Below are 144,179 nucleotides of genomic sequence, written 5' to 3' on the forward strand. Positions count from 1 at the left end.
AAATTTACTCGGATTGAACTACAACTAGCTAACCAAGTCAAAAACGCATGCAGAGCGTACATAGCCGATTCCACTAAAACTAGATGGGATATATATGTGAAGGCCAAATCAAGTAGAGACATCCATTTAAAACAGAAAAGTATGCAAGAAACATTCAGATTGAAAGCCCTCTATGGAGGATGCGTTGGTAGATCGGCTAAGTTTCTTGCTCGAATTATGAAACCTGGCTCTAGAAATTCTATTGTGGCTATTAAAAAGGGCACAAAAAGGCATACTAAGCAGGAGGACATTGAGAATGTATTTTTTTAATTCTTTAATGACCTTTATAAAGCAGAACCCTATAACATTATTAATCAAAACAAACTTTTGGGACAAGATTCATGTTCCTAAGTTACCACCTGAAATAATTTTGTCTATTAATGCCCCTATCACAGATGAGGACATTGTATCTGCTATTAAAATGGCAAAAGCTAACAAAGCTGCTGGGCCAGATGCCCTCCCAGTAGAATTTTATCATATTTTTCAAACCCAGATAACCCCAATCTTAAATAAACTATTTAACCAATATTTTTCTGGGACATCTGAATGCTCCCCCTATTTTGCGGCGGCAAACATCTCTTTAATCCTCAAAAAGGACAAAGATCCTAAATCTCCTAGCTCTTACAGGCCAATTTCGGTTCTCAATACCGACTATAAATTATTGATGGCGATCCTGGACAGTCGATTAAAGCCACATATAGGAGACATAATCCATGAAAATCAATCGGGATTCATGCCCGGCCGGAATCCGGCCAAGAACACCAGGATACTTCTAACACTCTTAGAATATTTGTGGAATAAACAGGCAGCCCACAAATCATTTGATGAAGCCATCTTAACGGTCGATGCCGAGAAGGCTTTTGATCGGATTAGTTGGGACCACATGTTTTTTTCTTTGGAACAGTTTGGTTTAATTGGGCATTTCCATAATTGTATTCGCACTATATATAGTAAGCCTTCTTCAGCTATTATTATTAATAATAAGATTTCTCAACGATTCACATTACAAAGAGGGACCCGACAAGGTTGCCCTCTATCACCATTGTTATTTAATATTTGCCTAGAACCCCTAGCTATATTGCTTTGACAGGAACTAGAGGGCATCTTAGTAGCAGATAGCAAACTGGTTCTGCTTCTATATGCAGAAGATCTCCTTCTATTTTTGTCCAATTTTCAAATTACATTGCCAAAATTACAGGAGATAATTGGCCAGTTTGGATTAATTTCAGGTTACAAGATTAATATACTCAAATCAAAATTGATGTGGCTACATAGAAGCTCTATAGCCAGAATTATACATCCCTTCATGGAGGTAGATCAAATTACCTATTTAGGGCTTAGACTTTCCAAAAACCCTAACAATTGGTATAGCCTTAATTATACCTAATGTTTAGATTTGTGTAGGGAAAAATTAGCGGAATGGGTTTCTTTACCCATCTCCCTATCAGCATGCACTGTCCTAATTAAGACTATTCTTTTCCCTAAATTATTCTATATTTTTCAAAATATGCCACTTCCCATTCAGAAGGCAGATGTATATAAATATAATAAAGCTTGTTCCAGATTTTTATGGAAGGGACTTAAACCTCGGATTGCGATTCGTCGTCTTATGAACTCAAAACTGTCGGCTGGATTGGTGCTCCCTAATATACAAATGTACAATTTAGTTGCTTTAGCCAGATTCGCCATAGATTGGATTCCCATAAAAATGAAGTAATTTGTTCTTTCTCTGTTATCCAAATTAGTGGCCCCATTCCATCTAAAGTCGATTTTACACTGTCCCTTTTTTTCGCTAAAATGTTTAAGAATGTTATAACGGCTTGGCAAAAACTATGTTCAGAACTAGGTTATTCTCCATATATTTCCCATTTTCTTCCTATCTGTGGTAACCCCATCTTTAGTCCGGGGCGCACAAATATGACTTTTACAAAATGGGCGTCCAAGTGTCTAAATTACATGTATCAAGTACAGGGAACGGATGGTCATGCTATAACTTATGCAGAATTGGCTAATATATTTGATCTTCCTCCTCGTGAATTTTACACTCATCTCCAGGTGAGGCATTTTTTATCTGAGCTATTACAAAAATATGGCTTAGATTGGACTTTGGGTGAACTTCATAATAGAATATCTAGCTCTGCAGCTGGTATATATACAATTTCTCCTCTCTATTTAATGTTAAATCAAAAAACATCTTCTATACAGGTCAATGATATTGTGGTAAAATGGTCAAATAAAATACCTAATATTAATGACCAGATTATAATAGACAATTTCAAAATAATTACACAATCATGGGTTCTAACATCTTGGCGAGAATCACAGATACAGATTAGTTTTATGACCTATCTTACACCAGATATCATGTCAAAATGGTATAAAACCTCACTGCCCTGCTCTAGGTGTAGTCTAATGCGGGCAGATCTAATGCATTGTTTTTGGGAATGTCCAAAAAAATTTCAGTTCTGGCAAAAGATAATTTTTTGGATGAATAACATTTTACATTTAGATTACTATTTTAAACCTAGTGAAATTTTTTTTAGTGAAATATCATGGAGTTGTGAAGAATTTCAGTCTTATAAACACTATTATATTGATAGGCCGGAATCTTATTCTCAAAAAATGGAAAGCTAGGGAATCCCCTAAGATTTCGCATTTTAAAAATGCGTTCATTAATCAATATATGGTAGAACAGTTAAACTTGATATATCCTCTGGAGACGCATCTTCCTGCATTTTTCAGGAAATGGGAAGTTTTTATTCTTTCCCTACCAATTTCATCTCAAAAAAACCTGATAAAACCGATACTTAAGTCATCCTTCGTAAAAACCAATATATATGCTGGTCATTTTCCGCAATACTGGTTAGAGTGAAAGAAAAGGGGAACCTTAAAGACGGGGTGAGCCGGAGGGGTGGGGACAGGATGGAGTGGGTGTTTTCTCCCTTTTTTTTTTTTTCTTTTTTTTCTCTCTTTGTTTGTTTGTGTGTTTTCGTTTAGTTTGTGTTGTATGGTTGATTATGTCTAAAAATGTCTAAAATCCAATAATATGATTACATGAGAAGTAATTATTGCTGTATTAATTTAGTGATATAAAGTCTTACACTTTGGTATTAAGTTAATCTGAAGGGATATACATCATTTTGTTAGATAGGACATGAAATTGTATTTTGATGTTCAACAATTTTCCTTCTGTATTTTATATAAGAATTTTTATTTGTTTGCTAAGATTGGAAACCTTTTGCACTGTTTTACATGTATTGTATTATTGTTTATAAATAAAAAAATAAAATAAAAAAAAAATGAATATATTACCACGAATATTATACCTTCTCCAGGCCCTTCCTATCCCACTGCCTCCTTCTTATCTAACACAACTTCAAAATATAATAGATAACTACATGTGGCAGGGAAAAAAGAGCAGAAACAGAAGGCAAACTATGTATCTCCCCAAACACAGAGGGGTCTGGGGTTACCAAATCTCGCTTTATATAGAAAAGCGATAATGTTGCAGCACATTGTAGATTGGAGCCATAGCTCCTCGCAGAAAGCTTGGGTCCAATTAGATGGCCAAATCTTTTCCAAAGGCAACATTGGCATGGCTAGAACCACACTATAGACCACCCATACTGACACATTATCCAATTACGCTAGAAACAGTAAAAAAATGGGATAAAACTGTCTCCACCATAAATAATATCTCTACGCCCTACTCGCCACTTCTTCCACTAAGAGAGCATCCCGAAATCCCCATGTCACATACAAAAACAGCAAATAGACTCCCATACAGATTGAGAGATGGATTGTTACACATCGCTCTAGACCAGGGCAAAATTGTATCATTAGAAACATTACAGCAATGGGATGAGATCCTCTTTGCATCTTGGCTCACACGAACACAGATAATACATTTTATCACTACGCACAAACATAAGAGTAGGATGATCAGAGACCTCACTCCCTTTGAGTATCTGTGTGTGCAGCAGACCCCACTGAGACACACTATATCACTTCTTTATAAACAACTGTTGGTGAGCGACAATCAACTGCTACCTGCATACGCACAAACATGGGATAGAGAAACAGGTTCAGACCCTAACCCCGCCGCATGGAAGAAATCCTTCCATACAGCTATTAAAGCCTCTTCATCCGCAAGCACCCAAGAAATGCATTTTAAATTTATTAGCAGATGGTACCTCACCCCCACCAGACTACACCAAATTAACCCACAAATCACAGATCTCTGCTGGAGGGGATGTGGCCATAGGGGCTCGATGCTCCACATATGGTGGACATGCCCAGCGGTTGTCAAACATCTGGAAACAGGTATTTGCTGCCATATCAGAAATTATTAAAGTAGAACTTGCATTTAAGATCCAAGTCCTTATGTAACAGGATCTCCCCAAAACTCAAAATAAAATTGCAAATTCCCTACTGTTATTGATGATAAACAGCGAAAAAAACTCATTCCAAAACATTGGAAATCTGTAAAAACCCAAACTCTAAAAGATTGGCGCTCGCAGATGACTGAATTCCTTACCCTGGAACGTTACCATTTTATGAAAACTGACAGACTTGAGGTACACCACCTTATGTTAGAGCTCTGGAAACAACATGTCCCCCCAATATGATTGTATAACTCAATCTATTAATAGAAAGATTGACCGCACCGGATAAATTCCTCAACCAGACCCATACGTTACTCCCCTTCCTATATGAAGACCTTCCCCAAATACCCCCCCTTTTTTTTCTTCCTCCTCTATGCCCCCCACCATCTAGTGTCTTCCCCTTCTTCTCAAGATGTGCCTTCCTGTCTTTTTTCTAACCTAGATAAATCAAAGCTTATACGCTTATACTCTCTCTACAGACTCCTACTCTTTATGTGGCCATCACTTTCTCTTGTATACTAAATAATAACTTCATCTGAAAATTTGTTCTATATACAGATTTTTAAATGTTTCTGATCAAAATTTGTATTGCATTAACCAAAGTTAATTGGACTCTGCAATTCTGCATCTGAACGAAGAAGGAACCGAGTTTCTTCATGTTAAAATGATTGTCATACACGATATAGGACTGGAATATACAACATACATTCTCTATGGATTGAACTTTTAGAGGAAACAGTCCTCTCCTTCCCTGTTTTCCAGAGGTTTTTGACAAGATTATTTTACTCTGAGTCATTGTGTTTTAAAATGTATTATGTTGTAATATTGAAATCTACCAATAAAATCTTTAAAAAAAAAAAAAAAAAAAACTTTGGCATTATTGAGTTTTTCCAGAACTAATTAAACAATTCACTAAAAATTGAAAAATATTTCCACATCTTTTTAGTATTATGCAGCTAAGGCCTAGATTACAAGTGGAGCGATATTGTTAGCGCAAGGAGCGTAAACACGATTGCCAGGCTGCGGTATTCTTTACGCTCAAATCCATATTACAGGTGGAGTGCTATCAAAATTACTGCAGATTCCTTTGCGTGAAGTCGCGGTAATTTACTCTCCCCATATATTCTATGGGGAGTGTAAAACTCTAATAAGCACTTGTATTACAAGTTGAAAGTAAATGCGATTGTGCAATCGCATTTACCAATAGAACTCTTTACGCAACTTTAAAGGTTGTGTAAAGAGTTTGTCCAGATGAAACAGTTACACTAAACTAATCACACCTAAACCGCCACCCCCCCTCTTAACCCCTAAACCACCATCCCCCAAATTGCAAAGTACCTAAATAAACTATTAACCCCTAAACCACCATCCCCTCACATGGCAAAGTAACTAAATATTAACCCCTAAACTACCTTTCCCCCCACATGGCAAAGTACCTAAATAAACTATTAACCCCTAAACCACCATCCCCCACATCACAAAGTAAAAAACTAGCATCTAAACCCCTTAATCTAACACCCCTTAACTTAACCCAAATTAAATTACCCTAAAATTTACAAAAACAATTCTAACTAAACAGAAAATAAAAAACTAACCTGTAAAATTAAATAAGCCAGAACTTACCTTTAAAAAAAAAACTACCATTACAAAAAAAAAACTAACATTGCCAAAAAAACATCATAAACATTACCAAAAATAAAAAATCTAACATTGCAGAAAATGAAAAAGTAATTACCTCCCAAAAATAACTCCTATTCTAATACCCCAAAATAAAAAAGACCTATTCTAAAACGATACTACAAATAGCCTTTAAAAAGGGCCTTTTGTAGGGCATTACCCTAAAGCGATCAAGCTCTTTTTTTTATAAAAAATACATTAACCCCTCTAATATTAACTCCCCCCCCCCAAAAAAAAATAACTATGTAAAAAACCCTAAACTACAAATTGCCCTGATTCAGCTCTTTTGCTGCCCAGTAAAAAAAAAACAATACATCTTTAAAAACATATGCTGATGGGCATAATAAAGAAACCCTCCATCCGCTCCTACTGGAGCAGTAACCCCATCTGCTCTACCCCCATTTTCTCTCAGTGTATGTAGAGGAAGAGGTATGGAATGATTCTACATTCATGCACTTCAGCAACAACAGCCTGTGCCTCCCTAGGGAGCATCCCCAGTTTGACAGTCTGTATAAAATCTGCCCCCTGATTAACCACTTTTCTGCAAGGTTTGCAGAGGCTTATACACCTGGAAGGAATATATGCGTGGATAAATCCCTGATTAAGTATAAGGGAAGGCTGGGATTCAAGCAGTATATTCCTTCCAAGCACTCCAGGTATGGAGTAAAGGTGTATAAGCTCCGTGAGAGCGAGTCTGGGTATACTCAGGCCTTCTGGGTGTGCGAGGGAAAGGATATCCACCTTGACCCTCCAGATTGGGACCTGATATTACCCCTGATGAATAAAGGATACCACTTGTATCTGGACAATTTCTATTTTTTTCTTTTACTGTGCCAGTTCTAAAATTGGTGTATGGTGTTGTATTTTACCAAAACCCTCTCAAACCTATGCATGGGGGCATGGGTGTACTCAGGGGGTCTTGCAGAAAACAACCTGGAGTGTTTTCTTACAACAATCTCTCCTAAATCATAGTCAAAAAGCAATGTGTGTGTAAAAATGAAAATTGAAAAATTACCACCATACACTTTCTTCAATTTTTTTTGCTAAAACGGTTGTATCAAAGCACTCCATATACAATACCTTGGGGTGTCAATGTTTCAAATATATACACTTTTATGGCAATATATAAAACTGGGGTATGCAATAGGCCCCAAACTAAAGATAGGCATATCAGAACAGTTGCATCAAAGGCATCCAAACACTCCATATATAATACATTGGGGTGTCAACTTTTCAAATATATGCACATTCATGGCAAGCAAATAAATTGAGGTATGTAAAAAGGCCCCCAAAAAGAACATAGGCAAAGAAGATATGTTAAATGTGAAAATAAAATCACAAACACATGTCAGAAGTTTGGCATTGCACCCCCCAAACAAGCCAACAAACTTATGCATACGTGGTATCACTATACTCAGGAGATGTTGTTGAACAACACATATTGAGGTGTTTTTTGTCAGTAACACATAATATGACCTGAGAATCCATGCCTAAAATACGTTTGTTGAAAAATAACACAGAAAAATGATTACCCAGGCATTTGACAAAGACTGGTAGTTGAATTAGTGCATGGAAGGTGTTAAAATACCAGCTTTTCAAATACCCTAGAGTGCTTACTTTTCAAAAATATATGGTTTGAGGGGGGTAAATTACATTGGCCGACTTAAAAAATGTTCCAAATAGGACATGGATGCATGATGACAGATGTAAAAAACTGGAATGCGCCCCTAAAAATAAGGCCTTTTAGTCCCCTGAGAACCTGACAAACCTATTCATGGGTGTATCACTGTACTCAGGAGATGTTTTTGAACACATATTGAGGTGTTTTTTGGCAGTAACACATAACATGAACTGAGAATGCATGCCTAAAGTACAATGTGTGTGAAAAATAACAAAATATTACTACCCAAAAGATTGGCAAAGACTGGTGGCTGAATTAGTGCATGGAAAGTTTTAAAATACCAGCTTTTCAAATACCCTACGGTGTCTACTTTTCAAAAATATATGGTTAGATGGGGTAAATTACATTTGCCGGCTTCAAAAATGTCCCAAATAGGACATGGGTGCATGAGGACAGATGTGAAAATTCCAAGTTGGAAAACTTGAATGTGCCCCTAACAATAAGGCATTTTAGCCCCCAGAGAACCCAACACACCTATACATGGGTGTTATCACTGTACTCAGGAGATGTTACTGAACACATATTGAGGTGTTCTCTGGCAGTAACCCTTACATTTCTCAGTACATGCATTCTTAAATTGCTATGTGTCAAAAAATCACCACTTTTTTTTTCCAATCATTGACATAGTTTGGTGGTAACATTTTTGCATGAAAAAAGTCAAAATACCCCAAGTTTAATACTTTAGCTTGCCTTCTTTTAAAAAATATATACCTGTGAAGGGTTATTCAGGGATTCCTGACAGATATCATGGTTACAATGTAACTGTTGCTAATTTTGAAAACAAAAATGGTTTGGAAATAGCAAAGTGCTACTTGTACTTATTGCCCTATAACTTGCAAAAAAAAGCAAAGAACATGTAAACATTGGTTATTTCTAAACTCAGGACAAAATTTAGAAACTATTTAGCATGGGTGTTTTTTTGGTGGTTGTAGATGTGTAACAGATTTTAGGGGTCAAAGTTAGAAAAACTTAAAGAAAAAAGAAAAAAAAAGTATAGTAAATTATGATATGATGAAAATAATGTTATCTTTAAAAAGTCTATTTAATGGCGAGAAAAAACATAATTTATGCTTACCAGATAAATTCCTTTACTTCCGGATAGGGAGAGTCCACGGCTTCATTACTTACTATTGGGAAATACAACACCTGGCCACCAGGAAGAGGCAAAGACACTCCAGCCAAAGGCTTAAATATCCCTCCCACTTCCTCATTACCCTAGTCATTCTGCTGGGGGAACAAGGAAAATTCGGAGAAACATTAGGGTATAAATGGTGCCAGAAGAATAAAATAAATAATAGGGGACCGCCCATAGACAAGAAAATATGTGTGGGGGCCGTGGACTCTCCCTATCCATAAGGTAAGCATAAATTATGTTTTCCTTCATAAGATAGGGAGAGTCCATGGCTTCATTCCTTACTGTTGGGAAAACTATACCCAAGCTCCAGAGGACACTGAATGAATAACGGGAGGGAACAAAAAGGAAGAGGCGGGCCCTATTCTGAGGGCACCAAAGCCTGTAAAACTTTTCTCCTGAAAACTGCTTCAGCCGAAGCAAAAACATCAAACTTGTAAAATTTTGAAAAAGTATAAGGAGGACCAGGTAGCCGCCTTACAAATCTGATCCATAGAGGCCTCATTCTTAAAGGCCCAAGAGGAAGCCACTGCTCTAGTGGAATGAGCCGTTATCCTTTCAGGAGGATGATACCCCGCTGTATCGTATGCTAAATGGATGACAATCCTTAACCAAATAGATAGGGAAGTCGATGTAGCCTTCTGCCCCTTACGCTTCCCCAAATAGACAACAAACAAAGAGGAAGATTAGCTAAACTCCTTAGTAGCCTGAAGATAGAACTTCAAGGTGCAAACCACATCCAAATTGTGAAGTAAGCGTTCCTTCGATGAAGAAGGATTAGGACACAAGGAAGGAACTACAATCTCCTGATTAATGTTGCGATCTGACACAACCTTAGGAAGAAAACCTAATTTAGTACATAAAACTGCCTCATCTGCATGAAAAATCCGATAAGGGGGCTCACATTGCAAAGCAGAGATCTCAGAAACTCTGCGCGCAGAGGCAATAGCCAATAAAAAGAGAACCTTCTAAGATAATTTAATTTAATGTCAACGGAATGCAGAGGCTCAAACGGAACCTGTTGCAAAACCCGTAGAACAAGATTTAGGCTCCAAGGAGGAGCCCCAGATCTAAACACAGGTCTGATCCTATTTAGAGCCTTAACAAAGGACTGCACTTTTGGAAGCTCAGCCAGTCTCTTGTGCAATAAAACCGACAGGGCCGAAATCTGTCCCCTCAGGGAACAAGCAGAAAGGCCCTTCTTCAGCCCATCCTAGAGAAAAGATAAGATCCTGGCAAACCTTAACTCTGTGCCAGGAAAAAACACGCTCTTCACATCAGAATAAGTAGGTCCTCCACACCTTGTGGTAGATACACAGAGTAACTGGTTTACGAGCTTGAATAAGAGTATCAATGACACTCTCAGAGAAACCTCTCTTGGCTAAAACTAAGCGTTCAATCTCCACGCAGTCAGCCTCAGAGAATCTAGATTTTGATGAACAAATGGACCTTGAATCAGCAGGTCTCTGCAACAAGGTAACTTCCACGGAGGAGATGAGGACATCCCAACTAGATCCACGAACCACGTCCTTCGTGGCCACAATGCAGCAATCAGGATTACTGATACCCGCTCCTGCTTGATGCGGGCCACCACTCGAGGAAGAAGCGGTAATGGAGGAAAATGATATAGGAATTTGAACCTCCAGGGCACTGCTAGTGCATCTATTAGATCCACCTGGGCATCCCTCAAACTCTACCCGTACCTGGGTAGCTTGGTATTGAGACAGGTCGCCATGAGATCTATCTCAAGTGTGCCCCACTTGCTGCATGTCTCTTCAAAAACTTGGAATGAAGAGACCATTCCCCTGGATGGAAGGATTGCCTGCTGACAAAATCCGCCTCCCAGTTGTCCGCACCCGGAATGTGGATCGCTGACAGCGAACAGCTGTGGGCCTCCGCCCATTTCAGAATCTGAGATACTTCCTTCATCGCCAAGGAACTTCTTGTTCCCCCCTGATGGTTGATGTAAGCCACAGAGGTTATATTGTCTGGTTGGAATCTGATAAACTAGGACAAACACATAAGTGGCCAAGCCTTCAAGGCCTTGAAGATTGCCTGTAGTTCCAAAATATTGATCGGGAGGGAGGAGGACTCCTGAGTCCACAACCCCTGTGCCTTCCTGGCACCCCAAACCGATCCCCATCCGGATAGGCTTGCGTCCATAGCCACAATCTTCCAGGATGGTCTTAAGAAGCATGTCCCTCGGGACAGATGATCTGGACAGAGCCACCAAGAGAGCGATTCTCTTGACCGGCTGTCTAATACAATCTGTTGAGACAGATCTGAATGATCGCTGTTCCACTGCCTCAGCATGCACAGTTGTAAAGGTCTGAGACGGAACCTGGCAAAAGGAATGATGTTCATGCAGGACACCATGAGACCAATCACCTCTATACACTGAGCCACAGAGGGACTCAAGGAGGTCCGGAGGGCAAGACATGCCGAAGTTAACTTGCAACGTCTCTGGTCTGTTAGAAATATCCTCATGGATATGGAGTCTATTATAGTACCCAGGAATTCCCCCCTGGTACTTGGGATAAGAGAACTCTTTTTTAAGTTTATCTTCCATCCATGTGATCAAAGAAGACTAAGAAGGGACTCTGAGAATTCTTCCACAAGATGAAAGGATGGTGCTTGCACCAGATTATCGTCCAAGTATGGGGCTACTGCAATACCCTGAGTTCTGGCAATGGCTAGAGGAGCCCCCAGAACCTTCGTAAAGCAGTAGCTAGGCCAAATGGAAGGGCAATGAACTGGAAGTGTTGGTCCAGGAATGCAAACCTCAGGAACTGAAAGTGTTCCCTATGGATTGGAGCATGAAGGTAAGCGTCATTCAGATCTATAGTGGTCATAAACTAGCCTTCCTGAATTAAAGGAAGGATGGATCTTATCGTCTCCATCTTGAAGGAAGAGACACTGAGAAATTTGTTTGAGCACTTTAGGTCCAGAATTGGGCGGAAAGTTCCCTCCTTCTTTGGGACCACGAAAAAGGTTTGAATAAAACCCCAAACCTATTTTTGCGATAGGCACTGGGACAACAACTAAGGAGGATAGATCCTGAACACACCCTAGAAAGGCATCCCTCTTTTCTGGTCTGGTAGACAGATTTGAGAGAAGGAATCTGCCCCTTTGGCGGCTGAGATTTGAAGCCTATCTTGTATCCCTGAGATACCACCTCCAGGACCCAAGGATCCTGTACGTCCTTGAACCAGGCATCTGAAAAAAGAGACAGTTTGCCCCCTACATGATCCGATCTCGGATCAGGGCCCGCCCCTTCATGCCGATTTGTTTTCGGTGGGCTTCTTATTCTGCTTGCATTAATTCCAGGACTGAGCTGGCTTCCAAGTACTCTTGGGTTGCTCAGGCTTGGAGAAGGATTGTTGTCATTGGGATTTGTCCGAACAAAAGGAACAAAAGTTAGAAGATTGTCATCCCTTAGACTTAGTTCTTATCTTGCGGTAGGAAGTCACCCTTGCCTCCGGTAACCATAGAAATAATGGAGTCCAGGCATGGACCAAATAAAATCTTTCCCTTGAAGGGAAGAGAAAGGAGTCTGGACTTAGAAGTCATATCCGCAGACCAACACTTCAACCAGAGTGCCCGGCAGGCTAGGACCGCAAAGCCAGAGGCCTTTGCATTTAGGCAAATAATTTGCAGGTTCACATCACAGATAAAAGAATTAGCAATTCTCAGAGCTTTAATTCTGTCTTGAATATCCTTGAGGGGAGACTCCACCTCAATGAGTTCCGACAAAGAGTCACACCAATAGGTAGCCACTCCAGCAACTGCGGCAACTGCAGCCGCCAGTTGAAACAAAAACCTTGTATGTTGAAACATCTTTCTCAGAAAGGTTTCCATTTTTTTTATCCATCGGCTCTCTGAATGAAGAACTATCCTCAAGAGGTATAGTAATATGTTTAGCAAGCGTAGAGATAGCACAATCCCCTTAGGAATGGAGCCCAACAAATCCAGTTGAGAGTCCGGGACCGGAAACAACTTTTTAAAAGTAGAAGAGGGGGAAAAGGAAAAACCAATTCTTTCCCATTCGTTCTTAATAATGTTCGCCATCTTAACCGGCACAGGAAAAGTCAAAGGAACTTTCCTGTCTTTGTAAACTCTGTCTAATTTAGGTATCATAGGTTCTTCAGGCAGCACTGTCTCTGGAACCTTTAACGTAGACAAAACCTCCTTTAATAAAAAACAAAAGTGCTCAATTTTAAATCCAAAGGACAGTTCCTCCGCAGCAGGAGGCTTAGACGCTAAGGACTCTGACCGAGGAAGTTCACCCTCTGAAGCTACAGAGGTTAACTCATCATCGGATAACTGGGACATAATGGCAAAATCTGATAAATATTCAGATGACTCCGGGTCAGGAGAGCTATGTTTAACCTTTCTCTTGCATTTGTGAGAGCGAGGTAATGCAAAGTCCGCAGGAAGAAGGCTCCCTCCGAATGGAGTATTAGATGTGCTATGGGGAAATGCATGTGGAGTGGATAATGTAGCAAGGGTAGCAATCTCAGGGGATGCCGAGTCCTGAGAGGTAGACGGCTCAGAGGGACTAAGAACCTTAGCAGGCTTGTCTCCCTTCTTAGACTTTATAACAGTGTTAAGGCATGTGGAACATAATTGAGTTGGCGGGAAAACCACGGCCTCCTCAAAATATAAACAGGTATGATTTAGTACAGAAGGAGTACCTTCCAACATGTCAGAGTCCTCCATAGCTCAGGATATACCCACAGAAGGATAAAAGTAAAAACTTTTTTTTATTATTATTATTATTATAGAAAAACTGCACCTTTATACTGCCAGTGGCTGGGGCACTCACCACCTCCTAGACCCAGACAGTTAACAGAGGAAACACTCTCCTCAGGTTCAAGTCTCAGGCAGAATGGAGAAAATTAACATAGACCACACCCGGTCACATGGAGTGCAAGACAGTACTTCCCTTGTTATTACAAGTACAGCAAGTAATAGGAGCTGTGCAACACTTTCAAAAACAAAAGTGAAACCTGTTTGTTCCAGCCAAAAACACACAGTCTATCATGCCAGGAAAAAAATCACACAAAGCAGCATGTAAATAATATATACACTGATTAATAAACCCCAACTGTTCAATAAACCCCCTTCAGAGGATATTAACCCTGGATCCTATCAAGGTATAAAGGAGCCACACTGTGACCCTGTTATAGCGTTTTGTGTGTAAAAATTTAAACAATATTACCTCCAGGATCCATGCTGTGGAACAGAACACAGCCTCTCAAGTGTGACAGTCTTATAGCAGCACTCCTGACATGGACTTGAGTGAGAGAAAGCAGTCAGTGAAACTCGTCAACACTGATTGCATAGGAGCTGTTAGCAGTAGTCTGGATGGTTTTGCAGAAAAACTTTCCCTGTATCTCCAGACTATAACTTTCATCAATACTCTCACTGAGAGGTTGACATGACTACTTAAAACTCCAGTCCTATCTCGAAGGGCAGATACCCTTTTTCAGGACTCTCCGAATCTTCTGACACTTCTCTGCCACCTGCTAATGTGATGAAGGGCAAAGAATGACTAGGGTAAGTGGGAGGGATATTTAAGCCTTTGGCTGGGGTGTCTTTACCTCCTCCTGGTGGCCAGGTGTTGTATTTCCCAACAGTAAGGAATGAAGTTGTGGACTCTCCCTATCTTAGGAAGGAAACGGTATATAATATGTGTGGGTACAGTAAATGAGTAAGGGGAAAATTACAGATAAAATCAAACACCACAGAAATGTAAAAATAGCCCTGGTCCCAAACGGTAAGAAAACTGAAAAGTGCTGTGGTCACTAAGGGATTAAGGTTTTTTTACATAATGCTGCATTGGTTCACGAGAAGACCATAAGTAAATAATAATTATTTATAAACATTATTATTATGATGATATATACTTTTGGCTTGAAAAAATGTGTTGATATTCTCAAGTATATTGATGTTGGTTATTGATTTCCAGGGCAATGAAATATAGAACCAGGTTTATGTTTCATTAATATATAAAAACAGATAAGTTTTATCCTTATAGTCCTTTTGAGATATTTATTTTTTTATGCATTCTATAAATGATTGTGGTATTATTTCAGGGAGCAAGAGAAAGCTGCTGAGATCTCTCCTGCTGTCAGATTGACAAAGTATTTCATCCCAAAACTGAGCACACATGAGAGATTATAAGATTTATACATCTTTCTGAGTTGTACACATTCACCAAACAATAGTATTTACCTATATCTGATTAATAATAATTTGTATACCTAATTCTCTTTTTTAAATGTATTAGGCACATATTTTATACTGTGCAATGTATCTATCATTTTTATTATTATCCTTTTTATGGTTGTAATATATTATTGGGTTAAGTAAAAATAACAAGCCTACAAGAGAAATATAACAATTTGTAGAACAAAACAAGAATATTTTTCTCACTATCCATTGTTGATATGTTTTATTATTTTTTAACAATGTTAGTATTCAAAATAAATATTGAGCAATGAGGCAGATATAAATTACAGGGACATGAATCCCAAATTTTTTCTTTCATGATTTAGAAAGAGCGTGTCATTATAAACAACTTTCTAATTTACTTCTATTATCTAATTTGCTTCATTCTCTTGATATCACTTTGCTGAAAAGCAAATCTAGATATGCTCAGTAGCAACTTATTGGTTGCTGCACATAGAGGCCTTGTGTGATTGGCTCACACATGTGCATTGCTATTTCTTCAACAAAGGATATCTAAAGAATTGAGCAAATTAGGTAATAGAAGTAAATTGGAAAGTTGTTTAAAATGACATGCTCTATCTGAATCATGAAAGTTTAATTTTGACTAGACTGTCCCTTTAACTGTGCATAGCTTATGTAACATAATGCATATTCTAAATGTATATCCTTCTGAAATACAGAGTGTGGATACTGATGCACTTTTTGTTTTAAAGTTCGCGAATAGCCAGCAGTTTTATATCTACAACACACAAGATTGCCAGTGCTTGCTTAGGTGAACACAGCTAGGTTTGAAGCAGAAATTAAGCATTCAAATCCCGATAGGTGCTGCATCAAGGATTCTTCCTACCTAGGTCCCTTAAAGGGACAATGTACACTAGATTTTTTGTTCTTTGCATTAATGTTTTGTAGATAATCCATTTATATAGCCCATCTGGGAGTGTTTTTGTAACAATGTTTAGTTTTGATTATTTTTTTTAATAACATTGTGCTGATTTTCAGACTCCTAACCAAGCACAAAAGTATCAGATGTAGACCCAAGTTTACAGCTTCCTGCTTGCTCCTGATCGTGTAATGAGTCTTTTCATATGCAGGAGAGAGACTGCTCTTCCTGCTTTCTCATCCCCTTTCAATGGGTGTCTAAGCCTATACTCATCAATAGAGCTAAACTGGATTTTTAGAGCAGTACCTGTGCATATTCTTCTTAAGGGATTAAAGGAGCAATGTCGTGCGACCCTGTAAGAAAAAACCCCTTTCCCCACTTAACCATCTACTTAAACTAATAAATAAAGACACAACAACAATTGGGATTTAAAGACCCTTGGGTCATTTATTAACTCGAGGCACCCCTGGATGTTTATTTAACGAAAAACATCAGGGCGTTTTACCTAATTCAACTCTGACTCATTTACATGGTTACATGTAAATGCTATAACTTTAACTTGAAAAGAACATTAAGCTGCATAACCTAACTACCTAACTCACATGAAGCGGGAAGCAGGCCCAGGCAGCTGACACAAAGCGGAGCCCGGCTACAACGCATAACGGATAGAAGGTTTTACTCGAGCTGTTCGGCCCACCGCAAACCAGGAGAAGCTTTCCCCAGGCACGCGCCTGGCTACGTCACTCCTCCTGCAATGGCCGTCACTCCTCCCCGCTTTCTATCTGACGCCTGGGTCGCTACTGCCCACCACAAGAAACACCAACTACCTGATTCTTGCCGCCAAAACCTATGACTAACTACCCTATAACTTACAGAACTACAGCTACTAACCCTTTCCTAATGTTCTCTATAAACCTGTCTAACCCGCCTTGATTCTGTCTGCCGACCAACCCAACGCCGCCGCGCTGGTTGCTGCGCCCACCCGGAAAGAATGCGGCGCTATGCGTGACGCGTCCAAACAGGCCCGCTTCGCCGCTATTGCCAAAACCCTACGGAATTGGAATCTGGAAAGCACCAACTCATCCTGATGGATCAGATACGGGCCTGTCCCTTGAGGGCGTAAACCCTCATAAACTGTCAACAGCGAGACCGGACAAATTCTGGCATCCCCTAACTTTGGTAGGTGTAGTCATACCCCTTTCCCTTCCTGGTCCGTCTTGGACCTTGAAATAAGCAACAAAACCGCATTCCCGGCCCATCTAACGTGGTGCCCCTGAATACCCAATAGCGGGCAATTTTTTGATGGCGGCACCAGTTCGCTCACTCGCAGCGCCCCGTGAAATGCCAGCGCGAATGCTGCCTTAAACAGCACAACCTCGTATTGCCCTGCTCACACCGCCTCTAAGGTGTGCATCAGATCCACCTGAGAAGTGTCGCAGTAAGATAACCTCCTTCTCCCGCAGAACTCCTGCCATTCGTTCCAGTGCCTCACATATGATGTCCAGGTCGCCGGAGCCAATGACGCCTTAACTAAGGGGAACACGAACTCCCAGGGAACACCAGCTGCCAGAGATAAGACGGGCATGGCAGGCTGTGAGGTGAGGCACAAGGGGCAACCCTCCTGAACACCTCCCATTTCCCTCTAGACAGCGCGTCAGCCATGATATTCTTAACTGCACGAAGTAAACCGCAACCTTGACAAACGGAGCTTGAGTCGGAAACCCTGTGTAAGTTAAAGGGAAAAGTTCACCTGATATCCTGGAGTGCCGTAGCCGGTAGCGGCGGATCAAACCGCAAAGATGTGCACAAGTAAAAAGAATAGGCAGGCACTACTTCAGTCCGTTGAAGGTAAAAACATAAGAAATGCTTAGGATGATAAGGTCTATACATATTGTACAAATTATCTAGCAGTTAATAGAAAGTGTCACATTGGATATTGTTTTTACTCTGTTTTTCTCTGTTTGACCTGAGGAGGTTAATATTTGCTACCTTCTGGGCCTATAAAGAGTTAGAGTACAGACATAGACATCAGTCTATGAGTAAGCGCACCTGGAGGCGCGAAACATGTTAGACTTTTAGTCTCCTTACTGCCTGTCTGCATGTGTTGTTTTTACTTACTACAATAAAGCATTTCTTATGTTTTTACCTTCAACGGACTGAAGTAGTGCCTGCCTATTCTTTTTACTTATGATATTCTTAACCCCTGGCACATGCTTGGCTGAAAACTTGATATTATGCTGGAGGCATCTGAGTACCAGCTGCCTAAGCAGCCTGACTACCACCGCCGAGGTTGCTGACAAGTGGTTAATAGAGAAAACCCCACTCTGATTGTCGCACCAAAAGATAACCGTTCGATTCGCCAACCTTTGTGCCCATAATTCCACGGCTACTATTATGGGGAATAGCTCAAGGAAACACAGGTTCTTTGTCAAACCCGCCTGAAACCACGAAGTCGGCCACGCTTCTGTGCTCCACTCCGTGCCCAGCATTGCTCCGTACCCCACGGAGCCCGCTGCATCGGTGAATAGATGCATGGATTGATTGGACTCCGCAGGTGTTCTCCATATACAGACTCCGTTGAAGTTTGTGAGAATCTCCTCCCAAACCCACAAGTCCTCGCACATCCCTTCTTAGATATATATCCTTGCCCGCTGAGGCCTACCACCCCCCAGCTGCGCCTCTAATCTGCGATTAAAAACGCGGCCCATCGGGATGACCCGCCCCACAAAGTTCAGGAGACCAAGCAATGATTGTGATGCATGTCTAGCAGGTGGCTCAGCTTGTCCTCTGGGAAGCCTACATAGCTTCGCCACGGAATCTATTTCAATCCCCAAGAAAATGAGGCGCGTGCAGGGGCCCTCCGTTTTATCGGATGCCAAAGGAACCCCGAACGCCTCCATTAAGGAGGTCATGCTCCACATTAATTCCCCACACTGGGGGAACCCGGTTCCCCCACAAGTAAGAAATCATCCAGATAATGGGTGATCCGTTCTGATCGCGCAAACTTTGCCAGCGCCCAATGCAGAAACGTGCTGAACGCTTCGAAGTAGGCGCATGAAATAGAGCAACCCATTGGGAGGCACCTATCCACATAATAGCTGCCCTCGAAGTAACAGCCCATTAACCGGAATGAAACCGGGTTAATGGGGAGTAGCCGGAATGCTGATTCGATATCCAGCTTCGCCATCAGCGAGCCCACCCCCGCTTCCCACACAATATCAACAGCAGATTCAAATGATTGATACTGCACGGAATTGAGCTCCGGTGAAATGGTATCATTCCCTGACCCCCCTTTCGGGAACGAAAGGTGCTGTATGAGGCGGAATTTTCCGAATTCTTTTTAAGGCACCACATAGTAGCGGGGACATAATTAGTCCCTCAACGGGCGGCTGTTTGAATGGGCCTGCCATGCGCCTCAAACTAACCTCCTTCATAATTTTTTCACGAACGACCCCCGGGAACTGATTCGCCGATTTCAAGTTCCTCCGAATTATGGACCCCATTACCATTCCCCGTACGGGAATGACAAACCCCTCCCTCAGACCGGACAGCAGCAAGCCTGCCGCCTCCCGGTCCGGGTACACTGCGAGCCATCTCTCAAGGGCGTCCACCCTCAGCGGGGTGGTTGCCCTTTCCAGCTGGCGGCAACTTGCCCCCGCTGCGATCCCCTGCCTGCTCGCGCCTTCTGGTGCATTCGACCCCTGGGTGTTGGCCACCGCAGTAGCGGCACACGTTCCGAAAGGTACAACTTTGCCCCCTGTCACACTGCTTCTCTTGAAATTTCCAGCATTCCCACCCTTTTCGCCGCACCCACACGCCTGCCCGAAAGGGCTGGCTCCCCAACAGCCCTGCAGGTGACGCCTGCACCTCAGGCCCTAGTTTGTTCCATAGTAATAACTCAATGGACCCAAAAGACAGGGACGGATCCGTCGCCATCTTTCTGCGATACGCAATATCATAATCCCTCCATATTCCTTCCTTATGGCATTTATAGATCCTCTCGATCGTGCTCTGATATTTTAGGATATCTGCCCCTTGCGTAGGCCATTTGGCCAAATAACAAGACCCCAGCACCCTAAAACAGCTCACCCACTCTTCGTAGGTGTCCAGCCTTTTCAGCTTCTTAGGGCCTGTCCCGTCCTCCGCCATTTCCTTTTGTTTTTGAGCCTCAGCCAAGAGCTCAAATATGTTAACATATTTTCTACTATGTATTTTCTTAACCATTTTGGACTTCAGGTGCTCGTGCAAGCAGTGCACCTTGACCGAATCCCCTTCCAGAGACGATTTTCTATTACCCTCCTGGGTGACCCCGCGGTCCCGGCCGCGCCCGTATCCTCACTACCCCCTTGCTCGGTTTGAGGCACTGAGCCCTGGCTGCGCTCTTTCTTCCTATCTGCCATCAGTGTCCTTAGCATCCTGTACATACGCTTCTCCCCTTTCTTGTGTAAACCTAGCTCGGTGTCACTTTCAGACCCTGACTCTGTCGAACTGGTGTCCCCTTCCTCTAGTGTCTGTGGTGCAATGTATTGCCACCTGCCTCTGTGCTTCCTTGTCCCCTTTTGGCCGGCAGTGCCTGCGGCGCCGATGATGTTGCTGCCGCCATGGAAGTGTCTGAAGGCATTCCTGGCCCCTGGACCGCCGCCTGCTGCGACTGCACCTGTGGGAAGAAAGACAGGAGAGGAGTACCGGCTGACTGGGGAGGCAAGGGTACATTCATGCTTCCAGCATTCATTCTGCACGCCATATCATCAGCCGTCTGCAGCTACCCCCCTTGCATCAAATGCTGAACCCCATCTTGCATGTTTCCTACTCCCCCCCAATTGCGAGGCTCTGGCCCAAACTCAGCCAGCTGCTCCCTTCCTTGCTGCATCCTCTGTGCATTGGGCAAATTTGCCCCTTCCCTGCCTTGCTCATACCAAAACGTACCCCTGTCCCGTGGGCCTAGCTGCCCAGGGCTCATATTGTGGTATACAGTATCATCCCCCCTTTCCCCAAATATGTCACCCCTATTGAGGAATGCCCTCCTATCATCCCCCATCCCCCCAAGTGCCTCCCCCCTATTCCCCACAGCATTATAGACTGGCTCCCCGCGCGTGCATTAGCCCCTCGCCACGCACCCCCCAACCCCCCCACAGCCGGCACCCCCCTCCTACCTTCTGGTGAGAGGGATGCGGAGAGAGCTGTTCTTTTCGCTCCTCTCCTGGCCGCACTCAGAGTCCTACTGCGGCCGCGACCGGAAGTCCCGCCCACCGAAAGTACGTCAGGGGGCGGGGCTCCGGGCACACGGATGGGCCGCAATGCAGGCTCCAAGGCCTAGTGAGGCCTGAAGGACCAGGCCCGTACCCGGTGGTAGTAGGCCTCGCGGCCGACACGGGCCCATCCTTGCTCGCGGATGGGCCACGTGTCGGCCCGTTACTAGGCCCTGGTAGTGTGGCGGTAGATGGGGCCGCCGTGTGGGTGAGAAACCCCCCCCCCCCGGTTTACCTTCCTCATAGGCCCCATCCTCGACTGGTCCCTGAACCCTACCCACCTCAGAACTAGTCCCACCCAGCTGCTCCCCCCTTTCACCTACTTCCATCCCACCACTCTCCCTATGCCCCTCCTCAACCCTTGCAGAGGCCTCTGCTGGGAGTGCATTCTCTCCTCCCGCTCCCCCCCTTGAGCTAATGGCTTGCAAAGAGTTATGGCCCAGCCTAAGGGTTGGTGCCTGGGACCCTGGGGAAGGGGGAACAATATCAACGTCACTCATCTCTTTTTCTGCAGGTTCCCTGCGTCCACGTTGAGGGCCCATGTCCCTGAACCGGAGAGGAGGCAAAGAAGACCTGCGTGACCGATTCATCCCTGCAATTCAGCAAGACAGCTAACACAAGAAGATCTGTGATGGCCAGGAACAGAAGCCCCTTTTTATTGGTAAGTCCAGATCCCTCCCTTAGCCTGCAACATTGTTGCCAGTCTCACTCACACAACCCACATACACTCCTCCTCCCTGCTTCCTTAACCCTTTAGCCGTTTCTGGTTAATCTGCAGCCCTGCACTTTCCTTATAGCAGTGTCTGTTACATGCAGTTATATGAAAATTGGTGTATACTGTCCCTTTAACCTACAGCCACACATAATCATAAGTTTGTTTGTATGCATCAACATGATTAGTTGTAACAACAAATTTGTGCTGCTACATGAAAAAGTTGTGTGTAAAAATACATTTAACAGAGTATGTTTTTAAGCGAAAGGAAAAGCTAAACATTTCTACCATACATATAAAAGAGTAGCAATAAAGCATTATTTCAAAATGACACACAGTGTGTTGCTATAAAACCCTCTTGTTATGCCTATAGCCTAAACAGCAGGAAAAAAAAATCTCTTGTGCTGTAAACAATATAGTAGTTTTAGTGTGCACATTTAATACATAGTCTTGTAAGCAGAACACGTTTATAGTGGAAAGGGGAAAAATCACAATATTTTAACCATGTAAAATAGGATTGTCAGTTTATTTTATATTGAAATGTGATCAATTACACTAATTAATCTGATGTTAGTTTATTATTCATAATATCATTAGATCATGCAGTTAATTGTATTGTGTTGGTAATAATGTTTTGCAATTTCTTATATAATTGTATATTTAATTTTGATTGATTGGAGCATGCAAAGCTGTCTGTCCTATTTTAATATTGATTATCTGTGTTAAACTGAAATGTTGTGAAATGTGGTAATATTTTGATAATAATCAATATCTTCTATTATGGTTATTTGTGTTAATTAAGGTATACTCATAAAATCTTTACAAAATACTCCATGTTTGTCACTACCCTTTTAAATAAAAATGTTGAACTTGTTGTTAAACAAGTAATTTTTGGAGCAGTTACATAGATAAAATTTCAAGTCTGAGGGGCCAATTCTCTAAAATTCACTCATGCGAGATTCTCTAAAAAGATCCATCAGTGCTAGGAAGTCCTTCACGTGATGATCTAAAGGAAAATGTTAGCGTGATAGCTGTGTATCTCACTAAATGGTGTAACCAACATTTCCATTACCATATCATACATATGTACAGTATAGGGCTCATTAAAATAAGTATTTCAAAGGAATATTGAATGCACACTGTAGCAATTGTAATGGAATTATGCATAAAACGCCTGCAGCAAAATGTGAATTTACATTAAGCTGTAAAATTATTTTCATATTTAATGTAAATGATAAACATACTTTGTAATTTCCAAACAATGTTTAAATCTTAACCAAGAGGTCAAAATGTAAAGTCTCTCTTATATTTCTATTGTAAAATGAGTCTCGCGGCCTTGGTGAGTGGACTGAACAGGGACATTTCTTGGCCAATTATGAAGTTTTCTAGCAGTTGCTATAGCAATTCTCTAAACAGATTACTCCTGCAGAAACAGTACAATATAATTTGTATTATTTGCTTTAACACAAATGTTATCATTGATATCTATTATATTCACTCTTTCTTGTGAGGTTCTGCATTCTAGAGAGCTTCTTCATATTTTACGAAAGTCCGCTCATAATTCTCTGGAAAATTCCAGGTTCATCCCCTTTTCTTAGAGAATTCCATGAGAGCTGCCCATTCAAGAATTGGCGTGATATTTCTCACCATGCTGATGAATATTAGATAATAGGGCCCTGTGTGAGAACTTTACTACGCTCTGATATTATTACTATTATTATCAGGCCACAAAATTCTGTATCACTGGATAGATACATTTTGCCTTTCAATATCCTATATTATAAAAGGCCAAGTGTGTTTGTCTGAAGCAGTCATGCGCAGCCGCAGTAGAGACAAACACACTTGGCCTTAGATCCCAGACACCTCGCGCGCACAGCTAACAGCTCACACATCCACACACCCACAAACTTGGCAACTGCGCAACACACTCCAACACACTCCATTGAAATCTCCGGAGTTATCTGTGCTACACCGAACTTGCTACACAGCACATAATATTTTAGTATAAAAAAAAAAAAAATGGGTCTGGACTTATATGTATAGAAAGGTCTTGCTCTGTACTTATGTATGTGCTACACAGCTCATAATATTTTACTCAATATTTTAGTTTTTTTTTTTAAAAAAAGCTCTGTACTTATGTATGTGCTACACAGCACATAATATTTTAGTTTAAAAAAAAAATAATTTGTTCTGGACTTATGTATATAAAAAAAAAATTAGTTTTAAAAAAAAAAATTGCCTCAGGATTTATGTATGTGCTACACAGCACATAGAAAAAACATATTTGAGTAAAAAAAAAAAATTTGATTAGGACTTATGTATGTGCTACACAGCACATAGAAAAAAAATGTACTTTATAAAACAAAAAAGGCTGGATTAATAGGCTCATAAAAGAGCCCAACACTGTGCTACACAGCACATATAGGCTCATAAAAGAGACCAACACTGCTATATTTTAGTTTTAAAAAAAAATTTGCTCTGTACTTATGTATGTGCTACACAGCACATAATATTTTATTTTTTTTAAAAAATACATTTGTTCTAGACTTATGTATAGAAAAAAAAATATTTTAGTTTAAAAAAAAATGCCTCAGGATTTGTGTATGTGCTACACAGCACATAGAAAAAACATATTTTAGTTAAAAAAAAAAATTGGATTAGGACTTATGTATGTGCTACACAGCACATAGAAAAAAAATTTTACTTAACAAAACAAAAAAAGGCTGGATTAAAAGGCTCATAAAAGAGCCCAACACTGTGCTACACACCACATATAGGCTCATAAAAGAGACCAACACTGTGCTACACAGCACATAGGCTCATAAAAGAGACCAACACTGTGCTATAAATTCCTTATAGCACTATTTTAGTTTTTTTTAAATAAAACATCACTGCTGGCTTATTAGGTTCATAAATGAGCCCAACACTGTGCTGCACAGCACATATAAAAAGTCCCTGTAGCACTTTTTTAGTTTAAAAAAAAAAATTATAACTGCTGGCTTAATAGGGTCATAAAAGAGCCCAATACTGTACTACACAGCACATATAACAAGTTAATTCCTTATAGCACTATTTTAGTTTTTTTAAAAAATAAAACATCACTGCTGGCAACTGAAAGGTTCACTATTTGCTTTTATTAAAATAAAACATTACTGCGTAACTGCTGCCTTTAAGAGGCTCATACAAGAGCGTAAGACTGCGCTACACAGCACACATAAAAATTGCCAGTAGAACTGAAAGGTTCACTATTTGCTTTTAAAAACAAAAACAAAAAAAAAACATAACTTCTGCCTTTAACAGGCTCATACAAGAGCGTAAAAGTGCGCTACACAGCACACATAAAAATTGCCAGTAGAACTGAAAGGTTTGCTATTTGCTTTTAATAAAAAAAAAAAACATTATTGCATAACTGCTGCCTTTAAGAGGCTCATTCAAGAGCGTAACAGTGTGCAACACAGCACACATAAAAAATAGCCTGTAGCACTATTTGCTAGCATAACAGTGTGCTACACAGCACACATAAAAATTGCATGTAGCACTATTTGCTTTATTTAAAAAAAAAATATATGCATAAGTGCTGCCTTTAACAGGCTCATAGAAAAGTGTAACAGTGCGCTACACAGCACACATAAAAAGTGCCAGTAGAACTGAAAGGTTCACTATTTGCTTTTAATAAAAAAAAAAATTACTGCTTAACTGCTCCCTTTAAGAGGCTCAGAAAAGAGAGCAAGATTGTGCTACACAGCACACAAAAAAACAGCTGCAGAACTAAAGCCAAAGCAAAATATTAACAACCCTATATACTGCATTACAAAGGCAATAACAACTGCCTAATACTACGTAAGCAGCAGTATAATAAACATTTTCAAATTAAAAATATATACTGCATAAAAAAGGCAATAAACAGTGCCTAATACTACATAAGCAGAATTAAAGCAGCATTAGAATAAACCTTTTCAAATAAAAAATATATACTGCATAAAAAAGGCAATAAACAGTGCCTAATACTAGATAAGCAGAATTATAATAAAAGTTTTTTTTTAAAAAAAAAAAACATATATAATGCATAAAAAAGGCAATAAAGAGTGCCTACTACTACATAAGCAGCATTAGAATAAACCTTTAAACAAAAAAAAAATACACCTTAAAAAAGGCAATAAACAGTGCCTAATACTACATAAGCAGCATTAGAATAAACCTTTTAAAAACAAAAAAAACATATATACAGCATAAAAAGGCAATAAAGAGTGCCTAATACTAATAAAACTTAAAAAACATATATACTGCATTAAAAAAAGAGTGTCTAAAATAAAATAAAGAGTGTCTAAAACAAAGTAAAGAGTGCCAAAGACTGCCTAATGTCTAAAACAAAATAACGACTGCCTAAGACTGCTTAAAAAAATTAAGACTGCAATAAAAAAAATCAAAAAAGTGTCTAAAACAAAGTAAAGAGTGCCTAATACTTTGTAAAACAAATTAAATATTGTCTAAAACAAAAAGAAAGTGTGCCTAACACTGCCTAATACAAAATAAAGACTATCGAAAAAAATAAAGACTGTCTATATAACAAAAAAAAAAAAGAGTGCCTAAAAAAATAAAATGGTAAATCAACAAAAAAATTATAAAGAGACTACGAGTGACAAACAAAAAAAGTGTGAGACAAACAGGCTGCAAAACATAAGTAGATAAAAACTTAAAAACTGCAGAATGCCTCCGAAGAGAATTAAAACACAGAAAGATGTAGAAAACGTTAAACGCAGAAGAAAAGAAACTCAACAACGTATACGTCGGACACATATGACTGAACAACAAAGGGTAACTCTACGTAAGAAGGATTCTGCAAAAAAAAAGGATTTTGAGGGCCAATATGACTGCTCAGGAAAAAGCTCTCCAACAGGACATTCAAAGATCACGTTCTGCTACCCGTAGAAAAAATAATACAGATGCTGAAATACCTCTTGAAAGTGTAAAACATCGTCAACGTACAAAAAAAGTTCGCACTAACATCACTATCACTAATCAATATAACGCAGGTTATAACCATTCACTATTTAATGAAGACAATGTCCAGATGCACACATGTGGTCAACTTAATGTTTTTTGCAAATTTTGCATGGCGAAGCATTTTCCAGAGGAACAACCAAGCGATAGGTTTTTTAATAAATGCTGCAATAAAGGCAAAATAACATTACCACATATATAATGACTGGACATCACACACATTCAAAAAATTTTATGCAAAATATCCGTTCTATAAATATGCTGAGTTCATACGTAATGCTCAATTGCTTATTTGGGATGAGGCCTCAATGACACCCGGTATCGCTCTAAAATGTGTAAATAAGCTCCTTCACGAAATTATGCAGAACAACAAGCCCTTTGGTGGAAAAGTTATACTCCTTGGTGGTGACTTCCAACAAACACTCCCAGTTCTTCCTCATTGCAATAGAACTGCTATTGTGGAAGCTACTATAAAGTTCTATGATCACTGGGATAAATTCAAAATTTTGAAATTGCACAATAATGTGCGTTCGGTGGATCCAGAATTTAGCAATTGGCTACTACAATTAGGACAGTGTTCATTAATATATTCAGAGGGCCTTCCTGAGGATTTAGTTGAGATCCCTTCCAAATTAATATGCCACGATTGTATCATATCTGAAATTTTTGGAAAAAGACTTCTTCCATCTGATCTTCACAGTTTTTCAAAAAAGGCCATTTTGTGTACAAAGAATTGTCATGTTGATCAAATCAATGACCATGTATTAAATTTACTCGATGGTGATGAAAAAATATATCTAAGTTCAGATTCAATTGACGATCAGACAGATGAAGATGCTCAAAACTATCCAATAGAGTTTCTAAACGAATTAGCTCCATCAGGAATGCCTCTTCATAAGTTAAAAATAAAATTGGGAATCATTATTATGTTGCTCAGAAATCTGAACACAAAAAGAGATCTGTGCAATGGAACAAGATTGATAGTTAAAGATCTTAAGCCCAATCTAATAATTGCAAAGGTATTCACAGGAACAGCTCAAAACCAGATGGTGTTTATTCCAACAATAGATTTAGCCCTTGCCAACACTGAACTACCATTCATTTTACGAAGGAGACAGTTTCCAATCAAACTTGCCTTTGCAATGACCATCAACAAATCACAAGGTCAAACGTTAGACAAAGTTGGAATATTCCTTCCAGAACCAGTATTCAGTCATGGACAACTTTATGTTGCAATGTCTCAAGTTCGTACATCATCTGATGTAAAAATTAAGATACTTCAAGGTTCAAAGCAAGGAAAGGTATTACCAAACAGTGATAAAATTTATACAAAAAACATTGTTTTTAAAGAAATATACTTTAAATAAATAAATAAGCTGTGTCTTTTTATTTAGTTACAAGTAAGTTTGTATTATTTATAGCAATATTCTTAATGTACATTTTAAACTTTAATTTATTTTAATTTACTTTAAATAAAAAAATGATTTTATGTCTATGTTAATGTTTATATCTTTTGTTATTTTTTGAATAAAAACATAAAAATTCAATACACATTTTGGCCCGTGTACACGGGCTTTAACACTAGTATACTATATTAGAACAAGTTAACTGGTACTCCTAAGGCCAAAGCAACAAAAAGAAAACCTGATAATTAATTAAAAAAAAAGCATGAAGTTACAATAGCTACACAAAATAAAGAAATTTAATTAATTAAAAAAAAAAGCATGAAGTTACAATAGCTACACAAAATAAAGAGAATTTGTTATGACTTTTAGCCAAAACATAAGTAAACTCTTTTCCCCTTGTTTTTATACTATATTTTGCACTACAACCTTTACATAGGATAAAAACAGGAAGGATACTGGATGTGTAATTAAGTTAACTGCATGAACCATAGCATGTGTGCCCAAAGGGGGTATGAAATACTTTTTGACACACAACCCCTTTGCTACTACTATAGGGCCCAAGGCTACCTTTGTACAGCTTTCCACATGCAACTCATTTACATTCTGATGCAATTTGGTGCCTAGTTTACTACTAGCTGCAAAACTGAGTGTGGAAATCTACTACTCAAAACATGTTGTGGCCTAGGAAGGGGTCATTGTGCACACTCAGCAGTTATTAAAGGTGCAGCACAGTACTGGAGGGTGAAGGCAGCTGTCACCAGATGCCGCAGACTGTGTGGGAAGCTACTAGCTAGTTGCCATCAGTAAGGTATGTACCCACTAACACCAATGCAAAGGGCCTTTATTTTCTCTCAAAATAACCACTGACAAAAATAGAAAGCTAAAAATGCCCGCTTTGCATTGTTTAAAGTGGGTAATATGGACCCTATAAATTGGTGTCAGTGGCTTTATTTTCTTTCAATATATTATCAATTAACAACAATAAAAAAATGGGTATTATTTTTAGAACCCTTTTCTATAAAAAATATGTCTTTTAAAATTATGTCAGCTGGTATTTTTGGGGATCATAAGGACTTTTTGCATTTGTGCATGTAAGCTACCTAACGGCTAGATTTAGAGTTGGGTGGTAGCCGTGAAAACCAGCGTTAGAGGCTCCTAACGCTGGTTTTTACCGCCCGCTGGTATTTGGAGTCAGTCAGGAAAGGGTCTAATGCTCACTTTTCCATACCGCAGATCCCCCTACACCATTTGCGTATCCTATCTTTTCAATGGGATCTTTCTAACGCCGGTATTTAGAGTCTTGGCTGAAGTGAGCGTTAGAAATCTAACGACAAAACTCCAGCCGCAGAAAAAAGTCAGTAGTTAAGAGCTTTTTGGGCTAACGCTGGTTTATAAAGCTCTTAACTACTGTGCTCTAAAGTACACTAACACCCATAAACTACCTATGTACCCCTAAACCGAGGTCCCCCCACATCGCCGCCACTCTATTAAAATGTTTTAACCCCTGATCTGCCGCTCCGTACACCGCCGCCAGCTACGTTATCCCTATGTACCCCTAATCTGCTGCCCCTAATATCGCCGACCCCTATATTATATTTATTAACCCCTAATCTGCCGCCCCCAACGTCGCCTCCACCTACCTACACTTATTAACCCCTAATCTGCCGACCGGATCTCGCCGCTATTATAATAAATGTATTAACCCCTAATCTGCCTCACTCCCGCCTCAATAACCCTATAATAAATAGTATTAACCCCTAATCTGCCCTCCCTAACATCGCCGACACCTAACTTCAAGTATTAACCCCTAATCTGCTGACTGGATCTCGCCGCTATTATAATAAATGTATTAACCCCTAAAGCTAAGTCTAACCCTAACACTAACACCCCCCTAAGTTAATATAATTTAAATCTAACAAAATAAATTATTTCTTATTAACTAAATAAATCCTATTTAAAGCTAAATACTTACCTGTAAAATAAACTCTAATATAGCTACAATATAAATTATAATTATATTGTAGCTATTTTAGGATTTATTTTTATTTTACAGGCAACTTTGTATTTATTTTAACTAGGTACAATAGCTATTAAATAGTTAATAACTATTTAATAGTTACCTAGTTAAAATAATTACAAAATTACCTGTAAAATAAATCCTAACCTAAGACTACACTATCAATAAATAAATTAAATAAAATACCTACAATTATCTACAATTAAACCTAACACTACACTATCAATAAATTAATTAAATAAAATACCTACAATTAAATACAATTAAATAAACTAACTAAAGTACAAAAATAAAAAAGAACTAAGTTACAAAAAATAAAAAAATATTTACAAACATTAGAAAAATATTACAACAATTATAAACTAATTACACCTACTCTAAGCCCCCTAATAAAATAACAAAGCCCCCCAAAATAAAAAAATGCCCTACCCTATTCTAAATTAAAAAAGTTCAAAGCTCTTTTAACTTAACAGCCCTTAAAAGGGCCCTTTGTGGGGCATGCCCCAAAGAATTCAGCTCTTTTGCCTGTAAAAGAAAAATACAACCCCCCCAACATTAAAACCCACCACCCACATACCCCTAATCTAACCCAAACCCTCCTTAAATAAACCTAACACTAAGCCCCTAAAGATCTTCCTACCTTGTCTTCACCACACCGGGTATCACACCGATCCGTCCTGGCTCCGAAGTGTTGATCCAAGCCCAAGCGGGGGCTGAAGAGTGACGTCCATCCTCCGGCTGAAGTCTTGATCCAAGCGGGCAGAAGAGGACATCCGGACCGGCAAACATCTTCATCCAAGCCGCATCTTCTATGTTCTTCAATCCGATGACGACCGGCTGATCTTCAAGGCCTCCAGCGCGGATCCATCCATCTTCACCGACGACTTCCCGACGAATGACGGTTCCTTTAAGGGACGTCATCCAAGATGGCGTCCCTCAAATTCCGATTGGCTGATAGGATTCTATCAGCCAATCGGAATTAAGGTAGGAAAATTCTGATTGGCTGATGGAATCAGCCAATCAGATTCAAGTTCAATCCGATTGGCTGATCCGATCAGCCAATCAGATTGAGCTCGCATTCTATTGGCTGATCGGAACAGCCAATAGAATGCAATCTTAATCTGATTGGCTGATTGGATCAGCCAATCGGATTGAACTTGAATCTGATTGGCTGATTCCATCAGCCAATCAGAATTTTCCTACCTTAATTCCGATTGGCTGATAGAATCCTATCAGCCAATCGGAATTCGAGGGACGCCATCTTGGATGACGTCCCTTAAAGGAACCGTCATTCGTCGGGAAGTCGTCGGTGAAGATGGATGGATCCGCGCTGGAGGTCTTGAAGATCAGCCGGTCGCCATCGGATTGAAGAACATAGAAGATGCGGCTTGGATGAAGATGTTTGCCGGTCCGGATGTCCTCTTCTGCCCGCTTGGATCAAGACTTCAGCCGGAGGATGGACGTCACTCTTCAGCCCCCGCTTGGGCTTGGATCAACACTTCGGAGCCAGGACGGATCGGTGTGATACCCGGTGTGGTGAAGACAAGGTAGGAAGATCTTCAGGGGCTTAGTGTTAGGTTTATTTAAGGGGGGTTTGGGTTAGATTAGGGGTATGTGGGTGGTGGGTTTTAATGTTGGGGGGGGTTGTATTTTTCTTTTACAGGCAAAAGAGCTGAATTCTTTGGGGCATGCTCCACAAAGGGCCCTTTTAAGGGCTGGTAAGGTAAAAGAGCTTTGAACTTTTTTAATTTATAATAGGGTAGAGCATTTTTTTATTTTGGGGGGCTTTGTTATTTTATTAGGGGGCTTAGAGTAGGTGTAATTAGTTTAAAATTGTTGTAATATTTTTCTAATGTTTGTAAATATTTTTTTATTTTTTGTAACTTAGTTCTTTTTTATTTTTTGTACTTTAGTTAGTTTATTTAATTGTATTTAATTGTAGGTATTTTATTTAATTAATTTATTGATAGTGTAGTGTTAGGTTTAATTGTAGATAATTGTAGGTATTGTATTTAATTAATTTATTTATTGATAGTGTTAGGTTCAATTGTAACTTAGGTTAGGATTTATTTTACAGGTAATTTCGTAATTATTTTAACTATTTTAGCTATTAAATAGTTCTTAACTATTTAATAGCTTTTGTACCTGGTTAAAATAAATACAAAGTTGCCTGTAAAATAAATATTAATCCTAAAATAGCTACAATATAATTATAATTTATATTGTAGCTATATTAGGGTTTATTTTACAGGTAAGTATTTAGCTTTAAATAGGAATAATTTATTTAGTAAGAGTTAATTTATTTTGTTAGATTTAAATTATATTTAACTTAGGGGGCTGTTAGTGTTAGGTTTAGACTTAGCTTTAGGGGTTAATACATTTATTATAGTAGCGGCGATCTCCGGTCGGCAGATTAGGGGTTAATAATTGAAATTAGGTGTCGGCGATGTTAGGGAGGGCAGATTAGGGGTTAATACTATTTCTTATAGGGTTATTGATGCGGGAGTGAGGCGGATTAGGGGTTAATAACTTTATTATAGTAACGGTGAGATGCGGTCGGCAGATTAGGGGTTAATTATTGTAGGTAGCTGGCGGCAACGTTGTGGGGGGCAGATTAGGGGTTAATAAATATAATATAGGGGTCGGCGGTGTTAGGGGCAGCAGATTAGGGGTACATAGGGATAATGTAGGTTGCGGCGGTGTACGGAGCGGCAGATTAGGGGTTAATAATAAAATGCAGGGGTCAGCGGCGGCGGCAGAATAGGGGTTAATAAGTCTAAGGTTAGGGGTGTTTAGACTCGGGGTACATGTTAGAGTGTTAGGTGCAGACATAGGAAGTGTTTCCCCATAGTAAACAATGGGGCAGCGTTAGGAGCTGAACGCTGCTTTTTTGCAGGTGGTTTTTTTTCAGCTCAAACAGCCCCATTGTTTCCTATGGGGGAATCGTGCACGAGCACGTTTTTGAAGCTGGCCGCGTCCGTAAGCACCACTGGTATCGAGAGTTGCAGTTGCGGTAAATATGCTATACGCTCCTTTTTTGGAGCCTAACGCAGCCCTTCTGTGAACTCTAAATACCAGCGGTGCGGGAGAAAAACGCACCCCTTTGGCCGCAAAACTCTAAATCTAGGCGTTATTTTCTATAAAAATACCTACTGACACCCATGCAAAAGGGCTTCTGTAATTTTGCATTTTGACACTTGTATTAAACACATATATTGATAATAAATAATAATCTGTTGCTCAAACATATAAGGGGTACAATATGGCTGATATTTTTAAAAAGGTAAAAATAGAACTGCCCACAAATATACAATGATAAAATAAAATGTTCTAGTACACAGAATAACCAGGGGCACATCCAGCTATGCACTAACTTTATAAATACCTAAATAAAAAATATTAGGTAGCACTCCTGAAGTAACCTTAAAGGAGCATAAAAGTGCAAAAAGGAAATATTTTAATGTGTTAAAGCATTTTATTATCACCCTGATGCTTCTATATGACTATGCTCCAGTGTAGCAATGCAATACTGAAACAAACTGAACATAGATGAGCCAATGACAAGAGGCAATTATGTGTTGCCACCAATCATCAGCTAGAAGTGCATCACAGTGTGGATCAGGTCCGCAAGACCTCGCTGAATGCGGAGAGCAATACGCTCTCCCTATTCAGCATTGCACCAGCAGCTCAAAAGAGCTGCTGGTGCAACGCCGCCCCCTGCTGACTCACGGCCAATCGGCCACCAGCAGGGATGTGTCAATCAACCCGATCGTATTCGATCGGGTTGAATTGTGGCGAATCCTGTCCGCCTCATCAGAGCAGGCGGACAGGGTTATGGAGCAGCTGTCTTTAGACCGCTGCTTCATAACTGGTGTTTTTGGCGAGTCTGAAGACTTGCCAGAAACACGGCCCTTCAAGCTCCACTCGGAGCTTGATAAATGGGCCTCATTGTCTGAAGATGGGGGAATCACAAAACTATTTTATAAAGTAATCTTTGGTCAAGAACCGGTAAGTGCCTTCCTATTTCTAGATTCTGTGTGTGTGTGTGTGTGTGTGTGTGTGTATATTAGGGATGGGCGAATGTGTAAATTTTCGAATTTCGAATGTAGAACGAATGTTATTACCAAAATTCGAATTATAAATCCGAATGTTGATAAGAATGAATATTCTTAAAAATTCTATAATCGAATGTTTTCGAATGTCACTTTCAATTCGAATGTTTATAATTATATCGAACGTCCACATTCGAAATTTCGAATTTAACATTCTATTTAACAAATACTATTCAGAAGTTCAATAGTTCATGTGGTAGGGTGGGAATCTAGAAAATTGATACATAATAGATACAAATATATCATTTCAAATGTTTCTATATAGAATATTGCATAATTAGAATATTACATTTAAAGAAAGCATTAGAAATACTATTACAAACATATAAATTCGAATTTTTCAAATTTGAATATTGCATAATTCAAATATTACATTTAAAGAAAAAGTATTAGAAATACTATTACAATTTAAATTCAAATTTTTCGAAAATAATATTTTCGAATGTAATCATAAAATTCGAAAACGAACATTCGAAAATTCGATTTGAACGAACTAATGTGTTAAAATTTGTGCCGTTTTTTGAATGTTGCAAAACATTCGCCCATCCCTAGTGTATATATATATATATATATATATATATATATACGGTATATATTTCCACTGGTACAGTAGTCCCTGACAACTTAGAAATTGCAATGGGAGACTTAAAAAATGTAACATTTTCCTCTGGGCTAGTAGCTTTTAACCCCTGACTAGTAAACAACAGTGATATTTTTCCATCTGCGTATATATATATATATATATATATATATATATATATATATATATATATATATATATAAAATAACTCATTGTGTAGTTCATTATTAACAAATCTAGACAGGCCCAGAGGCTTGTTTTCCCACAGAAAACCTCTGAATTACATTGTTTCCAATGCAGCAAAGGATTCTGGGTAAGATATGCAAATTAAGTACACAATGACACACCTTTTTACTTCAGTCTGCTTTTCAGCAGGTTCCCTTTACGCCAAAGTATTGCTGCCCTGGGATGGTTATGAATCACTGCACTAACCCTAGTTAAGTTTATAAGCTGTGTGAACAGCGATACGTTGGCGTAAAGGGAACCTGCTGAAAAGCAGAATTAAGTAAAAAGGTGTGTCATTGTGTACTTAATTTGCATATCTTACCCAGAATCCTTTGCTGCATTGGAAACAATGTAATTCAGAGATTTTCTGTGGGGAAACAAGCCTCTGGGCCTGTCAGTTAGTTAATGAACTACACAATGAGTTATTTTATCTATATTTTGTGCATAGTGGAGAATTTTAAACTCGCCTTTTATCTCCCCCTAATTTAAAATGTTTTTTGCTGAAACGCGTAGGACGATTTCTATTACTGTTCCAGGTTGCTGGGACTATTTTTTGTATTTTACCTTTTTTTATTTGCACGTTTTTTCCAATAAATGTTTATTTTGAATTCACGCCTGGGAGGTTTGCTGGATTTCTTTTGCCATTTACTGTTGTCTAACAACCAGCTCAAACCTCGGCGTACCCAGGACCAGAGGCGCCCAGTACCCGGCTTACTGATCGGCTGATGACTTCATTGCAGAACGCCTGAGCGTGTAAGCAGGATCTCACAGAGACGGAAACACTCACGGCAGCTTAGACTCACCTTTACCGCTTGGATTTGCAGCAGCAATCAAAGGTGCTTTGTACCGGCCCGGGGACCCACGATATATGGTGGTGAACGATCCGGAGGCTGAATGGACTGTTCAGATCACGCAAAGAAAATTAAACGCTGGTGAGTTTTGACGATACTGTCTTACTTCCTACTATGGATTGATGCTTTTGGGTATACACCATATTAGGGCTTCAAGTTTCCACTAGTACACTAATTCTGAATGGGTAAGAACAAACTAATAAACTCCAGTGATTTTTGTGTGTGTATATATATATATATATATATATATATATTTTTTTTTTTTTTTTTTAAATAGTGCTCTTTAGTCAGCATGGTAGACGTTTATTGAGGTTAATATCATTTTGAACTGTTACCATTTGAAAAACTCACAATTGATCATTAAGAATTGAGTACATGGAAAACCATGCTATAAAATATGCAACTTTACCCTCTTCACTTGTGCCAAACTGACAGCATAATCTAGTTTCATATTCATTTTAACAACTTATGACTTGCCAGTTAGCCTACAGTACATAGTTATTAAACTTGCTGTCATAAGGGCTTATGTTAGAATCTCAAAATCAATCTTTAAAGGTTTTACTATTTTAAACTAAGCCTTCCAAAAACTTTGCAGCACCTTGTATAGAGCAAATGTTATATCAACCCATTTCTTCACCAGGACACCTGTCACATAATGTCATCAAAGTCATCTGAATAACATAACTTTTAAGCCCTTTACAAGAAACAGCAAAATTGTGTTATCCTCTTTCTGATCAAGTCTGCTAATCTTCCTTTTAAGATTAAAATCATTTCAAAATTGTATGTAAGGCTGAGAGATGTTATACATTTTGAATTATGTAAGAAGAGTGCAGAAAACACTTTTTTATATACAATATAACTTTTTAGTTTGTTGAGGATTAGTTTGTCTTCATTTTTCCTTTCATGCATCTTGCTTTTAATATATCAAGGCTAGATTACAAGTGGAGCATAAATGGTAATGTGAGCACAATATTGCAATTTGGCGATCACATTAATTTACACTCATATTACAAGTTGAAAATAAATGCAATCGCTTAAACACAATCGCATTTGGTGTTCAAACTTGAGCTTGAAAAAAAGATGCACTAAACACACAACAAATATTAAAATTACATTTCGTAACCTACACTATTAACCCCTAATACGTCACATCCCCCATGGCAAACTACCCCACTTCACCATGAATCCCTAATCCTCCATAACCCCCATCACTATTAACCCCTACACTTTTAACCAATAAACCGCCACAACTCCTGCCACAATAAACCCCTAACCTACTAACCCTAAAACCCCCACAAGCCCAACTGCAATACTCCTACACTACTTAACCCCTTAATGACCACAGCACTTTTCCATTTTCTGTCCGTTTGGGACCAAGGCTATTTTTACATTTCTGCGGTGTTTGTGTTTAGCTGTAATTTTCCCCTTACTCATTTAATGTACCCACACATATTATATACCGTTTTTCTCGCCATTAAATGGACTTTCAAAATATACCATTATTTTCATCATATCTTATAATTTACTATAAATTTTTTTATAAAATATGAGGAAAAAATGGAAAAAAACACACTTTTTCTAACTTTGACCCCCAAAATCTGTTATACATCTACAACCACCAAACAAAAACCATGCTAAATAGTTTCTAAATTTTGTCCTGAGTTTAGAAATACCCAATGTTTACATGTTCTTTGCTTTTTTTGCAAGTTATAGGGCCATAAATACAAGTAGCACTTTGCTATTTCCAAACCACTTTTTTTCAAAATTAGCGCTAGTTACGTTGGGACACTGATATCTTTCAGGAATCCCTGAATATCCATTGACATGTATATATTTTTTTTTAGAAGACATCCCAAAGTATTGATCTAGGCCCATTTTGGTATATTTCATGCCACCATTTCACCGCCAAATGCGATCAAATAAAAAAAATTGTTCACTTTTTCACAATTTTTTTCACAAACTTTAGGTTTCTCACTGAAATTATTTACAAAAAACTTATGCAATTATAGCATACATGGTTGTAAATGCTTCTCTGGGATCCCCTTTGTTCATAAATAGCAGACATATATGGCTTTGGTTTTGCTTTTTACTAATTAGAAGGCTGCTAAATGAGACTGCGCACCACACGTGTATTATGCCCAGCAGTGAAGGGGTTAATTAGGGAGCATGTAGGGAGCTTCTAGGGTTAATTTTAGCTTCAGTGTAGTGTAGTAGACAACCCCAAGTATTGATCTAGGCCCATTTTGGTATATTTCATGCCACCATTTCACCGCCAAATGCAATCAAATTAAAAAAAACGCTAAATTTTTCACAATTTTAGGTTTCTCACTGAAATTATTTACAAACAGCATGTGCAATTATGGCACAAATAGTTGTAAATGCTTCTCTGGGATCCCCTTTGTTCAGAAATAGCAGACATATATGACTTTGGCATTGCTTTTTGGTAATTAGAAGGCCGCTAAGTGCTGCTGCGCATCACACATGTATTATGGCTAGCAGTCAAGGGGTTAATTAGGTAGTTTGTAGGGAGCTTGCGGGGTTAATTTTAGCTTTAGTGTAGAGATCAGCCTCCCACCTGACACATCAGACCCCCTGATATCTCCCAAACAGCTCCCTTCCCTCCCCCACCCCACAATTGTCCCCGCCAGTACTAAAATAAAAGTTTAAAAAAAAAAAAATACATCTTTAGCATATTTACATATGCTACTTTGTAGGATGCCCCTTAGCCCCCAACCTCCCTGATCCCTCCCCAAAACAGCTCTCTAACCCCACCCCCTGCCTTATTGGGGGCCATCTTGGGTACTGGCAGCTGTCTGCCAGTACCCAGTTAACAATATTTTTTTCTCTTTTTTTTTTTTTTTTTTTTACATTTTTCTGTAGTGTAGCTTCCCCACGACCAACCCCTACCCCCACCCCCTCCCAGATCCCTTAGATTACTTTTTGGGGGCATTTATTCCCCCTCTTCCTCCCACTTATTACATGATTATTTCTGTAGTATAAGCGGTTCCCACCCGCTCCCTCCCGTGCACGCGCCCGCCCGCCGATCCCCCGTGCACGCGCGCGTGTCTGTGCGCACCCCTGACTCTCCCGCCCCCGATCCCGCCCCCCTCTGTGTCTCTGAAGCCATCGATGGCCGCCCACCCGCCTCCCACTGCAGCTCCCACCCACCAACGATTGCGGTCATCGATGTCCGGTGTAGAGAGGGCCACAGAGTGGCTCTCTCTGCACCGGAGGGGTACAGATTGTTATTGCAGGATGCCTCAATATTGAGGCATCCTGCAATAACCGGAAAGCAGCTGGAAGCGATGAGGATCGCTTCCAGCTGCTTTACAAACCGAGGACGTACGCCATACGTCCTCAGGCATTAACTGCCTTTTTTCTGAGGATGTATGGCGTACGTCCTCGGTCATTAAGGGCTTAAAGGGACACTGTACCCAAATTTTTTCTTTTGTGATTCAGATTGAGCATGAAATTTTAAGCAACTTTCTAATTTACTCCTATTATCAAATTTTCTTCATTCTCTTGGTATCTTTATTTGAAATGCAAGAATGTAAGTTTAGATGCCGACCCATTTTTGGTGAACAACCTGGGTTGTCCTTGCTGATTGGTGGATAAATTCATCCACCAATAAAAAAGTGCTGTCCAGAGTACTGAAACCAAAAAAGCTTAGATGCCTTCTTTTTCAAATAATGATAGCAAGAGAACGAAGAAAAATTGATAATAGGAGTAAATTAGAAAGTTGCTTAAAATTGCATGCTCTTTCTGAATTACAAAAGAAAAAAAATTGGGTTCAGTTTCCCTTTAACCACTAAACCCCCATTAAGCCCACCTCAATAACCCATATACTACTTTTATAGGCAGTTTATTGTAGTGGGGTTTGGGGTGGTTTAGGGGTTAATAGTTTAGGGGTTTATAGTGTAGTTGGGTAGTGTGCAATGGGAGATGTGGTGGATTGGGGGTTAATAGTGTAGCAGGGTTGAAAGAGTAAAGGAAGTTTAGGGGTGGCAGTTTAGGGGTTATTGGAGTAAGGGGTTTTATTGCGATGTGGGTTAGCACACCAATATAGTTGTTGATTTTTTTTACTTTGCCACTCCACTGAAGTCAATTGGTTTATTGTGATATTCTGTGGTTAACTTTTTAGACTACAGCTCAAAATTTTTACTTTAAAACTTGTAATACTAGCGCTTCCCAACGTGTGCAAAAAGTTAACTTCTAGAGAACCTAATCTAAAAATTGCTCTGAAAAGTTTCATGTCAGGCATTCAACAAATAGTAAGACTAAGATGCAGTTTGCAAAAGAAGCGAGTAACTGTATTTTTGAGAAGGTAAAAAATTCTTGCACCAGCCTTGCATACATGTAGGTTTTTTTTTGTTTTTTAAAGTGAAATAGTTAGACAGAAAGTCAACTTTCTGACTTTCCTTTAAAGCTTATTGTTTTTACTTTCCTTTTAAAATACCAACAATATTTAATTTCACATATTCTTGATATCATCCTCATGATACTTTAAAATGCCATAAAAGTAGACAAATTACAAGTAAATGTAGTTCTTAGTTTTAGTTATGATTGCCAATGCCACCAAAAAAATCCAATATTTTTCTGCAATCAGTGGTTTACAAGATTTGAAAATTGAATGTAAAGCATGAACGTTAAGTATAGATGGATAGATGATAGATAGATTGCTAGATCTATGTGAAAAGCAGGTTATCGAGCTCATGACCTTTTAATGTCATAGTGATCTAGATGATTAGAATCTGAAATACTATTTTTTTAATGGAAGTGATTAAAAAAAAAAATATGTCATATTATTATTATTATTTAATTATCATCATCATTTATTAGTATGGTGCCACAAAATTATATACCGAATATGGCCCTATGGAAAAGCTTGTCACTTGAACAGCAAAAACTTTGAAGGATTTGCTTAAAACTGAAGGTATTATAGTGTTTAAATAAAAATTAAAAATAATAATAAGACTTGCTGTTCAGAGTAGCTTGCTCAAACTGTTTTGCTGTTAAAGTAAGTAAAGTGTTTGAGTAACAAAGGGGTTAGAGTAACCAAAGGTACATTTAACATTTATATTTAGAAGTTTGAACATTTATAAGTTAAGTATTATGAGAATCTCATTCAGTGTACAGATTGCCATGTACTGTACTTGCAGTCACAGAAGAGGGGCATACAAGTCTAGGCTCAAGGCAGATGCTAGATGTTGGAGATGCTATTATAAAGAACATGGGGTAATTTATCACCAAGATCCCTTAAACAGAACATAAATCTGGGCAACTTGCAGTTCTCCCCTTTGGGGATTATTACTGTCCCTCCAGTTTCAACCGGTGGCTCAGTTTTTCCAGCACTTTCTCGCTGAACCACTGATAGTCTTTCTCTCAGACAATTTGCTGTTGTTGGCTCACTTGCTCCACTTAGCTGCCAGCTGTTTGTATTTCTGCAATTATCTCTAGCTATATAAACCTGCTTTACTAGTCACTTCATGCCACTGTTTACAGTCCTAATATTTAGACTTTTGCCTGGTTACCTGACTTTGCCTCAGATCTCTCTTCTGCTTTGTTGCTAGTGTGGAATGATTTGGTAACTGACATCTTTTTGCATGTCTTAGCCTTTTCACTACCACTTATGCGCCAGATTACAACTGGTGCACTTTTTAGCGCTTTCACTCATGTACCAACACAGCTAAAAGTAAACTTTTAGGGGCCGATTTATCAAAGCGTCCATCTCGGTGTATTCGCTGGAGTCAATACGCTCGCCAGACATCACTGCCATGAATCCACTTACGATGCCCTTATTTATTAAAAAGTCTGTCAAAAACATGTGCGTCAAGTAGGGAGCGATGAGCATCGGACTGTTGATAAATATATATATATGTGTGTGTGTGTGTGTGTTATGTCAGAAATCTTTTCCAAACATATTTACATGTCCCTAAATTTTATTTTGTTCAAAACAATGGTGTCTTTCATATCTGTGTTTATGTTTACCACTATTTGTATATAGTGTAAATATATTATTATTCTGAGGAACATGTAATCTGGGTATCATAGGTATTTATTTGCAAACAATGGATATTTTGAGAGCTGGGCCAGTTTTCTCTCTGCATCTGTGTAACCCTTCCTGATTCCAGCGTAGTTTTAAATACCACCCCTACACAGGTGTTATAAAATTTGCTGGCATATAAGATTACATTTCTTAATGAAAATGAAATTCAAGAGAAGGAAGAAAAACACTGAAAATATCATGACAGTAAAGATGTGATTTTAATTTCTGCTGTATCTGATTCATTACAGTTTAATGTTAGGTGGACTATCCCTTTGAGTTATCATCTTAAGATGATATTGATTTTTAAAATCCTTGTCAAACATATTACACTGTGTGTCCTAATGTCATCATCAATTTTTAACTTTAATACTAATTTCTCATATACATACTTTCAAAGTATAATACACAATGTAACAAATAGCACTTACAAGTTCTGATGAGTGATCAATGACACAAGTATCGAGCAATTTGATTTGTTAGTGATAGTAAAAAATGTATATTTAAATCAAATTGGCTGATGTCATAAATCATTTGATTATGCATTTCCCAATCAAAAGTGGTGGAAAATTTCACTAGTTTGTGGGTTGTTTTGAGTTCGAGTGTTGCGTCAAATTTGGTGTGAAATGCAGTGGGACTTGTATTACATGTGTTAAACATGGTAAAATTAGATTGATAAAAAAAGGCCTGCTGCCAGACAGACATTACCTGTCATTAAAACTACTTTTGAAATGAATCTGTCCCTTGAAATTATATGTGATTATAATATTATTATTTAACATTATTTAGATACTGAACATGCATCTTTGTTGTCTGTGTGATTTAGAAAGTATACAATTGTAATCAACTTTATAATTTACATAAATATGTAGTAAGCTTTATTCTCTTGCAGCATTTAACATAACCTTTTTGGGTTTTAAGACTCCCATTGATTTATATGGCATTCATGGCCTCAAGGGTGGCGGTTTGAACGATAGGTACACTGCGTGGAAGAGACACGAGCGTACCACTTGAATGTTTGATAAATTGGGAAGAGGGTCAAATAAAGTTGAATGTGAATTCAAAACATCTGGAATGACGCAAGCATCGATCTGCGTTGGATTGAGATTGCGGGAGTGTATATTACGTCGCAGATTTCAACATTTGACAATGGTGATGATTTGTTAATTATGGCGGATTCATTTTGCGTTGAATATAATGCAAGATTTAAGTGGATTCCATTGTATTATCAGTTGAAGCTTTGATAAATGGGCCCCTAAGTGTTCGTATTACAAGTTATTATTATTATCAGGTTTTTTTAAAGTGCCAACAGATTCAGCAGTGCTATAGACATGGGTCTTATATAAAAGGTGACAGTTATGGGAGACAAAGGGATAGAGGGCCCTGCTAATAGTTGCAATGCTTTAAATCAGCTCTAACGAAGCAGCTGGGCTCATAGGTTTGCATGCTAAGGGGGTTCAAGGGGATGACAAAAGGATGAGAAGAACAAAGATAAGAAATGTTAGTGTATCTTGTATGTATCCCTGAACAGTTGCTCTTGAAAGTTTGAAAACTAGGGGAGAGTCTTGTGGAGTGAGGCAGAGTTCCACAGGATAATGGCCAATCGGTAGAATTCATGTAGAGGGGAATGTGAGAAGGTAATGAGAGGAGGAGAAAAGGAGGTCATGATGAAGGGGATGGAAGGGAGAGTATCTGGAGACGAGGTCAGAGATATAGGGGGAGCAGTGTTGTCGAGAGCCTTGAATGTCAGAGCCAGGATTATGTGTTTTATGGTGGATGTTAAAGAAAGCCAGTGAAGGGACTGGCAGAGAGGGGCAGCAGACAAGGACTGATGTGTAAGGAAGATCATTATGGAGTTGCATTAGTCAAGCTGGGAAAGATGAGAGAGGATTAAAGTTTTAGTTATGTCTTGTGTGAGGAAGTAGTGAATTTTGGAGATGTTTTTAAAGTGGAGGTGGCATAAATTAGACAACTGGATGTGGGGAGTGAAAGAGAGATCTGAGTCAAGTGTGACCCCAAGACATAGGCATGTAGGGTTGGGGTAAAGATGTTATTATCAACAGTTACAGAACTTTGTGAGGTGTAGTGAATTTGGGAGAGGGGGGTGAATATGTTTTGGAGAGATTTAGCTTAAGGTAGTAAGAGGACATCCAGTACGGAATATTAGAAGGACGGTTAGTGACACAAGATAGTAAGGAAGGGGATTGGTCTTGTGCAGAAAGGTAGCTTTGGGTATTATCAGCATATAAATTATATTTAAACTCATAGGGGACAATGGACAGAGGCTTGTGGTACCCCAACATAAAGTTGTAAAGGGTTAGAAGATGCAGCAGAGAAGTCTACACTAAAGATCCGGTTAGACAGGTAGGAAGAGGACCACAAGAGGGCTGTGATGCTGAAGGATTGGAGGATTTGGAGTAAAAGAGGGTGGTCATAAGTGTCAAAGGCTGCAGATTGATCGAGATGGATTAACAGAGAAAAGTGGCCTTTTGATTTTGCTGTAATTTGGTCTTTAGTAACCTTAAAGGGACACTGAACCCAATTTTTTTATTTTGTGATTCAGACAGAGCATGCAATTTTAAGCAACTTTCTAATTTACTCCTATATTATAAAATTTACTTCTTTCTCTTGCTATCTTTATTTGAAAAAAAGGCATCTAAGCTAAGGAGCCAGGAAATTTTGGTTGAAAACTCTGGACAGCACTTGTTTATTGGTGGGTGAATGTATCCACCAATCAGCATGAACAACCCAGGTTGTTCACCAAAATTGGGCCGGAATCTAAACTTACATTCTTGCTTTTAAAATTAAGATACCAAGAGAATGAAGAAAATTTGATAATAGGAGTAAATGAGTGTGGAATGCCCAGATTGGCAGGGAGCACAATAAGTGGGTGGGACAATGGAGGAGCACAAGAGGCTGGCAGTTCCCCTACCTTTCCTCCCTCACAGAATAAGTGTGGGGAAAGGGTGGGGGAACTGCAGGTAAACAATAGAAGTAGGCAGGGACAGGGGAGAGATAGGGAGAGGAATAAGGGAGGGTCTAGGAAAACAAGGCAGGGATATTAGGGACTTACCAGGGCAGTAGGGTCAGTTCATGATTTGTCTTCTTTCGTTGCAGATCACAGGAGCATCTTGTCGTCAGAGCTGAGCTGCAGGGCCATGGAACATGGAAACAGGAAGCAGGTCCCCCCTAAAAGGCTGCAAAACGGTTTGACCGAGTAACGTGCAGGGCGTAAGTGGAAATATAGGTCTACGACCCCGACGGGTGACCAGTAATGTTTTCCACATGTGTAATGCAGCGTTTGGTGTGGTGTAAGTAAGAACCTGGTAGGCTGGCTGGGGGAGCATGGGCTCCCTAACCCCCTTGTTTGCAATTGTTGGTTCCGTGATAAGTTCAGCCGCAATTACGGGGGGTTTAGTTAGGGGACTCATTGCCGTTACTTATGATTTTGATTGAAATAAAGTGACCTTGTTAAATTTGCCACTACACCAGTGTTGTGTCATTATTGGGGGTGATGTGAAAAGAGGGATGTATGTCAGTAAAAGATTCGGTGCGGGGGACAAGTTGGCCCTACAGCACTTATCAGAAAGCTGCTTAAAATTGCATGCTCTATCTGAATCACAAAAGAAACATTTGGGTTCAGTGTCCCTTTAATGATTGCCATTTCTGTGGAGTGATGGGGGCGTAATTCAGATTGTAATGGGATTAAGGAGGGAGTTTAATGTGAGTAAATGTGATAAGTGTGTATATAAAAGTATTTCCAGGAGTTTTGAGGCAAGGGAGAATAGGGAAATAGGGCGGATGAGGATGATGGATCGAGAGAAGATATTTTTGAAGATACGTATAATTAAAGTGCATGTTTAAGGGATGAGGAAAATATACCAGATCTGAGGGAGAGATTAAAAATATATGTGAGGATTGGAGTAAGAGAAGGAGCAGGGACGTGCAGTCATAGGAGGCAGGGGAGGCACTGCTTCCCCTGCCATATGGGGCCAAAGTTTAGTTAAATTAATTTTAATTAAAAAAAAATTTTAAAAAAGAAATTGTAAAAAAAATCACCATTTTTTCCCACCCATGTAATGCTATGGAGAGGCATCATACAGGACTGCATCTCTCCATAGCAAAACATGGTTACATTTCTTCAATAGCAGCAGCACCACCAACTGGTGGTAACTTAAAACTACCTGAAGCAAAAATAATGACCAATAGGAGGCATTCCTCATGATGCCTCTTAGGGAGAGAGCCAATCAGAGAAGTAAAAACTCATTTTAAACTCTTCTTGACATTATTAGTTATGCAGGATGCAGGGCTGGCCCTGTCTGATGTTCACTGACCTCCTGTTACTGTGATCCAGTCTGGGACCCTCCCACTAGCACAGGCTTCACTAGAAACGAGGGGAGAATAAGGACTGCAGGAAGAAGTGCACAGTAAGGGGGGTAGTTATCAAGCCGTCTACTTTTCTGGCTTCGCCGGCCCAATACGCCCGCCTAAGCTCGCCTACCTTCGCCGCCGCGGACCTGAAAAAATACGCCTAAGTTATCAAATAAAGCTGTCAAAAAGCCGCGGGGCGATGAGCAGCGGACTGTTACAGTTATCACTCATCTGATCTCGCTGCTCTTCGGCTTTTTCCCAGCTTTATTGCTAGCCTGTCACTAAGCACCCACACTAAACTGCACTGTTCTACCCCCTATACCGGAGCCCCCGGAGCCTCCCGCAACTCAATAAAGTTACTAACCCCTAAACCGCCGCTCCTAGACCCTGCCGCAACTCTTATAAATGTATTAACCCCTAAACAGCCGCTCCCGGAGCCCACCGCCACCTACATTACACCTAGTAACCCCTATCCTGCCCCCCCTATACCGTCGCCCTCTATAATAAAATTATTAACCCCTATCCTGCTGATCCCGCACCTCACCTGATCGGAGCAGCCAATAGAATGCGAGCTCAATCTGATTGGCTGATTGGATCAGCCAATCGGATTGAACATGAATCTGATTGGCTGATTCTATCAGCCAATCAGATTTTTCCTACCGTAATTCCGATTGGCTGATAGAATCCTATCAGCCAATCGGAATTGAGGGGACGCCATCTTGGATGACGTCCCTTAAAGGAGCCTTCATTCGTCGTAGTCCGTCGGTGAAGAAGGATGTTCCGCGGCGGCGGAAGGAAGATTCAAGACCCGGCTTGGAAGATGACATCGCCCGGATCGAAAGACTTCTTCAGCGCCGCCTGGATGATGACTTCATCGGATGGAAGATTTCTTCAGCGCCCCTTGGATGATCACTTCTGCCGGTCCGGATGTCCACTTGGGTTCCATCGCTGCTCGGCTGAGTGAAGACGACTCAAGGTAGGATGATCTTCAGGGGATTAGTGTTAGGTTTTTGTAAGGGGGGTTTGGGTTAGATTAGGGGTATGTGGGTGGTGGGTTTTAATGTTGGGGGGGGTTTGTATTTTTCATTTACAGGCAAAAGAGCTGAACTTTTGGGGGCATGCCCCCACAAATGGCCCTTTTAAGGGCTGGTAAGGTAAAAGAGCGTTGAACTTTATTTAATTTAGAATAGGGTAGGGCATTTTTTTATTTTGGGGGGTTTATTTTATTAGGGGGCTTAGATTAGGTGTAAGTAGCTTAAAATTGTTGTAATATTTGTAAAATGTTTGTAACTTATTTTTTTATTTTCTGTAACTTAGCTTTTTTTATTTTTTGTACTTTAGTTAGTTTATGTAATTGTATTTAATTGTAGTTATTTGTAGGTAGTTTATTTAATTAATTTAATGATAGTGTAGTATTAGGTTTAATTGTAACTTAGGTTAGCATTTATTTTACAGGTAATTTTGTATTTCTTTTAGCTAGGTAGTTATTAAATAGTTAATAACTATTTAATAACTATTCTAACTAGCTAAAATAAATACAAAGTTACCTGTAAAATAAATATAAATCCTAAGATAGCTACAATATAATTATTATTTATATTGTAGCTATATTAGGGTTTATTTTACAGGTAAGTATTTAGTTTTAAATAGGAATAATTTATTAAAGTATAGTGTAGTGTTAGGTGTAATTATAACTTAGGTTAGGATTTATTTTACAGGTAAATTTCTCTTTATTTTAGCTAGGTAAGCTATTAAATAGTTAATAACTATTTAATAGCTATTGTACCTAGTTAAAATAAATTGAAAGTTGCCTGTAAAATAAAAATAAATCCTAAGATAGCTACAATATAATTATTATTTATATTGTAGCTATATTAGGGTTTATTTTACAGGTAAGCATTTAGTTTTAAATAGGATTAATTTAGTTAATAATATAAATATTATTTAGATTTATTTAATTAATATTTAAGTTAGGGGGGCGTTAGGGTTAGTGTTAGACTTAGGTTTAGGGGTTAATAACGTTATTATAGAGGGCGGCGGTATAGGGGGGCAGGATAGGGGTTAATAGGTATAATGTAGGTGGCGGTGGGCTCTGGGAGCGGCGGTTTAGGGGGTAATAACTTTATTTACTTGCAGCGGTGTAGGGGGGACAGATTAGGGGTGTTTAGACTTGGGGTACATGTTAGGGTGTTAGGTGCAGACATCTCCCATAGGAATGAATGGGATGTCTGTCAGCAGCGAACTTGTACTTTTGCTATGGTCAGACTCCCATTGATTCCTATGGGATCCGCCGCCTCCAGGCTGGCGCTTTGAAAACCAGGTACGCTGGGCCGTAAAAGTGCCGAGCGTACCTGCTAGTTTTTTGATAACTAGCAAAAGTAGTCAGATTGTGCCGCACTTGTGTGCGGAACATCTGGAGTGACGTAAGAATCGATCTGTGTCGGACTGAGTCCGGCGGATCGAAGCTTACGTCACAAAATTCTACTTTTGCCGGTCTCGAGCCTTTGATAACTAAGGCGAATCAGCCTCGCCACAAATACGCTGCGGAATTCCAGCGTATTTGAGGTTGACAGCTTGATAACTAGGCCCCCATGGGGTATTGTTAGGGTTTATAGCTTTCCTTATTCTGTTAAATGATAGTGTTAATATTAATGCTTTTAATGTGAACTGTAATCTTTCTACTTATTAGCAATGTTGACTGTTGTGACTGAGGAGTGCTGGTAATGATAATAGCTTCCCACATTTTGCTGGCAGTTTATTTTAACTTTTTTGTGTGAATATTTTGTTTTTAATGTGATCTGGTAATTTGCTGCTTTTTAACCAGTTAACAACATTGACTGCAGAGCATGCTTTATAACTACAGCTCTCAGTAAGTACTGTTTTGTGTTGTCACTAGCTGGTGCCCTTGAGCAAAAAAGGAAAAGCTAGTGCCTATTTTATGCATGAACCTCTCCTGGTCTGTATAAGAAATGCTTTATTACTACAGCTCTCAGTAAGTATTGTGTTGTCACTAGCTGGTGCCCTTGTGCAAAAAAGGAAAAGCTAGTGCCTTTTTTATGCATGAACCTCTCCTGGTCTGTATAAGAAATGCTTTATTACTACAGCTCTCAGTAAGTATTGTGTTGTCACTAGCTGGTGCCCTTGTGCAAAAAAGGAAAAGCTAGTGCCTTTTTTATGCATGAACCTCTCCTGGTCTGTATAAGAAATGCTTTATTACTACAGCTCTCAGTAAGTATTGTGTTGTCACTAGCTGGTGCCCTTGTGCAAAAAAGGAAATGCTAGTGCCTTTTTTATGCATGAACCTCTCCTGGTCTGTATAATAAATGATGCTTTATTACTACAGTTCTCAGTAAGTATTGTGTGTCACTAGCTGGTGCCCTTGTGCAAAAAAGGAAATGCTAGTGCCTTTTTATGCAGGAACCTCTTCTGGTCTGTATACTAAATGCTTTATTACTTCAGCTCTCAGTAAGTATTGTGTTGTCACTAGCTGGTGCCCTTGTACAAAAAAGGAAATGCTAGTGCCTTTGTCATGAGATGCAGGACATATGCAGGACACAGCAATGATGGTACAACTCTATTTTATTACAGAGCATAGCAATACACATCCAGACAGGTTGATTGTACTAAACTAACTGCGACACAGACACCGGACCTAAGCCCCGCCCACCAGCTAGTGACATCACATCCTGCTATCATCACATCTTCCCCTTTTTCAAAGGCAAAGCATACATTCACATATATTAAACAACAAGGTACACCAACAGGGTATACACAACATTTTGTTTTAGAACATTATAAAAAAAACAGATAGATTAGAAAACATGAACAAACAAATTACATCCTGACTTGGACATCGGGGTAGACTACCCTAGTCCACAGTGACCATGGGATTATTCTGCCCATACTTCCGGTCACTGTTCTAGCTAAAGTCAGTCCCTGTATCGGGCCGGAAGCCTCACCACTCTTCCGCTTGATGTAACTTTGCATGAATTGTCCTCTGATACAGAAGATGGTGAACAAGAGTCTGCTGGAGGCAAAGATATATCCCCGCTATGATCTTGCTGAGGGGAAGGCACCTCTCTTAGAACAGGAGATCCCACCGGCGGTGGTACTGAGGTATCCGGTTCCAGACTCTCAGGTACAGGCTGAAGATGTCTTCGGTTACGGCGTGTAACCGTCCCTCCCTCTGTAAGGACTGTGTAAGACCTTGGTTCTGGAGAGCGGCCCACTACCGTAGCAGGCGTCTTCCATTTCTTCTCATCATCCAGTTTAATTCTGACACTTTGGCCCGCTTTCAGTTCCTGTAAAGGCCTGACAGAATGTCTCCTGTCGTAGAAGAAACGATAACCCTTTTTGGCCTCTTCATCCCTCCTAAGGACTTCGTCCCGAGGAACAGGGCCAGGCGGCTTGAAGACACCCACTGAGGGTAAAGTGGTGCGAATCTGGCGTCCTAGCATCAGCTGTGCCGGGCTAAACCCGGTGGCTTGAATGGGCGTCGCCCTGTATGACAAGAGGGCTAGGTACGGTTCAGATTGCTTTAGGATGAATTTTGTTGTTTGAACTGCCCTTTCAGCCATTCCGTTGGCCTGCGGATAATGTGGACTTGACGTGGAATGTACAAAATCATATTCCCTGCTGAAGGCACTGAACTCTGTAGAAGCGAACTGCATGCCATTATCACTCACCAGCTCCATTGGAATGCCCCAGCGGGCGAACAAGCTCTTCAGGCGAATGATAACGGCCTGACTTGTGATATCATTCAGGGGTGCTATTTCCAAATACCTGGAATAGTAGTCGATAACAACAAGAAACTTTTTCCCGTGCAGTTCGCACAAATCAGCAGCTATTTTCTGCCACGGCCCCGCAGGCAGCGGAGTAGACATTAAGGGCTCCCTTCTCTGAGTAGGCCGGCGTTCCCGGCAAAAGGCACATTTAGACACGTGATTTGCAATGTCGGAGCTGATCCCAGGCCACCACACAGCTGTAGCTGCTCTTTCTCTGCACTTTGTAATGCCTAAGTGGCCATCATGAATCCTGTTTAACATCTCCTTCCTCATGCTGACAGGAATTACAATACGGTCTTGGAACAGCACCAACCCCTCCAGCTCCGTGAGCTGCGACCTCTCTGGCTGGTAAGCATTTAAAGACATCCAGGCTGCCCGGCTCTCGGGCCAGCCATCTCTTATGTACCTTATAACTTCTTGCAGATCTGTGTCCAAATATGTCTCTTTCTTTATCTCTTCCAGTTTCCTTGAAGAAATGGACTTAGAGGCCAGAACTTAATCAACATACACTTTTACATCCGATTCTGTAGAGGATTCTTCAGCAGCAGCCAGCGGGAGCCTGGACAGTGTATCTGCCACAACCAGCTGCTTCCCCGGCACATGCACTGCCTGAACATTGAACCTGAGCAGTCTCATTAAAAGTCTCTGGCATCTCAAGGGTGTTTTGTCGATGTCATAAGAATTGATAAGAGGGACTAGCGGTTTGTGGTCAGTTTCCAGACTAAATTTCTCCAAACCCACTAGATAACGCTGAAAGCGCTCACAGGCCCAAACTGCAGCCAGGCACTCTTTCTCAATTTGAGCGTATTTTGACTCCGCAGCCGTCAGTGTGCGGGAACAGTAGGCGATGGGCTGTAGTTTGTTGTCATTCAGCTGCAGGAGTGCAGCCCCCAACCCATAACTGCTTGCATCAGCACTAACCACAGTCTTTTTTGAAGGGTCGTAGAACCCCAGCACTGGGGCAGACCCCAGCAGGGACTTAGCATGCAGGAACGCTTTTTCTTGTGAGGGTCCCCAGACCCAGGCAACATCTTTCTTAAGCAACTCTGTGATAGGGTGCAAAACTGTAGATAAATCTGGAAGAAACTTGCCCACGTAATTTACTAGGCCCAATATCTGTCTCAGCTCATGTACATCAGAAGGGCTTTTCATCTGTTCGATAGCCCGAATTTTCTCGGGGTCCGGCTTGATGCCATCCCCGTTGATGATATGCCCAAAGTAGCATAATTCAGTTTTCCTAAAATGACATTTTTCTTTATTCAGCTTCAGCCCAGACTCTTTGATAGCCTGCAGCACACAACTCAAACGCTGATCATGCTCCTCCACTGTAGACCCATACACTAGAATGTCGTCCATGACGACTGCTGTGCCCACGTGGCCACTCAGGAGAGAACTCATTTCCCTCTGAAAGATCTCAGGAGCGGAGGATATCCCAAAGGGAAGTCTGCAGAAACAGAACCGACCTACCGGAGTGATAAAGGTAGTCAGTTTGCGGCACTTTGGATCCAGGGGGATCTGCCAAAAGCCGCTAGAAGCGTCTAATGTGGAAAAGAACTTCGCCCCAGCCAACTTCGGGGCTATATCTTCCAGTGTCGGCAGCACAAATCTCTCCCTCTTCACTGCCTCATTCAACCTTTTCAGGTCCACACAGATGCGCACCTTTCCGTTTTTCTTTGCAACTGGAACAATGGGGGCACACCAATCAGTTGCCTCAACAACCTCTTCAATAACCCCCATAGACTTCATGCGCATGAGCTCTTTCTCCACTTGAGGCATGAGCGGGAACGGAATTCTACGAGGAGTAGAAATACTGTACGGGACTGCGTCACTTTTAAGTGCTATACGGACAGGTTTGCAGCTCAGTAGGCCCAACTCGCCAAACATATCTTCAGAGATCTCATTCACTCTGGCCACGAGGCCCAAGTCACAGGCTGCTTTTCTGCTCAATAAACTGTTAACACACTGACCTCGGATCACATGCACCCACATGGTGAACTTCCTTTGTTTGTACTCACAGCTGGCAAGAAATTTCCCCACACAATCAATGCGGCCACCAGGACTATGAACATTTGTAGTAACCTTCGCCAGCTGGGGCTGTCGAGGCAGTCTCATAAATTCAGCAAAAGACATTACAGTGATATCTGCTCCTGTGTCAATCTTAAAATCAACATTGGCTCCCATTACAGTAAAGGTAACTTTCCAATCTTCCTCTGAGCTTGTCCGTTCCACAACAGACCCCACAAAAGACACTTCCTGACCCTCCTGGTCACTGTCCACCTGCATCTCCTTAATGTATTCAGTTTTACACACCACTTCAAAATGGCCTATTCTGTTACATTTTCTGCATCTTTTATCTCTGGCCGGGCATATAGCACTCTGATCATGAGCCCGGTAGCACCGTGTGCATCGGCCATGTTGCGCCCATCCACTTCTAGGCCTTTCCAGTACTTTAGATCTACCGCTCACACTGTGCCTTTCACTAGCAATTTTCCTAGACTGTTGTACTTCATCCACAATACTCTCAGACCTCAGATCAGCACTTTGCTGTTTCACCAGTTCACTCTGGCGGGCCATCCTAATAGCCCCGTCTAATGTTAAATCAGGCTCTAACTGCAGCTTCAGGGAGACTTCAGCATCTGCAATTCCAATAACTATTCTGTCTCTGATTTGCTCTTCTTTAGCAACACCAAACTCACAGAATTCAGCTAATTCATACAGGCTGCGCAAAAATGACTCCACAGATTCTCCCACACGCTGATTACGTTTGTGAAAACAAGCTCTCTCATGAATCACATTTCTTTTGGGCACAAAGTGGGCACTGAGTTTATCCATAACTATATCAAAGTTAACTTCTTCCCCTTCTTGGAAAGTAAAAGCATTGAACACTGGCTCTACATCTTTCCCCATAGAGTATAAAAGAGAATTAACTTGTACTTCACCACTCTCCTTGTTCAGTTTGGATGCAATCCTGAAGCGCTGAAACCGCTGACGCCATGTGGGCCAAGCTGCAGGCTGAGAAAAGTCAAAAGGCTCAGGTGGGGTAAACTTTGACATCGTCATCATCAGAAACAGAAGCGTAGTCCAGAACTTCTGACACCATGTCATGAGATGCAGGACATATGCAGGACACAGCAATGATGGTACAACTCTATTTTATTACAGAGCATAGCAATACACATCCAGACAGGTTGATTGTACTAAACTAACTGCGACACAGACACCGGACCTAAGCCCCGCCCACCAGCTAGTGACATCACATCCTGCTATCATCACAGCCTTTTTATGCATGAACCTCTCCTGGCCTGTATAATAAATGCTTTATTACTTCAGCTCTCAGTAAGTATTGTGTTGTCACTAGCTGGTGCCCTTGTACAAAAAAGGAAATGCTAGCGCCTTCTTTATGCAGGAACCTCTTCTGGTCTGTATAATAAATGCTTTATTACTACAGCTCTCAGTAAGTATTGTGTTGTCACTAGCTGGTGCCCTTGTGCAAAAAGGAAATGCTAATGCCTTCTTTATGCAGGAACCTCTTCTGGTCTGTATAATAAATGCTTTATTACTACAGCTCTCAGTAAGTAGTGTGGTGTCACTAGCTGGTGCCCTTGTACAAAAAAGGAAATGCTAGTGCCTTTTTTATGCAGGAACCTCTTCTGGTCTGTATAATAAATGATGCTTTATTACTACAGCTCTCAGTAAGTATTGTGTTGTCACTAGCTGGTGCCCTTGCACAAAAAAGGAAATGCTAGTGCCTTTTTTATGCAGGAACCTCTTCTGGTCTGTATAATAAACAATGTACTTTCCCTCCTGTAAAACAGTCAGTGCTGAGTACACTCCTATGTCCTGTCACCCAAGATATAAGGTGAGATCTACTGGGTCCAGACACTAATTTTCAGAGCACATAACTAATTTACTCTGAAGTTAAAGAGAACAAAACTGTGCTGATTTTGTTTCTATGTATGTGGATTAGATAGACTGATTTAAAGGACCAGTCAACACAGTAGATATGCATAATCAATAAATGCAAGATAACATGACAATGCAATAGTATAGTAATAGTATAGTCTGAACTTCAAATGAGTAGTAGATTTTTTTTCTGACAATTTTAAGTTATGTATTTTTCCACTCCCCCTGTACCTTGTGACAGCCATCAGCCAATCACAAATGCATACACGTACCATGTGACAGCCATCAGCCATTCACAAATGCATACACACTTATTCTTGCACATGCTCAGTAGCAGCTGGTGACTGAAAAAGTTTAAATATAAAAAGACTGTGCACATTTAGTTAATGGAAGTAAATTGGAAAGTTGTTTAAAATGGCATGCTCTATCTGAATAATACAAGTTTAATTGTGATTGGGTGTCCCTTTAAGGTCAGCACTTCACTCTGTCATCCTACAGTTGTTTTCCTTCAATAAATACACTTTTTTTTTTTTACTGCAGTTTCCCATGCTTTTGGGTTTTCCCGTTTATAACACCTCACTTTTTATTGTCATTCTGTAATATGATGATCTGTCTGTCATTTATTAAAAATCATAGGCCTAGATTTGGAGTTTGGCGTTAGCCGTGAAAACCAGCGTTAGAGGCTCCTAACGCTGGTTTTAGGCTAACTCTGGTATTTGGAGTCACTCAAAATAGGGTCTAACGCTCACTTCTCAGCCGCGACTTTTCCATACCGCAGATCCCCTTACGTCAATTGCGTATCCTATCTTTTCAATGGGATCTTTCTAACTCCGGTATTTAGAGTCGTGGCTGAAGTGAGCGTTAGACATCTAACGACAAAACTCCAGCCGCAGGAAAAAAGTCAGTAGTTAAGAGCTTTCTGGGCTAACGCCGGTTCATAAAGCTCTTAACTACTGTACTCTAAAGTACACTAACACCCATAAACTACCTATGTACCCCTAAACTGAGGCCCCCCCACATCGCCGCCACTCAATTTAATTGTTTTAAGCCCTAATCTGCCGACCGCCACCTACGTTATACTTATGTACCCCTAATCTGCTGCCCCTAACACCGCCGACCCCTGTATTATATTTATTAACCCCTAATCTGCCCCCCACAACGTCGCCTCCACCTGCCTACACTTATTAACCCCTAATCTGCCGAGCGGACTGCACCGCTACTATTATAAAGTTATTAACCCCTAATCCGCATCTCTAACCCTATAATAAATAGTATTAACCCCTAATCTGCCCTCGCTAACATCGCCGACACCTAACTTCAAACATTAACCCCTAATCAGCCCTCCCTAACATCGCCGACACCTAACTTCAAACATTAACCCCTAATCTGCTGACCGGAGCTCACCGCTACTATAATAAATGTATTAATCCTTAAAGCTAAGTCTAACCCTAACACTAACACCCCCCTAAGTTAAATATAATTTTTATCTAACAAAATTAATTAACTCTTATTAAATAAATTATTCCTATTTAAAGCTAAATACTTACCTGTAAAATAAACCCTAATATAGCTACAATATAAATTATAATTACATTGTAGCTATTTTAGGATTAATATTTATTTTACTGGCAACTTTGTAATTATTTTAAACAGGTACAATAGCTATTAAATAGTTAAGAACTATTTAATAGTTACCTAGTTAAAATAATTACAAAATTACCTGTCAAATAAATCCTAACCTAAATTACAATTAAACCTAAAACTATACTATCATTAAATTAATTAAATAAAATACCTACAATTACCTACAATTAAACCTAACACTACACTATCAATAAATAAATTAAATACAATTCCTACAAATAACTACAATGAAATAAACTAACTAAAGTACAAAAAATAAAAAAGAACTAAGTTACAAAAATTAAAAAAATATTTACAAACATAAGAAAAATATTACAACAATTTTAAACTAATTACACCTACTCTAAGCCCCCTAATAAAATAACAAAGACCCCCAAAATAACAAAATGCCCTACCCTATTCTAAATTACTACATTTCAAAGCTCTTTTACCTTACCAGCCCTGAGCAGGGCCCTTTGCGGGGCATGCCCCAAGAAATTCAGCTCTTTTGCCTGTAAAAAAAAACATACAATACCCCCCCCCAACATTACAACCCACCACCCACATACCCCTAATCTAACCCAAACCCCCCTTAAATAAACCTAACACTAAGCCCCTGAAGATCTTCCTACCTTGTCTTCACCCTACCAGGTTCACCGATCCATCCTGAAGAGCTCCTCCGATGTCCTGATCCAAGCCCAAGCGGGGGGCTGAAGAGGTCCATGATCCGGCTGAAGTCTTCATCCAAGCGGGAGCTGAAGAGGTCCATGATCCGGATGAAGTCTTCATCCAAGCGGGAGCTGAAGAGGTCCATGATCCGGATAAAGTCTTCTATCAACGGCATCTTCAATCTTCTTTCTTCCGGATCCATCTTGCAGACCTCCGACGCAGAACATCCTCTTCTCCCGACGCCTACTAGCCGAATGACGGTTCCTTTAAGGGACGTCATCCAAGATGGCGTCCCTCGAATTCTGATTGGCTGATAGGATTCTATCAGCCAATCGGAATTAAGGTAGGAATATTCTGATTGGCTGATGGAATCAGCCAATCAGAATCAAGATCAATCCGATTGGCTGATCCAATCAGCCAATCAGATTGAGCTCGCATTCTATTGGCTGATCGGAACAGCCAATAGAATGCAAGCTCAATCTGATTGGCCGATCGAATCAGCCAATCGGATTGAACTTGATTCTGATTGGCTGATTCCATCAGCCAATCAGAATATTCCTACCTTAATTCCGATTGGCTGATAGAATCCTATCAGCCAATCGGAATTCGAGGGATGCCATCTTGGATGACGTCCCTTAAAGGAACCGTCATTCGGCTAGTAGGCGTCGGGAGAAGAGGTTGTTCCGCGTCGGAGGTCTGCAAGATGGATCCGGAAGAAAGAAGATTGAAGATGCCGTTGATAGAAGACTTTATCCGGATCATGGACCTCTTCAGCTCCCGCTTGGATGAAGACTTCATCCGGATCATGGACCTCTTCAGCTCCCGCTTGGATGAAGACTTCAGCCGGATCATGGACCTCTTCAGCCCCCCGCTTGGGCTTGGATCAGGACATCGGAGGAGCTCTTCAGGACGGATCGGTGAACCTGCTAGGGTGAAGACAAGGTAGGAAGATCTTTAGGGGCTTAGTGTTAGGTTTATTTAAGGGGGTTTGGGTTAGATTAGGGGTATGTGGGTGGTGGGTTGTAATGTTTGGGGGGGGTATTGTATGGTTTTTTTTTACAGGCAAAAGAGCTGAATTTCTTGGGGCATGCCCGCAAAGGGCCCTGTTCAGGGCTGGTAAGGTAAAAGAGCTTTGAAATGTAGTAATTTAGAATAGGGTAGGGCTTTTTGTTATTTTGGGGGTCTTTGTTATTTTATTAGGGGGCTTAGAGTAGGTGTAATTAGTTTAAAATTGTTGTAATATTTTTCTTATGTTTGTAAATATTTTATTATTTTTTGTAACTTAGTTCTTTTTTATTTTTTGTACTTTAGTTAGTTTATTTCATTGTAGTTATTTGTAGGAATTGTATTTAATTTATTTATTGATAGTGTAGTGTTAGGTTTAATTGTAGGTAATTGTAGGTATTTTATTTAATTAATTTAATGATAGTATAGTGTTAGGTTTAATTGTAACTTAGGTTAGGATTTATTTGACAGGTAATTTTGTAATTATTTTAACTAGGTAACTATTAAATAGTTCTTAACTATTTAATAGCTATTGTACCTGGTTAAAATAATTACAAAGTTGCCTGTAAAATAAATATTAATCCTAAAATAGCTACAATGTAATTCTAATTTATATTGTAGCTATATTAGGGTTTATTTTACAGGTAAGTATTTAGCTTTAAATAGGAATAATTTATTTAATAAGAGTTAATTTCGTTAGATAAAAATTATATTTAACTTAGGGGGGTGTTAGTGTTAGGGTTAGACTTAGCTTTAGGAGTTAATACATTTATTATAGTAGCGGTGAGCTCCGGTCGGCAGATTAGGGGTTAATGTTTGAAGTTAGGTGTTGGTGATGTTAGGGAGGGCAGATTAGGGGTTAATACTATTTATTATAGAGTTAGTGAGGCGGATTAGGGGTTAATAAGTGTAGTTAGGTGGAGGAGATGTTGTGGGGGTCAGATTAGGGGTTAATAAATATAATATAGGGGTCGGCGGTGTTAGGGGCAGCAGATTAGGGGTACATAAGGATAATGTAAGTAGCGGCGGTTTACGGAGCGGCAGATTAGGGGTTAAAAATAATATGCAGGGGTCAGCGATAGCGGGGGTGGCAGATTAGGGGTTAATAAGTGTAAGGTTAGGGATGTTTAGACTCGGGGTACATGTTAGAGTGTTAGGTGCAGACGTAGGAAGTGTTTCCCCATAGCAAACAATGGGGCTGCGTTAGGAGCTGAACGCTGCTTTTTTGCAGGTGTTAGGTTTTTTTTCAGCTCAAACAGCCCCATTGTTTCCTATGGGGGAATCGTGCACGAGCACGTTTTTGAGGCTGGCCGCGTCCGTAAGCAACTCTGGTATCGAGAGTTGAAGCTGCGTTAAAAATGCTCTACGCTCCTTTTTTGGAGCCTAACGCAGCCTTTTTGTGGACTCTCAATACCAGAGTTATTTTTATGGTGCGGCCAGAAAAAAGCCGGCGTTAGCTACGCGGGTCGTTACCGACAAAACTCCAAATCTAGGCCATAGTTTTTATATTTTTAGTATTAAAAAAATATTTTATATATTATTATTAGTGGTTTTCATATTAAATCCACAAGTGAGCTGTGATATCTCTCAGGAAATGTATGGGGGCAGGGAGTCTTGCATCTTGCCTGGTATATTGTGGCATTTATCTGGCATTCATGTGAGTAGGGGAACTGATTGGACAGTTTAATATGGTATATAATGAGTGGCATAAATGAGGGAAGGGACTCATGTGGCAGAAAACTGTAATAAGTGGTTGTAAAAGGCCCTTAATTTAATCAAATGTAGTTTATCACTGGCACACAGTTAGTAGGAGCAGGGGGGCCACTCTATCTTATCAAGTACAACTGGTATATAATATTAATAAAACATTTTATTCAACTATTATATATTTAACTCATGTAAAAGTCACGTGGAAGTGTGTATGTGTGTGTATCTGAGTGTGTGTGTGCTTGTCTGTATATATTTGTGGATTAGCCAGCCTCTTAGTGTGTATTCCTGTGGGTGCTTGTGTATGTGTGAGTGAGGATGTATGTGGCTTCTTGTCTGTGCTTTTTTGGGTGACTGACTGTGTGCATGTAGTGCCTGGTTTTGTGTATGTTGGTTCCTATGTGTATATGGTATCTGATGGTGCTTGCATGCTGTGCATGTCTGTCTGTGCGTGTCTGTGTGTGTGTGAGTCTTCTTGTATATCTGAGTGTATATTTCTGTTTATGTGTGTGTAGGGTTGCCAGGTGTCCGCCACAAAAATACCTAACACCCAAGAAAACAACTGCGGGGGGGGAGGGGGAATGGGGCGCTGGAGTTTGAGGTGACATTATATATATATATATATATATATATATATATGTGGGTACAAGGGTTATAACAGCGCCTATATATCCACTAAAGCATAGAGTATGTACAGCAAAGTGGGTAAAAAATAAAAATAAAAATAAACCATAAAAAATATATATATATATTTTTTACCCATTCCCCAGATTTGCACAATTAACATTGTTATATTAATATACTTTATAACCGTTTAATCTCTAAATTTCTGACTGCTTAAGCCACTACAGATTGCTTCTTATCACATGCTTTTTTATTAGCTTTTTCACAAGAGACTGCTAATTTATGTGTGTCATATAGATAGCATTGTGCTCTCTCCCGTGGAGTTGTGCAGGACACAGCACTAACTGGCTAAAATGCAAGTCAATAGATAATAAATAAATAGCCCTGAGATAAGGGGACTGTCTGCAGAAGCTTAAATACAAGATATTAGATACTATTCTAATCGTCATTGTGTAACCGGCTAATTTAATCGTAAATTTAAGTTACCTGTATTAGGTTCATATATGTGCTTCTCAGGCCTATCATAGCCACTGCCTCACTAGCCTCAGAGCTCACTGCACGTCACTGAGAAGGAGTAAGGGAGGGCAGTAGTTGTGAGGGGATTGGATCAAGTGGGCAGGTAGTGAGGTGAAAGGAGGATATAAGGACAGAAACTTTATCCTCAGTAGCAGGGGCAAAATAGCTAAATCTGTGTGGGTTTTGGATATCAGTCAATGGTTGAGGGGGTTGGAGAATGATAGTTGAGAGATGATTTAATTTCTGATAGAGTCAATTTTGTTGGTGTAGTGGTTGGCAAAAACTTGAGCTGAGAGAGAAGTTGAAGCAGCAGGTGGGGGTAGGCGGAGGAGGATATTAAAGTATAGAACAGATGTTTTGTTTGCGCGCAAGCGAAACCTGATGCGCACTAACTTCAGGACTTTGGATATTGCAACTGCATCTTATCTTCATAGACTTCAATGGAATGTGCTGTTGAAAGACCCTTTATTTATCAATTACAATCCAGTGATTATAAAAAAAATTGAGCAAAGAAGTAAAAAAGTTTAGGGAACAAAATGAGTTTATATATATTCATATAGATATATAACAAATATTTAAACAGTGAAGAACATTAGAATGTAAAATATTTACAGTAAAAACGCAGTTAAACACATTATAAAATATTAAGGGCTAGATTACAAGTGGAGCGCTAATTTATCAGGTGCCCATAAACTGGCAAATTTGCCCGTTTATGGGCACACAAGAAACAGTCAGCCATTACAAGTGGCTGGTTAATGCTACCGCACTATCAATTAGCGCACCACGTTTTCCTCTGGGAGAATAACGGGAGTGACCAAACTATTACTAAACAAGGACATCCAATTATACAATAATAAATGTATCTTATTGTTGGTATATATTATGGCAGGATAGTGACACCTTGGGTTAAAGGCTATTTCTTGGTTAGAAAAGTAAATATATCACCTTTTGTTTATTATTATAAATATGCATATTGCAAGTTGCCAATCACAGGCATACACATTTCAAATGTGGTCTTAACATTTACATTGTCAATTTCTCCATAAAAAGGGGTTACACACAATACACAGATGATCCACCAACTGAATGGCTGTCCACCAACTGATCGACTGCTATGCCAAGTAATCAACTGCTATACCCACTGATCGACTGCTATGCCAACAAACAGGCAGATGCACTACAATGCTGAGGTTTTAAAGCCCCGTCATACTATACACCAAACTGTTTAAAGAATTATTAAATTTAAATCAAAAACTGTCATCCAAAATTGTAATAAGGTAAAAGTAGGTAGATTTATTGGATCCTTTCCTCTAATTCTCACCTCCCTCTAACTCTAGGTTACCTCCTCCGTCACTTCTGATCTAAATCTTATAACCCAATGTTTTTACCCATTTTTTGAATGCAGCAACATGTGATGATTGTGCCACTAAAATGGGCTACATTGTTTTGTAAGTAGTGGTGGTACTTATCTGTTTTTCTTTGTATTTATTCTTTGTGCAAGTATAGCCTAAGCTCTTCCCTTCACCAAGGTGGTGACAGCCTTTCCAAGATGGTTGTAGCTACAAAAGGTGACACTTCTTTCACCATAGTTCCAGTAGCTATTTGCAGTTCAGGGCTCAGAGGAATTATTCTCTGGGCTCACATTTGGGTCTTGGATTTGTAGCCCACTTAGAAGCTCCCCCAGAATTTCCAAAGATTGCATTTATATGTTTGTAAAATCTAACTCTGACTACGGCACAGATGTTGATGCTTTCTTTGTAGCTGACAAATTCCAAGATGCTCATGAAGTGATTCCATTACATTACAAGTTTGCCATGTGATACTATTTAACTCATATTATATAAGTTAAGGAACTGGAATTAAAGGGAAATGAAACCCAAACATTTTTTTCATGATTCAGATAGAGGATACAATTTTAAACAACATTACAATTTACTTCTATTATCTAATTTGCTTCATTCTTTAGATATCCTTTGTTGAAGAAATAGCAATGGACATGGATGAGCCAATCGCATGAGGTATCTATATGCAGTCACCAATCAGCAGCTACTGAGCCTATCTAGATAAGCTTTTCAATAAAGAATATCAAGAGAATAAAGAAAATTAGGTAATAGAAAGTTGTTTAAAAAATGGCATGCTCTTTCTAATTTACTTCTAAGTCATGACAGAATTTTTTGGGGGTTTCATGTCCCTTTAAGAATACAATAAAATATAACAGGGCAATCTGTTTTTCTTACACTTGGATTTGGTAAACAGGCAAAAAGTCAAAAACTATATGAACCACGCTTGTCAAGAGAGTTTTTGCTGGGGTTTCCACATTCATATACAGAAGTAAAATTATTTTTAAAGGGAAATTCTATATAGGGCATGCAATTTTAAACAACATTCCAATTTACTGTTATCATCAAGTTTGCTTTGTTCTTTTTAGTATTCTTTGTTGAAGCTAAACCTAGGTAGGCTCAAACTGATTTCTAAACTGTTGAAGGCTGTCTTATATCTGAGTGAATTTTGACAGTTTTTACAGCTAGACAGTGCTAGGTCATGTGTGCCATATAGATAATATTGTGCTCACTCCCCGTGGAGTTACCTATGGGTCGGCACTGATTGGCTAAAATGCAAATCTGTCAAATTATCTGAAATAAGTGGGGCAGTCTGCAAAGGCTTAGATACAAGGTAATCACAGAGGCAAAAAGTATATTTCTTTCATGTAACTGGCATGAGTCCATGAGCTAGTGACGTATGGGATATACAATCCTACCAGGAGGGGCAAAGTTTCCCAAAGCTCAAAATGTCTATAAATACACCCCTCACCACACCCACAATTCAGTTTTACAAACTTTGCCTCCTATGGAGGTGGGGAAGTAAGTTTGTGCTAAGATTTCTACAATGATATGCGCTTCTCAGCATTTTGAAGCCCGATTCCTCTCAGAGTACAGTGAATGTCAGAGGGTTATGAAGGGAGTATCACTTATTGAATGCAATGGTTTTCCTCACGGGGATCTATTTCATAGGTTCTCTGTTATCGGTCATAGAGATTCATCTCCTACCTCCCTTTTCAGATGGACGATATACTCTCATATTCTATTACCTCTACTGATAACTGTTTCCTTACTGGTTTGGCTATCTGCTATATGTGGATGGGTGTCTTTCGGTAAGTATGTTTTCATTACTTAAGACACTCTCAGCTATGGTTTGGCACTTTATGCATTAATAAAGTTCTAAATATATGTATTGTACTCATATTTGCCATGAGTCAGGTTTATGTATATTTCCTTTTGCAGACTATCAGTTTCATATTTGGGAGAAAAACATATTTAGGAAATATTTTTCTTACCTGGGGTATAGTCTTTTTTCAATTAACTGCTTTCTCATTAAATTTGGCGCAAAGGCGCAAAATGCCAAAGTTTATGGCGTCATTCTTGGTGCGAGAATTTTTTTGGTGCAAAGGTACGTCCAATGACGCAAATTCAACATTTCAGGCATCTTAGTTGATGCCGAGTTCCGTGCACAAGGTTGCGTCTTCAATGTGTAATTTCCGGATGTTGTTAGCGCAAAAAAAATTTCAGTTTGTATTGTGCATGCGTCATACTTGCCGCCAAATAATTTCCTTATTTTAAACCCCATTCCTAGATGCCTTTTTCCTTTTTCTATATCAGAGGGCTATGCTGTTTGCATTTTTTCCCATTCCTGAAACTGCCATATAAGAAAATTGTATAATTTTGCTTTATATGTTGTTTTTTCTCTTACATTTGCAAGATGTCTCAATCTGATCCTGTCTCAGAAACCACTGTTGGAATCAAGGAAAAAGCCCTATTAAGAGAATAGGGAAAAGTATATATGTTTGCACTTAAAATGTAACTTTTACTAGTTGTAGTTAAAAAGGCAGCAGAAATTGAAGTTGCATCTAGCATGCCAGAAAAATAGTTAAAAACACAACTCTGTAACTGTGACTTGTATTAAGTACATCAATGTTGCTGATTTAAGGTTGTCTATCACATATGTGGAGGAGAGGAAAAAACATAATTTATGTAAGAACTTACCTGATAAATTCATTTCTTTCATATTAGCAAGAGTCCATGAGCTAGTGACGTATGGGATATACATTCCTACCAGGAGGGGCAAAGTTTCCCAAACCTCAAAATGCCTATAAATACACCCCTCACCAGACCCACAAATCAGTTTAACAAATAGCCAAGAAGTGGGGTGATAAGAAAAAAGTGCGAAAGCATATAAAATAAGGAATTGGAATAATTGTGCTTTATACAAAAAAATCATAACCACCTCAAAAAAGGGTGGGCCTCATGGACTCTTGCTAATATGAAAGAAATGAATTTATCAGGTAAGTTCTTACATAAATTATGTTTTCTTTCATGTAATTAGCAAGAGTCCATGAGCTAGTGACGTATGGGATAATGAATACCCAAGATGTGGATCTTCCACGCAAGAGTCACTAGAGAGGGAGGGATAAAATAAAGACAGCCAATTCCGCTGAAAAATAATCCACACCCCAAAATAAAGTTTAAATCTTATAATGAAAAAAACTGAAATTATAAGCAGAAGAATCAAACTGAAACACCTGCCTGAAGTACTTTTCTACCAAAAACTGCTTCAGAAGAAGAAAACACATCAAAATGGTAGAATTTAGTAAAAGTATGCAAAGAAGACCAAGTTGCTGCTTTGAAAATCTGATCAATTGAAGCTTCATTCCTAAATGCCCAGGAAGTAGAGACTGACCTAGTCGAATGAGCTGTAATCCTTTGAGGCGGAGTTCTACCCGACTCGACATAAGCATGATGAATCAAGGATTTTAACCAAGATGCCAAAGAAATGGCAGAAGCCTTTTGACCTTTCCTAGAACCAGAAAAGATAACAAATAGACTAGAAGTCTTTCGGAAATCTTTAGTAGCTTCAACATAATATCTCAAAGCTCTAACTACATCCAAAGAATGCAACGATCTTTCCTTAGAGTTCTTAGGATTAGGACACAACGAAGGAACCACAATTTCTCTACTAATGTTGTTAGAATTCACAACCTTAGGTAAAAATTAAATGAAGTTCACAAAACCGCCTTATCCTGATGAAAAATCAGAAAAGGAGACCCACAAGAAAGAGCAGATAATTCAGAAACTCTTCTAGCAGAAGAGATGGCCAAAAGAAACAAAACTTTCCAAGAAAGTAATTTAATATCCAGCGAATGCATAGGTTCAAACGGAGGAGCTTGAAGAGCCCCCAGAACCAAATTCAAACTCCAAGGAGGAGAAATTGACTTAATGACAGGTTTTATACGAACCAAAGCCTGTACAAAACAATGAATATCAGGAAGATTAGCAATCTTTCTGTGAAAAAGAACAGAAAGAGCAGAGATTTGTCCTTTCAAGGAACTTGCAGACAAACCTTTATCCAAACCATCCTGAAGAAACTGTAAAATTCTAGGAATTCTAAAAGAATGCCAAGAACAATGATGAGAAGAACACCAAGAAATGTAAGTCTTCCAGACTCGATAATATATATTCCTAGACACAGATTTACGAGCCTGTAACATAGTATTAATGACGGAGTCAGAGAAACCTCTATGACTGAGAATCAAGCGTTCAATCTCCATACCTTCAAATTTAAGGATTTGAGATCCTGATGGAAAAAAGGACCTTGCGATAGAAGGTCTGGTCTTAACGGAAGAGTCCAAGGTTGGCAAGTAGCCATCTGAACAAGATCCGCATACCAAAACCTGTGAGGCCATGCTGGAGCCACCAGCAGAACAAATGAATGCTCTTTTCGAATCTTGGAAATCACTCTTGGAAGAAGAACTAGAGGCGGAAAGATATAGGCAGGATGATACTTCCAAGGAAGTGACAATGCATCCACTGCTTCCGCCTGAGGATCCCTGGATCTGGACAGATACCTGGGAAGCTTCTTGTTTAGATGAAAAGCCATCAGATCTATTTCTGGAAGTCCCCACATTTGAACAATCTGAAGAAATACCTCTGGGTGAAGAGACCATTCGCCCGGATGTAATGTTTGGCGACTGAGATAATCCGCTTCCCAATTGTCTATACCTGGGATGTGAACCACAGAAATTAGACAGGAGCTGGATTCCGCCCATACAAGTATTCGAGATACTTCTTTCATAGCCAGAGTACTGTGAGTCCCTCCTTGATGATTGACATATGCTACGGTTGTGACATTGTCTGTCTGAAAACAAATGAACGACTCTCTCTTTAGAAGAGGTCACGACTGAAGAGCTCTGAAAATCGCGCGGAGTTCCAAAATGTTGATTGGTAATCTCGCCTCCTGAGATTCCCAAACCCCTTGTGCTGTCAGAGACCCCCAAACGGCTCCCCAACCTGTCAGACTTGCATCTGTTGAGATCACAGTCCAGGTCGGAAGAACAAAAGAAGCCCCCTGAACTAAACGATGATGGTCGGTCCACCACGTTAGAGAGTGTCGTTCAATCGGTTTTAAAGATATTAATTGTGATATCTTTGTATAATCCTTGCACCACTGGTTCAGCATACAGAGCTGAAGAGGTCGCATGTGAAAACGAGCAAAGGGGATCGCGTCCGATGCAGCAGTCATAAGACCTAGAATTTCCATGCATAAGGCTACCGAAGGGAATGATTGAGACTGAAGGTTTCGACAAGCTGAAACCAATTTTAGACGTCTCTTGTCCGTTAGTGACAGAGTCATGGATACTGAATCTATCTGGAAACCTAAAAAGGTTACCCTTGTCTGAGGAATCAACGAACTCTTTGGTAAATTGATCCTCCAACCATGTTCTCGAAGAAACGATACAATTCGATTCGTATGAGATTCTGCTAAATGTGAAGACTGAGCAAGTACCAAGATATCGTCCAAATAAGGAAATACCACAATACCCTGTTCTCTGATTACAGATAGAAGGGCACCAAGAACCTTTGTAAAAATCCTTGGAGCTGTTGCTAGGCCAAACGGCAGAGCCACAAACTGGTAATGCTTGTCTAGAAAAGAGAATCTCAGAAACTGATAGTGATCTGGATGAATCGGAATATGCAGATATGCATCTTGTAAATCTATTGTGGACATATAATGCCCTTGCTGAACAAAAGGCAAAATAGTCCTTATAGTTACCATTTTGAATGCTGGTATCCTTGCATAACGATTCAATATTTTTAAATCCAGAACTGGTCTGAAGGAATTCTCCTTCTTTGGTACAATGAAGAGATTTGAGTAAAACCCCAGCCCCTGTTCCAAAACTGGAACTGGCACAATTACTCCAGCCAACTCTAGATCTGAAACACATTTCAGAAATGCTTGAGCCTTCACTGGATTTATTGGGACACGGGAAAGAAAAAATCTTGCAGGAGGCCTTATCTTGAAGCCTATTCTGTACCCTTGTGAAACAATATTCTGAATCCAAAGATTGTGAATCGAATTGATCCAAATTTCTTTGAAAAAATGTAATCTGCCCCCTACCAGCTGGGCTGGAATGAGGGCCGTACCTTCATGTGGACTTGGGAGCTGGCTTTGGCTTCCTAAAAGGCTTGGATTTATTCCAGACTGGAGATGGTTTCCAAACTGATACTGCTCCTGTAGGGGAAGGATCAGGTTTTTGTTCCTTATTGTAACGAAAGGAACGAAAACGATTAGCAGACCTAAATTTACCTTTAGATTTTTTATCCTGTGGTAAAAAAGTTCCTTTCCCCCCAGTAACAGTTGAAATAATAGAATCCAACTGTGAACCAAACAATTTATTACCTTGGAAAGAAAGGGAAAGCAAAGTTGACTTAGAAGACATATCAGCATTCCAAGTTTTAAGCCATAAAGCTCTTCTAGCTAAAATAGCTAAAGACATATACCTGACATCAACCCTAATGATATCAAAGATGGCATCGCAAATAAAGTTATTAGCATGTTGAAGAAGATTAACAATGCTATGAGTATTATGATCTGTTACTTGTTGTGCTAAAGCTTCCAACCAGAAAGTTGAAGCTGCAGCAACATCCGCCAAAGATATAGCAGGTCTAAGAAGATTACCTGAACATAAGTAAGCTTTTCTTAGAAAGGATTCAATTTTCCTATCTAAAGGATCCTTAAAGGAAGTACTATCTGCCGTAGGAATAGTAGTACGTTTAGCAAGAGTGGAGATAGCCCCATCAACCTTAGGGATTTTGTCCCAAAACTCTAATCTGTCAGATGGCACAGGATATAATTGCTTAAACCGTTTAGAAGGAGTAAATGAATTACCCAAATTATTCCATTCCCTAGAAATTACTTCAGAAATAGCATCAGGGACGGGAAAACCCTCTGGAATAACTACAGGAGGTTTAAAAACTGTATTCAAACGTTTAGATTTAGTATCAAGAGGACCAGATTCCTCTATTTCTAATGCAATTAAGACTTATTTAAGTAAAGAACGAATAAATTTGATTTTAAATAAATATGAAGATTTATCAGTATCAACCTCTGAAACAGAATCTTAGATATTAGATGTTGATGGAACAGCAACAGGTAATGGAACAGCAACAGGTAATGGAACATTACTAAAGGAAATCTTATCTGCATTAACAAGTTTGTCATGACATTCATTACAAACAACAGCCGGAGGAACAGTTACCATAAGTTTACAACAGATACACTTATCTTTGGTAGATCCAGCATCAGGCAGCAATTTTCCAGAAGTATCTTCTGATTCAGGGTCAATCTGAGACATCTTGCAATATGTAATAGAAAAAAACAACATATAAAGCAAAATTGATCAAATTCCTTAAATGACAGTTTCAGGAATGGGAAAAAATGCCAATGAACAAGCTTCTAGCAAGCAGAAGCAAAAAAACAATGAGACTTAAATAATGTGCCGACAATAATGACGCCCAGATTTTTTAGCGCCAAAAAAAGACGCCCACATTATTTGGCGCCTAAATGCTTTAAGCGCCAAAAATGACGCCACATCCGGTGATGCCGACATTTTTGGCGCAAAAACGTCAAAAAAAGTGACGCAACTTCCGGCAACAGGTATGACGCCGGAAATGACAAAGAAAAATGTTTTTGCGCCAAAAAAGTCTGCGCCAAGAATGACGCAATAAAATTAAGCATTTTCAGCCCCCACGAGCCTAACAGCCCACAGGAAAAAAAGTCAAATTTTAAGGTAAGAAAAAATTATTATTCAAATGCATTATCCCAAATAATGAAACTGACTGTCTGAAATAAGGAATGTTGAACATCCTGAATCAAGGCAAATAAATGTTTAAACACATATATTTAGAACTTTATATAAAAGTGCCCAACCATAGCTTAGAGTGTCACAAAAATAAGACTTACTTACCCAGGACACTCATCTACATGTAGTAGAAAGCCAAACCAGTACTGAAATGAGAATCAGTAGAGGTAATGGTATATATAAGAGTATATCGTCGATCTAAAAAGGGAGGTAAGAGATGAATCTTTACGACCGATAACAGAGAACCTATGAAATAGACCCCGTAGAAGGAGATCATTGAAATCAAATAGGCAATACTCTCTTCACATCCCTCTTACATTCACTGCACACTGAGAGGAAAACCGGGCTCCAGCCTGCTGCGAAGCACATATCAACGAAGAATCTAGCACAAACTTACTTCACCACCTCCATGGGAGGCAAAGTTTGTAAAACTGATATGTGGGTGTGGTGAGGGGTGTATTTATAGGCATTTTGAGGTTTGGGAAACTTTGCCCCTCCTGGTAGGAATGTATATCCCATACGTCACTAGCTCATGGACTCTTGCTAATTACATGAAAGAAATCAACGATATTAGGTAAATGTAAGAGCCTCTATTTAGGAACTGTGTCCTGTATTGCCCTATATTAGGGTTGATAAGCCACTTTTTTACACTAAATATGCTATATATCCCTTCCCTATCCTTCCCACAATATGCCACAAATGTTACAACAACAAATAAAATTATCAATTAGTAGATAGTCTGACATTAACAGAGTGCAGTTAAAATAAACACAAAGCCCATGACGCTGTGGCGTTTCACTTATACGCTTCCTCAAAGGGGTGTTGGAACCCTGCTGCCTGATAACAGTTCTACCAAAGCTAAGTGCATTTGTTGTAAATTTGTGGAGATTATATCTCCAGCTGTGGTATGTAATAGTTGCCATGATAAGCTTTTACATGCAGAGAATGTGTCCATCAGTAATAGTACAATACCTGTTGTTCCTTCAACATCTAATGTACATTATATACCTGTGAATATAAAAGATTTTATTGCTGATGCTATTCAGAAGGCTTTGTCTGCCATCCCGTCTTCTAATAAACGCAAAAGGTATTTTAAAACTTAAAAAAATAAAGTTGATGAAATTTCAAATGACCGACAACATACTGAATTATCCTCCTCTAATGAGGATCTATCTGATTCAGAAGATCCTTCCTCAGATATTGACACTGACAAATCTATAATTTATTTAAAATGGAGTATATTTGTTCCTTGTTAAAAGAGGTGTTGATTACATTGGATATTGAGGAAACTAGTCCTCTTGATATTAAAACTAGTAAACGTTTAAATTCTGTTTATAAACCTCCTGTGGTTACTCCAGAGGTTTTTCCAGTTCCTGATGCTATTTCTGATATGATTTCTAAAGAATGGAATAGGCCTAGTACTTCTTTTATTCCTTCTTCAAGGTTTAAAAAATCGTATCCTTTGCCAGCAGTTAGATTGGAGTTTTGGGAAAAGATCCCCAAAGTTGATGGGGCTATTTCTACTCTTGCTAAACGTACTACTATTCCTATGGAAGATAGTACTTCTTTAAAGATCCTTTAGATAGGAAACTTGAATACTATCTAAGGAAAGCTTATTCATATTCTGGTCATCTTCTCAGGCCTGCCATTTCTATGGCTGATGTTGCAGCAGCATCAACTTTTTGGTTGCAAAGTTTAGCGCAACAGGAAATGGATCCTGATTCGTCTGGCATTGTTTGCTTGTTTCAACATGCTAATCATTTTATCTGTGATTCTATTTTTGATATTATAAAAATTGATGTTAAATCTATGTCTTTGGCTAATTTAGCTAGAAGAGCTTTGTGACTCAAATATTGGAATGCTGACATGGTATCTAAATCTAGATTACTATCTCTTTCTTAACAAGGTAATAAGTTATTTGGTTCTCAGTTGGATTAGCTTATACGCAATTATGCGAGTATTACCAACTTTCTAACTATCTGACCCCTGATCAATCAGGTTTTCGACCTAATCACTTCACTACAACTGCCCTCCTAAAAGTTTACAACAACATCCAAACTGGCATGGAACAATGAGACCTAACTGGAGCTATTTTCCTTGATTTTGCTAAGGCTTTTGACACAGTGGACCACGACATACTACTGCTCAAACTAAAAAACTCTGGTATTGCTGATCGTCTGTTAACCTGGTTTAGATCATATGTATCGGATCGATCACAATATGTCTCTGTTTCTAACAATAACTCCCTCCCTCTCCCAGTCACGTGCGGTGTTCCACAAGGTTCCATTCTCGGCCCTCTACTATTCACATTATTTATAAATGATTTGCCTTATGTCTGCAAATCCTCAACTGTACACATGTATGCAAACAAATCTGATCTGCCGCAGCTTGAAGCAGTGCTCCAAGGCCAGTTCACAGAGGTAGAAAAGTGGATCTCAAAAAACAAACTTTTCCTAAACACTGACAAAACTGTCACAATGATCTTTGGAACTGGGCCTAAATTACACAAATTACAAAATTCCCATATACGCATCAAAACAAAATCCAATTGCACGCTGACCGCTGAACGGTTAGAAGCTTTAGATATACCCTTAGGTCTTTTATCCTGAGGCAAAAAAACTCCCTTCCCCCAGTGATAGTTGAAATTTTATTTTATTTATTTATTTATAAAATATTTTACCAGGAAGGATACATTGAGATTTCTCTCGTTTTCAAGTATGTCCTGGTTCCAAAAAACATTGCAATGATACAAGGGCCAAGCCGTTTAAGAAACCAAAGCCAGCCTCCAAGTCTGCATGAAGGTGCGGCCCTCATTCCAGCTCAGCTGGTAGGGGCAGATTAAAATTCTTCTAAAACATTTGGGCAGATTCTGTCCAAAATCAATGGATTCAGAGTATTGTCTCTCAAGGTTACCGAATAGGATTCGGAGTAAGACCTCCTGTGAGAAGATTTTTTTCTCTCACACATCCCAGAAAATCCAGTAAAGGCTCAGGATTTTCTGAAGTGTGTTTCAGACCTGGAGCTTTCAGGGGCAATCATACCAGTTCCGTTTCAGGAACAGGGTCTGGGGTTTTATTCAAATCTATTCATTGTCCCAAAGAAAGAAAATTAATTCAGGCCAGTTGTGGATCTGAAAATTTTGAATCTTTATTTAAGAGTGCCAACTTTCAAAATGGTGACTATAAGGACTATTCTGCCTTTTGTTCAGCAAGGGCATTATATATCCACAATAGACTTACAGGATGCATATCTTCATATTCCGATTCATCAAGACCACTATCAGTTTCTGAGATTCTCTTTTCTAGAAAAGCATTACCAATTTGTTGTTCTTCCATTTTGGATAATATCTTGGTACTAGCTCAGTCTTTACATTCTGCAGAATCTCACATATATTAACTAGTGTTGTTTCTTCAAAGACATGTTTGGAGGATCAATTTACCAAAAAGTTATTTGATTCCTCAGACAAGGGTCACCTTTTTAGGTTTCCAGATAGAGACAGAGTCATGGATACTGAATCTAAAAGACAAGAGATGATTAAAACTGGTTTCAGCTTGTCGGAACCTTCAGTCTCAATGATTCCCTTCAGTAGCTATGTGCATGGAAGTTTTAGGTCTCATGACTGCAGCATCGTACGCAGTCCCCTTTGATCATTTTTATATGAGACCTCTCCAGCTTTGTATGCTGATCCAGTGGTGCAGGGATTATACAAAAATATCACAATTAAATCCCAATGTTCGACTCTCTCTGACTTGGTGGTTAGATCACCATTATATAGTTCAAGGGGCCTCTTTTGTTCTTTCAACCTGGACTGTGATCACAACAGATGCAAGTCTTTCAGGTTGGGGAGCTGTCTGTGGATCTCTGACAGCACAAGGGGTTTGGAAATCTCAAGAGGCGAGGTTACCAATCAATATTTTAGAACTCCATGCTATTTTCAGGGCTCTTCAGGTTTGGCCTCTGTTGAAGAGAGAACGGTTCATTTGTTTTCAGATAGAGAATATCACAACTGTGGCATATGTCAATCATCAGGGTGGGATTCACAGTCCAAACTCTGTGTAGCTGGTAAAGCCTAAGGCGTTTCCCCCGATTTGCGGCCGGGCTTCTTCAAGAGGCAAATTAAAAGGACGGATATCCACAATATTGCACCTTTTAGATTTAAAGGTAAAGGCCTAGATTTAGAGTTCGGCGGTAGCCGTGAAAACCAGCGTTAGAGGCTCCTAACGCTGGTTTTAGGCTACCGCCGGTATTTGGAGTCAGTGATTAAAGGGTCTAACGCTCACTTTTCAGCCGCGACTTTTCCATACCGCAGATCCCCTTACGTCAATTGCGTATCCTATCTTTTCAATGGGATCTTTCTAACGCTGGTATTTAGAGTCGTTTCTGAAGTGAGCGTTAGAGCTCTAACGACAAAACTCCAGCCGCAGGAAAATAGCAGGAGTTAAGAGCTTTCTGGGCTAACGCCGGTTCATAAAGCTCTTAACTACTGTACCCTAAAGTACACTAACACCCATAAACTACCTATGTACCCCTAAACCGAGGTCCCCCCACATCGCCGCCACTCGATTAAAAATTTTTAACCCCTAATCTGCCGACCGCCAACTACGTTATACTTATGTACCCCTAATCTGCTGCCCCTAACCCCGCCGACCCCTGTATTATATTTATTAACCCCTAACCTGCCCCCCACAACGTCGCCGCCAGCTACTTACAATAATTAACCCCTAATCTGCCGACCGCAAAGCGCCGCCACCTACGTTATCCTTATGTACCCCTAATCTGCTGCCCCTAACACCGCCGACCCCTATATTATATTTATTAACCCCTAATCTGCCCCCCTCAACGTCGCCGACACCTGCCTACACTTATTAACCCCTAATCTGCCGACCGGACCTGAGCGCTACTATAATAAATGTATTAACCCCTAACCCGCCTCACTAACCCTATCATAAATAGTATTAACCCCTAATCTGCCCTCCCTAACATCGCCGACATTTACCTTCAATTATTAACCCCTAATCTGACGACCGGAGCTCATCGCTACTATAATAAATGGATTAACCCCTAAAGCTAAGTCTAACCCTAACACTTTTTTTTCAGCTCAAACAGCCCCATTGTTTCCTATGGGAGAATCGTGCACGAGCACGTTTTTGAGGCTGGCCGCGTCCGTAAGCAACTCTGGTATCGAGAGTTGCATTTGCGGTAAAAATGCTCTACGCTCCTTTTTTGGAGCCTAACGCAGCATTTTTTTGAACTCTCGATACCAGAGTTATTTTTATGGTGCGGCCAGAAAAAAGCCAGCGGAGCGTTAACAGCCCATCTACCGCCAAACTCCAAATCTAGGCCAAAGTGTCCAATCATAGTCAAGGGGTGTGTTCGAAACCAATCCTGATGGAAGGTGTGTCTGTTATTCCCCCATTGGTAGTATATCAAAAGTCTAACATTTCATATGCTATACAATTACAAAAGCCTATACTAAAACATTCCATATTTAATATACAACATTATAAAGTTAAAAGGTTAACTGTTAAAAGGTTTCACATATAAGAGAGTAAAAATGATAATACGCTAAATTCATTTTGTGTGTCTTAAAACTGCATTTGCATGCAATATAAAGACCAAATATATAATGAATTTTAAAGGTAAAAACAAATGTTCAAACGATAAAAGGAATGTTCAATGCATTTTTAAAATTAATTCAACTACAGACCTAAATACTATTAAAATTATGAACTAAAAACCTCTGTATATAATATGTAAAAGATGCTACAACTAAAATTGACACAACAAGAAGAGAATCTACATGGGGCTTTTTCACATTAGTAAAAACATAATAATAATTGCAAAACAACTGCACTCTTTCAATGACAGCTCCACTATCTACTAAGCCTTAATGAATTAATTTAAAGGACTAACCTAGAGTTGCATTTGTCTCTACCGTGTATTACAGCTAATTTCATTGGAATCCAATACATAAAAAAACATATGATTTAGCTATCATTGTACAGTAGAATTCGTAGACTAATTTGGAAATTGTACATATAAAACCAAAACAATATAGCTATTTACGTGTCAGAAATGTTTAGCTACATAAATTAATATACCCTAATAATTATGGTAAACCTTGTTACCAGCATAAAATTATTACCTTATTGGATATAAATATATTGAATTTGAGAAGTAGACTACATAAAAGCTGCTACGTCTATGTTGAAACCCAAAGGTTGTAATGTTTTTAACCTATAGATCCATTTGGTCTCTAGTTTTCTAAGTGCAAGTAACCTATTATCAGGGAACTAGGATTGCTACCATGACAATCAAGAAAGTGCTTAGGGACACTATGTTTGACTAGTTTTTCTTTGATGTTATAAACGTGTTCATTGAATCTGCGTCTAGCCTTCCTTTTTGTGCGGCCAACATCTAAGAGGCCACACCCACATTCTAATAAATATACTATATATGTGGATTCACAGTTACTCCTAAATGTAATATTAAATATCTCTGTTAGTTCGCTATTGTGGAAAGTTGGTGTTTTATTAATATGTTTGCACATATTGCACCTTGTTTTGCCACATTTCATTGTGCCTTTCCATTCTTTGAGCCAATTACTGCCCCCTTTAACCTTATCCACTTCGTTAGGTGGTTTAATTTTATTTGGAGCAAGTTGATTTCTAAGGCTTTTACTTTTTTTATAAGTGATAGTGGGTTCTCCAGAAAGGCCTTAATTTTGTGCCAAAATCTAAACCCAACAAATTCTAAATGTTTGTAGACATACACAAATATGTTAGAAAACCAACATTAAAAAGATATTTCCTCAAAAACCCAGTGAATAGAGGTAACTATAATCAACAACATTTAGAGTCAACAGACTTAGGTATACTGGATATATTAAAGGATCTTGAAAATAATGACCAAAGAGATCAATTAAGCATAAATAGTCGAACAGAGGATAATTTAAATGAATATATAGATACATTAAATCTCTCTCAACACTCTAAATTTAAAGCAAAATCTACATTTAACCCTGTAGGTTTTCAGGGTGAGCAGTTATCTATGTTTAATAAACTAGTCCTCAAAGATATAGAGGAACAATTTGCAAAAGAGAATGACTTTATAACTAAATACAATGATAAGTAATCATTAGAAAGAAAGTCCCTCAAGATATTGGTCAATAATGATAAAATCATCATACACCCCGCAGATAAAGGTGGGGGTATTGTGATCCAAAAAAGACAGGATTACCTCAAAGAAGCATTCAATTTACTAAATGACACTACAACATATAAAATCCTTCAGAAAGATCCAACAGAAACATATAATAAAGAATTAAACAAAATATTAAATAAAGCAAAAAATTAAGGAATCCTTAATGAAGATGAATATAAATACACCTATACTTCACAACCAAATATTCCATACATATGCCACATACCCAAGGTACATAAGGACCTCTTAAACCCTCTGGGTAGGCCAGAGCTTTCCAAACTTTTCATGTTGGCGACACACTTTTTAGACCTACATCATTTTGTGACACAGTAATTCAGTTGTACTGGCAAACAGGAGGTTAAACTAACTTGTTTTAAGAGATACGGACACATACATAAATTATCTAATAACGAAATATATTTACAAGTAACAGTATGTATGTGCAAGAATTAAAAAAACGTTTAATAACACCAATAGCTACTTACTATTTTAATGAGATGTATGAGGTTGATGGGATGAGCACAGTTTCTGAATATTTGGTGGAATATTGGATAAAGACACTCGCATTTTATCATAAAGCATTTTTAGGCTTCCCCTTCCTATACATATATCAAGAGCAGGAGCAGTAATGCACTACTGGGAGCTAGTTGCAAAAAAGACTTCAGCTCAGCGTTTAAGCTGCCGCCCTCAGAGCTCGGTGAGTCCGACTGACTACTGCCCACCCTGAAAACACACTGCTGTCCCACTCACTGACTACACATGCAGTCACGAGCCAATTAAGGAGACACACGTGCAGTCAGGAGCCAGTGTGCCAATGGGAATAGTTTCAGATCCCACTGAGCTGCGCCAATAGGTTAAGATGATCTGTGACCCCCTAGGTATCAATCACGTCAACCACATGATATGCGTAGCAGGCAGGCGGAAAGTCAGAAACCAAAAAAAAAAAAATTAAAAAAAAATTTGTGCTGAAGCAGGGACACACCTACACACTGCTGCCGACACACTAGTGTGTCCCGACACACAGTTTGGAAAGCACTGGGGTAGGCCAATAATATCTAGTATTGGGTCTATTACGGATAGCTTATCAAAATACGTAGACTTTTATCTCCAACCTATAGTCAAATCCACAAAAGCATATCTTAAAGATACAAGTGAAGTTATAGCCAAGTTTGAAGGAATCACCTGGGAGGAAGATATGTTCTGGCTCACGTGCGATGTTGCAACACTTTATACCTGTATCCCCCACGATAACGGTATGCAAAAAACTAAAGTAGGACTGTCTAATTGATCTATTCCCATTAATCAAATACAATTTTTAATTGACAGTATAGGGTTTATTTTATATCATAATTATTTTTTGTTTCAAAATAAATTTTATGTGCAGACAAGGGGGACTACCTTTGCCTCATCGTATGCAAATATTTATGTTAATGCATTTGAGAACGAATATATCTGGAATAATAATCCTTTCATGAGCAAGATCTTAGTGTATACTAGATATATTTATGATATAATCATCTTGTGGAAGGGAGGATTTGAAGAAATAAATAGGTTTATGTATCATATTAATAATAATAATTTTAATTTGCTATTCACTAAATCATGCTCTAAAGAACAGATTGAATTCTCAGATTTAATTCTCATTAAAGACAATCAGGGTAAAGTAATGGTTAAGAACTTCAGAAAAAATACTGATCGGAATAGCTTTATTACAAGCCAAGAGTGCACATAAAAGAAGTTGGTTAAATAATGTTCCATATAGACAATTTTTACGAATTAAGAGAAACTGCACACATGTAGCAGATTATGAGCTAGAAGCCAATATTCTGGAAAGAAAATTTGTAGATAAGGGATACAGTCAAGAGATTATTCAACAAGCCAGATCTAAAGCAGCATTAAGAGATAGGAAGTATGTTCTTAGTAAAGAAAATAAACATCAAAAAGCTTTAGGGACTCATATACATGAGGAACTTATAAAATTGAAATCTGCTAAGAGTAACCCCATAAGATTCATTACTACTTTTAATGAAGGCTCAAAGACGTTAGAAAGCATTCTTAAAAAACATTGACCTCTATTAAGACCTAGACTCCAAACCCATTATCACTTATAAAAAGGTAAAAGCCTTAGAAATCTACTTGCTCCAAGTAAAATTAAACCACCTAACAAGGTGGATAAGGTTAAAGGGAGCAGTAATTGGCTCAAAGAATGGAAAGGCACAATGAAATGTGGCAAAACAAGGTGCAATATGTGCAAACATATTAATAAAACTCCAACTTTCCACAATAGCGAACTAACAGAGACATTTAATATTACATTTAGGAGTAACTGTGATTCCACATATATAGTATTTTTATTAGAATGTGGGTGTGGCCTCTTATATGTTGGCCGCACAAAAAGGAAGGCTAGATGCAGATTCAATGAACACGTTTATAACATTAAAGAAAAACTAGTCAAACATAGTGTCCCTAAGCACTTTCTTGATTGTCATGGTAGCAATCCTAGTTCTCAATCAAAACCCAATAGGTTACTTGCACTTAGAAAACTAGAGACCAAATGGATCTATAGGTTAAAAACATTACAACCTTTGGGTCTCAACATAGACATAGACGTAGCAGCTCTTATGTAGTCTACTTCTCAAATTCAATATATTTATATCCCTTAAGGTAATTATTTTATGCTGGTAACAAGGTTTACCATAATTATTAGGGTATATTAATTTATGTAGCTAAAAATATCTGACATGTAAATAGCTATATTGTTTTGGTTTTATATGTACAATTTCCAAATTAGTCTATGAATTCTACTGTACAATGATAGCTAAATTATATGTTTTTATATGTAATGGATTCCAACGAAATTAGTTGTAATACACAGTAGAGACAAATGCAACTCTAGGTTAGTCCTTTAAATGAATTCATTAAGGCTTAGTAGATAGTGGAGCTGTCATTGAAAGAGTGCAATTGTTTTGCAATTATTATTATTATGTTTTTACTAATGTGAAAAAGCCCCATGTAGATTCTCTTCCTGATGTGTCAATTTTAGTTGTAGCATTTTTTACATATTATATACAGAGGTTTTTAGTTCATAATTTTAATAGTATTTAGGTCTGTAGTTGAATTAATTTTAAAAATGCATTGAACATTCCTTTTATTTATTATATATTTGGTCTTTATATTGCATGCAAATGCAGTTTTAGGACACAAAATGAATTTTGCGTATTATGATTTTTACTCTCTTATATGTCAAACCTTTTAACAGTTAAAGGGACATTCCAGTCAAAATATGAATGCACATAGATTTATTGCATCTTTGAATAGAAACATATTTGCAATACAGGGAGTGCAGAATTATTAGGCAAATGAGTATTTTGACCACATCATCCTCTTTATGCATGTTGTCTTACTCCAAGCTGTATAGGCTTGAAAGCCTACTACCAATTAAGCATATTAGGTGATGTGCATCTCTGTAATGAGAAGGGGTGTGGTCTAATGACATCAACACCCTATATCAGGTGTGCATAATTATTAGGCAACTTCCTTTCCTTTGGCAAAATGGGTCAAAAGAAGGACTTGACAGGCTCAGAAAAGTCAAAAATAGTGAGATATCTTGCAGAGGGATGCAGCACTCTTAAAATTGCAAAGATTCTGAAGCGTGATCATCGAACAATCAAGCGTTTCATTCAAAATAGTCAACAGGGTCGCAAGAAGCGTGTGGAAAAACCAAGGCGCAAAATAACTGCCCATGAACTGAGAAAAGTCAAGCGTGCAGCTGCCAAGATGCCACTTGCCACCAGTTTGGCCATATTTCATAGCTGCAACATCACTGGAGTGCCCAAAAGCACAAGGTGTGCAATACTCAGAGACATGGCCAAGTTAAGAAAGGCTGAAAGATGACCACCACTGAACAAGACACACAAGCTGAAACGTCAAGACTGGGCCAAGAAATATCTCAAGACTGATTTTTCTAAGGTTTTATGGACTGATGAAATGAGAGTGAGTCTTGATGGGCCAGATGGATGGGCCCGTGGCTGGATTGGTAAAGGGCAGAGAGCTCCAGTCCGACTCAGACGCCAGCAAGGTGGAGGTGGAGTACTGGTTTGGGCTGGTATCATCAAAGATGAGCTTGTGGGGCCTTTTCGGGTTGAGGATGGAGTCAAGCTCAACTCCCAGTCCTACTGCCAGTTTCTGGAAGACACCTTCTTCAAGCAGTGGTACAGGAAGAAGTCTGCATCTTTCAGGAAAAACATGATTTTCATGCAGGACAATGCTCCATCACACGCGTCCAAGTACTCCACAGCGTGGCTGGCAAGAAAGGGTATAAAAGAAGAAAATCTAATGACATGGCCTCCTTGTTCACCTGATCTGAACCCCATTGAGAACCTGTGGTCCATCATCAAATGTGAGATTTACAAGGAGGGAAAACAGTACACCTCTCTGAACAGTGTCTGGGAGGCTGTGGTTGCTGCTGCACACAATGTTGATGGTGAACAGATCAAAACACTGACAGAATCCATGGATGGCAGGCTTTTGAGTGTCCTTGCAAAGAAAGGTGGCTATATTGGTCACTGATTTGTTTTTGTTTTGTTTTTGAATGTCAGAAATGTATATTTGTGAATGTTGAGATGTTATATTGGTTTCACTGGTAAAAATAAATAATTGAAATGGGTATATATTTGTTTTTTGTTAAGTTGCCTAATAATTATGCACAGTAATAGTCACCTGCACACACAGATATCCCCCTAAAATAGCTATAACTAAAAACAAACTAAAAACTACTTCCAAAACTATTCAGCTTTGATATTCATGAGTTTTTTGGGTTCATTGAGAACATGGTTGTTGTTCAATAATAAAATTAATCCTCAAAAATACAACTTGCCTAATAATTCTGCACTCCCTGTATACATGTATTGGCAAAAATGCTTCTATTAAGAGTTATCACTGTTTTAGTGTTAACATTTTTCTCTGCACGTGCATGTGAAGCATAGCTGGATATTTTCACTGCACTCACATTTTAAATAATGCAGCTGCTCAGATCATCAGTGGGGCTTGTATCATGTCACCAATTAACAAATTGAGTCATTATCAGATGGTACAAGCACTGTAGGGTCTCTGAAAAAGTGTTGTGCATAAAATGCTGGTGCACGGTGCATACTTTAATACACTTTTGAAACAGCTATAGCTTTTATTAGAAGCATTTTTGCTAATACATGTATATTACATAATCGCTTCTGTTCAATACCGAAATGCACCCATGTGGTTTCCAATTTTGGCTGGAATATCCCTTTAACCTTTCAACTTTATAATGTTGTATATTAAATATGGAATGTTTTAGTATAGGCTTTTGTAATTGTATAGCATATGAAATGTTAGACTTTTGATATACTACCAATGGGGGAATAACAGACACACCTTCCATCAGGATTGGTTATCGAACACACCCCTTGACTATGATTGGACACTTTACCTTTAAATCTAAAAGGCGCAATATTGGGGATATCCGTCCTTTTAATTTGCCTCTTGAAGAAGCCCAGCCGCAGATCGGGGGAAATGCGTTAGGCTTTACAGATCACCTGGAGGAGCCAGTGCCTTACCAGCTGTTTTTGTCCTCACCAGCTACACGGAGTTTGTGCAGAGGATCTGGATACTGTGCCTGACGTTGTTTGTAGCTGTAAAGGTGGACCCACTATGCCTGCTGTGTGAGACAAAGTAGCTGTAGGAACACAGCACTCCACTTGAATGCTTGTATTACTTGCAAATCTTTTAAGTGCAATTTGTTTGCGTGTAGCAATTTGTAATAAAAATCCTTCACTTGAGTTTGGCCCTGTGCGCCTTTTTCTTCTTTTTCTTTCATGTTATCGCATCTGAGCTAAGGTCCTAGAACACCTGGCTGGTCAAAGATGGAGCAGACACGGCAACTCAGCTGCATCTGTCATCTAAGGAATTCCTATATAAAAAAAACATCAGAAGACTCACTCATATATACCATCATCCCTTACATTGCTGGACTACAGTATCAATTGGAAACTACAAAGTGGACAGCCTGTATAGTCTTCATATATTGACCCCTTCAAAATGGGTAACTACATAAAGGTACTGATATAAACATCGTCAAATACAGTTAACTATAAATCATCAGGAACTGTATCAAATAGTTTAACTTTCTTCAGGAAGTTACGTGTTTAATATTTAAAATTCATTTTCTATGTGTGGTTGCAAAAAAACAATAAGATATTATATGTTGATATTAGATATTATATGCTTATTTAGAGTCAGAAGTTCTAGCACAATTCATTTTCCTTTTCCTATATTGGGACAGTCCGCAAGCTATGAAAGAATATCTCTTATACTTGCTTGGGCGGAATCCAGCTCCTGTCTAATTTCTGCGGTTCATATCCCAGGTGTAGACAATTGGGAAGCGGATTATCTCAGCCGTCAGACTTTACATCCGGGGAATGGTCGCTCCATGAGGATGTGTTTTCTCAAATTGTTCAGATGTGGGGTCTTCCAGAAATAGATCTGATGGCTTTCCATCTAAAGAAGAAACTACCCAGGTACCTGTCCAGGTCCAGGGATCCTCAGGCAGAAGCAGTGGATGCGTTAGCAGTTCCTTGGTGTTACCAACCTGCTTATATCTTCCTGCCTCTGGTTCTTCTTCCAAGAGTGATTTCCAAGATCATCATGGAACAATCGTTTGTGTTGCTGGTAGCTCCAGCATGGACTCACTGGTTTTGGTATGTGGGTCTTGTTTGGATGTCCAGTTGCCAACCTTGGCCACTTCCATCAAGGCCAGACCTTCTGTCTCAAGGTTCGTTTTTCCATCAGGATCTCAAATCATTAAATTTGAAGGTATGGAAATTGAACGCCTAGTGCTTAGTCATAGAGGTTTCTCTGACTCAGTGATTAATACTATGTTACAGGCTCGCAAATCTGTTTCTAGGAAGATTTATTATCGAGTTTGGAAGACTTATATTTCATGGTGTTCTTCTCATAAATTCTCCTGGCATTCTTTTAGAATTCCTAGATTTTTACAGTTTCTTCAGGATGGTTTGGATAAGAGTTTGTCTGCAAGTTCCTTGAAGGGACACATCTCTGCTCTTTCTATTTTATTTCACAGAAAGATTGCTAAGCTTCCTGATATTCACTGTTTTGTACAGGCTTTGGTCCGTATCAAGCCTGTCATTAAATCAATCTCTCTTCCTTGGAGTCTTAATTTGGTTTTGAAGGCTTTACAGACTCCTCCGTTTGAGCCTATGCATTCTTTGGACATTAAACTACTTTCTTGGAAAGTGTTGTTCCTTTTGGCCATCTCTTCTGCTAGAAGAGTTTCTGAATTATCTGCTCTCTCTCTTGTGAATCTCCTTTTCTGATTTTCCACCAGGATAAGGCAGTTTTGCAGACTTCATTTAAATTTCTACCTAAGGTTGTGAATTCTAACAACATTAATAGGGAAATTGTTGTCCCTTCCTTGTGTCCTAATCCTAAGAATTATTTGGAGAGATCCTTACATTCTTTGGATGTGGTAAGAGCTTTGAAATATTATATTGAAGCTACTAAAGATTTCAGGAAGACTTCTAGTCTATTTGTTATCTTTTCTGGTTCTAGGAAAGGTCAGAAGGCTTCTGCCATTTCCTTGGCATCTTGGTTAAAGCTTTTGATTCGTCAGGCTTATTTGGAGTCGGGTCAGGCCCCGCCTTAGAGAATTATAGTTCATTCTACTAGATCAGTCTCCACTTCGTGGGCTTTTAAGAATAATGCCTCAGTTGATCAGATTTGCAAAGCAGCAACTTGGTCTTCTTTGCATACATTTACTAAATTCTACCATTTTGATGTATTTGCTTCTTCGGAAGCAGTTTTGGTACTACAGTTTTTCAGGCAGCTGTTTCAGTTCGATTCCTCTGCTTATGTTTGAGTTTCTTCTTTTCATTATGAGAATAAACTTATAATTTTGGGTTGGGTTGGGTTTATTTTTTTCAGCAGAAAATGGCTGTTATTATTTTATCCCTCCCTCTCTAGTGACTCTTCTGTGGAGTTGCACATTTTGGGTATTACTATCCCATACGTCACTAGCTCATGGACTCTTGCCAATTACATGAAAGAAAACATAATTTATGTAAGAACTTACCTGATAAATTCATTTCTTTCATATTGGCAAGAGTCCAGGAGATCCACCCTTTTTATGGTGGTTATTTTTTGTATAAAGCACAATTATTTCCAAATTCCTTTGTTGATGCTTTTTACTCCTTTCTATATCACCCCACTACTTGGTTATTTGTTAAACTGAATTGTGGGTGTGGTGAGGGGTGTATTTATAGGCATTTTGAGGTTTGGGAAACTTTGCCCCTCCTGGTAGGATTGTATATCCCATACGTCACTAGCTCATGGACTCTTGCCAATATGAAAAGAAAAGAATTTATCAGGTAAGTTCTTACATAAATTATGTTTTATATAACTGTTGGTTGTACAAATCTGGGGAAGGGGTAATTAAGGGATTATCTATCTTTTTAAACAATACAGACTGTCCCTTTAAGTTACTTTTTAATATAAAATGTGTTTTAAATAGGTACCTTTGAACTTTCTTGGCACTCCAAATAACAGGTGTATCATGTCATATTTATTGTCCCAATACTGTTTCTTACCATCTAATGTATGGGTTTTTAAGTAGGTAAGTATTATTTTGGAACGTATAAAGGGAGAATATAATATGTAAAATGCCACTGCATTTAATATATTCCACAATGATCCATTATTTTTCATTATCCTCATATTGGTAACCGTCTCAATATCACACAACCATTTTAATTTATTTTGCTAATTTTCTACCGACATTTTTTAGTTAGAATAAAAATCTAATTCATCATGCATTAATAATTGGATAATTTCATAAAACCTGTGTGTCATGCCTAAATGCGTTGGTTCTGTGATCCGTTATATTGTCTATATGATAAATATTTTTAATAAGGTTAATTTGAAATATCTTGCAGAATGTCACATTTTTGATAATTTAAAAAGTAACCTGAAAAAAACCCATTTGGAAATGTATTTCACCCATGTTGTTTCATTTATTTTTTTGTTGGAATTAGATGTACAAATACTAATAAAACTAACATTAATTAATTCTTGAATTGTGCATTAAATATTTGAGTTAAAAATCCTTCCTCTATATCTATCGTGCATTAGAAAGAAATTTTAATAAATTAAAGGGCCACTAAACCCAAAATCTTTCTTTCATGATTCAGATAGAGAATAGAAATTTAAACAACATTACAATTTACTTCCATTATTTATTTTGCTTCATTTTTTAAATATCCTTATTTGAAGAAAAAGCAATGCACATGATGAGCCAATCACACAATGTTTCTATGTGCAGCAACCAATCAGCAGCTAGTGAGCATATCTAGATATGCTTTTCATCAAAGAATATCAAGAGAATAAAACAAATTAGATAATATAAGTAAATTAGAAAGATGTTTAAAAATGCATTCTCTTTCTAAATCATAAAAGAAAAAATGTGGGTGGCATGTCCCTTTAAGGACTAGATTACTAGTGGAGCGCTAACAGTCATGCGCAAGCGAAAAGGGGTTTATCACAGGTGTTTGCGCTCATCGTGTTTTTTGCTTGTATTAAAAGTTGAAAGTAAATGTTAACGCTGGAATGCAAACAAAGTTAACCCTCGTTGGGATAGCGCAGCATCAGAGCTCTGGTTAACTGTTTCACCAAACAAAAAATTGTTTCAAAATAAATAAAAAATTACATTACAAAGTACAGTTACACTCATAACAACACCATCTAATAAAAAGAATTTAAAAACAATATTGCATAAAAAAGTTACAATGGCTCAAAGATATGAGGTCTCAGATGTTAGAGAGAAAAAAAAGGCAGACAAAGGGCTTTAACATAGAGATATATAGACATACATACACACACACATATATATATATTGAGGAACGCCGCTGAGGATCCACGCATTGGGGAAGACACGCATCGGAGTGGAGGTGCGGAACTGTCTTCCCCGATGCGTGGATCCTCAGCGGCGTTCCTCAACGGAGGCATGGAGGTTCCACTCCATCCGATGTCTGTCATACACTGAAGATTGAATGCAAGGTACCCCATTCAAGCTGTTGCATTCCTATCAGCTGAAATTTTTAAATCAGCCAATAGGATTAGAGCTACTGATTTCCTATTGGCTGTTCAAATCAGCCAATAAGATTTCAGTAGCTCTCATCCTATTGGCTGATTTAAAAATTTCAGCCAATAGGAATGCAAGGTACCCCAATAAATATGGGGTACCTTGCATTCAATCTTCAGTGTGCGACGGACAATCACATAAAGTGGAGCCTCTACGCCGACAAGGACCGCCGCTGAGGATCAGCGAGTACCTATTTGGGGCTTAGTTTTATTTATTTTTTAAAGATTATGGATTTAATGGACAGTAAAAGAGCCGATTGCCCTTTTAAGGGCAGTAAAAGAGCTGAATGCCCATACAAATGCCCCTTTAGGGGCAATGGGTAGTTTAGGTTTTATTAGTGTTAGGTTTTTTTTATTTTGGGGGGGTATGGTGGGTGGGGGGTTTTTACTATTAGGGGGGATTTTGTATTTTTTAAAAGCAAAAGATCTGTTTAACTTATGGCAATGCCCTACAAAAGGCCATTTTAAGGGCTATTGGTAGTTTAGATTAGGGGGTGATTTTATTTGGGGGGGCTTTTTTATTTGCATAGGGATTAGGTTTAATTTTTTTAATTTTGATAATTTTGTTTAATTTTTTCTGTAATTTTAGAGTTTTTTATTTTTTATAATTTTAGATTTTTTTTGTAATTAAATGTTAGGTTTTATTTAAGTGTAACTTAGTATTGGGGTTAATTTAGGGGGTGTTAGGTTAGGGGGCTTAGTAATTATATTAGTTATTTGCATTGTGGGGGGTTGGTGGCTTAGGGGTTAATAGGTTAATTAGGTTTATTGCGATATGGGGGTTTGTCGGTTAAGGGTTAATAGGTTAATTAGGTTTATTGCGGTATGGGGGGTTGGCGGTTCAGGGATTAATAGGTTAATTAGGTTTATTGAGATGTGGGGGTTGGTGGTTTAGGGGTTAATATTTTAATTATGTTATTTGCGGATTAGTGGTTAATTACTTTATTATTTTGCAATGTGGGGGTTTGCAGTTTAGGCGTTATAATACTTTGTGCTGGAGATTAGGTTTTATTGTTATACTTTGTGAAGGCGGTTACGTGGTTTTTTATTTCTTTTTTGCGGCGGTTGCTTGTTTTTTGTTATTTAGTGCGGGTGGTTACGTGTGTTTTTTTTTGTTTGTTTTTTAAGGCTACGCTGCATCCAGGTGGATTCTGAAAATGGCAGGGTGGATATCTGTTTTTATCACATACTCGTATCAGAGTCTTTTCTAAAGGAATCTACCATACTCCAGAGAGTGAAAGCATATTACTGTTTCCCAAAAAAAAATACAAAAGACCACAGTATACTCCTGAAAAAGAAAGGATTCGACTCACACCATACAGATGAAATTCATCACTAGAAACTAAAACATACCATACTCCACAGAGGAGAAGAATACCCCAAAGGCACCAGAGGGAAAAAAAAGAAGTTTTGAAACCCAAAAGTACCATACTCCAACTGGTCACCAAGAGACAGATATCTTTAACACAGATAGGGATTAGTGATGTCGCGAATAGTTCGCCGGCGAATAGTTCCTGGCAAACATAGCTTGTTCGCGTTCGCCGCGGCGGGCGAACATATGCGATATTCGGTCCGCCCCCTATTCATCATCATTGAGTAAAACTTTGACCCTGTACCTCACAGTCAGCAGACACATTCCAGCCAATATGCAGCAGACCCTCCCTCCCAGACCCTCCCACCTCCTGGACAGCATCCATTTTAGATTCATTCGGAAGCTGCATTCTTAGTGAGAGGAGGGACAGTGTAGCTGCTGCTGATTTAATAGGGAAATCGATAGCTAGGCTAGTGTATTCAGTGTCCACTACAGTCCTGAAGGACTCATCTGATCTCTGCTGTAAGGACAGCACCCCAAAAAGCCCTTTTTAGGGCTAGAACATCAGTCTGCTTTTTTTTTTTTCTGTGTAATCTAATAGCAGTTGCCTTCCTGCCAGCGTGTGTCAGGCTCACAGTGTATACTGTGCCCACTTGCCCAGTGCCACCACTCATATCTGGTGTAACAGTAGTGTACATTTGAAAAAAAAAAACACTTTTTTGACTGTGAAATAATAGCAGTCAGTTTCCATCACACGTGTGCATTTCAGGGCCTGCCAGGGCACAGTGTCACACAGTGCAACTCATATCTGGTGTAACAGTAGTGTACATTTAAAAAAAAAAAACACTTTTTTGACTGTGAAATAATAGCAGTCAGTTTCCTTCACACGTGTGCTTTTCAGGGCCTGCCAGGGCACAGTGTCAGACCAGTGCAACTCATATCTGGTGTAACAGTAGTGTTCATTAACCCCTTAATGACCACAGCACTTCTCCATTTTCTGTCCGTTTGGGACCAGGGCTATTTTTACATTTCTGCTGTGTTTGTGTTTAGCTGTAATTTTCCTCTTACTCGTTTACTGTACCCACACATATTATATACCGTTTTTCTCACCATTAAATGGACTTTCTAAAGATACCATTATTTTCATCATATCCTATAATTTACTATAAAAAAATTATAAAATAGGAGGAAAGAATGGAATAAAACACACTTTTTCTAACTTTGACCCCCAAAATCTGTTACTCATCTACAACCACCAAAAAACACCCAAGCTAAATAGTTTCTAAATTTTGTCCTGAGTTTAGAAATACCCAATGTTTACATGTTCTTTGCTTTTTTTGCAAGTTATAGGGCCATAAATACAAGTAGCACTTTGCTATTTCCAAACCATTTTTTTTCAAAATTAGCGCTAGTTACATTGGAACACTGATATCCGTCAGGAATCCCTGAATAGCCATTGACATGTATATATTTTTTTTAGAAGACATCCCAAAGTATTGATCTAGGCCCATTTTGGTATATTTCATGCCACCATTTCACCACCAAATGTGATCAAATAAAAAAAATTGTTCACTTTTTCACAAGTTTTTTCACAAACTTTAGGTTTCTCACTGAAATTATTTACAAATAGCTTGTGCAATTATGGCATAAATGGTTGTACATTTTTTCTCTGGGATCCGCTTTGTTTAGAAATAGCAGACATATATGGCTTTGACATTGCTTTTTGATAATTAGAAGGCCGCTAAATGCCACTGCGCCCCACACGTGTATTATGTCCAGCAGTGAAGGGGTTAATTAGGGAGCATGTAGGGAGCTTTTTGGGGTAATTTTAGCTTTAGTGTAGTGTAGTAGACATCCGAAAGTATTGATCTAGGCCAATCTTGGCATATTTCATGCCACCATTTCACCGCCAAATGCGATCAAATAAAAAAAATTTTTTACATTTTTCCAAATTTTAGGTTTCTCACTGAAATAATTTACAAACATTTTTTGCAATTATGGCACAAATGGTTGTAAATGCTTCTCTGGGATCCCCTTTTTTCAGAAATAGCAGACATATATGGCTTTGGCATTGCTTTTTGGTAATTAGAGCTTGTAGGGAGCGTGTAGGGTTAATTTTAGCTTTAGTGTAGTGTAGTAGACAACCCCAAGTATTGTTTTAGGCCCATTTTGGTATATTTCATTCCACCATTTCACCGCCAAATGCGGTCAAATTAAAAAAAATAGTCAACTTTTTCACAAACTTTAGGTTTCTCACTGAAATTATTTACAAACAGCTTGTGCAATTATGGCATAAATGGTTGTAAATGCTTCTCTGGGATCCCCTTTGTTCAGAAATAGCAGACATATATGGCTTTGACGTTGCTTTTTGGTAGTTAGAAGGCCACTAAATGCAACTGCGCACAACACATGAATTATGCCCAGAAGTGAAGGGGTTAATTAGTGAGCTTGTAGGGAGCTTGCAGGGTTAATTTTAGCTTTAGTGTAGAGATCATCTTCCCACCTGACACATCAGACCCCCTGATCCCTCCCAAAGAGCTCTCTTCCCTCCCCCACCCCACAATTGTCCCCGCCATCTTAAGTACTGGCAGAAAGTCTGCCAGTACTAAAATAAAAGGTATCTTTTTATATATATATATATATATATATATATATATATATAAATAAATTAGCATATTTACATATGCTGTTGTGTAGGATCCCCCCTTAGCCCCAAAGCTCCCTGATCCCCCCCAAAACAGCTTCCTAACCCTCCCCCTCTGCCTTATTGGGGGCCATATTGGGTACTGGCAGCTGTCTGCCAGTTCCCAGTTTGCAAATAAAATGCATTTTTTTATTTTTATTTCATTTTTCTGTAGTGTAGCTTCCACCCCCCAAGACCAATCCCCCACCCGCTCCCAGATCACTTAGATTTCCAAGTACTAAATATTTTGCACCCCTTTCTCCCGCTTATAAAAACATTTTTTTCTGTAGTGTAGCGGTTCCCACCCGCTCCCTCCCCGTGCACCCGCGCGCGCCCCCGGCGATCCCGCCCCCCTCTCTGACAAGGACCGCATCGATGGCCGCCCACTCGCCTCCCACTTCAGCTCCCACCCACCAACAAATGCGGCCATCGATGCCCGGTGCAGAGAGGGCCACAGAGTGGCTCTCTCTGCACCGGAGGGGTAAAATTTGTTATTGCAGGATGCCTCGATATCAAGGATCGCTTCAAGCTGCTTTCCAACCGAGGACGTACGCCATACGTCCTCAGGCGTTAACTGTATTTTTTCTGAGGACGTATGGCGTACGTCCTCGGTCATTAAGGGGTTAAAAAAAAAAACTAGAAATTTGACTGTGAATTAATAGCAGTCAGTTTCCTTCACACGTGTGCGTTTCAGGGCCTGCGAGGGCACAGTGTCACACCAGTACAACTCATATCTGGTGTAACAGTAGTGTACATTAAAAAAAAAACTAGAAATTTGACTGTGAATTAATAGCAGTCAGTTTCCTTCACACGTGTGCGTTTCAGGGCCTGCGAGGGCACAGTGTCACACCAGTACAACTCATATCTGGTGTAACAGTAGTGTACATTAAAAAAAAAACTAGAAATTTGACTGTGAAATAATAGCAGTCAGTTTCCTTCACACGTGTGCGTTTCAGGGCCTGCCAGGGCACAGTGTCACACCAGTGCAACTCATATCTGGTGTAACAGTAGTGTACATTAAAAAAAAACTAGAAATTTGACTGTAAATAATAGCAGTCAGTTTCCTTCACGCGTGTGCATTTCAGGGCCTGCCAGGGCACAGTGTCACACCAGTGCAACTCATATCTGGTGTAACAGTAGTGTACATTTAAAAAAAAAAAATTTTTTGACTGTAATAGATTGAATAGCAGTTAGTTGTCTGAAAGCGTGTGTGTCAGGCCTACAGCGTCTACTCTTCCAACTTCTGCCAGTGCACAGTGCCACTCATATCTGTTGTCACAGTAGCTTTCACGCATAGTACCACTAATCGAAAAAAAAAATGACAGGCAGAGGCAGGCCACCCCACAGGAGTCGTTGTGGTCGTGGTGCTGTGATTCCCTTTGGCCCTAGAATAATGCAGTGCGGTGTTAAACGGGGAGTTTGGTCTGTCACTGTGAAGCGGGCGTAACCCTTACACTACCTGATCGATACAACATCATACCTGATGTTTTAAAGCACGTTATTCCAAACAATTTAGGAATGTTAGGTGATTTATGCCCTTTATGGATTAAAACCAGACTCTGCATCAACTATGTAATTTTCCATGGGAGTTTTGCCATGGATCCCCCTCCGGCATGCCACAGTCCAGGTGTTAGTCCCCTTGAAATAACTTTTCCATCACTATTGTGGCCAGAAAGAGTCCCTGTGAGTTTTAAAATTCGCCTGCCTATTGAAGTCTATGGCGGTTCGCCCGTTCGCAAACATTTGCGGAAGTTTGCTTTCGTCGTTCGCAAACGGACAATTTTATGTTCGCGACATCACTAATAGGGATTAACTCCCTCCAACGCTCCTCACATGCCTCACGTGTTTGAAGTCTAAAAAGGTGAGCAACATTTTTACTTTTTCCCACTATACTGTTAACTAGTATATTCATACTGCACCATAAATTGTTTTCTGTTTATGTTTTCTCCATTCTATGAGCGCTACAGTTTGGAACCCTCGACTCCTACCCATTACTATTTATTCCATTGATGATAGTGGAATCTCCAGACTAAGCTGCCTTTGAAATATATCAGGAGAATCTTTTCAAAGGGCAAAATAACTATTTGCATAACACTCAGCACAAGCCAAAACACCCTACCCATTTCACAGACACACACACATATATATATATATATATATATATATATTTGTGCAAAAAACATTTTATATATATATATATATATATATATATATATATAAATATGTATTTATGTATTAAATAGAACATAATCCTTTGTGTAGAACGTTTTGAATGAGAAATATTCATTTATTCATGTCGTGTTAGCGCACTTGAGAATATGCAATCGGGTTTGTGCACGAGAAGGTTGTTAGGGATTTTTCCACTTTTTTTGCTCTATTGACTTCTATGGGGGAATATGTTATCATGGTTGTGATATTCTAAGTTAGTGTTAAGTGCGCCGGGTTAGCGCAAGTGAAAACGTCTTATTTTCAACTTGTAATATGAGCGCTACCCGACGCGCTAAAGCTTACTTCTAGCGGAATTAATGCTTGAGCAGGAGTGTTAAATACAGCTCCACTTGTAATCTAGCCCTAAATGATATATATATATATATATATATATATATATATATATATATATATAACATCAAATTAACGTCTTTGTAAATATATTTTAAGTCATGGTTAAATTTATAACAAATAAATATATTGGAATGAAATGCTGCAGTTGACTGTCATTTTAGCGTTTTTATATGCAAGTTATAGCATTATAATTAGATAGAGGCATCAAGAAATATGTTTTTCATTATTAATTATTTCCAGCTTAGTAATTAGTTTAGAAGTTACATAACAGAATGAAGCAAATTTGTGACTGGCAGCAGTAAAAAAAAAAAAAAAAATAACTTGTGAACTGTGTAAAATATGACAATAGTGCTACATTATATAAAGCGTGCTTTGTTCATATGCTAATTAATTTACTCCGTATGATAATAAATATAGCTGCTTGCAAGGAAGGCATAATTAACATATGTATAGAATCTCTATTGTGTTTCAAGCTCCAGATGGTAGAAGCCAATAAAACCTAACATATGCACATGGTCTCAGATGACTGTCAGAATAGAAGGTTTAACCATAACAGTACATCTAGATAAACAGGCATTGTTATATAAAGGTTAAAGTCCTTTATTTCCATATTCAGGATTCCCCTATGCTTGTCAATGAACATTTTCCTTTGCAAGAAAATTATTGGATTGATTTACAACATGTGTACATGTTTTTGTATGTTACATTTATATGTATATTACTTATTTTAGGTGATGCAATCAATTATTATCGTTTTAGAGATGCAGATTATTGTTTTTAACAAATATAAGTTTTTAAGAGACATTATAGTTGAAAGCATCCTGTGATCGATCTAATTGTAAAATAACCATTTGTTGTTATAGTTATCTTTGAAAATGTCCAATAATATTTTTAAACTATAATTTGACCTTGACAAGCAATGACAGCTATTGTTTATTTTGTTGAAATATAATATAACAAATGACTTCTGGCAAGAAAAAAAAAATTAGAAGAGACTTACAGCATAAATAGCCCCAGCCTTTTGAATAAACTGAAGATATGGAGAAGATATGGAGAAATATCTCAAACATAAAGAAAACATGAGAATCCTAAAAGACAGATTTAATTTTATAGCAAGCCTTGTAAAATTTAACTTCTTTGTTTTGACTCAAGGTTCTTAGAGTGTAAAACATACACTACGAAATTAGGAGATTTTTATTGTAAAATGTATTTAAATTTTGACATTCACATTGACTGCTGGCCCTGCGTTTGATACTGTATAAAATGTTGATAAGTACAAGCTGATATTATTTAGCTTGGTAGCATATGCACAGTAACATCACACCCACCTAAACCAGCTGGCATCTCCCACTGCCCTTACTTTCTAAACGGCAAAACATTCAAATGGTTACTATGGTCTTAAAGGGACATGAAACCCCAAAAAAATTATTTCATGATTCAGATTCAGAGAATACAATTTGAAACATCTTTCCAATCTACATTTATTATTTAATTTGCTTCATTCTCTTGTTATCCTTTGCTGAAAGGTTTATCTAGGAAAGCTCAGGAGCAGCAAAGAACCTAGGTTCTAGCTGCTGACTGGCAGCTGCATATATATACTAATTATCATTGGCTCACCCATGTGTTCTGTTAGAAACCAGTAGTGCATTGCTGCTTCATCAACAAATAATACCAAGAGTAGGAAACAAATTAGATAATAGAAGTAAATTAGAAAGTTGTTTAAAATTGTATTCTCTATCTGAATCATGAAAAAAAAATTTGAGTTTCATGTCCCTTTAAGTTTTAAGATATATATAGATTAATAGATAGATAGATAGATAGATAGATAGATATATAGTATATTAATATGTGTTGTTAATGAACAACTGGGGAATGGGTAATAAAGGGATTTAACATTGATCGATAGATAGATAGATAGATAGATAGATAGATAGATATATATGTTGATGCATATGTGAATCAAAGATGTTCTAATGAACCACCTTAATTTGCTAAATACCAGTGTTATTGTGCATAAATACAACCAGTTACCAACACCATAATAAAATGGTCTAAAACAGTGACATTTCCTATAAAAATCCTCTTAGAAGAGACTTGCACATATTAATACTGGCCAGTTTATTTAAATGTCTCAAATACTTATTTCCTTATATCTTTAATATAATTTATACAGCTGTTGCAACTTAAATGGAGTGTGTTACATGTCAAAGCCTTGATGTCATGCCTTAAATGTGCCGTTTATAAGTTGTTTTGTAAAAAGTGCACAATCAGATATTTATCAGCCTCACCAAGTGTCTCATTTATCGGTCAGCTCCAGCCCCTTGCCCCCATTCTTTTGCTAGCATCCCTCTTAAAGTATAGCAAATGATCTCATAGTACAACCTTACATCCTGCTGCTCTGGGGTTTCAGCCTGCTATCTCGTCTTCCACAACTGCGGACGTCCCATTCGGCTCCAGATATTCTCACTTGGGGTTTTCAATCAGCAGAGTATCCTAATGATAACACGGTTTTTATTATCACCCAAGACTCTTAGTTTCAAGTTTTTGCTGTACCAACAAGAAAGTTGTTTTTATATATATATATATATATATATATATATATATACACAAATTTCTGGAAGATTGCACTCCAAGCAACCCACATAATCCAATGTCCTGGGTGCAGCCAAACAAGCAAACAAACATATAGAAGGAAGCGCACTACTAGGAATCCTTAAACAGGCACTTTTATTCAGTGAACGTTTTCGGACATAATATAGTCCGTCCTCAGACCAAAAAAGTATTACACATTACTTACCAAACACCCCTTAAGTACAGCAAACCACCACAGTGAACTGTCCGGGCATCCACGCTCTCCTGGTAGCTCCGCCCCCAAACAGGTGACCTCATCATCCCGGGCAACTTGAGTCCGGTCAGCTATAACAAAATATGTGCACATTAAAAAAACATAAACATTAAATCAAACATGGCCCAATAATTTAGGAAATAAACAAACAGTATAGTTGAACAGAACTCGAGGATTACTGGTTTGCAATATTGCGTGTACCGCACTGCGTTGCCATAGCAACAAACACAAAGCATTGAAGCGTGCGTGTCATGTGGTATCCAAAGCAGCCAATCCTATGAGGCCTGAGTAATCTATCAATGCGTACCCAAAATAGCGATCTGTTGTACAGTTACAAGAAAAACAAAAAAACAGCAACATCGATTGTTATTTTAATGTATCACATGCCCCGCACCAGGTTGCCATAGCAACAATCTAAACAATAAAGCGTGCGTATCATGTGGTACCAAAAGCAGCCAATCCTATGAGGCCGTAGTAGTCTGTCAATACATACCCCAAATTCCATTATACATTTATACATTTATATGGATTGTTGTTTAAGTATATCTCATGCGCAGCACCGGGTTGCCATAGCAACAAACACCAACAACAAAAGCGTGCGTGTCATGTGGTACCAAAACAACCAATCAAAAGAGAGCAAGGTAATGCATATTTAGAACTGTTGCTATAGCAACATCAATAAGCCTAAACTGAAAAGCTGGTAGGAATAAAATATATAAATGTGGAAAATGGATACAATATTATATATAAAAAGACACAGCCATATACACTTAGAACAATATCCGTAAAAGGGATAAACTTGTAAGCCGGTTGGTATATCACAAGTCAAAAGGAAAGACTGTCAGTCAGAACTGACAAAAAATGTACAAGAAAATACCAAAGAGTATCGACTGTGTAAGGTAACACATACATCAACAGTCAGTAGGACCTGTGCAGAGAATATTATAATAAATGTTCTAAGTGAAAACAAATAAAGTACAGAACAGATTCATGGTGAGCATTGTAGACATAATAAGTCATAAGCTAAATATAAGCCAATGGATCAAAACTCTCATAGTATCTGGATCAGTAGACTCCCATCAATCAGAGGGTATTCTACCCAAAATAAGCCAAAAGAAATTAATCCAGGGGTGAGTTTGTAAAACATCCATTTACAGGAAAGCCTGCCAGTCCATGTGGGTGTTCAGTCTCTTAGGGACTAATGTCTGTAATTGGTATGTCCATCTAGCCTCCTTCTGTAGCAATAACGTATCTCAATCTCCCCCCCTAGAGAGAGGGGGCACATGATCGATTATTGTATACTTTAAGTCCGACACTTTGTGCTGCAAATGTTGGAAATGTCTGGCGACAGGTTGTTCTTAACCTCCTTGCTTTAATGCCAACCTAATGGCCGACCGATGGTTTGCCATCCGGGTACGTAAGTCATCAACAGTCTTTCCAACATAGTATAGGCCACAAGTGCAATGGAGTAGATAGACTATATGTGTAGTCGTGCACGTTGGCCTATATCTATGTTTGTAAGTCTTCCTCTGGTGGGGATGCGTAAATGAGGAACCAGTAATCAGCCCTCCACAGGTTGTGCAACCCAGGCAACGATAAACACCAGGTTTTATTAGTGTCAAGCCATGTAGTCTTCTTGTATGATTTTGGCGGATCAGTCATGACTAGGTAGTCCCTGAGGGATCTGGCCCTCCTGTAACCTATTCTTGGTGGAGGTGAATTGAGGATGGGCAGCGTGTTGTCACTATTAATAATGTCCCAATGCTTTCTGATTGCTGAAGCCATTCCATTTTTGTCACCCGTGTACGTCGTGACAAAAGTCATTCTGTTTTCTTTTACTCTTGATGTCGCTGAAGTATCATTCAATACCCTTTGGCACTGTTCACAAAGTAATTTTACAGGATATTGACGGGCTTCAAATCTGGTTTGCATCTCTGAAAGTTGGGCCAACTTTTTATCCTCTTCAGAGTTATTCCTAGTCACTCTCTGTAGCTGCGACTTTGGTAAAGCCTTTTTTAAAGCAGGCGGGTGACAACTTGTGAAATGCAATAGGGCATTACGGTCTGTCTCCTTACGAAATAAAGTTGATTGTAGCTTGTTATCTCCCTTATATAAGCGCACATCCAAGAAGTCGATTTGATTCTCGTCATATTGCATCTTGAATTGTAAGGCCTCATTAGAGGAGTTCAGCTGGTTAAACCATTGCCCTAGGTCATCAGCAGCCCCACTCCAAATCAAGAAGAGGTCATCTATGTAACATCTAAAGACCTTAATATGTTAATTTCTGAACAGATCAGTCTCAAATTCTTCAAAGATAGCCATATAGAGGTTTGCGTAAGATGGGGCCACATTGGACCCCATCGGCGTTCCCATCAATTGGAGGTAGAACTTACTTTCGAACCTGAAGTAATTTTTACTTAAACAGAGGTCTAACAGATATAATAGAAATTCGGCTGGTGGTCCCACATACGGATGTCTGGCCAATTGTGTTGATATGGCCTGAATCCCCTGCTGGTGTGGAATAACAGTATATAGCGATGTTTCATCCAAAGTAACAAGTAAGTCCGTTGGTAGGACATCCTCCATAGTGTTTAGTAATGATAGTAAAGAAGCTGAATCCTTTAAATATGATGGCATGTTGGTAACCATAGGCTGTAAAAAATGATCCACAAAAGTGCCAATGGGTTGTAGGAGTGAGCCTATTGCGGAGACAATAGGTCTCCCAGGTGGTTTTTGTAACCGTTTATTAATTTTTGGAAGGGTATAGAGCACAGGGATCCTTGGATGTTCAACTGTAAGGTATGCCAAGGTTGTTTTATCCAGTAAATTCTGTTCATAAGACATCTGTAGATATTCATCAATCTGTTTTTTAAAAATCAATGTAGGATCACCTGTCAGATTTTTATAGGTCTTTTCATCCTCCAATTGTGAGAGAACCTCTGCTCTGTAATCTCCATAATTTTGTAGCACAATTGCTCCACCCTTATCAGCTTTGTGGATAATTAGGCCTTTATCTTCAGTAAGAGACCTTAAAGCAGCCCATTCCAGCCTAGAGAAATTATTAAAGGTGTCTTTTTGATGATCATTGACAGATTGTTCCATTTCCTTCATACTCAACCTCATATAAGTGTTGATGCTTGAATTTGTAGACTGTGGGGTATATTTTGATTTACTCCTAAAGAGTTTACGGTCAACCTGGTTGGTAGAGAATTTATCTTTTAGAAGTAATTGTCTCTGGAATTTCTTAGAGTCAATATAAAGATCAAATTGGTCTGTCCTGTAGTAGGAATAAAAGTAAGACCTTTGTTCAGAACCTGAGACTCCAGAGTAGTCAAAATGTGATCACTCAAATTGAACACAATGTTTTCCTTTACTATCTTGTTGGCATCGGTGGAGGTTTTCTCCTTGTATCCACCTCTCCAGGTTTTTGTTCTCTTCCTGCCAAGTTTTTTGATCGTGTGATTACACCACTGGATTGCTCTGGCTATCCACTGGTACTTGTGGTAGCCTCTCCTTCTGAGCCTGATCCAGAGCCTGAGCTACACACACACACACATATATATATATATATATATATATATATATATATATATATATATATATACACATACATATAATTCATTAAAATTATGGGGGGAGATAAAAAACTGAAATTAAAATCCTCCATGTCTCAAAATTAAATCAATGTAAATATGTGCCTAGATGTGCTAATTTCCTATGCAAATATTTACATTGATTATATATATATATATATATATATATATATATATCAGAGCAGATGTGAGAATTCACTTAACTGATAAAGTCCTTTCTTTTATGACTTCACTTACCTGATGATTTCCTTTCTTTCATGGTGGTGAGAGGCCACCACTAGGAAAAGGCAAAGAGGCGAAAACATGGACTTCCAGTTGGGGGAAGGAGAGCGAGTAAGTTGCTGAAGCTCTCTGTCTCGACTTATCGAGCTAACTACCATCCCCCCACATCATTGGACGCCTTTGCCGGTTAAGACCGGCCTGGACAACGGAACCACGGGTCCCCGATGTGGAAGTCATATTTTGCCAAATAAAGCTTTGTGGCAGAAGCAACTCTATTGCCTATTGGCCTAAGTAGATCCTTAAGTACAGGCACTGGTCAAGTCAAGCCGGGTGTCCCTGCAGGTACTTAAAACATAAAGTTACCAGCTGACTACGGCTCCTGAGAACAGCTTGAGGACGCTAGACCACACTACATCGACCTGATAGTCGGAGGACGGGTAAATCCCATAGCCTCCGAGCATTACCCTGTGTGTGGCTAACGACTGGGAGCGGCAGGTGGATCTCCGATGAGGCAGTCAAGCTGGTGACTGCGCGCAGAGCACCGGTGGATACGCTGTGGAAGCGGACCGCTACTGTAGGCTCCAGGCTTTTTTGGCACTACCTACAGTGGTCTTAGTTGGACTGACGTGGAATAGATGAGACGGAAACGGCCCAAGCGTGGTGAGCATACATACCTGGATTGCTAAACACTCAAAAGAGCAGTAGTGGTGACCATTCCTGGATCAAATAGGAGAGGATCACACAGCTTCATGCTGGGAGATGGGCAAACCCCGCGGCTCCCAGGGAAAGAAGGGACTCGGACGGTATAAGTTTAAAGGTACTTTTTATTTTGTCCCATACACTTGGAACTTTACAATTTCTTAACAGGAATCAGTGATTGCTCTTAGGGGACTCAAGCCTGTTTTTGCCTAAATACAAAAACAACCCTATTTACAAACAGGCTGTAAACCTTAGAATAGAGCTGAATACAGCGGAACTAAATATTGTCCTGGGGCAATCAGTTGGTGAATAACTTTTGTGCTTCAAAGCCGTTTAAGCTGGAATAATTTTTCCTAAAGTGCCAACAGATTGTCGTTGCATGAACATTGGCTGTTATTGTATAAGTATCAAGCAACAAGAGAACATGTGTTAAACATGAACATAAGAAGGAGGGTTTTTTCAGCGTAATATAATACACAGTAAACCAATAGAGTGTTGATCCTGGTTGTATTATAACATCTGATGGTAATCCTGAATTACTAAAAAGGGCTCAACTCCTAGAAAGGTCAAGGGGAAAAATAGTGGCAAACCAGTAGTATAATTGGTGTTATCTTGTTCTGTATATGATATATTGTGCTACAAACCATTTTATGACTCACTGTAATGTTGTTAAATAGGTGTTACATGTAAGCTAGTTTTTCTCTTGCAAGACAGCAACTTGCGCTCTATTTTGTTGGCCTGATTTGATATATTTTTCACAAAGTTGCTTTGGGGAAATATGAATTAATTTTGTCTGGCGCTATAGCACGCGCACTGAAGCTTCAATTTTCACTTATTAAAAAATAAAAAAAAACTACCACACTATAGTCAATGGAAGGGAAGCTACACCATGCTTTGTTGTTTTTGTTTAGATTTTTTTTTATATATAACCACACTTTTCTTTTTTTCCTTTTGGTTTGCACAATCAATTTCCAACTACACACACACACACACACATATATATATATATTTTTTTCACTCTCATACGTAGAGTCCACACATAAGAACAAGATTCAAAGGTTCAAGAGAAGGACATAAGATCACTCACACTTTTCACTAATATATGGATAGATATATCACACAATCTAGAAAATCGCCAGCAATGCCACCTAAACAAAGAGAAAGAAAAACAACAAAAAATATGGAGTTAGAACAGAGTATTGAGTTTCAACTGGTCCAGTCAGGTAATCATGACCCACAGACACTTATACAACAAATTACTGATTTAATAATGCCACAATTCAGCTCAACTAAAAATGACATAACCAGCCTTACGGAGGAAGTTAGACAATTTTCCAAACGGCTAGCAGAGGCAGAATCACGAATTTCAGGCTTGGAGGATGAGGTAGAAATACCAGATAAGATGTTTAAAACCCAAGAGGATATTATAATAAAATTACAAACTAAGGTGGAGGAACTAGAAGATCGTTCACGTAGGAACAAAGTAAAAATAGTGGGCCTTTCAGAATCTATAATGCCTTAGGATTTAATTAAATTTACGGCCCAAGAACTGCCAACTCTATTAGGCCTTCAAACCTCAGACTCATTGTTTAAGGTAGAAAGGGCACATAGACTAGGGCCGCTTAAAACTGACACTGAAGGTACGTATAAGCCTAGACCTATTATGGTAAAATATTTAAATTTCCAAGATAAGGTTTTAATTATGAGACAAATTAGACAGAAAAACCTGTCTTTTTTTTTCTATCTTTTTTTTTTTCTTTTTGATGTAATGTATGCCAATAGGAGATTAACAGAAGTGTTTTATTTTTCCAAGATTATAAATGGAATAAAATATGATGGTGTGGCGTATGATCATACAGAATGATGGCTTTCAGAGAATTGTGTTTTTATTGTTATGTAGGTTTTTTTTTTGTTTTTTTTCCTCTCTTCGTGTGTTTTATTTTGTTTTTAGTACCCTGCCCTAGAAGAAGAGATGGTTAATATTGTATCATTGAATGTTGGGGGAATAACATCCCCAGCAAAGAGGAGTATAATTTTGAAACTATTAAAAAAAAAATAAGCCAGACATTGCTCTCCCGCAGGAGACACATCTACAAGATGTTGAAATGGCTAAACTTAACCGTAGCTGGGTAGGTGAGATACTATCAGCTCCTATCAGCTCCTGGCCCGAGACGCAAGAGAGGGGTTGCAATATTATTTGCAAAAAATTTTAGCTATAAAATTGTTACACAAGTGTAGGACCCAGAGGGTAGGTATATTATAGCTGAAATAGAACATGGTGATACACATTTAGTAATATGCAACATATATGGCCCAAATGAATTAGACCCTGAGTTTTGGGATAAAATCTATATTAAATTATTCCCATACATTAACAAAAATTTGATTATTGACAGGGATTTTAATATGACGACTGTCCCAGTGCTAGATAGAATCAGAACTGGCCAGAACTGTTGGTAGAAAAACTGAAGAAAAATTATTTGCTTCTTTTTATAGTATTTGGCGAATTAAGAATCCAGATTTAAAGGGACAGTCTACACCAGAATTTTTATTGTTTTAAAAGATAAATAATCCCTTTATTACCCATTTCCTAGTTTTGCATAACCAACACAGTTATAATAATATACTTTTAACCTCTGTGATTATCTTGTATCTAAGCCTCTGCAAACTGCCCCTTTTTTCAGTTCTTTTGACAGACTTGCAGTCTAGCCAATCAGTGCCTGCTCCCAGATTACTTCACGTGCACGAGCACAGTGTTATCTATATGAAATATGTGAACTAACACCCTCTAGTGGTGAAAAACTGTTAAAATGCAATCTGAAAGAGGTGGGCTTCAAGGTCTAAGAAATTAGCATATGAACCTCCTAGGTTAAGCTTTCAACTAAGAATACCAAGAGAACAAAGCAAAATTGGAGATAAAAGTAAATTGGAAAATTGTTTAAAATTACATGCTCTATCTGAATCATGAAAGTTTATTTTGGCCTAGACTGTCCCTTTAAGAACTTTCACCTGTGAGTCTAAGACACATAAAGCGATGTACGAAGAAAAAAGTAAATTGCGCTATATGTACTGATACAGTACTTGATATGTGAATATAATATGATGATATATGTATATATAAAAAATATACAGATTAAAATTTGGTAAAAATATATATATAAAAATATAAATATGTGCACAGGTTGAAAAAAATATTATAAAATAATGTTGAAAATTCCTAAAATTCTAAAGTCCATATATCATTACAGCATGATACGTTTGTACTAACACCCCTTAAATTAGCAACTTCAGTTAGCAGCACCTTAATTTGAAGGTGGTAACAGAAAATATGGCCACAACTAAAACATCAATTGTATAAATACCAATAAAAACTAAACCGCAACAGGTTATAAAGTGACACAAAATATTACAAGGTTTTACACACTGTTTTGTTTGCCATCAAAAATAGGAAAACAAAATATTTCACGCTGTTTGTATTTTCAATCCAACAGTACCTCTTGTATGTTCTTATATGTTGTCACATATATAGGATCATCAGAAAACAGGGTAGTATGTCCCTTTAAATGAATACTGATTTGATATCCAAACACAAGTTTTCTCCTATGCAGCTCCAATCAAACCAGGTAGATCCAAACCTCAGTCGTGGGAATGATAAAACATGTAAAAATAAGAAGAGAGAGAGCACAAGAGACTCAAGTGTAGTTTTTATTGAAAGACTTTGCACACAAAATGAGTTGCAATTAAAACGGCATTCAGAGTTCAACTCCCTTTCCTCCGCTTGAAAAGCCGCTCCACACTGCTGCCTAGAAAGTCAGTGTCTCCCGATGTTGTTTACAAAACCGGCGTCTGCACCAGGGCTTTCCGGATGCCCTTGTTGACTGCCCGTCTGTTAGTAGGAAGGAGCGGTTCAAGTTGAAGTTGGAGCGTCGGACCTGTCAGCCGGTACCTGACGCGTTTCCACCAGTCAGCGGCTGGGCTTTTTCAAAGGTAAAGAGTAGGTATAATTTTCCTTGCCGCCCTCTGCATTTAAAGGGCAAATAACCAATCGTATTAGTGGGTGTGTTTGCATGGCCAATCAAACGGCTCCAGAGTGTCCTATGCATTCTTAGGGACCGGTGGCCAATCCTGTGGCAGGGGAGTGAAATTTTAAACCAATGGCCACCGTCCGTTAGTGCCAACAGCGTTATTAATGTCTTTACTTAACATCACATAGTATAATATAGACCAACATATTAAAAAGGGGATACATTTCTGCTACATACATTTAACTGTAAAAACAAACAAACATATTATTGCAAAAAAAAACATCGATCATTGCTATATTCTCATTAGGCACCATATTATATCCCTTATTAACTCTTTGGGCACCACAATTCTTTTAACAAAAAACTTTGGTCAAGTTGTTGCTATATTTCCATTAGCAACCATATTATTGTTAATTCTTTAAGTGCTAGAATTCTTTTACAGGGTAACCAATTATGTTATAGCTATGTCATATCGCCTATTGGCTCTCTGGGCACAGATACTTCTTTTAGAGAATAAAGGTGACAAATCTTTTTTCTGATACCTGAAATTACCATATATATTGACATATAGGTCTAGTGTAGTTGATATTTGCTGCTTGCATTATTTTAATTTTAGACCTGTCTATCTTTTTATATATATATATATATATATATATATATATATACACTGCTCAAAAAAATAAAGGGAACACTTAAACAACACAATGTATCTCCAAGTCAATCACACTTCTGTGAAATCAAACTGTCCACTTAGGAAGCAACACTGAGTGACAATCAATTTCACATGCTGTTGTGCAAATGGGATAGACAACAGGTGGAAATTATAGGCAATTAGCAAGACACCCCCAATAAAGGAGTGGTTCTGCAGGTGGTGACCACAGACCACTTCTCAGTTCCTATGCTTTCTGGCTGATGTTATGGTCACTTTTGAATGCTGGTGGTGCATGCACTCTAGTGGTAGCATGAGACGGAGTCTACAACCCACACAAGTGGCTCAGGTAGTGCAGCTCATCCAGGATGGCACATCAGTGTGAGCTGTGGCAAGAAGGATTGCTGTGTCTGTCAGCGTAGTGTCCAGAGCATGGAGGCGCTACCAGGAGACAGGCCAGTACATCAGGAGACGTGGAGGAGGCCGTAGGAGGGCAACAACCCAGCAGTAGGACCGCTACCTCCGCCTTTGTAGGAGGAACAGGAGGAGCACTGCCAGAGCCCTGCAAAATGACCTCCAGCAGGCCACAAATGCGCATGTGTCTGCTCAAACGGTCAGAAACAGACTCCATGAGGGTGGTATGAGGACCCAACGTCAACAGGTGGGGGTTGTGCTTACAGTCCAACACCGTGCAGGACGTTTGACAATTGCCAGAGAACACCAAGATTGGCAAATTCGCCACTGGCGCCCTGTGCTCTTCACAGATGAAAGCAGGGGCACACTGAGCACATTTGACAGACGTGACAGTCTGGAGACGCCGTGGAGAACGTTCTGCTGCCTGCAACATCCTCCAGCATGGCCAGTTTGGCAGTGGGTCAGTAATGGTGTGGGGTGGCATTTCTTTGAGGGGCCGAACAGCCCTCCATGTGCTCGCCAGAGGTAGCCTGACTGCCATTAGGTATCAAGATGAGATCCTCAGACCCCTTGTGAGACCATATGCTGGTGCGGTTGGCCCTGTGTTCCTCCTAATGCAAGACAATGCTAGACCTCATGTGGCTGGAGTGTGTCAGCAGTTCCTGCAAGATGAAGGCATTGATGCTATGGACTGGCCTTCCCGTTCCCCAGACCTGAATCCAATTGAGCACATCTGGGACATCATGTCTCGCTCCATCCACCAACTTCACTTTGCACCACAGACTGTCCAGGAGTTGGTGGATGCTTTAGTCCAGGTCTGGGAGGAGATCCCTCAGGAGACCATCCGCCACCTCATCAGGAGCATGCACAGGCGTTGTAGGGAGGTCATACAGGCACGTGGAGGCCACACACACTACTGAGCCTCATTTTGACTTGTTTTAAGGACATTACATCAAAGTTGGATCTGCCTGTAGTGTGTTTTTCCACTTTAATTTTGAGTGTGACTCCAAATCCAGACCTCCATGGGTTGAAAATTTTGATTTCCATTTTTTAATTTTTGTGTGATTTTGTTGTCAGCACATTCAACTATGTAAAGAACAAAGTATTTAATTAGAATATTTTATTCATTCAGATCTAGGATGTGTTATTTTAGTGTTCCCTTTATTTTTTTGAGCAGTGTATATATATATATATATATATATATATATATATATATATACATATATATGCCCATACTATCTTGGATTATATCCCTTATTACATATATATATATACTCTCTCTTGGATTATATCCCTTATTCTATATGTGCTATGTCTATCCAGTATGTATTGTGTTTTAAATAAATACAATGAGTATTTAAATTAACTTGATTTTATGAAGTCATAAAATTGATTATAAATTTAATTATAAATTCGATGCTGGTATTAAAATTATACTAAACTAATTCTAATGGAAATTTAAACAGTTTTTATATTGAGAAGTGTTCGAATTTATACAAAATTTACTCTATATTACAAACATTTTATTACTATATTATTAAAAAGTTAATTAATTGCAACATTAAAAAGTTAAAAAATATTTCAATTTGATATGTAATCTAGAATAAAAAAAAAAAAAAAAAAAAAAATGAAAATAAAAATAAAATTACTCCAAGTTAATGATTATATAAAAGCCGCTACATCTATGTCTATATTTAGGCCATGCGGTTGTAATGTTTTTAATTTATAAATCCATCTCGTTTCCAACTTTCTCAATTCTAGAAGGCAATTGGGTTTGGTTGTAGGAACTCTATCTATAACTTGTACCTTAAGGGAACTGGGATTATGTCTATGGCATTCCAAAAAATGTTTTGGAACACTATGGTTTGTCATCTTTTTTTCAATGTTATAAATATGTGCATTTACGCGTCGTCTTATTTGGCGTTTCGTGCGGCCTACATAAAGTAGGCCACACCCGCATTGTAATAAATAGACCACATATATTGATTCACAGTTACTTCTAAATGGAATATTGAAAGTTTCGGTTACTGAACTATTAGAAAATGTAGGGGCTCTATTCACATGTTTACACATATTGCATCGGGATTTTCCGCATTTCATAGTTCCTTTCCACTCACTTAACCATGTAGTTCCAATTTTTTCAGTCCCTATTCCACTAGCTTTATTTTTTATAATTGGTTTTATTTTACTTGGGGCAAGCATATTCTTAAGGCTTTTGCCCTTCCTATAGTTAATGGTGGGTTTGTCCCCTAATGATGGCCCTAAGACAGGATCTAATTGAAGTAGCGGCCAGTGCTTTTTGATTATTCTTTCTAAACTTTTTGAACCTTCATTAAAAGTTGTTATAAGTCTTGGTGGATCCGGTTTGAGTGGTCCTGTAAGCTTGTCATGTATACGGCACCCTATCGCATTTGATTTTACTGTTTTATCTTGACTAATTATATTTCACTCTTTTGCAATGGCCTTATCTTATTTAAAAAGGAAAATACTAATCAATTTTTAAATAAATATAATGATAATTTGACCATTATGGAAAGGAAATCCCTTTAAAAACGTATGAATAACAATGACATAATAATACGCCCCGCCGATAAGGGCGGGGGTATTGTAATCCAAAAAAGAGAGGGTATTATTAATGAAAACAAGTTTAAATTTATATTTACCACCCAGCCAAACATTAGAATAATTTATCATCTTCCAAAAATCCATAAGGATAGTAAAAATCCACCGGGTAGGCCAATAGTGATTGGATCAATTGGCGACAATCTATCTAAATATGTTGATTTTTACCTCTAACCTATAGTGAAGAGTATGAAAGCATACCTCAAAGATACAACAGAGGTGATTAAAAGATTTGAGGGCAAACTTTGGGAAGAAGATATGTATTGGCTAACCTGCGATGTGGCCTCTTTATATACCTGTATACCTGTGTACCCCACATTAATGGTACAAATAAGGTAAAAGAGGAACTTTTAAAATGGTCAATCCCAATGAAACATATAGTATTTTTAATCGACAGCATACATTTTTATTCTGCAGCACAATTATTTTATGTTTGAGGACAAATATTATTTGCAGACCCAAGGTACAGCGATGGGGACAACATTTGCCCCATCCTATGCAAATCTTTACATGAATGCGTTTGAAAATGAATATATTTGGCATAACAACCCATTTTCAAAGAATATAGTATCATATGGTAGATATATAGATGACGTCATTATCCTATGGAAAGGGTATATGACGGAAATAGACAATTTTATGAAACATATTAACAATAATAATTTTAATCTAACTTTTACCAATTGCTACTCAAAAGATAAAATAGAATTTTTAGATTTGGTACTTTTTAAAGCACCAAAAACTACCGTAAAAATACTGATCGAAATAGCTATATCCAAGCCAAAAGTGCACACAGAAAATCATGGTTAGATAACGTCCCATATAGTCAATTAAAAGAAATTGCACATATGAAATTGACTTTGAAATTGAAGCAAAGATTTTAGAAGAAAAATTTCTAGAAAAGGGTTATGATAAAAAACTGATACAGGCTGCAAAAGATAAGGCCATTGCAAAAGAGCGAAATATAATTAGTCAAGATAAAACAGTAAAATCAAATGCTATAGGGTCCCGTATACATGACAAGCTTACAGGACCACTCAAACTGGATCCACCAAGACTTATTTAATGAAGGTTCAAAAAGTTTAGAAAGAATAATCAAAAAGCACTGGCCGCTACTTCAATTAGATCCTGTCTTAGGGCCATCATTAGGGGACAAAACCACCATTAACTATAGGAAGGGCAAAAGCCTTAAGAATATGCTTGCCCCAAGTAAAATAAAACCAATTATAAAAAATAAAGCTAGTGGAATAGGGACTGAAAAAATTGGAACTACATGTTTAAGTGAGTGGAAAGGAACTATGAAATGCGGAAAATCCCGATGCAATATGTGTAAACATGTGAATAAAGCCTCTACATTTTCTAATAGTTCAGTAACCGAAACTTTCAATATTCCATTTAGAAGTAACTGTGAATCAATATATGTGGTCTATTTATTACAATGCGGGTGTGGCCTACTTTATGTAGGCCGCACGAAACGCCAAATAAGACGACGCGTAAATGAACATATCTTTGCTTCAATTTCAAAGTCAATTTCATATGTGCAATTTCTTTTAATCTGTGAAAATTGACTATATGGGACGTTATCTAACCATGATTTTCTGTGTGCACTTTTGGCTTGGATATAGCTATTTCGATCAGTATTTTTACGGTAGTTTTTGGTGCTTTAAAAAGTACCAAATCTAAAAATTCTATTTTATCTTTTGAGTAGCAATTGGTAAAAGTTAGATTAAAATTATTATTGTTAATATGTTTCATAAAATTGTCTATTTCCGTCATATCCCCTTTCCATAACATTGAAAAAAAGATGACAAACCATAGTGTTCCAAAACATTTTTTGGAATGCCATAGACATAATCCCAGTTCCCTTAAGGTACAAGTTATAGATAGAGTTCCTACAACCAAACCCAATCGCCTTCTAGAATTGAGAAAGTTGGAAACGAGATGGATTTATAAATTAAAAACATTACAACCGCATGGCCTAAATATAGACATAGATGTAGCGGCTTTTATATAATCATTAACTTGGAGAAATTTTATTTTTATTTTAATTTTTTATTTATTATTTTTTATTTTTATTTTTATTCTAGATTACATACCAAATTGAAATATTTTTTAACTTTTTAATGTTGCAATTAATTAACTTTTTAATAATATAGTAATAAAATGTTTGTAATATAGAGTAAATTTTGTATAAATTCGAACACTTCTCAATATAAAAACTGTTTAAATTTCCATTAGAATTAGTTTAGTATAATTTTAATACCAGCATCGAATTTATAATTAAATTTATAATCAATTTTATGACTTCATAAAATCAAGTTAATTTAAATACTCATTGTATCCATTTAAAACACAATACATACTAGATAGACATAGCATATATAGAATAAGGGATATAATCCAAGAGAGAGTATATATATGTAATAAGGGATATAATCCAAGATAGTATGGGCATATATATGTATATATATATATATATATATATATATATATATATATATATATATATATATATAAAAGACAGACAGGTCTAAAATTAAAATAATGCAAGCAGCAAATATCAACTACACTACACCTATATGTCAATATATATGGTAATTTCAGGTATCAGAAAAAAGATTAGTCACCTTTATTCTCTAAAAGAAGTATCTGTGCCCAGAGAGCCAATAGGCGATATGTCATAGCTATAACATAATTGGTTACCCTTAATCTGTAAAAGAATTCTAGCACTTAAAGAATTAACAATAATATGGTTGCTAATGGAAATATAGCAACAACTTGACCAAAGTTTTTTGTTAAAAGAATTGTGGTGCCCAAAGAGTTAATAAGGGATATAATATGGTGCCTAATGAGAATATAGCAATGATCAATGTTTTTGGTTGCAATAATATGTTTGTTTTTACAGTTAAATGTATGTAGCAGAAATGTATCCCCTTTTTAATATGTTGGTCTATATTATACTATTTGATGTTAAGTAAAGACATTAATAACACTGTTTGCACTAACGGACGGTGGCCATTGGTTTAAAATTTCACTCCCCTGCCACAGGATTGGCCACCGGTCCCTAAGAATGCATAGGAAACTCTGGAGCCGTTTGATTGGCCATGCAAACACACCCACTAATACGATTGGTTATTTGCCCTTTAAATGCAGAGGGCGGCAAGGAAAATTATACCTACTCTTTACCTTTGAAAAAGCCCAGCCGCTGACTGGGGGAAACGCGTCAGGTACCGGCTGACAGGTCCGACGCTCCAACTTCAACTTGAACCGCTCCTTCCTACTAACAGATGGGCAGTCAACAAGGGAATCTGGAAAGCCCTGGTGCAGACGCCGGTTTTGTAAACAACATCGGGAGACACTGACTTTCTAGGCAGCAGTGTGGAGCGGCTTTTCAAGCGGAGGAAAGGGAGTTGAACTCTGAATGCCGTTTTAAATTTTACTTCTAGTAAGTGCAACTCATTTTGTGTGCAAAGTCTTTCAATAAAAACTACACTTGAGTCTCTTGTGCGCGCTCTCTTCTTATTTTTACACATAAAGCGATGTCCTGAATAGATCTCTTCCTAATAAATGAATTAATGTTTTCACTTGATCTAAACCCTATGATCCAGGACATAGTAATTTCGGACCATGCAATAGTGGGACTAGAGTTAGATGGTATTAGACGGCGGAAGAGTGGTGTTAACAACTTTTACTAAATATTTATTACAGGATATTGACTTTAATAGGTTTCTAATACAAAAATGGAAATTATATTATCAAGAAAATAAAAATTACTACCATAAGATCAAAATATTCTGGGAGGCCGCTAAAGCGGTCCTCAGGGGAGAAATAAAAGCCTATGTGGTTAAGTGGAAGAAAAAAATGACAGCAAAAGATGTACAGCTGGCAAACCAATTAAAAAACAAATACAAACCTTACATTAATATGCCTAATGAAATTAGGTAGGCTGATTACCTAAAGGCTAAAACAGAAAGAGATGATTTTTTAAAAATAAAAATGGCTAAACAGGATAAAAAAATTAATGCTTTCTTTGCAAGTTACCATGGGAGGTCAGCCAAAGTACTGTCTAAAATCATCAAGGGTAGGAAGGCTGAGAAAAAATATTTAACATCTATTTCAATAGAAGATACAAGGTATACTACCGCTAGGGAAATAAGACAGAAAATGTATGAATATTACAAGGAAATATACACTGCAGGAGCTTGTGATAACAAGGTAAAGGAACAGTTTTGGGAAAAAGTCTCCCTCCCAAAAATGGATTCGGAGGAACTAATAGAGTTAAATTTGCCAATAACAGAAGAGAAATTCTTAATATGATAGGTAGGGCCAAATTGAATAAATCTCCAGGCCCAGATCAAATTCCGGTCGAATTTTATAGAATACTTAAAAATGAATTACCTTGTACCTTAAGTGACCTATTTAATCAATATTATACGAAGAATCATGCAGAGTCTAACTTGTTTTTTTGCCTCTACTGTTATCTTAATATATAAGAAAGATAAAGACCCGGAAAACCCAAATGCACACAGACCAATATCATTATTGAATAATGATTACAAGTTACTTACAGCAATAGTTGCAAATAGATTAAAAAAATATATTAATAACTTGATCCATAGGGATCAATCAGGATTTATGCCAGGGAGAAACTCCTCAAAAAATATAAGAAAAGTTCTACTGACTTTAAATCATTACTGGAATGAAAATAACTTAAAAGGTAAATACAGTCATAGTGATATAGCCTTGGTAACACTAGACGCAGAAAAAGTGTTCAATGTAATCATTTGGGACCACCTCTTCACTACATTAATCCAGTTTGGGCTATCAGGGAATTTTTTTAATTTTGTGAAATTGATTTATAACACACCATATTCCTGCCTTTTAATAAATGGTCAACTGTCTCCAGAAATAAGGTTAACCAAGGGGACAAGACAGGGGTGCCCTTTGTCACCTCTGTTATTTAACCTGTCAATAGAACCATTTGCTATGAGACTTAGACAAGTTTTACCGGGGGTAAGGGTTGGAGACGGTAAAATAACATTATCTCTTTATGCAGATTACTTAATACTCTTTTTGTCTAGCAGGGCACAAAATATCCCGGTGTTATTAGAATTAACTGACGAATTTAGCTTGTTTTTGGGCTATAAAGTCAATCAGGTAAAATCAGAAATATTATGGATTAGATGCCCTTCTGGGCAGGCTATCAACCATCCTTTCCACGAGGTAGAGCAAATTAAATATTTGGGTTTACAATTAATTAATAATCCAGGATTATGGTATAATTTGAATTTTACTAAATTTTTCCAGAAAGTAAAAGTCTGCTAGACAGATGGAGACCATTACCTATCTCACTATCAGCCAAAATTACAATTCTGATAACTTTTTTTATTCCCCATTTGTTATATTTATTACAAAATTTAACTATTTTTGTTAAAAATATTGACTTGAAGAAATATGAACAAGAATGTAATTCCTTTTTATGGGGGAAGAGAAGGGTGAGATTAGCTAAAAAACGTCTGTATATGGATAAAGAATTTGGGGGATTTGGACTTCCCAATATTAAACTATATATCCAGGTTACTATGGTAAAACTAGCAGTTGACTGGATCACAGGAATGAGTCCGTTTTCTTTGCTAGAGATAGAAGAGAGCTTAAAGGGACAGTCTACACCAGATTTTTTATTGTTTTAAAAGATAGATAATCCCTTTATTACCCATTTCCCAGTTTTGCATAACACAGTTATAATAATATACTTTTAACATCTGGGATTATCTTGTATCTAAGCCTCTGCAAACTGCCCCTTTTTTCAGTTCTTTTGACAGACTTGCAGTCTAGCCAATCAGTGCCTGCTCCCAGATAACTTCTCGTGCACGAGCACAGTGTTATCTATATGAAATATGTGAACTAACACCCTCTAGTGGGGAAAAACTGTTAAAATGCAATCTGAAAGAGGTGGGCTTCAAGGTCTAAGAAATTAGCATATGAACCTCCTAGGTTAAGCTTTCAACTAAGAATACCAAGAGAAAATTGGTGATAAAAGTAAATTGGAAAATTGTTTAAAATTACATGCTCTATCTGAATCATGAAAGTTTATTTTGGCCTAGACTATCCCTTTAATAAAACCCTTTTCATTAAAAGTCATATTGCATATTCCAATTACTAAGCTACCTGAAAATTTAAAATTTTAAGATAAGTAATATAGTAATTGCATGGCAAAAAATTTGTACTGCCCTCAATATCAACTATAGGATCTCTAAATACTTCACGTTTTTAGGACATACAGATTTTGGTCCCGGTCTGAACTATGGTATATTCCATGTCTGGAGAAGAGCAGGCCTTGAATATATAGTACAATTGTTAGATAAGGGGACTAGAATGATAAAATCATTTACACAAATTCAAGAAGAATTTGGTCTACCGAGACATTTCTATGGCTTTCTCCAGGCAAGACAGTTTTATAACCATTTAACGTATGATCAAGATAGTAACTGGGAATTAGGGATAATTGGAGTAGGTATCCTAATCTTTGGGGCAGGTCATTTTTCAATTGCAACATGGTATAAGATGATTATGAAAAATTTAGTTAAGGCACATATAGGAAGTTTGAAAAATAAATGGCAATTTTTCCCCCCAGAAATCTTAGAGATAGATATTAAACAGAGCATAGAGATAGCTGGATATAGTAATACGTTATGGAAGGAAACGCACAGCTACATTATAAATGATTTATACATCAATCCTAAATTACTGGCTAAATGGGATAAAAACTATAAAGGAGACTGTTTCCATTGTAATGCCCCATAGGCAGATTTTATACACTGTTTTTGGTATTGCCCTAGGATTCTACAGTACTGGAAAAAGGTGGCTAATTGGCTTAATAGATTTTTAACTCAGACTTTTACGCTTACTCCTACCTCTATATTTTTTTGTGTGCTTCCAATGCAATTTAAAAAAGAAGAATACCTTCTGATAACGACAGTAATACAAATAGCCGAAATTTAATACTACAACATTGGAAGGCACAAAAATACCCCAGTATAGCAGAATTTAGACAGAAGGTTATTGCTCAACTGATACAAGAACAATTGAATATAGAACCTGATAATGAGAATCAGTTCAAAGTTTTTTATACAAAATGGAGGAAGATTATCAAGGTCCAGACAGTTGACTTTAAAGAGGAAATAATTAAACCTTTTTATAAAGCAGGTTACATTAGTAATGAGGACACATAATTGTGGAAGTATAGAGTTTTGTACAAGCATAGATAGAAATGGGCAGGGTATTATATTTATTTATATATATAAAATTATTATATATATAAAATTATTATTTAATTATTTTTTTTTTATTTTTTTTTTTATTTTTTTTTATTTATATATCAGAAAACACATGTTGTGGACCGAAGAAAAAGAGTAGAATACTGCATCTTTGTTCCAGTTTGTCCAATTGTAGACACACTATTATACCATTCCATATTATTATATTCTTATATTATTGTATAATATTGTGGTATATTGTATGTTTGAACCAAAGAAGTCAGTGTATAATTAAGTAATGAAGATAGGATGATTTATATATCTGTATAGGAATAGGAACAAGATGAGTATCCTTCTGGCTTGTGTATTATAAATACATACAATATGGATGTATTTTTTGTTGTTTTATGTGCCACAAATGTTTAATAAAAAGATTTTTTTAAAAAGAAGGAAGAGGCAAAGAACCCCAAAGAAACAAGAGCTTAGTTTACCATATACCCAAGCAGAGTAAAAGGTGAACAGAAAGGTAAGGAAGGCAAAGCAGAGTAAGAAGAGATGCAAATAAATACTGCCTTTGAAACAGGAAGGGTCTCATGGACTCTCACCACCATGAAAGAAAGAAATTTATCAGTTAAGCATACATTGTGTTTTCTTGCATATAGTGGTGAGAGTCCACAAGCCTTAGCATGTGGGATCCAATACCTAAGCTGTGGAGTCCACAAGAAAAATGGGTGGGACAAAAAACAAAGTGGCAGTTCCTATTTACCAGACACTGATGTCTGAGGGAATTTCCTGCTAACACCCACCACCGAGAAGTCAAAAACATGAAAAAGATGACATTTTAAGAAAGTATGAAATGAGGACCCAAGTTGCAGTTTTGCAAAATGTTTTACACAGAGGCCTCGCTTTAAAATGCCCAAAAAATAGCCATAACAACTGCTGGAAATATTTACAGAAGAAAACACAGTAATAAAATACTGTAGTACAGTAATAATTGTTAACTGTCACTCAGCAAGACAAATGACTTAAATCAATAAAAAATATTATACCTATTTGGTGGTACATTGTATAGTTTCAAGAATAAAGCTCAATCTCTTGTAAGCTGTAAGATATATGTACATTGACAATCAACACCAATAATAATACAAATTTAAACATGTAGTTAACATGAAAATACCGACATACACTGTATATACTAACGGTGAGCCTGCTTTTCCTGAACATTGTGCTTTTCACTACTAAAAGGCTATGGGGTGGTACTGACCCCCCCTCCCCCAGCCATATCTATGCCGTGCCAATTGAATTTGTGTGTAAAGCTTTCAGTGATGTCTGCTGTAGCAGAAAAGAGCATGAAATCAGATGCAAGAAACAAATTAACTGTTGCACTGACACTGCTCTCCTGTCCCGCTCAGTAGCGCGCTTCTATCAACAGTGACAAACAAAATCACTGGTGCTAAAGCAAAGATCATGGAAATCTAAAGATACACAACGACAATAAAGTTGAACCGGGGCTCAATAAAATATAAACAGGAAAGCAGCAATAAAAATTATTGGAGTAGCAAAATTTCCCTATTCTATGAAATAAAAATTGTACAGATATCCCCATTTGCCTCTTGTATAATGTCAACAATTGCATAAAACTGTTTTAACCCTTTGCTGTGCACTTACTGAAAGACTATGTACCCCCTGTCTATATAACAGTTGCTGTGTGTGTAATATAAATGTGTCCCCCAGTTATGCTATACAGAAGTTTATCTAAAAATAGCCTGTGGGCTATATGAGCGCAAACACTTACCTGAATGGCATTCACTCCACAGTAGAGAGCCTATCCAGTGCTGTGAAAGTAACAGCAGAGGATTCTGAAGAGGAGTATAAAGATGACCCAGCAGGGGGAGGTTAGAGATAGGTCCCAGTGACACCTTTGGAAGGCTTGTAAATGAATTCTCATAGGCAAATACTGCGTCACTACCCAGCACTCCTGTACACCTGTATCCAAGGTTCTCTGACGAAGAGGGGTAATGGGTCTCACATAGGTATGAGCACTCCTTTTCAAAATAGAATCTAGAGCATCTCAAATCCTCACCTTCTTCCTGGGAGGCAAAGAACAAGACTGGGCTAGACATGGAGGTGGGAGGGTTTAAAAGCTCTTGTTTGGGGTTCTTTGCATCCTCCTAATGGCGGGGAATTCAATTTCTCATGTTAAGGCTCGTGGACTCTCACCACTATATAAAAGAAAAAGGGATTAAGCAAAGCATGTGAATCTTCTGTATGTGCTATATATTACAGTACTTGTCAACATTTCGATAAACCTGTAGATGAGTGCTGATATTAGAGCACAGCAATATTACACTAGATAATTATTAACACAATTAATTATATCTAACACTTTGCAGGGTATATAGGGTGAATTATTTTTTATTTCCCAGTAATATATGTCAGCACTCACTGGTTTTCACAAAACATAGCTTCATCCCATTGCCCCTCCTATTTATGTCCACACTTCTTTTGAAGAAAGTCCAACTCTACCCTGGACCATTAAAACTCTGCCATTCATCAACTACCCATTGACTGCAGATTCCATTTTTAAAATGTAGAAGTTGCAGAATAATACATTTGTTAGTTTGCTTCCTCTGCTAAAGACAGCTTTTAGTTAACCTCCTGTTTCACTGCAACCAAGCTTAAATAATAAACTATATTTGCCATATTAATAATAACACATATTTGCCATATATCCCTGACCCCAGTACATTCCCACCACATATGCCTGTAAGTGCCTACTTCAGCATTGCCTCTGTAGCAGAGTCTAGTGTTCGTTTGGGACATACGTGATGTTTTCACCGGTGTTAGATACCATCAAAAGGCCATTTTGATAGAGTTTTCTCGTAGATCTGCAATTAGGAGACCCTTACTAGTGGAGCTAAGTATCCTATCCCAGGTCTGTTTCTCCAAGTTAACCTCTAGATCCTTTTCCCATAACCAAGTTTTTATCATTGTTAGTAATTTTCTGTATAGCTAGGTATAATTTAGTTAAAGATTTTTTCGGTCTAGTGATTGAGCAGTATATGCTTTCCAGTATTGTTTTAGGCTGAGATTGGGTTCCCTTAAGGTATTTACATAGAAAAGTGGAGAATTGAAGGTATAAATACCAGTGTCATTTTAATGGAGTTATTTTGTCTTGTAGTTGGGAGTATGTCAAGATTTTGTAATTGGTTATTAGGTCTGCCACTATATACTGTATGTTGTTTGCCCATGTGTCGATTGAACTATATGTGTCGGTTGGAAGTATAAGTTTGATTGGCATCATCTGGGAATGGAAGGGTAAAAAAGTTTGGTATGTTTTGTTATTATTTTCAAATTTTGTAAAGTGGAATCTGTGACTGGGGAATAGTATGAAGGTGCAGTATTGTGTTGTGTTGTACAGATGGAAACAGTATTTGCTGCTATACAGTGCTCCAGACATGTATATGCCACCTAAGTATGTTATTTAACAAAGGATACCATGAGAACAAAGCAAATTTGATAAAAGTAAAATGGGAAACTTTTAGTTCAAAATTGTAGACTGCGTCTCAATACTTAAACAAAAAATTGGTGTTTTATGTTCATTTAACTTATGTTCACTTCACTGCTGTATATTTTTAACTGTAACATAACTTGATCTTCCCCCACACACTGAGAAAAGATCATGTTAATCACACAGAATTTCTATTATTTTCATTTCCCAAAAAAAGCCTCTACTAAACTTGGTCTGAATTCAACTCTGTGAAATACAAACAACATGATCAAGTTAATCCCTCTTTTTCTATCAAGAGAATATGTAAATATTACTCTAGTTTCCATTTCTCCCACTTTGTGCATGCGCCCTAATTTTGAAAAACATTTGTTGTTAATTGTTATATGCCGCTTCTTTCATTGTTCTGATCAATAGAGCACTTATAAATAAACAATTGAAATAATATATATTTAGTAGGTGCATCACTCTTGTGTGTCTCCAATTACATTATAAAATGTTGAGTATGAGTTCTGGCTTATGTAAGAGTTCTCCCAAATATAGAGAGATATATGGGCTTCAAAAATTATGGGTAAGATTTGAGATGACCAGTTTCACAAGTCCTATTGCAGACCCCCCCCCCCACAACCTCAATAGCATACAGTTGAATGAGAACTAGAGGAATGTGCTTTTCTTATTGGATTCAGATGCCATCTCATTATCATGTCCACATAGTAAAAGAAACTATAAACACCAACAAATTTCTTTCTTCATGATTCAGCTAGAACATTCAAATTTAAACAGCTTTCCAATGTATTTCTATTATCAATATTTCTTTGTGTTCTTGTTACCCTTTGTCGATAAGCAGAAAGGTAAGTTAAGGAGCGTGCACGTGTTTTCAGCACCATATAAACAGCAGTTTTGCAACAATGTTATACATTAGTGAAAAACAGTTAAGAGTGAGTGCACTTATTGGATTGAGACAGCTCAACCCTGATAAACAGCTGTTCCTTCAAACAACTGTGAGGGATCGATGGGGTAAAAAACAAGTGAGGGGAGCTGTGTGTATTTCAATACATAAATAATATGTGTTACTGTGACCTTTAAATGAGCTTCTCGTATTGGTTTCAAAATTCAATCATAATATATATTGCGCTGTGATAAGGTAAACAAATAGGTGAAAATTGGGTGAAAAATAGTGAAAATATGACTACAAGAGGTTAAAAAACAAAATATTTAATTGTTGCCATACAAAACAATATTGGACTAGATAATATATTCTGATAGGATAATAAGTGGTAAAGAGCTCTATTACCTTGCGTATATTATATATTAAAATTCCTTAATCACAAGTTAAAATTGACAATAAATTCACAATAAATTCATGCTATAGTGTTCAAAGCATATGATAAAAACAGATTAAGTTAAAATAATTAACGTAGGAGGTGGAAATAAATGTTCATCTGATGAATTGCAAGTATCTTTTGATGTGACTTTAAATGTGACTTTTAGTTGAAAATGAAATTACTCACAGTTTGCTTGAAATAATTTTTCCAGGTGTCTGATTGGTTGAAACAGACAAGCCTTTATGTGAATAAAATAATTTTTCGCTGTAGTTAAAACTTGTAGATCGAAATTGTAGATGAAGATAACAACTACTGGATGGTAAAGATGCTGAAACTTTTTACCTAAACTGGGTTTGCAGGAGTTTCAGTTGTTGATAAAACTTGGTTCTATATGTAACGTAGGATGTGGAAATAAATGTTCATCTGATGAATTGCAAGTATCTTTTGATGTGACTTTAGATGTGACTTTTAGTTGGAAATGAAATTACTCACAGTTTGCATGAAATAATTTTTTCAGGTGTCTGATTGGTTGAAACAGACAAGCCTTTATGTGAATAAAATAATTTTTCCGCTGTAGTTGAAACTTGTAGATAGAAATTGTAGATGAAGATAACAACTACTGGATGGTAAAGATGCTGAAACTGTTTACCTAAACTGGGTTTGCAGGAGTTTCAGTTGTTGATAAAACTTGGTTCTGTATATTTAAACTGTTATCTAAGACTTGGTTTGCAGGAGTTTCAAGATCTTGATTACAATTGTGTGATATAGTGAGCGCTGGGAAGCTTAAAAGGACTGTGAGGTATGGATATGTTAAAAATGGAATGTATTTATTACAGTTAATATACAATGAAAATACAATATAATACATACAAATTAAAAAGCTTCTAAAATTCTTCCTAAAATCTCTATGGATCCATGAGATATAAGTCTTAAGGATATAGTGTTACCTATATCTGTGGTGTTGGAACAAATATTACGTTAGCTCCGACAACAGTCTAAGACCATAGTATTATGGTCTATAAAGTGCAGTTTAAGCACAGATATTTACAAACAGCAGATGTGATGTAAATGGCCAAAATTGGCGTAGTACAATGTCAATAATACAGATGTCAACAATACAGATGCAGTATAAAAGTATAAGTGATAGAAATACAATATAAATAAAAGTGTAGGAGAAATCCAATTGTGTAAAAATGGAAATAAAATTTGTTGAAAAAATGAAGAAATTTATGTCTCTCAAATAGTTTCTTAAAAAATGTCTCTTTGAAAATCACAGTGTTCCAAAAAAAATATATATCAGAGTGTTCCACAAAAATTGCAAAAGTGTTCCACAAAAATTGTAAAAAATGAATCCACAAATAAATATCAAAGTGTTCAAAAAATATGGTGGGTAAGTGTATTCAAAGAAATCCTAGATGATTAACTTCCAAAATAAACTCCAATAGCTGTGGTAGACGTGAAGAAGATTATAAGAATGCAGAATATAAAAAATATATAAAAAATGTAGAATATAAAAATGCAGAAGAAAAAAAAAAAAAAAAAGTACAATAATGTGGCGGGTAGGTCCACAGTCCTCCTCCTAATCTGTGGGTGAAATAAAGTGCAATAGTGTAATAACGTCTAGATGTGGTATAATAAAATCAGAAATTTGCTCACCAGTATGTCGACGCGTTTCGGCCCTCCTAGGCCTTTCTCAAGACAAGTTGTCTTGAGAAAGGCCTAGGAGGGCCGAAACGCGTCGACATACTGGTGAGCAAATTTCTGATTTTATTATACCACATCTAGACGTTATTACACTATTGCACTTTATTTCACCCACAGATTAGGAGGAGGACTTTGGACCTACCCGCCACATTATTGTACTTTTTTTTTTTTTCTTCTGCATTTTTATGTTCTACATTTTTTATATATTTTTTATATTCTGCATTCTTATAATCTCCTTCACGTCTACCACAGCTATTGGAGTTTATTTTGGAAGTTAATCATCTAGGATTTCTTTGAACGCACTTACCCACCATATTTTTTGAACACTTTGATATTTATTTGTGGATTAATTTTTTACAATTTTTGTGGAACACTTTTGCAATTTTTGTGGAACACTCTGATATATATTTTTTTTGGAACACTGTGATTTTCCAAAGAGACATTTTTTAAGAAACTATTTGAGAGACATAAATTTCTTCATTTTTTCAACAAATTTTATTTCCATTTTTACACAATTGGATTTCTCCTACACTTTTATTTATATTGTATTTCTATCACTTATACTTTTATACTGCATCTGTATTGTTGACATCTGTATTATTGACATTGTACTACGCCAATTTTGGCCATTTACATCACATCTGCTGTTTGTAAATATCTGTGCTTAAACTGCACTTTATAGACCATAATGCTATGGTCTTAGACTGTTGTCGGAGCTAACGTAATATTTGTTCCAACACCACAGATATAGGTAACACTATATCCTTAAGACTTATATCTCATGGATCCATAGAGATTTTAGGAAGAATTTTAGAAGCTTTTTAATTTGTATGTATTATATTGTATTTCCATTGTATATTAACTGTAATAAATACATTCCATTTTTAACATATCCATACCTCACAGTCCTTTTAAGCTTCCCAGCGCTCACTATATCACACAATTGTAATCACATCCCAAGTCCACTAGGGGACTTTTGCCAGTGAGCATAAGGCTGTAAAATACTAGCGCTCGGTCTACCACACACACGTTTTAAGTTTCAAGATCTTGATAAAGGCTGAAGCCGAAACGCGTAGATTTGCCCCTAGTGTGCACTCCAACAACTCAAGTCTGCATCTGAGACTACCCAGGATTGAACACGAAAAAATCTGTTACCGGTGATTGCTATACACCGAGCACCACAAGACTTAAAGTGGACACTCACCAGACCTGAAGCTCCAGCAAACCTTGAAAAAGGTATACAGCTCCAGCAACTCTTAAGAAAAGATTTTTATAACCAACAGGTGGTCTGAAACTCCTGCAAACCTTTCCTAGGTAAACAGTTTCACTACAGATCAACCATCAATCACTGAAACTCCAGCAAACCCTGGGAGGGTATATAGTTTCAGCTACAAACAGACACCTACAAAGAGAAGCATTCAAACACCTCACGCAACCAGAAAAATAGAAACTCCAGCAAATAAATACAAGGTAAACAGTTTCTATAATTAAGTCATACCAACAACTGAAACTCCTGCAAACCAAGTCTTAGATAACAGTTTAAATATACAGAACCAAGTTTTATCAACAACTGAAACTCCTGCAAACCCAGTTTAGGTAAACAGTTTCAGCATCTTTACCATCCAGTAGTTGTTATCTTCATCTACAATTTCTATCTACAAGTTTCAACTACAGCGGAAAAATTATTTTATTCACATAAAGGCTTGTCTGTTTCAACCAATCAGACACCTGGAAAAATTATTTCATGCAAACTGTGAGTAATTTCATTTCCAACTAAAAGTCACATTTAAAGTCACATCAAAAGATACTTGCAATTCATCAGATGAACATTTATTTCCACCTCCTACATTACTTATTTTAACTTAATCTGTTTTTATCATATGCTTTGAACACTATAGCATGAATTTATTGTGAATTTATTGTCAATTTTAACTTGTGATTAAGGAATTTTAATATATAATATACGCAAGGTAATAGAGCTCTTTACCACTTATTATCCTATCAGAATATATTATCTAGTCCAATATTGTTTTGTATGGCAACAATTAAATATTTTGTTTTTTAACCTCTTGTAGTCATATTTTCACTATTTTTTCACCCAATTTTCACCTATTTGTTTACCTTATCACAGCGCAATATATATTATGATTGAATTTTTAAACCAATACGAGAAGCTCATTTAAAGGTCACGGTAACACATATTATTTATGTATTGAAATACACACAGCTCCCCTCACTTGTTTTTTACCCCAATGTTATACATTAGAAAGAGCACTAGATGGCAGCACTATTTCCTGTCATGTAGTGTTCTAGCCATGTGAACAACAGAGAAGAACATGTGAAAACATGAGAATGCTGAAAATTTGATAATAAAAATAAATTAGAAAGTTTTGTATAATTGTGTTCTCTATCTGAATCATGAAAGATGAAATGTGGGTTTCATGTCCCTTTAATATTAAAAAAGTTAGTTATGTGTAGGAAAACAACAGACTCATTATTTTTTTTACCCTTTTTGCATGTAATTTAGCTCTGAATTTTTTTAGTTTTTTTAGATATTTATTGTGAGATCTTAATGTATAGCATGTTTAGTCATGGATATGTGTGACTTATTCCTGTATTTTTTGTCTTTTTGATAGCAGTCCTTGACATCCTGACTTCCCTAGGGGTCTAATTATATAAATAACTCAATCAGATGAGATGATATAAAGTGATCCTCTAGCGCTATGAGGTCCCTCACAAGATTCTTAAAAGACAGATTTCGCAATACTTCTCTAAGGGGAGTCCCCTGCATTTTTGTATGTGAAGAGACAAACCCAGTGCAATATAGCACTGCATGACATGAGAGTTATGCTGCATTTACACTTTGTGCTTTGTATTTTATATTCATTTTAACTCCAGATTGTTTTATTACATTAAAATATTGCACTTTCTATTTTGTGTTTTAATGCATATCGATTCTGAATACATCAGTGTATTTAGGACTGTGGTTTTACAAATTGGGGATTATGCTTTGACAGTTTCTGTGTAACTTTAACAAATTATAATCACACTGTATATTTATGTGTATATTTTAAAAATTACATTACATTTTGTATTTGTTCTGTTTAATATAAAACTGACAGCTTCAGTTTCCCAGAGAGCTTCAATAAGTTCAAGAGAATCGATAATCAAATATTGTCTAGTTTGAAGAGAAATTTTAGAGCAGACTTCACAGAGGCTTTACTCACTGTATACTCTAAAAAAGGACGCAATCTAGAAGTCCAATAGACATGAGAGATACCTTCCAAAAAAAGATTCCCAGGGATACAGAACTTAAGAGGGGAGAGATGAGTTAGCAGGAGAACACCTGGGACTAATATAAAGTCTCAGTTTGAAGCAAATTAAACTAAAAATGGTTTCACTACAATTTATCTTGCTTGTGCCTCTATTTTGGTATATATTACTTTTTTGTCAATCAAAAATTGTAATGTAAATGTTGAGCAACTGTCAGCCGTAAAGGATCAGCCCAGGATTCAACCCAACTGCTAGCGTGAAAAGTAAAACACATGCTAGCACACTGAGAAATATCCAGGACGTGACCCACTCAGGATTGATTAAAGCAAATGTCCCTTTAAGAAGATTAACAAACAAACAAAGTCAAGTTTTCCTTTGAGCAGGTGTGATAAAGCAAATGACCCTTAAAGCAGGTTAGCAAACAAACAAGGAAATCCTTTTAGCAGGTTTGGATAAAGCAAATGTCCCTTTAAAAAGGTTAGGAAGCAAACAGAGAGGTATTCCTTTTAGCAGGTTTGGATAAAGCAAATGTCCCTTTAAGCAGGTTAGCAAACAAACAGAGAGGTATTCCTTTTAGCAGATTTGGATAAAGCAAATGTCCCTTTAAGCAGGTTAGCAAACAAACAGAGAGGTATTCCTTTTAGCAGTTTTGGATAAAGCAAATGTCACTTTAAGCAGGTTAGCAAACAAACAGAGAGGTATTCCTTTTAGCAGGTTTGGATAAAGCAAATGTCCCTTTAAGCAGGTTAGCAAACAAACAGAGAGGTATTCCTTTTAGCAGGTTTGGATAAAGCAAATGTCCCTTTAAGCAGGTTAGCAAACAAACTGAGAGGTATTCCTTTAGCAGGTTTGGATTAAGCAAATGTCCCTTTAAGCAGGTTAGCAAACAAACAGAGAGGTATTCCTTTATCAGGTTAGCAAACAAACAGGGAGGTATTCAGGCAAAGAAAGTCTGGCAGGGAAGGAAGATACTTCTGCATATTACTCACTCAGGTCCGGTCCGGCATGAAGAGAGAGACGAACGGGCCCCGAGTAAGATCTCCCGCCGAGATTTGAAGGCAGGGAGACTCTGACGTCAGGAGGTGTGTCAGATACCGCTTCACGTTGCTAGGCAATGTGACATGAGACAGAGGAGATCCGTGAACCGCGGTGACATGACAATGAGTGGATCAGATACATGACAGCACCCCCCCCAAGGACCCCTCCGGGGGACAGGACCAGGCCTAGCAGGATAAGTTTTGTGAAAGGTCCTAATCAAAGCAGGGGCGTGCACTTGTTGAGCTGGTTCCCAAGTCCGTTCCGTGACAGGATAACCCTTCCAATGGATGAGATAGTACAACTTCTTGCCACGAAATTTGGAATCCAAAATTCGTTCTACTTCAAACTCAGGCTGTCCCTGAATCAACAGAGGAGGAGGCTTGGGTAGAGACTTAGAATACTTATTAGATACCACAGGTTTCAGAAGATAAACATGAAAAACAGGGTGAGCTTTGAGGGTTTTAGGAAGAGCAACTCGGTAAGCAGTCGAACAAACCTGACCCAATATTTGGAAAGGACCCACATATCATGGCCCCAATTTATTAGAAGGTTATTTGAGACGAAGATGACGTGTAGAAATCCAAACCTTGTCTCCAGGACGAAAATTAGGAGCCTTCTTCCGTCAGTGATCTGCAAAAAACTTGTATCGATTAGAGGCTTTGGAAAGAAGAACACGTATCCTACGCCAATGGCGAGTTAATCTCCGAGCAGTTTGATCAGAAGCAGGATTTTCAGAAGAGGAAGTATGCAGAGGAAATGTTCTGGGTTGAAATCCGTAAGCTGCATAAAAGGGAGAAGACTGAAGAGACGAATTGTAACGAGCATTATGAGCCAACTCCGCCAAAGGAAGATAACGAGTCCAATTAGAATGATGATGGTCCACATAATGTCTAAGGTAAGTCTCCAGACACTGGTTTACTCTCTCGGTCTGGCCATTGGACTGTGGATGATGTGAAGTTGATAAAGAGACTGTAGTACCAAAATGTTTGCAGAGCCATCTCCAGAACCGAGAAACAAATTGTACTCCTCTATCGGAGACGATGTCCAAAGGAAACCCATGTAATCTCACGATATGTAAAAGAAAAAGTTCAGAAAGTCTCTTGGCAGATGGAAGACCAGGCAAAGGAATGAAAAGAGCAGACTTCGTAAACCTGTCGACTACCACCAAAATAGTGTTGTTTCCGGCTGAAAGAGGAAGGTCTGTAATAAAATCCATAGATAAATGGGTCCAAGGCTGGTGAGGAATGGGTAAAGGTTGAAGCAAACCAGAAGGGAGTTGATGAGGAGTTTTATTGGTAGCACATTGTGTGCAAACAGAAACATAATCTTTAACATCTTGAGTGAGAGTAGGCCACCAGACATACTGTTTGAGATTCCGAGTCGTGTTACTAATGCCAGGATGTCCAGAAAGAGGACTATCATGAGCCCAATGCAGGATCTTGGGACGGAGACATTAAGGAACAAATAATAAACCGTCAGGAGGTTTGAAGGATGAAGGAAAGTCCTTTTGAGCAGACTGTATATCCTGTAAACAAGAGGTTGATAACTGAGCTATGACTTCTTGTGGTTGAAGAATGGTACCAGATTCTCGAGTAGAGGTAGATTGAAACTGTCTGGACAGGGCATCCACTTTTTTTATTCTTAGAACCAGGTATATAGGAAAGATTGTAATTAAAACGTGAGAAGAATAAAGACCAACGAGCCTGCCTGGAATTCAATTGTTTGGCAGTTTGGAGATAAAGGAGATTTTTATGATCCGTGAGTATGGAAAATGGAAAAGTAGTACCCTTCAGCCAATGCCTCCATTCGTCCAGAGCCATCTTGATGGCTAATAACTCTTTATTGCCAAAATCATAGTTTAATTCAGAAGAAGTAAATTTCTTGGAAAAGAAACCTACAGGATGAATTTTTCCCGTGTCAGGTATTCGTTGGGAAGAACAGCTCCAGCAGCAACAGAAGAAGCATCCACTTCTAGGATAAATTGAAAATCCGGATTTGGGTGACGGAGTATGGGTGCAGACGAAAAGGCCTCTTTGAGGGACTCAAAGGCCTTAATAGCCTCTGGGGACCATTCTTTACAATCTTGCCCCTTTCTAGTGAGTGACGTAAGGGGAGTAGTGATAGTAGCAAATCCTTTGATAAATTTCCTGTAATAATTGGTGAAACCAAGAAACCGTTGTAGGGCCTTAAGAGAATCAGGTCTAGGCCAGTCCAAAATGGATGAAAGTTTAGATGGATCCATTTCAAATCCAGATTCAGATATTACATAACCCAAGAAAGGTATGGATTTTTGATGAAATGAACATTTCTCCAATTTGGCGAATAGATGATTGTCTCGTAACCGTTGCAAAACCTTCCTGATGTGGTGTACGTGATCTTGATAATTGTGGGAAAAAATTAGAATATCGTCAAGGTAAATAATGACGATGGAGTTAAAAAAATCCCGAAAGATCTCATTCACGAAGTGTTGAAAAACAGCAGGGGCATTACACAGCCCAAAGGGCATGACCAGATATTCATAATGCCCAAATCGAGTGTTAAAGGCTGTCTTCCATTCATCACCCTTGCGCATGCGAATAAGGTTATAAGCACCACGAAGATCCAGTTTGGTAAATATTGTAGCTCCTTGAAGATAAGTAAACAGTACAGGAATAAGAGGTAAGGGGTAACTATTCTTGACTGTGATTTGATTCAAACCCCGGTAATCAATACAAGGTCGCAGACCTCCATCCTTTTTTCCCCACAAAAAAGAACCCTGCCCCTAGAGGAGAAGAGGAAGGTCGACTAAAACCTCTAGCCAAACTATCTTGGATATATTACTCCAAGGCTACATTCTCAGGCCTTGAGAGCGGATATGTCTTGCCACGAGGGTAGGTAGCCCCAGGAAGTAGATCAATGGGACAATCAAAAGGACGGTGAGGGGGAAGACGTTCTGCTTCTTTCTTGGAAAAAACATCAACAAAATCTTGATAAGGTGCGGGTAACGACCCAGAAGTGTCAGTAGTGAGAGCAATAGTGAGAGGCACTTTAGTGGGTATTTGAAGACAACTATTTTGACATGCAGATCCCCAGGAAGTGAGTTCGCCTTGAGTCCAAGAGAAGACAGGGTTATGTAACTGGAGTCAGGGAAGACCCAAAATTATGGGAAATTGAGGAGTCAAGATAACATCAAAACATATTGTCTCCAAATGAAGAATTCCTACAGAAAAGAGAATGGGTCTAGTAGCAAACTGGATAAGTCCAGAACCCAAAGGGTCTCCACTAACAGTAGAGACAGGAATAGAATACTCCTTTCTACTTAAGGGAATAGAGTGAGTAGTTACAAATGTGGAATTGATGAAGACTCCTCCAGCACCCGAGTCAATAAGGGCTTGAGTATGAATCTTGTCTCCTCCAATTTGAAGAGAAACCGGAACAAAAAGTTTATTGAGGGAATGAAATCCTATTTGGCTTAACTCAGCTCCCTGGACAGAAGTTAAGCCCTGTCTTTTAGCGGTCTGGTAGGACAATCCTTTAATAAATGTCCTTTAAGGCCACAGTACAAACACAGTCCAAGAGAGCGTCTCCTCAGACGTTCAGTTTCAGTTAATCTAATGGTGGCTATTTCCATAGATTCAGCCTGGTCGGAAGGTGGAGAAGCGGGAGTTACAGGGTTAGAGAGGCGAGGAACCAGACGAAAAGGACGATTAGAAGATTTCTGACTTCTTTCTCTTTCTTGTTGGCGTTCGCGGTATCTGGAATCGAGGCAAATACAAAGATTTATCAGAGCTTCTAGAGATTCTGGAAGTTCACGATAGACCAACTCATCTTTGAGACGTTCAGAGAGTCCTTTATGAAAAGCTACTCTGAGAGCTCCCTGATTCCAAGTAGTCTCAGAAGCTAGGGTGCGATATTCAATGGCATATTGAGATACAGATTGACCACCTTGTCGTAAGTCTAGGAGGGAAGCTTCAGCAGCAGCAGACCTCCCCGGTTTATCGAAGACATTTGAAAACACAGAGAGGAATGTATCCACATCCTGGAGTATTGGATCATTCTTTTCAAGCAAAGGTGATACCCAGGCTAAGGCTTTACCTTTCATTAAGGATATAAGGAAAGTGATTCTAGAAGAGGGGGTTGCAAAGAGAACAGGACTATTCCGAAAATGAAGGCGACACTGATTCAGAAAACCTCTACAATCCTCAGGATTCCCATCCTATTTGTCCAGAAGGGGTATCCTCGGACTGAGTTGACCTTGTGACTGATTGGTAGCACTCGTAGGAGGAGAGGGCTCCAAAGGAATATGATTAGGAGGTATAGGAGCAGCCATATTCTGAAGTAAAGTAGTTATCTGATCCAACTTTGCGTCCAAGGATTGCAAGTGGGTAGCATGAGATCCCAATAACTGTCCCTGGTGGGTCACGGCCATGGATAATTCAGTGGGGTCCATTTTGGCCCGTTTGTAATGTCAGCCGTAAAGGATCAGCCCAGGATTCAACCCAACTGCTAGCGTGAAAAGTAAAACACACGCTAGCAAACTGAGAAATATCCAGGACGTGACCCACTCAGGATTGATTAAAGCAAATGTCCCTTTAAGAAGATTAATAAACAAACAAAGTCAAGTTTTCCTTTGAGCAGGTGTGATAAAGCAAATGACCCTTAAAGCAGGTTAGCAAAAAAACAAGGAATTCCTTTTAGCAGGTTTGGATAAAGCAAATGTCCCTTTAAGCAGGTTAGCAAACAAACAGAGAGGTATTCCTTTATCAGGTTAGCAAACAAACAGGGAGGTATTCAGGCAAAGAAAGTCTGGCAGGGAAGGAAGATACTTCTGCATATTACTCACTCAGGTCCGGTCCGGCATGAAGAGAGAGACAAACGGGACCCGAGTAAGATCTCCCGCCGAGATTTGAAGGCAGGGAGACTCTGACATCAGGAGGCGTGTCAGATACCGCGTCACGTTGCTAGGCAGCGTGACGTGAGACAGAGGAGATCTGTGAGCCGCGGCAACACGGCAATGAGCTAATCAGATACATGACAGCAACTTTTTACCTTCATTTAGCTGTCAAGATAATACGGCGAGACCAGCTTGTGTAAAATGCTTACAGCATTTCATTAGAATTGTGAGAAAGCTCCCCTATTCAGCTCAGGAAACTCCCTTGCCCCCCTCCCCCCCACACACACACACTTTCTGAAGCTGTCAGTTTTATTTTACAATACGCAGAAATATATGAAGTATGATCCTAATTTGTCAAAGTAACACAAACATTCAAAACATAATTAGAAATTGTAAAATTGCTTCTATATCTAAATGCATTAAAATATAAACGATTAAGTGCAAATCTTAAATGTAATAATTCTGAAAGGACCAAGTGTAAAGCAATCTAAAATACAAAGCATAAGTGTAACAAAACTGCCATGAAGTGTTATATAAATTATGCTTCACATACAAAACTTCAGAAAACACCCTTTATAGAAGTATAACAAAGTTTGCCTTTCTAGAATCTTGTTTTGGGAGGCATCTCTCTGGAACTTTTAGGTTGATTCAGTGCATTCAGCCACTGTGACGAATGAACTATAATTTCTCTCTAAGCATGATAATCTTTTATCATCAGGCCCTAGATGAGAGAAATAGCAAGGAATTCATCTAAAAAGAAAAAATGCAAAATAAGGAATATATAAAGAACAACAACAAAATCTTGATAAGGTGCGGGTAACGACCCAGAAGTGTCAGTAGTGAGAGCAATAGTGAGAGGCACTTTAGTGGGTATTTGAAGACAACTATTTTGACATGCAGATCCCCAGGAAGTGAGTTCGCCTTGAGTCCAAGAGAAGACAGGGTTATGTAACTGGAGTCAGGGAAGACCCAAAATTATGGGAAATTGAGGAGTCGAGATAACGTCAAAACATATTGTCTCCAAATGAAGAATTCCTACAGAAAAGAGAATGGGTCTAGTAGCAAACTGGATAAGTCCAGAACCCAAAGGGTCTCCACAAACAGTAGAGACAGGAATAGAATACTCCTTTCTACTTAAGGGAATAGAGTGAGTAGTTACAAATGTGGAATTGATGAAGACTCCTCCAGCACCCGAGTCAATAAGGGCTTGAGTATGAATCTTGTCTCCTCCAATTTGAAGAGAAACCGGAACAAAAAGTTTATTATTGAGGGAATGAAATCCTATTTGGCTTAACTCAGCTCCCTGGACAGAAGTTAAGCCCTGTCTTTTAGCAGTCTGGTAGGACAATCCTTTAATAAATGTCCTTTAAGGCCACAGTACAAACACAGTCCAAGAGAGCGTCTCCTCAGACGTTCAGTTTCGGTTAATCTAATGGTGGCTATTTCCATTGATTCAGCCTGGTCGGAAGGTGGAGAAGTGGGAGTTACAGGGTTAGAGAGGCGAGGAACCAGACGAAAAGGACGATTAGAAGATTTCTGACTTCTTTCTCTTTCTTGTTGGCGTTTGCGGTATCTGGAATCGAGGCAAATACAAAGATTTATCAGAGCTTCTAGAGATTCTGGAAGTTCACGATAGACCAACTCATCTTTGAGACGTTCAGAGAGTCCTTTATGAAAAGCTGCTCTGAGAGCTCCCTGATTCCAAGTAGTCTCAGAAGCTAGGGTGCGAAATTCAATGGCATATTGAGATACAGATTGACCACCTTGTCGTAAGTCTAGGAGGGAAGCTTCAGCAGCGGCAGACCTCCCCGGTTTATCGAAGACATTTGAAAAGACAGAGAGGAATGTATCCACATCCTGGAGTATTGGATCATTCTTTTCAAGCAAAGGTGATACCCAGGCTAAGGCTTTACCTTTCATTAAGGATATAAGGAAAGTGATTCTAGAAGAGGGGGTTGCAAAGAGAACAGGACTATTCCGAAAATGAAGGTGACACTGATTCAGAAAACCTCTACAATCCTCAGGATTCCCATCCTATTTGTCCAGAAGGGGTATCCTCGGACTGAGTTGACCTTGTGACTGATTGGTAGGATTCGTAGGAGGAGAGGGCTCCAAAGGAATATGACTAGGAGGTATAGGAGCAGCCATATTCTGAAGTAAAGTAGTTATCTGATCCAACTTTGCGTCCAAGGATTGCAAGTGGGTAGCATGAGATCCCAATAACTGTCCCTGGTGGGTCACGGCCATGGATAATTCAGTGGGGTCCATTTTGGCCCGTTTGTAATGTCAGCCGTAAAGGATCAGCCCAGGATTCAACCCAACTGCTACCGTGAAAAGTAAAACACCCGCTAGCAAACTGAGAAATATCCAGGACGTGACCCACTCAGGATTGATTAAAGCAAATGTCCCTTTAAGAAGATTAATAAACAAACAAAGTCAAGTTTTCCTTTGAGCAGGTGTGATAAAGCAAATGACCCTTAAAGCAGGTTAGCAAAAAAACAAGGAATTCCTTTTAGCAGGTTTGGATAAAGCAAATGTCCCTTTAAGCAGGTTAGCAAACAAACAGAGAGGTATTCCTTTATCAGGTTAGCAAACAAACAGGGAGGTATTCAGGCAAAGAAAGTCTGGCAGGGAAGGAAGATACTTCTGCATATTACTCACTCAGGTCCAGTCCGGCATGAAGAGAGAGACAAACGGGACCCGAGTAAGATCTCCCGCCGAGATTTGAAGGCAGGGGGACTCTTCATTTAGCTGTCAAGATAATATGGCGAGACCAGCTTGTGTAAAATGCTTACAGCATTTCATTAGAATTGTGAGAAAGCTTTATACATACCCCAGGAATTCCCCTATTCAGCTCAGGAAACTCCCTTGCCCCCCCTCCCCCCCCCCCCACACACACACACTTTCTGAAGCTGTCAGTTTTATTTTACAATACGCAGAAATATATGAAGTATGATCCTAATTTGTCAAAGTAACACAAACATTCAAAACATAATTAGAAATTGTAAAATTGCTTCTATATCTAAATGCATTAAAATATAAACGATTAAGTGCAAATCTTAAATGTAATAATTCTGAAAGGACCAAGTGTAAAGCAATCTAAAATACAAAGCATAAGTGTAACAAAACTGCCATGAAGTGTTATATAAATTATGCTTCACATACAAAACTTCAGAAAACACCCTTTATAGAAGTATAACAAAGTTTGCCTTTCTAGAATCTTGTTTTGGGAGGCATCTCTCTGGAACTTTTAGGTTGATTCAGTGCATTCAGCCACTGTGACGAATGAACTATAATTTCTCTCTAAGCATGATAATCTTTTATCATCAGGCCCTAGATGAGAGAAATAGCAAGGAATTCATCTAAAAAGAAAAAATGCAAAATAAGGAATATATAAAGAACAACAACTAATTGTAAAAGAATAGACCCATTTGACATATACTTAGAGATGTGAATTCTTTTTTGTACAAATGCACATTTTCGGTTTAAGGAAATGGATATCCGAATGAATGAACAAAGAAAATGAAAGAAAATGAAAAAATACAGATGGAAATCATACGTATTCATTCATCTTTTTGTTTTTTTATGACGTTAATACTTACCTTAACATGGTCTGGAGAGCGTGCTAACCCAGTCCTCTTCTTGCCAAAGCCTCAGCCTCGCTAACAGGAAGCTTAGCGCACTTGGCTCCCAGGACCTGCACTAAAGTTAGTGCATGTCCTGGGAACAGAGCATTAAAACTGCTGTTAGCACAGCCGGTGCTCTCCAAAGCATATTAATTTAAGTATTGTAGCTACAGTTGAACTTTTCACCTGTAGCTTTGAAACATTTACATTTGTTTTAACAAAAACAAATGCAAAGGTTTATCAAAAATTCAGTATTTAAAATTAAACTAATACCGAATAGTGCAACCACCGAATATTCCGGGAAACGAATATTCGCAATGAAAATTTTCTCCAAAACAAAAAGTTCTTGGGCTGCACATCTTTAATATCAACACATATATTTTGTTTTCTCAAAGAACAATGGCCAACTGATCAAACATTCTCCAAAATAGAGTGAAATTATAATGCAGAATTCACAGGGCCGGAACTCACTAAATCCTCTAAGAAAAATTATGGAACCTGGAAGTCCCAGAAAGATGAGGGCTGTTTCCCATAAGGCCAAATGATCTAAAGCTTTCTATTCAGAGGAGATGATCTAAAATGATCCTCCAGCACTGTGAGATCATTAAACAAGATTCAAGAGAGGCAAATGTTGCTATACTTCTCTAAGAGGAGACTGAAGCTTCTTCTAGCCTGCTCTCCTTCCTGCTTGTCTCTCCCATGCCACAGCCACTGCCATGCCCCCCGCCTACCAGCACAGCACAGGTCTTTGACTGAACTGCAACCCTCAGCGCCTTGAGACCCTTACGGGTGAATAGCCGTGCTTTACAAGAACCCAATTTCCCTGCATTATAACACTACATGACAAGAGGTTTTGTTGCATTTACAGTTTGCTTATTGTATTTTATATTATTTTAGACTTCAGATTGTGTCTGTTACGTTTTATTACATTTAAGCTTTGTCCTTTCTATTTTGTATTTTAATGAATTTAGATTCTATATACAGCAGTGCATTTCAGATTGTGATTTTACAAATTCTTATAATGCTTTAACAGTTTGTGTAACTTTTACAAAATTGGATCATACTTTTTATATTTCTTTATTTATTTTACAAATACATTGCACTTTGTATTTGTTCAATGTAAAACAAAACAAACAGTTTCAGAAAGTGTTATAAAAAGGGGAATTCCCTGGGTTGAACAGGGGAGATTCAAGAGTGTGTCTGAATCTTTCACTTGATATTACAAGTTATGCGGTATGGCTTTGCAAAGACCTGTAGTTATGGAAAAAAGTTTCACAAAACCCATAAAAATATGTTACAAAGCACATTAACCCCTAAACCACCACACCCCAGCAAACCAACTAATAAATTAAGCCTTGCCCCCACATAGTGACTACTAAAATAAACCTATTAACCCCTAAACTGCCATCCCCCCACATTGTGACTACCTAAATTTAACTATTAATCCCTAAACCTAACACCCCCTAACTTCAAATTAAAGTTACAATATACTAACTACCTTAAAATAAATAAAAATGTACCTGTGAAAAAAATAAAACCTAAGCTTAAACTGCAAAAAAACTAACATTACAGAAAATATTAAAAATCTAAAATTACACAAAATAAAAATATCTAACATTACAGAAAAAAAAACTAACGTTACAAAAATAAAAAAATAGCTAAGATTAAAAAAAATAAAAAAACCCTAACATAACAGAAAATAAACGAAATTATCCAAAATAAAAAAAAGTTATTCCTAATACACGCTTAAAAACAAAAAAAGCCACCCCCAAAATAAACCCCCTCTATAACAATAAACCACCAATAAAGGGACTTTTTTTAAAGCATTGCCCTAAAGATATTAGCTCTTTAAAAAAAAAATACAATTTCCCCTCTAAAATTACAACCCCCAAAATAAAAAATAAAATGAAATCTATCCATTGCCCCTACATTTGTATGGGCATTGCCATTTAAAGAGCAATCAGCTCTTTTAATTTACTTCTATTATCTAATTTGTTTCATTCTCTTGGTGTAATTTGTTGAAGGAGCAGCAATGCACTACTGGTTTCTAACAGAACACATGGGTGAGCCAATGACAATCGGTATATAAATTCAGCCACCAATCAGCAGCTGGAACCTAGGTTCTGTGCTGCTCCTGAGTTTACCTAGATAAACCTTTCAGCAAAGGATAACAAGGAAAGGAAGCAAATTAAATAATAGAAGTAAATTAGAAAGTTGTTCAAAATTCTATTCTCTTTCTGAATCATAAAAGAAAATGTTTGGGTTTCATGTCCCTTTAAGGACTAAATTTGACTTCTGGCCTAAAGTTGCGGCTTCAGATAATATCAATAGGGAAATTGTTGTCCCTTTGTGTCCTAATCACAAGAATGCTTCAGAGAGATCTTTGCATAAGTTGGATGTTGTTGGAGCATTGAAGTATTCCAGTGATGCTACTAAGGATTACAGACAAACTTCTATCTTGTTTGGTAACTTTTCTGGTTCTAGGAAAGGAAAGAAAGTGTCTGCTGTTTCTTTGGCCTCTTGGTTGAAACCTTTGATTCATAAGTCTTACTTGGAGGCAGGTCAGCCTCCACCAAAACAGATTACTGATCATTCTACTAAGTCAGTTTCCACTTATTGTGATTTTAAGAATCAGACAACAGTTGACCAAATTTCCAAGGCAGTTACTTGGCCTTCTTTTCCTACTTTTACTAAATTCTACCATTTTGATGTTTCTGCTTATTCTGATGCAGCCTTTAGTAAGAGGGTCCTTCAGAAAGTTGTCTCAGCTTGATTTATTTTTTGCCTGATTGTTAAAAAATGTAAGTGCCTTTAAAATGCTCTTTCTGGGTTTTTGTGGGGTTGCATAATTAGTTTTTCAAGGGAAAAAAAAGGTTTCTAAATCCTACCCTTAATGTCTCATTACTCGTGGACTCCACGGCTTTAGTACTAGTTCCCAGTAGTAATGAATCATGGACTCTCACCACCTGTATGAAAGAAAACATTTTATGCTTACATGATAAATGAATTTATTTCATGGTGTTGAGAGTTCATGTTTGTTTCTGGTGTTTTTGTTTCTTAAAGGGTCATGAAACCCAATTTTTTTTCTTTCATGATTCACACAGAGAATACCATTTTAAACAACTTTCTAATTAAATTTTATTATCTAATTTGTTTCCTTCTCTTGGTATCATTTGTTAAAAGAGCAGCAATGCACTACTGGTTTCTAACTTAACACATGAGTGAGCCAATGACAATCTGTATATATGCAGCCACCAATCAGCAGCTAGCACCTAGATTCTTTGCTGCTCCTGAGCTTGCCTAGATAAACCTTTCAGCAAAGGATAACAAGATAATGAAGCAAATTAAATAATAGAAGTAAATTGGAAAGTTGTTTAAAATTGCATTCTCTGTCTGAATCACGAAAGACATTTTTTGGGTTTCATGTCCCTTTAAGCACATCTTTTTTCGCTGCTTCTTTTATTTCACTTATTGCTTTTTCCAACTTCATTTTCCTTGGCTTTACGTTAGACTTAGGTACCTGTAAGGTGGAAGGGTTTTTACAGAACTCTTGGGGTTTGGGAATTTCTGCCTCTTCCTAGTGTTAGGGAATAGTAATTTCCAGGATTAATAAATTGTGGACTTTCACCACCATGAAAGACATTTATTTTTCAGGTAAACATAAATTATGTTTTTCAATTCCAAAACAACAGGAAAACTTATTTATACATTTGAGCTTGGTCATTATGAGTATAAAGTACATGTGTGCATGATGGGATATTTATATGTATTATACTGTAAAATTGTTAAGTATATATTTTTCTAACTTTGTTTTATATGTTTGTTTTTTCTTAATTTGGCAAGGTTTTGGTATAGACTAAGAGCACAGGATACTAATATCTGTCAGAGAAAAATGGCAGTGGGTTTTCCCTTTACAATAGTGGCACCAATTCTACCATTTAAACTAATGAGTCGCTTCTTCTTGCTAAACTTGTAGGTGTCACGATACAGACTGAGATTGTAGGATATCTTGTGCCAGCTCGCAGTAAAAATATTGTTACCTTCCGACAGTGTTTTCGCTTCTTACTATAATGATTGCGCTTTAATTGTAATCTAGTCTTATATATACTAGGAATATCTGTCTAGACTAAATCTGTGTTAAGGATTAGCAGCACGTGAATGCTACTATCTGCCCTGTGGTTCAGAGTTTTATTTTCCATTAAGATATAAAAAAAAAATATGCTTACCTGAAAAATTTCTTTCTTTTGCGATCCACTGATTCATCCTAACTTGTGGGATATTGTCCTTCCTGACAGGAAGTAGCAAAGAGAGCACCACAGCAGAGCTGTCTATATAGCTCCCCCCTTAACTCCACCCCCCAGTCATTCGACCGAAGGCCAAGGAAGAAAAGGAGAAACTATAAGGTGCAGAGGTGACTGAAGTTTACATAAAAAATACTATCTGTCTTGAATAGACAGGGCGGGCCATGGACTCGGTACATCGCAAAAGAAAGAAATTTATCAGGTAAGCATAAATTTTGTTTTCTTTTGTAAGATGTACCGAGTCCATGGATTAATCCTAACTTGTGGGATACCAATACCAAAGCTTTAGGACACGGATTAAGGGAAAGACAAGACAGGAACCTAAACGGAAGACACCACTGCTTGCAAAACCTTTCTCCCAAAAATAGCCTCCAAAGAAGCAAAAGTATCAAATTTGTAAAATTTGGAAAAGGTATGAAGCGAAGACCAAGTCGCAGCCTTACAAATCTGTTCAACAGAAGCATCATTTTTAAAAGCCCATATGGAAGCCACCGCTCTAGTGGAGTGAGCTGTAATTCTTTCAGGAGGCTGCTGTCCAGCAGTCTCATAAGCCAAACGGATGATGCTTTTCAGCCAAAAGGAAAGAGAGGTAGCCGTAGCCTTTTGACCTCTACGCTTTCCAGCATAGACAACAAACAAAGAAGATGATTGTCATTGCCTGCAAATAAAACTTCAAGGCACGAACCACGTCCAAGTTGTGCAACAGACGTTCCTTCTTAGAAGAAGGATTAGGACACAGAGAAGGAACAACAATTTCCTGATTGATATTCCTGTTAAAAACAACCTTAGGGAGGAACCCAGGTTTGGTACACAAAACCACCTTATCAACATTGAAAACAAGATAAGGGTTGCTGTATTGATTCTCTGTTAAAGTAAGATTGTCTAAGTATTATAGTTAGCTAACAAAGCTAATTCATAAATATTTTGCTTTGCAAGGGTTGCATTTTATAAAACAAAATAACTGTTGGTTTGTATCTAAATATATATTTTTTTTTTTCTTGTTTCCTGTGTGGGTAATTAGGGGTGGGATTTTTTTCAGCTGTTTGGGCCTAGCTAGATTATAAATTTAGCACATTTACTCTGGGAGCTTGCTCTTTAAGGGTTGCTGTATTGATTCTCTGTTAAAGTAAGATTGTCTAAGTATTATAGTTAGCTAACAAAGCTAATTCATAAATATTTTGCTTTGCAAGGGTTGCATTTTATAAAACAAAATAACTGTTGGTTTGTATCTAAATATATATATATTTTTTTCTTGTTTCCTGTGTGGGTAATTAGGGGTGGGATTTTTTTCAGCTGTTTGGGCCTAGCTAGATTATAAATTTAGCACATTTACTCTGGGAGCTTGCTCTTTAAGGGTTGCTGTATTGATTCTCTGTTAAAGTAAGATTGTCTAAGTATTATAGTTAGCTAACAAAGCTAATTCATAAATATTTTGCTTTGCAAGGGTTGCATTTTATAAAACAAAATAACTGTTGGTTTGGATCTAAATATATATATTTTTTTTTCTTGTTTCCTGTGTGGGTAATTAGGGGTGGGATTTTTTTCAGCTCTTTGGGCCTAGCTAGATTATAAATTTAGCACATTTACTCTGGGAGCTTGCTCTTTAAGGGTTGCTGTATTGATTCTCTGTTAAAGTAAGATTGTCTGTTTAAGTATTATAGTTAGCTAACCAAGGTAGTTAGGCAAACAAGGTTTTGGGGTAATCAAGGGGAAATATATTTTATACTTTTAAGTTAAACCTTTTATTAAGAATGTGTGAGAATCTCATTCAGTGTACAGCTTGCCACATGTTTGCATCACTGGAGCAGCCGCTTCTGGGATTATATGTTTGTGGCAAGTGCGAGCATATTGTCTCATTAGAAACTCGTATTGGGGATCTGGAGGAACGAATTGCAACACTACATGAAATTCAGACACTTGAAAGGGAAATGGATAGGACTGAGCTGGTTGTTAATGGTTCCAGCAGTGGGAATGGGGAGGATTCAGATGAGGAGACTCCAGGATGTAGCTGGGTCACAGTAAGAGGGCGAAGTAAGCGGAAGAGACAGGCCAGTTCTGAGCTGGTACACCCCAATAGATTTGCAAGATTAAGTGAAGATGTTGGGGATATCAGTTCAGGGGTGGCAGTGTCAGAGAGGGCTGTGTTGCCTAGTATAGTGAACAGTCCTTTAGCTGTGGAAGAGGAGCATACTATGGTGGGCAGTCCTTCAGTCATGGAAGAGGGGCATACAAGTCAGGGCCAGAGGCAGATGTTGGTGGTAGGAGACTCTATTATTAGGAAGGTTGATAGGGTAATTTGTCATCCAGACCCTTTACATAGAACAGTTTGCTGTCTTCCAGGGGCTCGTGTTAGGCATATTGTGGAGCGTATTGATAGATTGTTAGAGGGATGTGGGTCTGATCCTGCAGTCATGGTGCATATTGGTACTAATGAAGGAATCGGTGGGAGATGGAGAGTCCTAAAAAATGACTTCAGGGAGTTAGGTAGCAAGCTTAAAGCAAGGACCTCCAAAGTAATATTTTCTGAGATATTACCAGTGCCGTGTGCTAATTCAGTAAGGCAGAAGGAGTTAAGGTCTGTTAATTCATGGCTAAAGACATGGTGTAAAAATGAGGGGTTTGACTTTTTAGAACACTGGGCTGATTTTTCACTAGGGTACAATTTGTACAGTAAGGATGGATTGCACCTGAATGACATGGGTGCAGGTGTGTTGGGGGAAAGGATGGTAGCACGTTTAGAGAACCTTTTAAACTAGGCAAAGGGGGGGAGGGTCAGTTAGAACAAAATAGAACAGAGAGATCAGTCTGTGAATATGACAATCCCTTAATATCTCAAGGAAGGGATGACTTAAGAAATGTCACATTAGAAAATATAAAGGAAAGCACACCAAGTAGCAGCAGAAAGCACATGAAAATTAAATGTATGACAACAAATGCAAGAAGCATGACAGGTAAAATGGGGGAGCTGACGCTCTTAGTTGCAGAAGAGGACTATGATGTTATCAGTATAACTGAAACTGGGTGGGATGATTCACATGACTGGGCAGTTAACTTAGAGGGGTATACATTATTTAGGAGGGACAGGAATAATAAAAGGGGTGGAGGAATCTGCATGTATATTAAACCTAACCTTAAACCTACAATAAGGGAAGATATTTATGATACAAGTGACAATGTAGAGACCCTGTGGGTTGAAATAAAGAGTGGGGGGAAAAATCCTAAAAAAATATTACTAGGAACATGCTACAAGCCTCCCAACATTAGTGACCCGGAGGAAACTCAACTACTTATCCAAATAGGTAAGGCTGCTAATAACAGTGCTGTAATTATGGGAGATTTTAACTACCCTGATATAAACTGGGCCAATGAAACTAGTAATTCAGCTAAGGGGGATAGATTTTTAAATGTTCTCAGGGATAACTTCTTGTCACAATTAATAGAGGAGCCAACTAGGAGTAAAGCTATATTGGATTTAGTGCTATCAAACAATACAGATATAATATCAAACATAGAAGTTAAAGAACATTTGGGTAACAGTGATCATAACATGGTCACATTTGAAATCTATTTTCAAATGCAGTGTTTTAAAGGCTTAACTAAGACTTTTAATTTCAAGAAAGCAAAATTCAACGATTTAAGGAA

At 38.2% G+C, this 144,179-nt stretch overlaps 1 protein-coding gene across 1 annotated transcript; it reads left to right on the top strand.

Annotated features, from left to right (window-relative positions):
* The first annotated feature begins 27,349 nt into the window (after positions 1–27,349).
* On the top strand, positions 27,350–95,391 carry LOC128652496 (ATP-dependent DNA helicase PIF1-like). The gene is made up of 2 exons (XM_053705432.1): positions 27,350–28,291; positions 95,296–95,391. The coding sequence occupies exons 1-2, from the start codon at positions 27,350–27,352 to the stop codon at positions 95,389–95,391; spliced, it is 1,038 nt and encodes a 345-aa protein (XP_053561407.1).
* Positions 95,392–144,179: the final 48,788 nt, after the last annotated feature.

This window comes from Bombina bombina, chromosome 3 (genome assembly GCF_027579735.1).
Source record: "Bombina bombina isolate aBomBom1 chromosome 3, aBomBom1.pri, whole genome shotgun sequence".
Lineage (NCBI taxonomy): Eukaryota > Metazoa > Chordata > Amphibia > Anura > Bombinatoridae > Bombina > Bombina bombina.

What these genes read in the sequence shown, in the direction of transcription:
- LOC128652496 (XM_053705432.1), top strand. Translation starts at nt 27,350, where the DNA reads ATGCAGAACAACAAGCCCTTTGGTGGAAAAGTTATACTCCTTGGTGGT. An exon ending in AAGGTTCAAAGCAAGGAAAG is followed by an intron (nt 28,292 to 95,295) that starts GTATTACCAAAC and finishes TACTTATTTTAG; the next exon opens with GTGATGCAATCAATTATTAT.